General features: G+C 44.4%; 5 protein-coding genes across 7 annotated transcripts; 4 read left to right on the top strand and 1 right to left on the bottom strand.

Moving 5' to 3' along the window:
* Window positions 1-29,014: 29,014 nt before the first annotated feature.
* Window positions 29,015-31,554, top strand: JUN (Jun proto-oncogene, AP-1 transcription factor subunit). The gene is made up of 2 exons (XM_075287466.1): window positions 29,015-29,070; window positions 29,858-31,554. The coding sequence occupies exon 2, from the start codon at window positions 29,925-29,927 to the stop codon at window positions 30,870-30,872; it is 948 nt and encodes a 315-aa protein (XP_075143567.1). The 5' UTR covers window positions 29,015-29,070; window positions 29,858-29,924; the 3' UTR covers window positions 30,873-31,554.
* Window positions 31,555-61,947: 30,393 nt separating this feature from the next.
* Window positions 61,948-64,260, top strand: LOC142218196 (CARD- and ANK-domain containing inflammasome adapter protein-like). Its single transcript, XM_075286739.1, has one exon. It carries the CDS (start codon window positions 61,948-61,950, stop codon window positions 64,258-64,260), a length of 2,313 nt encoding a protein of 770 aa, XP_075142840.1.
* Window positions 64,261-66,229: 1,969 nt separating this feature from the next.
* LOC142217806 (uncharacterized) lies at window positions 66,230-69,460 on the top strand. Its single transcript, XM_075286113.1, has 5 exons — window positions 66,230-66,313; window positions 67,600-67,640; window positions 67,711-67,785; window positions 68,353-68,551; window positions 68,703-69,460. Exons 1-5 carry the CDS (start codon window positions 66,247-66,249, stop codon window positions 69,152-69,154), a joined length of 834 nt encoding a protein of 277 aa, XP_075142214.1. The 5' UTR covers window positions 66,230-66,246; the 3' UTR covers window positions 69,155-69,460.
* Window positions 69,461-71,299: 1,839 nt separating this feature from the next.
* MYSM1 (Myb like, SWIRM and MPN domains 1) lies at window positions 71,300-85,111 on the bottom strand. Its single transcript, XM_075286258.1, has 20 exons — window positions 85,001-85,111; window positions 83,709-83,787; window positions 83,463-83,533; window positions 83,096-83,173; window positions 82,761-82,790; window positions 82,238-82,328; window positions 81,662-81,760; window positions 80,939-81,549; window positions 80,709-80,839; window positions 80,520-80,623; window positions 80,244-80,321; window positions 79,640-79,722; window positions 79,234-79,288; window positions 78,428-78,478; window positions 78,267-78,341; window positions 77,951-78,139; window positions 77,455-77,587; window positions 76,218-76,323; window positions 75,541-75,598; window positions 71,300-71,723 (listed from the first exon to the last, which is right to left on the bottom strand). The coding sequence occupies exons 1-20, from the start codon at window positions 85,054-85,056 to the stop codon at window positions 71,559-71,561; spliced, it is 2,343 nt and encodes a 780-aa protein (XP_075142359.1). The 5' UTR covers window positions 85,057-85,111; the 3' UTR covers window positions 71,300-71,558.
* A 291-nt stretch (window positions 85,112-85,402) lies between these two features.
* Window positions 85,403-140,621, top strand: OMA1 (OMA1 zinc metallopeptidase). 3 transcript variants are annotated; one of them, XM_075287604.1, is made up of 9 exons: window positions 85,403-85,556; window positions 86,684-87,101; window positions 87,475-87,703; window positions 91,300-91,476; window positions 92,659-92,766; window positions 105,859-105,987; window positions 106,953-107,027; window positions 135,574-135,723; window positions 138,806-140,621. In XM_075287604.1, exons 2-9 carry the CDS (start codon window positions 86,686-86,688, stop codon window positions 138,995-138,997), a joined length of 1,476 nt encoding a protein of 491 aa, XP_075143705.1. In that variant the 5' UTR covers window positions 85,403-85,556; window positions 86,684-86,685; the 3' UTR covers window positions 138,998-140,621. The 3 variants fall into 3 exon arrangements, with proteins under 3 accessions (XP_075143705.1, XP_075143703.1, XP_075143706.1); XM_075287602.1 differs by having other exon boundaries at window positions 85,403-85,559; XM_075287605.1 differs by lacking the exon at window positions 135,574-135,723 and having other exon boundaries at window positions 85,403-85,559.
* The last annotated feature ends 3,558 nt before the right edge of the window (window positions 140,622-144,179 follow it).

Raw genomic sequence — 144,179 nt, 5'->3', positions numbered from 1 at the left:
CACACCTGACCAAACTACTGTTTAATTTACAAGATTACACAATTCATAGAACGACACACTAAAAATTCTCCTGAGTATCGGAGTGACACATGATGGACAGGTCATCGCTGTAATTGCGCCAATTTGCCGAATATCATCGGCGTCTCCGTGCCGCCACCGAGACCCGGCCTTATTATGTTATTACTGTTTATTTGCAGATGATAAAAACAAATGTTTTATATCAGGAAATAAAACCTGAGGATGTGAATTGATGGCGCGGCCCGGCCCTGGCAAGCGCGTCCCAGCCGCCATGATTTACGGTCTTCAGCCCCTCCATTACTTAGTGGATAAGTAACAACCTTCAAGACTAAAGCAACAGGAATGAAATATAGTTGTATCTCCTAATGGCCGGGACCCTCCATGTCTACTCTTGTGGCGGCACAGTCGCGGGGGCACAGTTCACCAGGCAGACATTTGGCAAGCTACAATGTGCTACTAAATTAAACCTCCTTCAGCCACAAGTGACCCCGTGCTGACCCCCATTTTACTTTTAGCCGCTCGCACACAGTATTCCTTGTGGGACACAAAGAAGCCGCTTTTCTAATCTGCTGAAATCTACTTTGGCGGCAGCGATGACTCTCACGACGGCTTCTCAGCGGTGGCGCTTACAATGGGGCCTTCATTCCTTCTCACAATGCCACTGTACTCAACAAAGAAGCGGCCTTATCGCGGGCCGGGCCTTGGTAGCCCAAAACAGTATGGACAGCGCTGACGTCACGACCAGTGACTAAGTGTCACCCACATCAACAAGCAAAAATAGGGCGAACATCACCAAAAATAAGTGGGAGGGTGATGACCAGGAATGACTGGACCCAGGAGGAACGTGCCCCAGATCTTCTGCCCCGTGTCCCACGCGCTTCAGGTTATAGATCATTTGGCCAACAACTATTACTCCCAACTCTCCCATATACCTGTATGATGGACCTATAGAGACCGTAGAGAGCCAGGGAATAAGATGGGGTCAGAGATGATCAGGGACTTGGGGACCCTCATGCCCAATAAATAGGTGGAAGGTCCCACAGAAAACAGAAGGTCCAGGTAACTTTCATTTAAGGAAAGGATATTGTGGCTGTCATGGGGGCATTGGGGCTGTAATGGGGCATTGTGGCTGTCATAGGGGGGCATTGTGGCTGCCATAGGGGCATGGTGGCTGTAATGGGGCATTGTGGCTGTCATAGGGGCATGGTGGCTGTCATAGGGGCATTGTGGCTGTCATGGGGCATTGTGGCTGTCATAGGGGGGCATTGTGGCTGTCATAGGGACATTGTGGCTGTCATGGGGCATTGTGGCAGTCATGGAGGCATTGTGGCTGTCATAGGGACATTGTGGCTGTCATGGAGACATTGTGTCTGTCATGGGGGCATTGTGGCTGTCATGGGGGCATTGTGGCTGTCATAGGGGCATTGTGGCTGTCATGGAGGCATTGTGGCTGTCATGGAGGCATTGTGTCGGTCATGGGGACATTGTGGCTCTCATGGAGGCATTGTAGCTGTCTTGGGGGCATGGTGGCTGTCATGGGGGCATTGTGGCTGTCATGGGGGCATTGTGGCTGTCATGGGAGCATTGTGGCTGTCATGGAGGCATTGTGGCTGTCATGGAGGCATTGTGGCTGTCATGGAGGCATTGTGGCTGTCATGGAGGCATTGTGGCTGTCATGGGGGCATTGTGGCTGTCATGGAGGCATTGTGGCTGTCTTTGGGGCATTGTGGCTGTCATGGGGCATTGTGGCTGTCATGGGGGAATTGTGGCTGTCATGGGGGCATTGTGGCTGTCATAGGGGCATTGTGGCAGTCATGGAGGCATTGTGGCTGTCATGGAGGCATTGTGGCTGTCATAGGGGCATTGTGGCTGTCATGGGAGCATTGTGGCTGTCATGGGGGCATTGTGGCTGTCATGGGGGCATTGTGGCTGTCATGGGGGCATTGTGGCTGTCATGGAGGCATTGTGGCTGTCATGGAGGCATTGTGGCTGTCATGGGGCATTGTGGCTGTCATGGAGGCATTGTGGCTGTCATGGAGGCATTGTGGCTGTCATAGGGGCATTGTGGCTGTCATGGGAGCATTGTGGCTGTCATGGGGGCATTGTGGCTGTCATGGGGGCATTGTGGCTGTCATGGGGGCATTGTGGCTGTCATGGGGGCATTGTGGCTGTCATGGAGGCATTGTGGCTGTCATGGAGGCATTGTGGCTGTCATGGGGCATTGTGGCTGTCATGGGGCATTGTGGCTGTCATGGAGGCATTGTGGCTGTCATGGGGGCATTGTGGCAGTCATGAGGGCATTGTGGCTGTCATAGGGGCATTGTGGCTGTCATGGGGCATTGTGGCTGTCATGGAGGCATTGTGGCTGTCATGGGGGCATTGTGGCAGTCATGGGGGCATTGTGGCTGTCATAGGGGCATTGTGGCTGTCATGGGGGCATTGTGCTTGTCATATGGGCATTGTGGCTGTCATGGGGGCATTGGGATCCCCACAAGGATCAGTTTGGATGTGCGCCCGTAGTGTGCACTATACAGTCCATGGAATCAGGTAATGGAGACCAGCAGGAAACTGGGAAGCAATGGACCAGGACCAGCAGGGGATTGGGGAATGAAATGTGATTTTCTTGAAATTTTTATACTAATTTTATTGGTCAGACAAAGCCATTAACCATTTCAGCCTCTTTTGTCCTATATGGAGAAAGCTATGGCTCGATGTACAGTGACAAAGTGGCTGTTCAGGACTTTTTACATCTCTACAGGACAACTGCTGGGTGTCATGTGGACTATATATAAGCCCAGGGAGTCTTCTATTGATTTCAAGAGACATTTCTCTGACTTTTAAACGTGTCTCCTGCAAAGGAAATCTACTCTGTCCCGTCACATAATGTTCCCATAGCAAACATTCCACTCCATGCCGAGACGTATGGCAGCAACAGACTCACATCCCCTGGCAGGACCAAACCGTCTGATCTCCACAGAAGACCTGAATGTCCTCTAGAAGGACAAGCCTCAAGGATACAGAGTGATACGAATAAGGAGATGAAGTGTCATTTGTGTTTCATCAGATCGCTCAATTACGAAATCAGATTCATTAGAAATTGTTTCATCCGAAATTCTCTGAAAATTGAAACGTCACTGAATGTAATAAGTTACTGGTAATGAGAGGGAAGACCGCACCTGTACTCCAGTATGTCACCGCTAACTGGGAACCGACTCCGGAGGGGACGTATAGGGGTCATCACTGGGGGCACGAAGGATTTTATTAGAGCAGGTCACATCCATAGGGAGGCAGAACACTTGGATATTGTTAGGGTACGTTCACACCACAGAATTCTTCTTCATATTCCACTGCCATTTCCCACCACAGAATAGTCACAATGGGAAACTGATGAAGAGCAACACGACCTTCTGTTGCTGATTAGGCCCCACATTCCACTTCCCTTGCGACTTTGGGTCTCCTTTTAGCGCCCGGTGATCTCCTGGTGACGTCATGTGCACAGGGTCACTGCTGAAGCCTGTGATTGGACCACAGCAGACAAATGGGCACTCCAAGGGTCATGACATCACCGAGGAGAACAAGAAAGAGAGGCTGTGGGGAGGCCCAAAAACATAGAGGAAAAGAGAGTATGAAAAACACCTATAACACCTATATACAGTGTTGGCCAAAAGTATCGCCCCCTGCAGTCCTGTCAGATAATCCTCGGTGTCCCCCAGTAATGATTGCAAGCACAAACTCTTTGGTAATATATTCATTTATTTTGCTTGCAATGAAAAACACAAAAGAGAATGAAAAAAAGTCACATCATTGATCATTTTACACAAAACTCCAAAACTGGTGCGGACAGAAGTATTGGCGCCCTCAGCCTAATACTTGGTAGCACAACCTTTAGACACAATAACTGCGCACAACCGCTTCCGCTAACCAGCAATGAGTTTCTTACAAGGCTCTGCTGGAATCTTAGACCCTTCTTCTTTGGCAAACTGCTCGCGGTCCCCTCTGAGATGTGAAGGGGGCCTTCTCCAAACTGCCACCAAGAGATCTCTCCCCCTCCCCCACAGGTGTTCTATGGGATTCAGGGCTGGACTCATTGCTGCCACTTTACAAGTCTCCAGGGCTTTCTCTCACCACCATTTTCTAGTGCTGACCTGAAGTGTGTTTTGGGTCCTTGTCCTGCTGGAAGAGCCCTGACCTCTGAGGGAGACCCCGCTTTTGTCACACTGGGCCCTACATGATGCTGCACAATGTGTTGGTCGTCTTCAGACTCCATAATGCCATGCACACGGTCAAGCAGTCCAGTGCCAGAGGCAGCAAAGCAACCCCAAACCATCAGGGACCTCCGCCATGTCTGACTGTAGGGGGCGTCTTCTTCTCTTTTTTCCTGTAATCTCTATGTTGAGGCCTTTTCCTACTTTTGTCTCCTCTGACCAGAGAACATTCTTCCAGAACAGTTTTGGCTTTCTCAGGTAAGTTTTGGCAAACTCCAGCCTGGCTTCTGTCTGTGGGTAAGAAGTGGGGTCTTCCTGGGTCTCCTACCATACAGTCCCTTCTCATTCAGACGCTGATGCTGGATAGTACGGGGTGACACTGTTGTACCCTCGGACTGCAGGGCAGCTTGGACTTGTTTGGATGTTAGTCGAGGTTCTTTATCCGCCATCTGCACAATCTTGTAGTGAAATCTCTGGTCAATGTTTCTTTTGCGTCCACATCTAGGGAGGTTAGCCACAGGGCCATGGGCTTTACACTTCTGGATGACACTGCGCACGGTAGACACAGGAACATTCAGGGCTTTGGAGATGGACTTGTAGCCTTGAGATTGCTCACGCTTCCTCACAATTTTGCTTCTCAAGTCCTCAGACAGTTCTTTGGTCTTCTTTCTTTTCTCCATGCTCAATGTGGTCACACAAGGACACAGGACAGAGGTGGAGTCAACTTTAATCCATTTCAACTGGCTGCAAGTGTGATTTAGTTATTGCCACCACCTGTTAGGTGCCTCAGGTAAGTAACAGGTGCTGTTAATTACACAAATTAGAGAAGCATCACATGATTTTTTAAAACAGTGCCAATACTTTTGTCCACCCCATTTTTTTTATGTTTGCTGTGGAATTATATCCAATTTGGCTTTTTGACAATTCTTTTTGTGGTTTTCCACTGAAGACAAATAAAATGAAGATAATGCCAAAGAATTTGTGACTGCAATCATTATCTGGAAGAAACGGAGTATTATCTGACAGAATTGCAGGGGTGCCAATACTTTTGGCCAACACTGTAAATAGGAGTAGTTATTATAGTAGTTACATTCTTGTACATAGGAGCAGTATTATAGTAGTTATATTCTTGTACATAGGAGGTAGTATTATAGTAGTTATATTCTTGTACATAGGAGAAGTATTATAGTAGTTATACTCTTGTACATAGGAGTAGTATTATAGTAGTTATATTCTTGTACATAGGAGTAGTATTATAGTAGTTATATTCTTGTACATAGGATTAGTATTATAGTAGTTATATTCTTGTACATAGGAGTAGTATTATAGTAGTTATATTCTTGTACATAGGAGGTAGTATTATAGTAGTTATATTCTTGTACATAGGAGTAATATTATAGTAGTTATATTCTTGTACATAGGAGTAGTATTATAGTAGTTATATTCTTATACATAGGAGTAGTATTATAGTAGTTATATTCTTGTACATAGGAGTAATATTATAGTAGTTATATTCTTGTACATAGGAGCAGTATTATAGTAGTTATATTCTTGTACATAGGAGCAGTATTATAGTAGTTATATTCTTGTACATAGGAGTAGTATTATAGTAGTTATATTCTTGTACATAGGAGTAATATTATAGTAGTTATATTCTTGTACATAGGAGCAGTATTATAGTAGTTATATTCTTGTACATAGGAGCAGTATTATAGTAGTTATATTCTTGTACATAGGAGCAGTATTATAGTAGTTATATTCTTGTACATAGGAGTAGTATTATAGCAGTTATATTCTTGTACATAGGAGTAGTATTATAGTAGTTATATTCTTGTACATAGGAGTAGTATTATAGTAGTTATATTCTTGTACATAGTAGTATTATAGTAGTTATATTCTTGTACATAGGAGCAGTATTATAGTAGTTATATTCTTGTACATAGGAGCAGTATTATAGTAGTTATATTCTTGTACATAGGAGTAGTATTATAGTAGTTAGATTCTAGTACATAGGAGTAGTATTATAGTAGTTATATTCTTGTACATAGCATTAGTATTATAGTAGTTATATTCTAGTACATAGGAGCAGTATTATAGTAGTTATATTCTTGTACATAGGAGTAGAATTATAGTAGTTATATTCTTGTACATAGGGGCAGTATTATAGTAGTTATATTCTTGTACATAGGAGTAGTATTATAGTAGTTATATTCTTGTACATAGGAGGTAGTATTATAGTAGTTATATTCTTGTACATAGGAGCAGTATTATAGTAGTTATATTCTTGTACATAGGAGTAGTATTATAGTAGTTATATTCTTGTATATAGGAGCAGTATTATAGTAGTTATATTCTTGTACATAGGAGGTAGTATTATAGTAGTTATATTCTTGTACATAAGGGCAGTATTATAGTAGTTATATTCTTGTACATAGGGTAGTATTATAGTAGTTATATTCTTGTACATAGGAGTAGTATTATAGTAGTTATATTCTTGTACATAGGAGCAGTATTATAGTAGTTATATTCTTGTACATAGGAGGTAGTATTAAAGTAGTTATATTCTTGTACATAGGAGTAGTATTATAGTAGTTATATTCTTGTACATAGGAGTAGTATTATAGTAGTTATATTCTTGTACATAGGAGTAGTATTATAGTAGTTATATTCTTGTACATAGGGGCAGTATTATAGTAGTTATATTCTTGTACATAGGAGCAGTATTATAGTAGTTATATTCTTGTACATAGGAGCAGTATTATAGTAGTTATATTCTTGTACATAGGTGCAGTATTATAGTAGTTATATTCTTGTACATAGGAGCAGTATTATAGTAGTTATATTCTTGTACATAGTAGTAGTATTATAGTAGTTATATTCTTGTACATAGGGGCAGTATTATAGTAGTTATATTCTTGTACATAGGAGTAGTATTATAGTAGTTATATTCTTGTACATAGGAGTAGTATTATAGTAGTTATATTCTTGTACATAGGATCAGTATTATAGTAGTTATATTCTTGTACATAGGAGCAGTATTATAGTAGTTATATTCTTGTACATAGGTGCAGTATTATAGTAGTTATATTCTTGTACATAGGAGCAGTATTATAGTAGTTATATTCTTGTACATAGTAGTAGTATTATAGTAGTTATATTCTTGTACATAGGAGTAGTATTATAGTAGTTATATTCTTGTACATAGGGGCAGTATTATAGTAGTTATATTCTTGTACATAGGAGCAGTATTATAGTAGTTATATTCTTGTACATAGGAGCAGTATTATAGTAGATATATTCTTGTACATAGGTGCAGTATTATAGTAGTTATATTCTTGTACATAGGAGCAGTATTATAGTAGTTATATTCTTGCACATAGGGTAGTATTATAGTAGTTATATTCTTGTACATAGGAGGTAGTATTATAGTAGTTATATTCTTGTACATAGGAGCAGTATTATAGTAGTTATATTTTTGTACATAGGAGTAGTATTATAGTAGTTATATTCTTGTACATAGGAGCAGTATTATAGTAGTTATATTCTTGTACATAGGTGCAGTATTATAGTAGTTATATTCTTGTACATAGGAGCAGTATTATAGTAGTTATATTCTTGTACATAGGAGTAGTATTATAGTAGTTATATTCTTGTACATAGAGGGCAGTATTATAGTAGTATATTCTTGTACATAGGAGTAGTATTATAGTAGTTATATTCTTGTACATAGGAGTAGTATTATAGTAGTTTTATTCTTGTACATAGGAGTAGTATTATAGTAGTTATATTCTTGTACATAGGAGCAGTATTATAGTAGTTATATTCTTGTACATAGGTGCAGTATTATAGTAGTTATATTCTTGTACATAGGAGCAGTATTATAGTAGTTATATTCTTGTACATAGGTGCAGTATTATAGTAGTTATATTCTTGCACATAGGAGTAGTATTATAGTAGTTATATTCTTGTACATAGGAGCAGTATTATAGTAGTTATATTCTTGTACATAGGAGTAGTGTTATAGTAGTTATATTCTTGTACATAGGAGTAGTATTATAGTAGTTATATTCCTGTACATAGGAGTAGTATTATAGTAGATATATTCTTGTACATAGGAGTAGTATTATAGTAGTTATATTCTTGTACATAGGAGTAGTATTATAGTAGTTATATTCTTGTACATAGGAGCAGTATTATAGTAGTTATATTATTGTACATAGGGGTCAGTATTATAGTAGTTATATTCTTGTACATAGGAGTAGTGTTATAGTAGTTATATTCTTGTACATAGGAGTAGTATTATAGTAGTTATATTCTTGTATATAGGAGTAGTATTATAGTAGTTATATTCCTGTACATAGGAGTAGTATTATAGTAGATATATTCCTGTACATAGGAGTAGTATTATAGTAGTTATATTCTTGTACATAGGAGTAGTATTATAGTAGTTATATTCCTGTACATAGGAGTAGTATTATAGTAGATATATTCCTGTACATAGGAGCAGTATTATAGTAGTTATATTCTTGTACATAGGAGCAGTATTATAGTAGTTATATTCTTGTACATAGGAGGTAGTATTATAGTAGATATATTCTTGTACATAGGAGCAGTATTATAGTAGTTATATTCTTGTACATAGGAGGTAGTATTATAGTAGTTATATTCCTGTACATAGGAGTAGTATTATAGTAGATATATTCTTGTACATAGGAGTAGTATTATAGTAGTTATATTCCTGTACATAGGAGTAGTATTATAGTAGATATATTCTTGTACATAGGAGCAGTATTATAGTAGTTATATTCTTGTACATAGGAGGTAGTTTTATAGTAGTTATATTCTTGTACATAGGAGCAGTATTATAGTAGTTATATTCTTGTACATAGGAGTAGTGTTATAGTAGTTATATTCTTGTACATAGGAGGTAGTATTATAGTAGTTATATTCTTGTACATAGGAGTAGTATTATAGTAGTTATATTCTTGTACATAGGAGGTAGTATTATAGTAGTTATATTCTTGTACATAGGAGTAGTATTATAGTAGATATATTCTTGTACATAGGAGTAGTATTATAGTAGTTATATTCCTGTACATAGGAGTAGTATTATAGTAGATATATTCTTGTACATAGGAGTAGTATTATAGTAGATATATTCTTGTACATAGGAGCAGTATTATAGTAGTTATATTCTTGTACATAGGAGTAGTATTATAGTAGTTATATTCTTGTACATAGGAGTAGTATTATAGTAGTTATATTCTTGTACATAGGAGCAGTATTATAGTAGTTATATTCTTGTACATAGGAGTAGTATTATAGTAGATATATTCTTGTGCATAGGAGTAGTATTATAGTAGATATATTCTTGTACATAGGAGCAGTATTATAGTAGTTATATTCTTGTACATAGGAGTAGTATTATAGTAGTTATATTCTTGTACATAGGAGCAGTATTATAGTAGTTATATTCTTGTACATAGGGGTCAGTATTATAGTAGTTATATTCTTGTACATATGGGCAGTATTATTTTCAGGTATATTACATACTAGCCTGGAGCTGTAGCGTACTCTCTTTATATATATTCACTATAATGATATTATTATCACCTTTAACTATATTTGATCTTTGAGGTGAAACTAACAAATAATATTCGGGTAAATACTTTATGTAACTTTGTTCTAGTGGAATCTAATCCTGCTAATAGATACAATCATAGATCTGTTCCAGTATTTATAGCCGTCCATCGTGTTAGTGAGGTCACACAACCGCTATTACATTGTCACTGCTACAACTTTTGGGCCTGTTTCATCCATTAGCACTTTCATTAATCTGATGTGACGTTAATATTTAATGGGACACATTATTAGACGACCTGTGTACTGCGAGCGCCCGGTGATATTCTCCATCGCTCAGATCTGTCCGTGTATTACAGTGTTACTTTCTGATATGACATAAAGCCAATTACACAGAACTTGTATTTGTTAAGCAAAGCCGGCCGCGAGGAATTCTCCTGAACTCTTCCAGTAAACACCACTTGGAAGATGTCGGCATTTGATAGACTTTGAGTGAGAGAAATCCATGGGCAGAGCGTTGTGGGCGGCACTTTGATGTTATATCGGCTTGTTCTCCCCCACCACAATGACCCCTCTATAATATTACTTTTGTTCTATAATGTATACGACCCCAGTGAATAAGTCAGCACAGGGACACACATGGGCGCCGACTATTCCCATCATTCAAACCCCCCCCCAGTTAATTTGCATCCCCAGAAAGCATTGCCTTTAACACTCTACACTAAATGCATCTCCACAAGTAAAGCAGCACCTTGTAAGAATGATCTCACTCCAGATTTAGAGGAATTGTCCAGTTGTGAGTAATTCTTTGCCTACTGTGTGTCCTCCGACACGTTCACATGTGCTGCCACTTTATTGGAGGATAATAAGACGTCCAGGGGAGGTGCAGAAACATAATAACCAATTATATTCACCTTCACTCACCTCCCCTGGGCATCCTGGCGACGTCCGACGCTACTTTGGGGGTCTTTTCCAGCCACCTGAGTGATGTCGGGTAAATGGTGCCCATGGGGTCCGTGTTACCTATATACATAGCAATGACTAAAGGAATCTTTACAAATCATCAGATAAGCTTAAATACTAAAAAGTAGTGAAGCTCTGAGTCATGAGAGTTTATAACCCAGATATAAGACGCCATGATGCCGCCCACCCCATGTTTACCCAACAAGCCCATGAACTAAGCACAAGCCGGTGCCCATTAGTCACAAAGAATGTGCAGACTCCATAGTCCTGGGCTAAACTCCAGCTTCTTCTACAAGTAATACAGCTGTGCAAAGTGTTCAAACTATGTGCACCTGCTCCGGGAAGATGATATGACCAACCATAGCCGCCATGGTGGATGTGGAGGCCCGAGCCTAGCGGGTGAAATGGAAAACAGACATGACTCATCAACTTTGTAGGGAGCACCTCAGCATGGAGGAAGTGTAGACCTATACCTATGGGGGTGTCATGGAGAACAAACATGTGTAAGGAGCACATCAGCATGGAGGAAGTGTAGACCTATACCTATGGGGGTCTCATGGAGAGCAAGCGTGTAAGGAGCACATCAGCATGGAGTAAGTGTAGACCTATACCTATGGGGGTGTCATGGAGAACAAACGTGTAAGGAGCACATCAGCATGGAGGAAGTGTAGACCTATACCTATGGGGGTCTCATGGAGAGCAAGCGTGTAAGGAGCACATCAGCATGGAGTAAGTGTAGACCTATACCTATGGGGGTGTCATGGAGAGCAAACGTGTAAGGAGCACATCAGCATGGAGGAAGTGTAGACCTATACCTATGGGGGTGTCATGGAGAGCAAACGTGTAAGGAGCACATCAGCATGGAGGAAGTGTAGACCTATACCTATGGGGGTGTCATGGAGAGCAAACGTGTAAGGAGCACATCAGCATGGAGGAAGTGTAGACCTATACCTATGGGGGTGTCATGGAGAGCAAACGTGTAAGGAGCAAGTCAGCATGGAGGAAGTGTAGACCTATACCTATGGGGGTGTCATGGAGAGTAAACATGTGTAAGGAGCACATCAGCATGGGGGAAGTGTGGACCCACACTTATGAGAGAGTCTTGGAGAACAAGAACAGACATGATCAATGATCTGTATAAGGAGCATTTGGACAGGGTGGCAGTGCGGGTACATGTCTACGGGGTGTCATGGGGAGCAAACATGTGTAAGGAGCACATCAGCATGGAGGCAGTGTAGGAACGTGTCTACAAGGGTGAAATGGAGAACAATCATGGCTAATAAACTGTGCAGGGACCATACCAATAGGGGAGGCAATGTAAGACCAGGCCTAGGGAGTATTATGGAGAACAGACATGACTAATCAATTATGTAGGGAGTACGTCAGCAGGGAGGAAGTGTAGACCCATATCTAGGAGGGTGTCAGGGAGAACAGACATAACTAATCAAGTATGTAGGGAGGCCCTCAGCGATGACCCCCCCTACAATCCAGGTACCCAAGATCAGGGCCCTTTATAAAGGTGATGCAAATCTGGCACTTTCCTGAGGCCGGGAAACCCCTTTAAGATAGTTCATCAATGTTTATTTACAAAAAAAAAAAAAAACCTTTAAGAAAAACCTCTTTAAAGGGGTCCTCTGCTTTGGACAATGCTTACATATTAGAGGGATCCTTGGACAATAAGCAGGTCACTAGCTATCCTCTTGTAGGGACCTCCCAGTAATCAACCGGAACCTGTGGAAAAACCTGGAAGGTTCAGTTTCCCTGCAGCACTCCCAGAGGAAAAATGAAGAATTACACATTGTCCATTCACATTGATGGGTTGTCTGAGTTACGAAGGACAGGGCAGTCCTCCAGCGAGACATGGTGTTTATTACCCCCTTCATTATGGCCAAGAGATCCTGAACAGAAGATATCACCCCCCCCCCCCCTTCCTCACTAATGGGGTGTATGGAAAGGGGGTTTTCTAACCTGGACAAGTCCTCCAGGGCAGGCCTAGGGTCTGATCAGGTAGAAGCCTCCAGGTCTCTGGTGACCTTATCAGAGGTCGGCTGATTCACAATATCCAGGCCTCATGCCGCAGGCCCCTATAAATGTATATATAAGTGGGGCTGAGTCATTTCGGAGCCCCTTGCTCTACCTCCTTGCTCTTCTCTGCAGGGACAGTTGAGCCCGGCCTGGCACTGAAATGTCATGCATTCTGTCACTGCTAAATTGTCAATGTGCAGACCTATAACTGAGCGCGGTCATGTGACACGGCGACTCTTGGCTGCTCCGCCGTCTTAGCTTGTTGTCCTTGTGTGTTTTATTTGGCCCAGCTGCTCTTGTGATATTCCTGTGACCACAACGGACTGGACATGGTGTGTGTGTGGGGGGGAGGGGGATATTCCAGTCCGGCCGGGACGGACACACCTTCTGTTCTCTAGGAAAAGCCAGAATAAACACAGATTGGGGAACACATATGGGAAAATTCACCCACAAAGCAAAAAACATCAAGTGCATATAAACACTTCTGTATTATCAGGGCCCCACGGCAGGTCAGGATGCCGCAGTCTTAAAGGGACGGCCATGCCTTTAATGTCACGTTGTCTTATCTTATTGCTTCAGATGAGTCCAGTGGATATTGTGTGAGATATCCTTATCCAGTCACCACTTCTATTGGCTCCATAGTGTTTTCTGTGTATGACTATGGAGTAGACACGTATATTGTACATATAATGAACCCCCGATGCATGAGAAGGCGATGGCTAGAGATGAGCGAACAGGTTCAGATTCAACCCAAATTTTCCAGACGTTTTGGGTTTGCACTTGCAAACCAAAAGTGAAATTTTTATACTCTAGGGCTCTGCTTGCACCCTGGGGTCACCACTGCAGTCTGATTGGTCCTTAGTGGTTACATGGGGTGCAGTGATGTCATGACTTTGGCGTATTGTCGTGATGTCAGCATGCCCCATGTGACCACTGAGGCCCAATCACAGGTTCCCGTGACAAAAGCAGGTGAGTGTCAATATTAGGACAATCTAGCTCCTATCTCTTTTGGGAGGAGGCCTTCTGCTCCCCATCTATTACACTGCGGCTCATTCAGATTCCCTCCTGTTTTCAGGCTCAGCGCAGGGAGAGATAAGAATGTAAGAAATAGATGATCACAGAATGGATGCAAACATAGAAAAGAGGGGCTTCGATAAGGGAAAGGAGCAGGAAAATCACTTTGGAGGGTAAGACAGGTTGTATCTTGTGTGCAGCTCTTATCCAATGAAGTATATAGAACACAGCTGCAGTACCAAACACCGCCAGCGGACAGGAGTGGCACTGTTCTAGGAAGAAAGTATCATGGCTCCATCATAGTATAATTTTGCTCAGCTTGATTTGCTACACCACGGTTAGGGAACCTTCGTCTCTCCAGCTTCTGTGTAACTACAACTCCCAGCATGCTCCATTCACTTCCATGGGAGTTCCAAGAACAGCAGAGCCAGTATGCATGCTGGGAGTTGTAGTTTTGCAACAGCTGGAGAGCCGTAGGTTCCCTACCCCTGCTCTACACAGATCCCAGCGGTGCTAGATGGACACCCCTGATTTAAAGGGGTTGTTCAGGATTAGAATGGCTGCTTCTTCTAGGAAATAGCGCTATGACTGTCCCCAGGTTGTCAGTGGTATCACAGCCATGGACACATAAATGCCCACTTCTGGCTGGCTTAGAGGGTTCCGGCCGCGGCTCCGGAGGCGTAAGGCTTTCGACTTCTTCCTCTCTACGTCACTACTACTGATTTGTAAGCGGTGAATGCCCCACTTCCCAGCAATGAGCCCACAGAGGCCGATCCTCGCTCAGGATACTGTTGGAGGACGGGATCACATGATGTCTACAGACTGGGCTGGTGTCATTCCGTGCAACACAAATAGGGAGCGTCTCAAAGTTCCCAGCGAGCGAAGAAAAGAAATCCCCAGGGCTGAGGATGTGGCCTGCCAGAACTAGACGCTCCCTGGGCCGCAGCCTAAATACAATGTCATCCTACCTACTGGATTCTGCAAGTGCTACAATGTGGCAAGTCCCTGGATAGAGAGACTTCTGAGACATTGTATCACATGATGTGTTTGATTTCCTTTTCCTCTTTTTCTCTGTTTGTAAATAAGAAACTTCAAGACAAAGTAAATAGAAAGGAGAGAACAGGTCCAGACATGTCTGGAATCTGGCAATGTCCTTGTTCACATACATCAGTTCATTGACCCCGGGTTGTGGCTCTTGGCAGCATTTCTGATGGGGGGACAGAAAAGTCAGATGATAGTTACTTTTAGGTTGAGTTCCTTCAGATTCTTCTTGTCGTCTTTATTCACCTGCACAGGTGTCGTACTGCCAATGTACTGGAGGTAGCGATCACGCGAGGCCCGGTGACCCCGACACATAAACATATAGGAAAAAAGACCAAATTCAATTTTTAACATACCGATTCACCCGTCTTCATGGTCAAAAAATGGGCTCAGTCATGTGAATGTAGCCGGACCAATTACTTGCATAGGAGGGGGGACCATCTGATCGGTGCAGGGTCCAGGCGTCGGACCCCATCAGTCGGATACTGATGGTCTGTCCTGTGGGTAAGTCATCAGTATAGGCTTTTAGGCTAAGACCCCTTGTAGCAAGCCACAGACAAAAAGTACTGCAGAAATGACCACGATGGCAACGCATCACGTTCTTCCCTGCAGAAAGTTTCCCCTGTGGATTTTCTGCCCTTATTACACCTCAAGGGAAAACCGTTAGGTCTATCGGACATGCTGCGATTTACAAAAACACCCCAGGTTGTAGAAATGCAGTTTTTTTTTGTTGCAGATTTTGCTGCGGTTTTTTGAGCCGAAGTCAGGAGCGGATTGAGCAGGCGGGAGGAGTATAAGACGTGTATAAGAACTTCCTAGATATTCTCATTCCTTTTGTAACTGTTGTTGACTTCGGATAAAAAAATACTGCAGCAAAAACGCTCCGTTTCCGAAAGGTGGGGCCTCAGCCTTAGGATGGACCTCTCTTTCTAACACTCATCTATATCTTCTACCCTTGAACTTAATGGATGTCTTTATTTGCAACCCATCTATCTAATGAAAGTCTCCATGAGCATGTGCACTACTAAAGTATATGGGTGTGACAGAAAGGGGTCCCCCTCAGGATCCCTTAATAACCACAGCCAAGCCCCCCTGCCGAGACCACCCGGCCATGGATGTATATGGGCGCTATATAACAGCAGGTTTATGTTGTAGCCTGCAGAGTTGAGCTGATGTCGGGGTTTTCACAAGCCGTCAGGTAATTCCCAGAGACAACACCAGGTCTGTGTACAATGGGGGTGACATGGAGGAACGTGCTGCAGGTGTAGAATATGGGGACAATGATATGCAAGATGAGCGGGACAAAGTCCTGTTTGTAGCACACACTGTCACACCCAGCCGCCAGGGAGAGGCCCGGATTATTATCATGTTCCATCACCTGAGTTGTGTTCTCTCCTCCCAGCCCGGTCCGGGGTGTCACAAACTTTCTAAGAATGTTAATATGTAGGGAGGATGTGAGAGCTGTGAGACAGGTCCAGTCAATAGAAGGGCGACTATACAATGAAAGCAGAAGAATTTGGGAGGGGAGGACATACTGATACCCATTAAAGGGGCGCTCTAACTTTGACAATACTTTTTACATTCTTCTACAATGAACCAATCATATAGCAGCATCCTACAGTCGGGAGCCCCAGTGACCAATGACTATCTAGGGTGACAAGTGTTCAATTCTCCTATAGCACCTCCATAGGACAATCTGAGAATTACACTGAAATTAAAGGACAGTCCATACAATTCACCGACATGTTGAGTCCTCCAGAGTTTAAGACGCTCTCTAAGCCCGGTGGCTAATACATGAAGATCCTGTATGGGAGACCCCCACCCCCAATTAACTCACAAGGAAATCCACAGAAATCGCAGCATGTCAATTATACCTATGGAAAACCCTGGCGGTTTCCCTATCTATAGGTATAATGGAAGCAGAAAGTCCGCAGGGGTTTTTGTGCAAAGAGACGCGATGCTGCCCCGGTTTTCCCTGTAATGCTTTTTTTTGGGGGGGGGCTACGCCTTAAAGGTTTTGTTAAGGATAAGAAAAAAACATGGCTGCTTTCTCCCAAATACAATGCCGTCTGCCTCTAGGTCATGAGTGTTGCATTGTATTGTAACACAGTCCTATTCGCTTTAGTGGAGCTGAGCTGCAATACCAGACGCCACCTGTGCACAAAGATGGTGCTGCATTGGTCAGAATGTTCTAGTCCTAGAGAAAATTCCTTTAAAAGGGTATCAAGTTATTACGTTCTTGAGAGAATAGAGCACAACATGATCGATGGTGGACCAAACGCTAAGACCCCCAATGACGCTAAGAATGGAGCTTCGATTCTTTCCCCCTGTCACTCCCATAGGTACAAATACTCGGCCTGGTGCTCAATCGGATGTGAGAACCAGAGTCGGGTTCTTGAGACCCTTGGAGGTCCCGGTGGTCAGGGAACTACTTGTGAAAATGGGAGGTTTCATGACCTGGGTCTGGCTCCAATCACGTGACTCGAGGACAGGACCAGCCCGGAACCCCCAAGTAGGGGGGAAGTAAGTAAAATAGGACTCCCTGGACAACCCCTTTAAGTAAATCCAGCCCTTTTGTTTCTTGGAACAGAGTCTGACTTTTTTACTCTTGAGTTTCTCTACAGGGGTTGTCACTCAGCTTTTTCCAAGTACAGAATGTCCCATGTACCTCCTTGTGTGTAGAGACCTTATATAGGCACATATACAGTATAAGTGAGAAGTCCGAAAATGTGTGAGAAAAACCTCGAGTGGATAGTAAGAGCCAAAGCACCGTGTGATCTGGGGGTGGTACATAATACGTATAGTGACCGGTGCAATATTAAAGGGACGGCACCATGTGATCTGGGGGTGGTACATAATACGTATAGTGACCGGTGCAATATTAAAGGGACGGCACCATGTGATCTGGGGGTGATACATAATACGTATAGTGACCGGTGCAATATTAAAGGGACGGCACCATGTGATCTGGGGGTGGTACATAATACGTATAGTGACCGGTGCAATATTAAAGGGACGGCACCATGTGATCTGGGGGTGGTACATAATACGTATAGTGACCGGTGCAATATTAAAGGGACGGCACCATGTGATCTGGGGGTGGTACATAATACGTATAGTGACCGGTGCAATATTAAAGGGACGGCACCATGTGATCTGGGGGTGGTACATAATACGTATAGTGACCGGTGCAATATTAAAGGGACGGCACCATGTGATCTGGGGGTGGTACATAATACGTATAGTGACCGGTGCAATATTAAAGGGACGGCACCATGTGATCTGGGGGTGGTACATAATACGTACAGTGACCGGTGCAATATTAAAGGGACGGCACCATGTGATCTGGGGGTGGTACATAATACGTATAGTGACCGGTGCAATATTAAAGGGACGGCACCATGTGATCTGGGGGTGGTACATAATACGTATAGTGACCGGTGCAATATTAAAGGGACGGCACCATGTGATCTGGGGGTGGTACATAATACGTATAGTAACCGGTGCAATATTAAAGGGACGGCACCATGTGATCTGGGGGTGATACATAATACGTATAGTGACCGGTGCAATATTAAAGGGACGGCACCATGTGATCTGGGGGTGGTACATAATACGTATAGTGACCGGTGCAATATTAAAGGGACGGCACCATGTGATCTGGGGGTGGTACATAATACGTATAGTGACCGGTGCAATATTAAAGGGACGGCACCATGTGATCTGGGGGTGGTACATAATACGTATAGTGACCGGTGCAATATTAAAGGGACGGCACCATGTGATCTGGGGGTGGTACATAATACGTATAGTGACCGGTGCAATATTAAAGGGACGGCACCATGTGATCTGGGGGTGATACATAATATGTATAGTGACCGGTGCAATATTAAAGGGACGGCACCATGTGATCTGGGGGTGGTACATAATACGTATAGTGACCGATGCAATATTAAAGGGACGGCACCATGTGATCTGGGGGTGGTACATAATACGTATAGTGACCGGTGCAATATTAAAGGGACGGCACCATGTGATCTGGGGGTGATACATAATATGTAAAGTGACCGGTGCAATATTAAAGGGACGGCACCATGTGATCTGGGGGTGGTACATAATACGTATAGTGACCGGTGCAATATTAAAGGGACGGCACCATGTGATCTGGGGGTGATACATAATATGTAAAGTGACCGGTGCAATATTAAAGGGACGGCACCATGTGATCTGGGGGTGGTACATAATACGTATAGTGACCGGTGCAATATTAAAGGGACGGCACCATGTGATCTGGGGGTGGTACATAATACGTATAGTGACCGGTGCAATATTAAAGGGACGGCACCATGTGATCTGGGGGTGATACATAATATGTAAAGTGACCGGTGCAATATTAAAGGGACGGCACCATGTGATCTGGGGGTGGTACATAATACGTATAGTGACCGGTGCAATATTAAAGGGACGGCACCATGTGATCTGGGGGTGATACATAATATGTAAAGTGACCGGTGCAATATTAAAGGGACGGCACCATGTGATCTGGGGGTGGTACATAATACGTATAGTGACCAATGCAATATTAAAGGGACGGCACCATGTGATCTGGGGGTGGTACATAATACGTATAGTGACCGGTGCAATATTAAAGGGACGGCACCATGTGATCTGGGGGTGATACATATGTATAGTGACCGATGCAATATTAAAGGGACGGCCTGATCAGTACAAACATTACAGTTGGATGTAGATGTGTATATATAAATATGTATGAAGACATATCTATAGTTATATAAATACATGGTGCAGGGCTGGGCAGGTAGTAATTACACTAATGAACGCCTTCATTTTCCATTGCACGGACCGGTCACGGCTCTGGTGACTTTACTACCTGAATTTCAGGCTCTCCAGTCCTGGAAGACGAAGAAACCGTCGCAGTGTCTGGTGACCGTAAATTCACGTCACATGAGCTTCGTGTACATTACTGTAAGAGCGGAGAAGTCATCTGATCAGAGAGGAGGATTTGGGTGGTTTCAGTTCCACATTGAAAACAGCTTTCCAGTATCATCCCAGGTATTCCTATGTGAGGTTGTCACTGGAGATAAAATGAAGGGGTTGTCAGAGATCTAGAAACTGGGTAGAGGTGACAATATTTTTGAGAAAAAAAAACCTTTTTGTTATTTTACATGACCCTATTTGTCAGCTCTGACCAGGTCAGGAATTGCAACAAAGTGATCAAACTGCTGCACAGGACCTGCACAAAGTCACATGACTGTAGGTCCTGCAGCTAGAGGGGAGCTGCTGCTGGGTCAGTACAGGGGGTCTGCATTTATTTAGGTGGGGTGTGAATTTTATTACAGCGTTAAAGATTGGAGGGTCTGGTTTGTATTTATTTAAGGGGTCTGGGCAGAGTCCTGCTTAGGGGGTCCGACAGTCTTTCTAGTAGATCTTATAGGTCACAGTCTTTCTAGTATATCTTATAGGTCACCGTCTTTCTAGTAGATCTTATAGGTCACAGTCTTTCTAGTAGATCTTATAGGTCACCGTCTTTCTAGTAGATCTTATAGGTCACCGTCTTTCTAGTAGATCTTATAGGTCACCGTCTTTCTAGTAGATCTTATAGGTCACCGTCTTTCTAGTAGATCTTATAGGTCACCGTCTTTCTAGTAGAGCTTATAGGTCACCGTCTTTCTAGTAGATCTTATAGGTCACAGTCTTTCTAGTAGATCTTATAGGTCACCGTCTTTCTAGTAGGATCTTATAGGTCACCGTCTTTCTAGTAGGATCTTATAGGTCACCGTCTTTCTAGTAGATCTTATAGGTCACCGTCTTTCTAGTAGATCTTATAGGTCACCGTCTTTCTAGTACATCTTATAGGTCACCGTCTTTCTAGTAGATCTTATAGGTCACCGTCTTTCTAGTAGAGCTTATATGTCACAGTCTTTCTAGTACATCTTATAGGTCACCGTCTTTCTAGTAGATCTTATAGGTCACAGTCTTTCTAGTAGAGCTTATAGGTCACAGTCTTTCTAGTAGATCTTATATGTCACAGACTTTCTAGTAGATCTTATAGGTCAGTCTTCCGAGTAGATCTTATATGTCACAGTCTTTCTAGTAGTTCTTATATGTCACAGACTTTCTAGTAGATCTTATAGGTCAGTCTTTCTAGTAGATCTTATATCGTATACGTCACAGTCTTTCTAGTAGATCTTATACATTTTCAAGGCCTCTGTTTGCTGTCAGTGAATAGGAACATCTTGTCTATACCCAGTGGGTAAAATAATCTGATCCAAGCTTACACAGAACTAGGAATCCTCTACAAGCCGTGCTCCATCTGTGCCTGCCATCTATGGGGCTCTGGACTAGCTCTGTAATTACAAGGAAGGGTCGGAGGAAATTTTATATCAGTTTTCAGTCTATTCTGCAGAATTGTAGCAAAAAAACATTTCATTAATCATCATCCAATTCATTTTGCTCTGGGCTTGAGTTACATCCAGGGGCCGCTCCATGCCAAGACTTCTATATGATTATACCGGCTGCCAGGGGACGGAACAGATGAAAAAATGACCGCACAGACGGGCGCGCTTATAATTATGTGAAGCTGCGAGTACGTGGGACATATTTATTCAGGTTGCTCATATAGCGCCAACATATTCCACAGCGCTGTACTGAAATTATCACATTGGTCCTTGGTTTGTAAAGGGCTCACAAGCGGATTCTCTATTATATTATTATATTCTGATCTATTACATTAGTATTGTGCACATCTCGTATCACTATTGCTGGGATCTATTATACTAGTCCTGTGCAGATCACCTTTATAGGAGATGATACGAGAGATGACACGTACGCTATGACAGTCTGGCCCCGCCCATATTTTAAGTAAATTTCCCGTTTCTGTACAGTCTGATGATACATAAGCCTTGTGATACCTTCTCACCCAGCAGACATTGTCCAGAAGTGAGCAGCCGCATTAACATTTCCCAGCAGCGAGCGGCGTTCCGACAACACAAAGCAGCAGCGGAACGGTTTGCTATAAAACACCGATCAGGCGAGCAGAAGCTGAATCACTTCTGATAAAACACAGGCATTTACCAACATCGCAGACGATCAATAACTGTAATGATCTGGAGCTTTGCTCTCCCCGGGTCCTGCTGCAGAGGAATCTCACTGCCCTGGTGGACGGACAGTGTAAATGCAGAGCTCTGGCTCTTCCGGGAAGCGAATGACGCCGTGCAACATTGTATTCAGACAAGATGAAATTATTTTTAAGGATTAGGAGGTTCTGAGCTCCCGATTCTTACAAGGACTCAAATTGGTAAACTGCAGCATAGTGTGACCGGGAGAGGTCCTGCACATCGGTGTTTGCAAAGATCAGGTCACAAGACCCGTCCACAGGTGGTTTTATTTAGAGGGGTTTTCCAAGCTTATACTAAGTAGTGGAAAGTTCCTTTATATTTCTGAATGCTCCTTGGGTGATGGCACCTTAGGTGAGACGTATTGTTTATTCTCATTATACAGAACCTTTGTTTTGTTGCCGCCAGGGTTTGCTACGGCTGGGATATTCATGTAAAAAATTCCCTCTCCCCTCGCAGATACTGTATCCATTTACAGCTCCCTTTGTTACAATATCTGCCATTACTCTGTTACACACTCACAGTGCTACTTGCTGCCCAGAATGTTAAACACAATCCCACCAGGAAAATTAGGTCTATAATCCCTTTAAAGTAACCCGACTTAAAGATCTTCTACCGCTGTGCATCAGCAGCTCCTATGCAGATCTATGTGTCTTCAAGGTTACAGACTACCATATACCCTGTGTAGTCCGATCCCATAGTCATGTATCACTGCCTTACACCGGATTCTTTCCACAAATGCAAAGAATTTTGTCGTCTGTAACCACGGAGACTCATAGATCTGCAGACGCAAAACGGTAAACTTTTAGTCAAGAAGGTTTACCAAGCTGCCCCCATTGTTAGAACGGCCATGATAAAGGATTAGCTTCTCCATAACCCATATCCGGCTATCTATGGGATTAATGTGCGGCAGTGGTGACGCCTGACCTTAGTGCAGTAATGAGTCATTTGTATTTTGGGAATGTCCCCATACACATACATTGGTGTCTGGGTCCAGGCCTGTACCGCCACTGTAAGGAATAGCATGTACTGTATATATGTAATACGGCCTGCTCATTCATCACCAGCAGCGTTGACGACACTTCACCATGTATATAACAGTTCCCGTAACGTCTTACAAGTCGCGTTCCCAGACACAGAGATGCCGGACATTGCAGGGAACGTAAGAATATAGATCTGTATATTCACAGACAGTTCTGTAGCTGGACCATCCATCTGAATGAGCCTTGTGATTGGGATCCAGCTTAGGCACCTGTCCACTTTGACTCAACTTTCCCAGAGTCTTGAATGACAGAACAGCTCATTTATAATGGGACATGGCTGGCTGCTGTATGGTTGGTCAGAGAGGCGCTCTTAGGCCCCCCATGCCAAATCTATAATATCCCCCATCTACCATTTGTAATACCAATACCTTCCTATATGGACTTGGGGTCCCAATCGATGTCACCTCCTAAATCAATGCCCCTGCGTTACTTTGAAACTCCCTGTCTAGATCTAAAGTGACGAAGATTTGGACAAGGTTCCCCAATACCAGTCTCATTTCATTGGCTTTAATCCCATGGGTTTCTGAATAACCAGGCATTGATCTATAAGGTGGCGCTAGAGCAAGTTCTCCATCAAGGGTGACTTATTGGAATATTCTCGTCATAAGCCATACTTCTACCCAGCTTTCTGAGGGGTGAAACAACTGCCCCTCTGCTCTCATTTTATAAAGACTTTTCTGCCCTCCAAACTTCCATCACAAAACCTAAACGTCTCGAGTGAATCTCAGGCTGAATCACTTGTTCTTCCTGCAGATAAGGAGCCGGTCAGGTCCACAGTTGAATCATTTGTTTGTTGTCCTCCTCCGCGACTCCCCCATCTTCCGCTGCGCTCAGGTCCTTCCTCTGGCACCGCCGCTTCTTTGCTGTCCATTCTTTCAGTCACGGAGCTGGTGGGTGACCCAAATGCCAGGCGTGGGGGCGGCGTGGCCCGGTGACATTTTATTAAGAGGGGTTACACCACGTGAGACAAGTCAAGCTGTTTTTCTGTAGCAAGGATTAACTCCTCCACTGCCAGACTACAACTTGGTGCAGGGTCTTCTTCACCTAGGATCACATATAGTCACAAAACCCCACAACCCTGGAGTGGGAAATCCTCACCCTCCGGTGACTTAGATTTGGGACCTGTCAGAAGCGCCTCCTCATAAGAGTTCACCATCTATAAAGATTTATTTGGAATTAGTAGAAGTTTTCGATTTTCTTGATACTTGGAGGAAAATCAAGAAAATTTGCAGCAATTGCAGCAAAGTGGACAATGCAAGAAGTTGTCAGGGATTCCCATAGGGATCAATATTCCCTATCATTAGGTGGCACCACCGTGTGGCAGACAAACATTGTATGATCAGTCAATACAAAGTCCTGACAAATTAACATCTGCGCCACAAGAATCTGCCGTTCGGCGACTCCGAATGTATAATGTCCGATGAGCGTTATAGAGGTCGCTGATGGGGCGACCACACATGACATCACATAGGGAGCACAATGACATCACATAGGGAGCACAATGACATCACATAGGGAGCGCAATAACATCACATAAGGCACGTTGCTCCTTATAGAAGCAGAAAAATCAGAAAGACTGTTATAGCAAGCAATTCGCAAAAAGAGCAAAACCGTCATTGATGGCTCCGAAAATCTGAAATCAGACCCGGCACAGAACAGGTTAATGGGTACTATGGAGATATTAGACGCCAGTCCAAAAATATGCACAAAGGGTGTAGCGGGGTTGGGGGGGTTAACTGGAGAATGAGTGCAGATTATTAGACTTTCTGGATTATTGGAAGAATTTGGCTGTACCGTCCATCTAGAAACGCGTCTGACTTCAGTGCACTGGCTACTGTGTAATGGGGGCCCCTGGGGTGTGGACAGGGCCCCTCTGGGCTTCTCACTGCCCAAAAAGTCTCGTCATCATCTCTTAAAAGGAAAAGCCTATAGCGCTGAGTTCCCATAAAAGGTGCAATCTGATCAAAAACCAAACCAACTCCCATCCAGGGAAAGCAGGAGCCCCTACAAGAAAGTGTTTCCTCAATCAGGATTCCCTCTCGCTTTTTACAAGCATCTTGTCAGCGCTATTCGTGGCCTGCCAGCCAAACTCTATCCAGTAAGGGGTTAAATCCTGGCTGGACTTAAAGAAGATCTGACAAGCCCTGGCCGGGGCCCCCAGGGGGGAGGAGCTGATCCGACCCACACACAATATATGGTCATTATGAGCCTTTCTCACAGGACTGGGCACAATAGCCGTCAGTCACAGGCGGCCAGTCCACACCCCTGTAATATAAGACGTCTCCAGAGCTCCCACCCATCACTTAACTCCTTCTGGGTAAACGGGATATACTGCACGTAAGAAGTGATAACGTATGGGACAGCGCCAAGCCGGATAAGACAGGGACGTGTGATAGACAGACATAGGGCTAGAGCTTCTATAGGGCTCATTGCCTGCTGCTTGGTCCTGGTCACTCTCCACTGAAATGAATGCAAGTTACGGAGACAGTTCTGGCTGTTGTGGGACCACAAATCCCAGCAAGCCAATACTTTAATAATAGAATTGCTACGGATTAGCAGAAAGACACCCACTGACCCCCCAACCCTGCTGGGAGTTGTAGTTTCACAAGGATTCGGGGTGTTGTATTGCTAGAACTGGACACAAAGTAATCCAAGGGAATTCTGGGACGCAAAGAAAATCAAACAAAAAATCCAAGTATCTTATTGTGGGACTACAAGTGTTAGAATTGTTACATTGCGCCTCTCACTTTGTTACAATGTATCAGAAGAGTCTTCTAGTTCTGAGACTATTTTGTTTCTCCTGGCGGAGAGAGGAGAGCGCACAAGGGGTTTCCTCTCTGCCTCGCCGACTTAACCCCTTAGTGCCCTGCCAGAAAGCAGCAGGTCTCCATCACACGCTGCTGAAAATCCATTAACCCTGTATCGTTCACACTCAATACAGTCATTATATATAGGGGGGGTCTTCATGTTATTCTACCCGCCACATGGATGGGTGAACCTGTCACCATGATCCACCGCCAGTCACCACTTAACGCAGCCACTGCCCACCCCCCTCCATATTTTACTCCATCTGTATCCCCACCCACAGCGGTGTATCACTGATCGACGCCTCCTCTGCTAGTTCTCCCATCAATGTTTACTGCTCCGAGCCCAGAACTCTGGGACGCGAATCCAGGACGCCCCCTCTGACCGTGAAATTATTATACGTTATGGGGGTGCAGACTCTGCCTCACAACAAACCCACCCCCCTCTATTACCAGTCACATAAGGCCGGGGAACCTCTGCCCCCCCATGATCTGGGAGATCACACATTCTATATTCTCTCTATTACCTTCATGTAACTTTCTACAACTTCCCAATATTTCTATGGCGCTGGCGTATTCTACAGAGGTGTAAGGGGGTGGCAGAAGCTTCTACGTCCTGCCAGAGTTTACAGACCCCTATATCTCAGAGAGGGGGGCAGCTAATACCCCGATATCTTCAGGAGAGGGTAGCAGAGACTTCTATACCCTATGGGGAAAAAACAAAAAGAGACTCCTATACCCTGGGGGGCAGCAAATACTCCTAAATCCTGCAGTGGTTGGCAACAAAGACCCCTATATCTTAAAGAGGAGAGGAGAAGGGACCCCCATACATTGGGGGTAGCAAAGACTAATATCTTAAAGGACAAGCAGAAACTCTTATAATGTGGGGAGGCTAAAGACACCCCCAAATCCTGGAGTGCGGGACAGCAGAGAGGTCAGGAGAGACCCCTATATCCCTGAGGGCAGCACAGACCCCTATATACTGAGGAAAGGTCAACACATAACCCTATGTCTTATAAAGGAGGGGGGGGGCAGAGACTCCAATATCCTGAGGGGAGCAGAGACCCCTGATATCATGGAGGGGTCAGTGAAGACCCCAATATCCTGCATAAGTGCTAATGGTAACTAATCTGTTGAACTACAGCACCCAGGGCTGAGCTGTCACAAGAGGTTCTGCAGCAGCTTCAGTTAGAGGAGGGCTGAGCTGTCACAAGAGGTTCTGCAGCAGCTGTAGTTAGAGGAGGGCAGAGTGGTCACAAGAGGTTCTGCAGGAGCTGTAGTTAGAGGAGGGCAGAGTTGTCAGAAGAGGTTCTGCAGCAGCTGCAGTTAGAAAGGCCAGAGTTGTCACAAGAGGTTCTGCAGCAGCTGCAGTTAGAGGAGGGATGAGCTGTCACAAGAGGTTCTGCAGCAGCTGTAGTTAGAGGAGGGCAGAGTTGTCACAAGAGGTTCTGCAGCAGCTGTAGTTAGAGGAGGGCAGAGTTGTCACAAGAGGTCCTGCAGCAGCTGTAGTTAGAGGAGGGCAGAGCTATCACAAGAGGTTCTGCAGCAGCTGTAGTTAGAGGAGGGCAGAGCTGTCACAAGAGGTTCTGCAGCAGCTGTAGTTAGAGGAGGGCAGAGTTGTCAGAAGAGGTTCTGCAGCAGCTGCAGTTAGAGGAGGGGCAGAGTTGTCAGAAGAGGTTCTGCAGCAGCTGTAGTTAGAGGAGGGCAGAGCTGTCACAAGAGGTTCTGCAGCAGCTGTAGTTAGAGGAGGGCTGAGCTGTTACAAGAGGTTCTGCAGCAGCTGTAGTTAGAGGAGGGCTGAGCTGTCACAAGAGGTTCTGCAGCAGCTGTAGTTAGAGGAGGGCAGAGCTGTCACAAGAGGTTCTGCAGCAGCTGTAGTTAGAGGAGGCCAGAGCTATCACAAGAGGTTCTGCAGCAGCTGTAGTTAGAGGAGGGCAGAGCTATCACAAGAAGTTCTGCAGCAGCTGTAGTTAGAGGAGGGCAGAGCTGTCACAAGAGGTTCTGCAGCAGCTGTAGTTAGAGGAGGGCAGAGCTGTCAGAAGAGGTTCTGCAGCAGCTGTAGTTAGAGGAGGGCAGAGCTGTCACAAGAGGTTCTGCAGCAGCTGTAGTTAGAGGAGGGCAGAGTTGTCAGAAGAGGTTCTGCAGCAGCTGCAGTTAGAGGAGGGGCAGAGTTGTCAGAAGAGGTTCTGCAGCAGCTGTAGTTAGAGGAGGGCAGAGTTGTCAGAAGAGGTTCTGCAGCAGCTGCAGTTAGAGGAGGGATGAGCTGTCACAAGAGGTTCTGCAGCAGCTGTAGTTAGAGGAGGGCTGAGCTGTCACAAGAGGTTCTGCAGCAGCTGCAGTTAGAGGAGGGATGAGCTGTCACAAGAGGTTCTGCAGCAGCTGTAGTTAGAGGAGGGCAGAGCTATCACAAGAGGTTCTGCAGCAGCTGTAGTTAGAGGAGGGCAGAGCTGTCACAAGAGGTTCTGCAGCAGCTGCAGTTAGAGGAGGGCAGAGCTATCACAAGAGGTTCTGCAGCAGCTGTAGTTAGAGGAGGGCAGAGTGGTCACAAGAGGTTCTGCAGCAGCTGTAGTTAGAGGAGGGCAGAGCTATCACAAGAGGTTCTGCAGCAGCTGTAGTTAGAGGAGGGCAGAGCTGTCACAAGAGGTTCTGCAGCAGCTGTAGTTAGAGGAGGGCAGAGCTATCACAAGAGGTTCTGCAGCAGCTGCAGTCTGTGCTTTCACACTATTGCACTGTTGTACAACAAGTCCAAGAATAACTCCGACAACTTTCCACCTGCTAGTCTGTCACTCATCGGGGAGCCCGAGCTGTCAATCACTGAAGAGACGGTGACGAGGTTCTGCAGCAGCTCCGGCCCGGTGTCTGGCGCGGGCAGTCCCTTCCAGTAAGCAGGTGGCGGGAAGGCAGATCAAACCGCGTCCCGGAGCCCGAGCCCGAGCCCGAGCCCGACACCTCCAGCGGCAGCAGCGGCAGCACGACGTCAGCCCACAATGCAGCGCGGCATTACCTCATCCCGGCATCCTCCGCGACAGTTAGAATCTTCTAGGGCGGTCGCCATGGCGACCAGAGTTCATTTGCACCCTTCGCCCCGCCCACCCGCTCCTCCACCAATGGCAGGCCGCGGGGGTGACATCATGTCTATTTTTAGTGGGTGACTGCCCGCAGATAAGAGTTAGCAGCACGCGGCCCGGGCTCAGAGTGTACAGAGCGGAGCTCAGCGCTGCAGCAGCCCGGGACACGGCAAGTAAGTGCGGACAAACTTACTCAACTCCTCCGGGCGCGAAACACGCACTGCCCCGGGGGATACCAAGTGCCGAGGAGTTATAGGGGGAGGAAGAAGAAGGGGAACAACTAATGGTGGGGGGAGAGAAGGGGAACAACTAGTGGTGGGGGGCGAGAAGGCTGGGAGAGGGGTATGGGGGTGCAGGAGAAGGGGAACAACTAGTGGTGGGGGGTGAGAAGGCTGGGAGAGGGGTATGGAGGTGCAGGAGAGGGGGGACAGCTAGTGGTGGGGGGTGAGAAGGCTGGGAGAGGGGTATGGAGGTGCAGGAGAAGGGGAACAAGTAGTGGTGGGGGGCAAGAAGAGGGGTATGGGGGTGCAGGAGAAGGGGAACAAGTAGTGGTGGGGGGCGAGAAGAGGGGAATGGGGGTGCAGGAGAAGGGGAACATCATAGGGGAGTCTGGGTGGGTGATGGGGTGTAAATCATAGGGGTACAGTATAGAGGAGAGAGTGTTGGGGGTACACTATAGAGGGGTCTGGCTAATGGGGTACACTATAGAGGAGTTTGGGGGTACACTATAGACAGGTTTGGGGGTCAGAGAGAATCTGATGATTATTGAGGGGTGCAGTGAAGATCTGGAAGTTCTCGAGTAACTCCAGGGACTGTTCTGTACAATATATATAAGAACTTCTTCTCCATAGTGCGGGCTCATCCCCTATATGGGGCCGTATTGTTGAGCTGGTGGGGTATGAGGAGACTCTTCCCTCCAAGGACGCCCTCTAATAACCTGTTTGCTTTCCTCTTTTGCAGGACGTTTTTGTAGACCCCAGTTTCTGCTGCCCGACGCGTTTCTCCCAGTGGTTCGCTTCCAGTGTGTATGACTGCTAAGATGGAACCTACTTTCTACGACGATGCACTGAGCGCTGCCTTCAGCCAGCCCGAGCCTGCCAGCTACGGATACAATCCTAAAGTGCTGAAGCAGAGCATGACTCTGAACTTGTCCGACCCGTCCAGCGCCATCAAGCCTCACTTGAGGAACAAGGCGGCGGATATTCTCACGTCTCCGGACGTTGGACTTCTCAAACTGGCATCCCCGGAGCTGGAGAGGCTCATCATCCAGTCCAGCAATGGGATGATCACTACTACCCCTACCCCCACCCAGTTCCTCTGCCCTAAAAATGTCACGGACGAACAAGAGGGCTTTGCAGAGGGGTTTGTCAGGGCGCTGCAAGAACTTCATAACCAGAACAACTTGCCTGCAAGTGTCACGTCTGCGCCCCAAGCCCCTGCCTGCACCGGACTGCCACCTGCCTCCTCCATAGCCAGTAGCAATGGATACAATAACACCCTGCACAACGAGCCCCCTGTCTACGCCAACCTGAACAACTTCAACCCAACTACCATCAGCACCACCCCTGCCTTCAACAGCAACGCAATGGGCTTCACCTCCCCGCATCACAGCAGCCCGCCCATCCCCGTCCAGCACCCCAGGCTGCAAGCTCTGAAAGAAGAGCCCCAGACTGTGCCTGAAATGCCCGGCGAGACCCCTCCTCTCTCCCCCATCGACATGGAGTCTCAGGAGAGGATAAAAGCCGAGCGGAAGCGTATGAGGAACAGGATCGCAGCCTCCAAGTGCAGGAAGAGGAAGCTTGAACGCATCGCCCGCCTGGAAGACAAAGTCAAAACCTTAAAGTCTCAGAACTCTGAACTGGCGTCCACTGCCAACATGCTGCGGGAACAGGTCGCCCAGCTCAAACAGAAAGTGATGAATCACGTCAACAGCGGCTGCCAGCTCATGTTAACGCAGCAGCTGCAGACTTTCTGAACGGACCGGGCGGCAGGAGAAGCCGGGAAAGAGCGTGCGGAGCGAACGTGAAGCAATTTCAGGTTGAAACTCCTGATTGGAGGAGAAAACAAACAAAAAAAAATAGGCGTCCGTGATCTGACTGTTGAACACGCGTGCGCGAGGGGGGTCTGCCCGGCCTTCCCATGGAGCAAAGAGGTGGTAGGGCAGAGAGCAGTATCAATTCTACAGCACCAGGCCTGTGCGTACCATTGAGAACCTGCACGGACCCTTGGACGTTTTATCGATCGTTCACTATTAAGGATAACCTGCTAGACGGACTATACAACTTCTGTAACTCTCATACAGAGGGGGTGGGGGAGGGGGGCAGTTGTCTCATCCATTTTTGTTTTTATATGACAAATTCTGCTTGTCTTTGACCTAATTCTATATTATATATATATATATATATAAATGTGTACATATCTGTTTTTTATATATATTATACATGGCTGACGTGTGTCAGTAGCAGCGGCTTCCAGCTCTTTGTAACTTATATTTATGTCTTTATTTTGGGTTCCTGTTAACCCATCATGGTCTGTACAGAAGAGAATTTTTTGAACTCGTTTGAGTTTAACCTTTGTAATAAAGTTATATAATTTTTTTCTATGTTTTTTTGTTTTTTGAGGATGATTCCACATGTTCTATTCTATTTAAAGAAAATTTTCAAGATTTGAAAGTTTTAGAATTTTTTTTTTAATTTATATTGACTTTTTTTTTTTTTTTTTTTTTTACATTGCAATAAAAGTGCATGATAAACGTATCTTATGTGTTTTTTGCCTTTTAATATTGAAAAAAATCTAAAAAAAATAATTGGTTTTTCCTGTTGGAAGTATAAAACTAAATCTAGATTTTTAGCTTTTGCAAAATGCATGCACCCTAAATAGATGAAGACTAGGATAATGTTATCATTTTGTACAATTTTACAAGTATTGACCCCCCCCCATGTTTAGGAGTACACCGTCCCTTTAAGATAGACGTAGCATGCAACCTAATACACCGTGTAATTATAGGATATACGGCGCTGTACACCAGGAGGCGAAACACACACGCCGAAAGCTGCTCAGACCCTATTGTCTGAGCCGAAAGTAAAAATCTTGGAGGTTTCTTACCTTCTTGAGGTCTAGTTTCGGTCTCGGCAGATTTCAGCGCCTGTTTTCTGTGTAGGTCATGTGACCAGGAGCACAACAAACGCTTAAAGGGAGAGTACGCTGAAAAACAACAAGCCGTGTCAAGCATTACCGTACTGGTGCTGGATTATTGGGGACAAAAAATATTCATTTTTTTTATGCAGATTTTTAGAAGATATATTTATAAATGTATTTAGTATTTTTCGTAGATCTGTGGTCCTGTAATAACACGTTCGCACTCTGTGGTATATTACGCCATTATACCGTATTACATGGTGCAGACCATCACTTAGCTTGGGACACCCCGTTAAGGCAAAGCGGAAAATCCTAAAATAAAGTGTCGGCTCCCATCATGATTGACTGCAGGTTATTAAAAGTTTGTCTTTTACTAAATTCTGCAAAAACTGGCTGATACCTAATGTGGCTGAGCGGCCGCCTCCCACAGGGGTGCTCACCCAGCTTTCCTAGGTACAGGTATAACTATGGCCAGGGTCAGGGAAAAATTTGCAAAAAAAAAAAATTCCCTTCACGTGGGTATAACTCTAAGACAAGTCGTACATTATTCCCAGGGGTGTGTTGTACCTATGTGCAGAGACGCTTTGGATTGGTCATCAGTTGAAGATTCACGGGTGTCTGATGCCCAGGCCCCAAGTCAGCGGTCTGGAGAAGCCACAATGTTCGGGGGAGCACTGCAGCCTCTGCACATCTCACCTTGCAGAGTGTCGCGTTTGATATTGCAGCTCAGTCCCACTCACTTGAATGGGACTGAGCTGCGAACAGGTTATGTGACTGATGAACATAACCTAACATGGCCTATAAAGCAGGGATCCCAGGGGACGGAGACTCGTTAACCTACAATTGTTGATGTATCCCAAGGATAAGCCATTATCTGACAGGGGTCTGATGCCAGGACAACACCTCCTGTCAATGGACTCCACTGCTCCTCCTGGCACAATGTCCAAAGTGTAAACAGATGGTTTTCCCTGACTCGGGGCTGTCTGTAGTAGAGCCTTGGACTGAATTCTTACCCCTCAGGGGCTGGATAGGACCCGCTAGGCCTCAGTCCTCAGTGCTGGCATACATCGAGGTATGCCAGCACTGAGGACTGGCATACCTCGGTGAAGAGGTATTTCCGCCATGGCCAATGCATATAAACATAACCCAAAGGCAGGAGCGCCCCGGGGGTGAGGTCTGATTGGTCGCCAGGGTTGACCCTCCATGTTTTGTCAGTACTAGATTGAGTAGCCGAGGCCTACCTGACCTCCAGCCTATGACACTTACACGAAGTCCCCTCCTTGTATTTGTGGCTCAGAGCAGATGGCCGTCCAGCGGTTTTCCCTGTGATCCTTCTCCTCCTGTCTAATGTTGCAGCTGTCTACCCGCCATCTCCCCTCGGACGTCCCTTTGATACCCAAAACTCATCATCTCTGGCGCTGGATTAATATTTTATCTCTTTCTGCACATCTCCACACTTAACCTCTCACATTACACATTATCACCGCACCAATCCATCTGCCCGCGCCCCGAGGGGTGGGGGGTCCTCCATCTTCAGTACTCCACTCGCTCACCATCCTGATAGTATCTGCTTCACCTTCAGATAAAGTTGGGATGTGTATGCTATAGGGGGGCTGTACGGTATAGGGGGGCTGTATGCTATAGGGGGGCTGTACGGTATAGGGGGGCTGTATGCTATAGGGGGGCTGTACGGTATAGGGGGGCTGTACGGTATAGGGGGGCTGCACGGTACATGGGGGCTGTACGGTATAGGGGGGCTGCACGGTACATGGGGGCTGTACGGTATAGGGGGGCTGCACGGTACAGGGGCGGATACTGTACAATATCACCAATGGTTGTAGATTTACAAGATGTGACTGATCTGACTCTCTGTGACCAGCCATGATGCTTGGGCGACTGCTGCGCCCCTTTAATCTTGTGTATTGGTCCATTTCCCTGCACATCATCTACCTCCATATTACAGCTTCATCCATTGAACAGAGGACAAGGCAAAGAGTTACAATTTGCAGATAGAATCCCCGTCTGTCCTAAATGGTGCAACTTTTGTTCGTGCGCGACCGGCTAAAGGCTGCATTCACAACTGCATCCGAAAATCTTTGGATGGCCCCGATTATAGTCAGTGGAGTCTGCCGGATCCCTTTCCTGTCCACCATCTGTCTATTGTTCTGGTCCCTTATGGATCACAACGACGGACACCCCGACACTGGTGTGAACACAGCAGAAGTGGTGCTGTAACTTTTGCACCAAAACAAGAGACTTGCACCCAAATCCTGCGCAAGCTATCAACACCCCTCTTATTGAGATATAGTAATTAGGTTTACACCTGAGTTGCTGCAGCTTCTTCCTTGATCACGAGACAGTTTCCAGCACGCCGTAAAGCGAGCTCTTCCGATTCCTGAAGTACAGTAGGGTGCTGCCATGTTCTGCCATGGTTCAGGACAGCGATTTATTTTCTACTTCCACAAACGATGTGAAGCCAAATAAACCTTCTCTTCCGTTGAATCTCCTCCCGCTGTTCTGTGAACTTTCTAGCTGGAAAAAAAAAAAAATTGTTCAAATTTTTTTATTTTATTTTTATAATCCGCGGGAAACTCTTCCCACTTTGCTTTGAAAATTGCCATGTTGACAGTGTTTGGAGGCGAGCAGGGTTTCACATGTCAGTTGGTTGCTGGGTGGGGCCAATGCTCGGGTCCAATAACACACACCGATGATGTCACCGTCCCCGGAAGGCAGCCCGCCCCCTGACCCTATATGGGCAGCACGATGCACAATGCACAGGGATGGGTGGGACGGGTTCAGGACTTGCTCCAACAAGCTCCATGTTTACCTGACCTTGCTCATTCTCTTTCCCTTCTGCGCTGATTACAGATTTGGCGCTGAACCATTTACTGGGGCAGGATGAAGTTCACAATGTACTTTGGCCTCATCACATCCAAAGCTAACTTTTTTTTTTTTTTTTTCCCCTGCAGTGTTTGCTGTGTGCTCAAGTGATACAGAGTTATTTATAGGCTTGCAAAGCTGAGATCTGAGTGCACTGATGGCTGTAACTATACAGAGAATTCCTCTAATCCGCCATCCAATATAATCCACCAGATTTTCTGCTTTGTGCGTCGTTCACTGTCCAATAAGTGGAAGAATATAAAGTAATATTGTAACGTAAGAATCTATGAATGACGAAGTGGCAACACTACAACTCCCAGCAAGCATAACTGCTGGAGCTCCCATAGAAGAGAGTGGACCATGCTGGGAGTTGTAGTGTTGCTCTGTATTGTGCTGTCTCTTGTGTTTCCAATCTGAGTTTCATGATATATTCTATCCTTTAATCCAGTATTAATTGCACTTGCTAAATGAATGGATATTCTGGATTATCAGATGTGTATTCACAAACTCTCTTTAATACATTGTATCTTTTGCTAAACTTGGTCAATTCCACTTTATGTTGCAGGTCTGGGTTTGGAATAAGAATCCAATTATTAGGTTTCTGGATTATCAAATTCTGGAGTGAAGGAATTGTATAGATAGAATGAAAGCCACCTAATAATCTGGCAATATTATGTTCAGACATACCGCTGTGATGTGATGTGAAGCCGCTGTGATGCCATGTGAAGCCGCTGTGATGTCATGTGAAGCCGCTGTGATGTCATGTGAAGCCGCTGTGATGTGATGCGAAGCCGCTGTGATGTGATGCGAAGCCGCTGTGATGTCATGTGAAGGCTCTGTGATGTGATGTGAAGCCGCTGTGATGTGAAGCCGCTGTGATGTCATGTGAAGCCGCTGTGATGTCATGTGAAGGCTCTGTGATGTGAAGCCGCTGTGATGTGATGCGAAGCCGCTGTGATGTCATGTGAAGCCGCTGTGATGTCATGTGAAGCCGCTGTGATGTCATTTGAAGCCGCTGTGATGTCATGTGAAGCCGCTGTGATGTGATGCGAAGCCGCTGTGATGTCATGTGAAGCCGCTGTGATGTCATGTGAAGCCGCTGTGATGTCATTTGAAGCCGCTGTGATGTCATGTGATGCCGCTGTGATGTGATGTGATGCCGCTGTGATGTCATGTGAAGCCGCTGTGATGTGATGTGATGCCGCTGTGATGTGATGCCGCTGTGATGTCATGTGAAGCCGCTGTGATGTCATGTGATGCCGCTGTGATGTCATGTGAAGCCGCTGTGATGTCATGTGATGCCGCTGCGCTTTTTGGTCATGATTGTTTTGCATTCTTTAAAGAAACTGTTAAAACTTGTTTCACTTCCATATTCTGGAATCTGCAATAATCTGTTACCGGAGCGCTCCCAAAACCAGGCTGCAGGAACCGAATATACAGTTTATTTTATTACCCCCTTTGCCTTACGTTAATGTATCAGAGCAGCATTCTCCAGACTGGACTACAACTCCCAGCATGGCCTGGCAGCCTGTGATATACCAGTGATCAGCATCAATCCCTTTACTGATAGATGAATCCTCTTCCAGGGGTGATAATAGTAACCTGGTAATGAAGAGGATATCAGGAGTAGTCAACGTTTAGGCCAAGGCGCCATGTAGCAAAAGAAAACGCCACGGGGGAAAAATGCGACTTGGGGCTTTAGTCTTGAGACGCAGCGACACACCTGTCCATTGTTGTGTATTGCTGCACATCTTCAATGAATTTAATAGGACTGAGCTGCAATACCACACACCACCTGCGAACAGGTGTGGCGCTGTTTTTGGAAGAAAGTTTTCCTAATTCTGGACAAACCATGCTGAGTTGACCTTATGGATTGGTGAGTTCCTGTCCATTGTGTGGGATGTCATACTCAGACGTCCGGGGATACATGTGACCCTGCTTCCTTCCTATCTCACCTGCTTTTCCCTTATTATATTTTAAGACGTCTTAGGGATTACTTTGGAACGGAAGACTCTTTCTTCTTGCTGCGGACAGGGCGCGACATTGAGCGTGTGGTCGTGAGGTTACATTGTATTCAGCGCCTGAACGATGTGGGAGCGATCAGCTTTAATTAACCTCAGCATTTCTGGGTAATGAATCACGCCATAAATCTCCTTATACCAAACGTCTCAGACAATTGTGTCTCCGTTATCCTGAGGATTAAGAACGTAAATGGGTGCAAGAGCTTACAGTCTAGGACGTAGATGGCCGCCAGCTTGGAGCTTCAGCCCACCTATGTGATATTGGTATTAGGACCCCCTGCTATGACTGGCTGTGTACAGTGTCCTGCTCTCCTCTATTGTATTATAGGGGTCCTCGGGCCCTAAAAACACCAGGACACATTGTAACTGTAATCTCTGCAACTTGTATATCCATGGCCTGTCCAGACCCAACACTGTATCCAGTCTAGACAATCCTCTGTGAGCCAAACACATCACAAAGCTCTCCTGTCCTATAATAGTCTGGGCTGTATAACTCACACAGCATTGTCCAGACTGGATACGACTATAACAAACCCTCAGCAGTCACATAAGGAAATCTCATAGAACCCTGTACATGTCAGGTGACCTATATTCCGTAGAGGATAAAGTCCGCCATTGCGTAATACTTGTAATTATTCTAATTATTGGCTAATTAGGTAACGTTGTTTCCTCCATTCTGTATCCATGATCCGGGCGCAGTCTCTGCCTCTTTAAATCCATAGACAGGAGTAAAGATTCTGGCTCAGAGTCTATCAGGAAACTCCCACTTACTGCACTTTGAGCTCCACATAGAAACCTCTTTACTCCTCTCCCAGCTGCGCTCACAGGGGAACGCTCTGCAGATAGGATTGTGAAATTTATTGCACTTGGCTGCAAATCTCTGACAACAGAAACAGGAAGTCAAGTCCGAAACGACAGGATAAGAGGCGAGAATCAAAGTCCTGCAAAATACAAAGGACTCAGGAAAGTAGAAGAGCAAGATGGCCGAGATAACAATCCCATAATGTAATGCTGCTATACACAACCACATAGGAGCAGTATTATAGTAGTTATATACCTGTACACAGGAGCAGTATTATAGTAGTTATATTCTTGTACATAGGAGGTAGTATTATAGTAGTTATATTCTTGTACATAGGAGGTAGTATTATAGTAGTTATATTCTTATACATAGGAGGTAGTATTATAGTAGTTATATTCTTGTACATAGGAGTAGTATTATAGTAGTTATATTCTTGTACATAGGAGTAGTATTATAGTAGTTATATTCTTGTACATAGGAGCAGTATTATAGTAGTTATATTCTTGTACATAGGAGGTAGTATTATAGTAGTTATATTCTTGTACATAGGAGGTAGTATTATAGTAGTTATATTCTTATACATAGGAGTAGTATTATAGTAGTTATATTCTTGTACATAGGAGTAGTATTATAGTAGTTATATTCTTGTACATAGGAGGTAGTATTATAGTAGTTATATTCTTATACATAGGAGTAGTATTATAGTAGTTATATTCTTGTACATAGGAGGTAGTATTATAGTAGTTATATTCTTGTACATAGGAGTAGTATTATAGTAGTTATATTCTTGTACATAGGAGGTAGTATTATAGTAGTTATATTCTTGTACATAGGAGCAGTATTATAGTAGTTATATTCTTGTACATAGGAGCAGTATTATAGTAGTTATATTCTTGTACATAGGAGCAGTATTATAGTAGTTATATTCTTGTACATAGGAGTAGTATTATAGTAGTTATATTCTTGTACATAGGAGCAGTATTATAGTAGTTATATTCTTGTACATAGGAGGTAGTATTATAGTAGTTATATTCTTGTACATAGGAGTAGTATTATAGTAGTTATATTCTTGTACATAGGAGGTAGTATTATAGTAGTTATATTCTTGTACATAGGAGCAGTATTATAGTAGTTATATTCTTGTACATAGGAGCAGTATTATAGTAGTTATATTCTTGTACATAGGAGTAGTATTATAGTAGTTATATTCTTGTACATAGGAGTAGTATTATAGTAGTTATATTCTTGTACATAGGAGGTAGTATTATAGTAGTTATATTCTTGTATATAGGAGTAGTATTATAGTAGTTATATTCTTGTACATAGGAGCAGTATTATAGTAGTTATATTCTTGTACATAGGAGTAGTATTATAGTAGTTATATTCTTGTATATAGGAGGTAGTATTATAGTAGTTACATTCTTGTACATAGGAGTAGTATTATAGTAGTTATATTCTTGAACATAGGAGTAGTATTATAGTAGTTATATTCTTGTACATAGTAGTATTATAGTAGTTATATTCTTGTATATAGGAGTAGTATTATAGTAGTTATATTCTTGTACATAGGAGTAGTATTATAGTAGTTATATTCTTGTACATAGGAGTAGTATTATAGTAGTTATATTCTTGTATATAGGAGGTAGTATTATAGTAGTTATATTCTTGTACATAGGAGTAGTATTATAGTAGTTATATTCTTGTATATAGGAGGTAGTATTATAGTAGTTATATTCTTGTACATAGGAGTAGTATTATAGTAGTTATATTCTTGTACATAGGAGTAGTATTATAGTAGTTATATTCTTGTACATAGGGGTAGTATTATAGTAGTTATATTCTTGTACATAGGAGTAGTATTATAGTAGTTATATTCTTGTACATAGGAGCAGTATTATAGTAGTTATATTCTTGTACATAGGGGTAGTATTATAGTAGTTATATTCTTGTACATAGGAGTAGTATTATAGTAGTTATATTCTTGTACATAGGAGCAGTATTATAGTAGTTATATTCTTGTACATAGGAGCAGTATTATAGTAGTTATATTCTTGTACATAGGAGCAGTATTATAGTAGTTATATTCTTGTACATAGGAGTAGTATTATAGTAGTTATATTCTTGTACATAGGAGGTAGTATTATAGTAGTTATATTCTTGTACATAGGAGCAGTATTATAGTAGTTATATTCTTGTACATAGGAGCAGTATTATAGTAGTTATATTCTTGTACATAGGAGCAGTATTATAGTAGTTATATTCTTGTACATAGGAGCAGTATTATAGTAGTTATATTCTTGTACATAGGAGCAGTATTATAGTAGTTATATTCTTGTACATAGGAGCAGTATTATAGTAGTTATATTCTTGTACATAGGAGGTAGTATTATAGTAGTTATATTCTTGTACATAGGAGTAGTATTATAGTAGTTATATTCTTGTACATAGGAGCAGTATTATAGTAGTTATATTCTTGTACATAGGGGTAGTATTATAGTAGTTATATTCTTGTACATAGGAGTAGTATTATAGTAGTTATATTCTTGTACATAGGAGCAGTATTATAGTAGTTATATTCTTGTACATAGGGGTAGTATTATAGTAGTTATATTCTTGTACATAGGAGTAGTATTATAGTAGTTATATTCTTGTACATAGGAGCAGTATTATAGTAGTTATATTCTTGTACATAGGAGCAGTATTATAGTAGTTATATTCTTGTACATAGGAGCAGTATTATAGTAGTTATATTCTTGTACATAGGAGCAGTATTATAGTAATTATATTCTTGTACATAGGAGTAGTATTATAGTAGTTATATTCTTGTACATAGGAGGTAGTATTATAGTAGTTATATTCTTGTACATAGGGGCAGTATTATAGTAGTTATATTCTTGTACATAGGTGACAGTATTATAGTAGTTATTAATAAATGATTCTTATGACGTGTTTTTGTCTTTTTGCTGATCATATTCTCGCCATCTTTTGCCTCCTTTACGGTTAATGAAGGTTTTTCATGACCTGGGACAAGAAGCTGCAGGTTCTCCTCCTATATATGAGCACAGGTTAGACCAGTTCGCACTTTATGAGAGGTGTGCCCTATAATTATCAGGACACAATATCAGATTAGTTCTGAAGGTTCTCGGTGAATATAACAGATGGTATATAACAGATACTATTTCTGGTGCTTCTCTGGCTTTCGGCTTCCCATTAATACCTATCTCTTAATCGCTGCCATTTTCTGCGTTGGTCAATCCCATTTTAGCGTCCCCATTTATAGATACGGAGCTGATTTAGGATCGCTCAATGTGTTCTTCATATATCTGTCCAGGCAGCCTGATGAGGAGGATTAAGTCTCTTAAAGGCCAATGAGTACTGGGGTTGTCTTATTGGTCAGTGACTTTCCACCATCGTCAGGAGATCACAGGTGACCCCAGCACTTTTGGCTGATTTGAGGGGCCCCAGCAGCTCATCAAATTTTGAACAGGGGTTTTCCAAACTTGGGTCGCATGTTTACCCTATACTAGAGCTGTGTGACATAATCTTCTTGGAGGTCTTTTTTCCTTTGGCTTCATGTAGCTGGAAGGAGTTTCATTGTCAGATCTTCTTTAGAGACTCTTTCTGGTGCAAGGTGTTCCTGGGGTTTAGTGTCCAGTGTATAGTGAGGAAGGGGGTAAAGGGGTGCACTATGTGCCCATGGCTGTGCCCCCAAAATATATTTTTGTTTTGAAAGGGTGAACTAGTTTTTCTGTCTTCATGAATAAAATTTACTTTAAGAATTAGAAATGTCTTCAATGGTATAATATCAATAGAGAATAAGACTTTCTCCCCCGTCATGGTGCATGGCATTGATCGGATACATTGTCCACACTTTCTTGGCCCTCCCTTGTCTGCTCTCCACCCCATAAGTTGCTCTTCTGTCATGTCCTGGAGAACTTTTGTCTCTAGTACAAAAAGGAGAAGGAGAGGATCCCTGCCACCTCCAATGGCCCCAAGATCTGGGTTTGCATCTATTGGATCCCATAGGAATAGGACAACCAGATCCAAAGGAATAGCAGTCTACATACGTCCTTTGGGAATTCAAAGAAATATTTCCAATTCTGGAGCTCAAGCTTAAAAATCCGTATCTACATCTCCATAACAAATAATGAACAGCCACACGGCCGTCCTCAGAACTTACAGACACTCAAGTCCATGTAGAAGGAGCCTGACAGCAAATGATGGATCTGGAAACAAAAAGACCATCAATTCTAAAACGTACATCAGCCCCTATTGAGAGCGAGCAGAAGATAAGGGGAAAGGTGCAGACGAGACTGGATCACACTGGTAATAAAAAAAAATTGCTGAAAAATAAGACGTAGATGTGTACAGCTGCAACAACAACCGGCGAAGAACATCATCATCCTCCAAGACAACCGCAGCGAGAAGTCTCCAACCCTGTAAATGTCAGCGGGCTCCAGATAATGGCGGGTCATGTGAGGATCACTCGCACTGACATAAATATATACAAGTAGAAACCCCCTTTATTATACAAAGTCACTTCCTGAGGGTTGTGAGGAGGTAAACAAGGCGCGAGGCCACTCCTTATGATACACGCCAAGGAGAAGGAATTATAATGGAGGAGGTGAGGGCTGGACAAGTATAGAAGCCTTCAAACATTGGTGTCAGAGAAGACTTGTGAATGGAGATGGGTAAACCTCAGAAGGGGCAAACCCCAAAAATGATGCATTCAGACAAACCCAAAATTTTTGGAAATTTCAGGTCGAATGCAGTTGATCTTTGATCTATGGAGAGCATATGGATCCTTGACCCCATGAAGTTAAAGCTTCTAGATATGCCATAAACTCCAAGAAGAAGGTCTTATAACATGAGAAGAGGGGGCTGAGCTGTGAAGGACAGGAAGAATATGGAAGACTCAAAACATTACTGCTAAAGAAGATGTACAAAGATCTTGATTGTAGAGAGACCTTGTGGATCCTCGACCGCCATCAGGTCAAAACTTCTAGAGGATACATTGCAAACTCCATGGAGTAGGGCTTATAATGGAGTGTCCAGCAAAGGAAAGGAAAGTATGGCGCCTCTGGTCTTTGGTGCTGGAGAAGACTCGTGAAGATCTTGATGTAGATTCTTCACTATATCAGGCCAAAGTATCTAGAGGAAGGCGTTATAACCAGACTTATAGAATTGGGGACATATTGTATTGTGTTCCAAAAAGTTGCTGGAAAAAGAGGGCAAAAAGATGGCTGGAGACAACCACTAGAATCATGAAGAACTTATTGAGGACATCACGAATATAAAAGAGTCTTCTCCATCAGTCAATGGTAATACTCTAGATGATGTTCAGAAGAAGCAAAAAGGTGCGGAGAGAATCTGGACTCTGGGATCTCCCTTCACCGAAACGTCTTTACTTGCCTGTAGTTTCTAAACCTTCTTAGTATGTTATAATGAGAATAATCCATCCATGATCTGACGTCCTGCTGAGCTTCTGCTTAGACACAGCAGTCAATCTGAATAGGCTGAGCAGTAGTGTAAAGCATGGAGGACGGAGAGTGAAGTAGACTGGGCTTGTGATAGGGTAATCAGTAGAGTTCAGACTACCTTGGTCTACAGTAGACAGTGCAGCTGCCGCCGGGTCTAGGTGTGTCCGAAAGTTGCAGAGAGTAAGAAATAGTCAGACTACCCCAGACTCCTGATCACTGACCTTGGACTACAGCGAGCCAATGAACAAGGAGAGACTACATGGGTGGGGGTCCCAGGGGTCAGCCCTGGCAATATGCATTACTTTATGAGATGGGAAGATGGAAATACTAAATTGCAACTTGTAGTAATTATTAACCCCTTATGGAAAATGATGCCGTCCCTTTAAGGAAAACATTCCACCACCTCCACCAAAGTTACAGTTTCCCCCCAGTCTTATTGTAAAGGGGATGTAAGAAAGATTTTTTTTTTATTTTTCATGTCCTGCAAACGTCTGTGAGCGAGCCCAGGTGCGACCGCCCTCTGTACAGCCAGACTATACGTGATTTCCCTTCAAGTCACTTTGCGCCGTCTGCTGCGGAGCCCTAAGTCACTGAGCGCCCTTTATAAGAGCCTGTGTTGACAAGCCATATTAGCATAGCACACACGCGTCCCTCTATATAAACAACGGAACGTAACTAATCAGAAAGAACCACATTCACCATCTGCGGGGAACGTTCACGAGACGTCTGCAGGGATCCAAAGAACCTTCCACAAACACTTCTAGTAAACCTGCAAGTTTTCACTTCTGTTAAAGGAAAGTCTCGACCCCCCCCCCCCCCCTGCTCCTTCCCTGACGGGAGCACAATAGGTTCTCACAGGCCCTTAAACAGGTGCATTGCTGTTAAATAGGGGGCACAGAGCGTTCTTTGTACCCACACAGCCAGCAATGACAGATGGAGAGTCCATTGTGGTAATAATAAAGTGCTGGGGATACGAAGATAATCACATTGCCGTTAATTGTCACAATATTTGGCATGCCAGCGCTCCATCAATAAAGAGCAACTCGTGACCTCTCAAGTGATACTTATAGAAGCCCCGAGAGTCACAATGTAACAGCCCCATCCCATCCCCGAGATGACCAGTCACCGTATATTATATACCCCATAGTGTCCAATGCTGATGGCAAAGTCACCAAAAAAGGCAGAAGGTGGAAAAATACCATCACAACTCCAGGTCCGAGCACAATATATCATATCGGAAGGATTCGGTGGTTTCTTACCAGAGGGGATTGGTTCAGAATGCTGAAAAGTGACACCCCCAATATAAGAACTACAACGCCCAATGTATCCTGAAATATAACTACTATAATACTGCTCCTATGTACAAGAATATAACTACTATAATACTACTCCTATATACAAGAATATAACTACTATAATACTACTCCTATATACAAGAATATAACTACTATAATACTGCTCCTATGTACAAGAATATAACTACTATAATACTACCTCCTATGTACAAGACTATAACTACTATAATACTACCTCCTATGTACAAGAATATAACTACTATAATACTGCTCCTATGTACAAGAATATAACTACTATAATACTGCTCCTATGTACAAGAATATAACTACTATAATACTACTCCTATGTACAAGAATATAACTACTATAATACTACTCCTATGTACAAGAATATAACTGCTATAATACTACCTCCTATGTACAAGAATATAACTACTATAATACTACTCCTATGTACAAGAATATAACTACTATAATACTGCTCCTATGTACAGGAATATAACTACTATAATACTACTCCTATGTACAAGAATATAACTACTATAATACTGCCCCTATGTACAAGAATATAACTACTATAATACTGCTCCTATGTACAAGAATATAACTACTATAATACTACCTTCTATGTACAAGAATATAACTACTATAATACTACCTTCTATGTACAAGAATATAACTACTATAATACTATATAATACCGCCCTGTATGTATGTGGCTACTATGTTATTCCGCACTAGCCCCTCCCCCTCTGTGTCTCACTGTTCTGCCTTATACTTGTATATTATGTATCCGCTCTCTGTGACTCGGGTGCCTTATATGTGAATCACAGGAAGTATTTACAGGATATCTTCTTTCCTCCGAGTTCTGGGATCTCGGCTCTTGCAGATATTCGGGATATTCGCCCGCGGTTCGTTCTCTGATATCATTTATATCTTTGAGCTTCCTCAGTGAGAATCATTTTCTACCTAAAGGGAATTTTCCGCATTCTTGGTAATATTCTGTCACCTCCTGATATTTCGCTGTATAATAAGGTCTGATCACTATGAAGGTGACGCGATGACTACGCTGGGGTCTGGTTTGTGATCTATCAGTATATAGTGAGGCACCCCCGCCCCTCCTCCTCTGACCCCTTATACACCAATATTCACGTACACTATGGGCCCTGTGTGCTGCATAGATCATAAGAGTCAGCTGATGCCGATCACTATAAGTATTGTGCGCTGCACTTTCTTTACTTTACCAGCTTGTCACCCAGCTTTTCCTGAGTCCTGGATGGAGCATCAATATAGAAAGTGTTGTAAAATTAGTCTGACCCTGGAAATGTCGGATAAAACCCTTTTTGGGCACAGTAAGGGGAACCATATCGGCTGACACCAAGGCACATCTGACAACTTAGTTACCTCTTAGGGTCATTGGTTGATGTGATGTCACTGGGCCCTGCAGGTCACTGGGCCCTATGTGCCTGGACATGGTGTAACCTACGGGGCCCCAGGTAATGTGAGTAGTAAGCCCATGTCCCAGGGGTTTTGCGCCCCTTTTTGGTGTCCCCTTGGTCCTTTTATGTCTTTGTCTGCCCTGAAGCCTCCGGTGCCCTTTAAGTTAACCCTTTACCACCTCCCTTGTCCACATTGACCACAACCCCTGTGCCAGGCGGAGTAGATTCGCAGCACTCCACTTCCTGATTCCTTCCTCTTTGTGCACACTCATCCGCACCCCTCGCCTCCCCCCCGATCCCCATGGCACGTCGCACCGACCGCCACATCATTTCCACAGAAACTTTTTCTGGTTCTGGTTGCTAAAACTCAATGGTCGGCCGTGCGCCCGCCTGGTTCTGTCCGTGTCGCCCCCCACCAGGTTTACAGAACTTTCTGCCTCCGTCCTTGGCAGTTGTTTTGTAGAGACAGTGCGGTGATGCCGCCGACCGCCTGCAGAGGGCGCCGTCGAGTTGTTTACTTCCAGAAGGGAATTCTTCTCCTGCCAAGAGTCTAAAATAATTTCCAGGGATCCTTTACTAATAAGCAGATAGTGCGCCCTGACCTACATACAGCGAGGATGATGGCGCCGCTATCTGGACAATTTCCATGTCAGAAAAAGACTATACCCCCCCAATACATTACACCATTGACGATTCAATATTTTCTGTTTCTAGGAAAGCTGGGTGACAAGGCTTTGTAGTGCAATATGGCGAATATCTGCATTACAACCCGGCCCGCCATGGCTCAGTAACACAGCGGGGTCCGGACGCTGTAAGTCCTGCGCACTCCATTACTTGGCAGGTCTAGGGGCCGTCACCCATCTTTTCCTTTTTTGCTTACGTATTTTTGGAAAGCTGGGTGACCGACAACCCCTGTAGGAACTGATGTAGGGTGTCACAGGCTGCACACATCACCTATTGTATTTGTACTGACTGACTGCAGTACCACACTCGGCCTACGGACAAGGGTGGCGCTGCTGCCATGCATTTGTAATCTTATGTCACAGTCATTGCAGCAACATTTTGACTTGTCATAGTGACTTTGATTGGTGATGTTCTAGGTGTAGGGACCCCCACGATCACTGAAACCCCTCCTCTAATACCCCGGTCACAGCGTGGCCCCTCTCTCCCAGGGGTCTCAGCGCCTGGACCACCACTAACAATTCCCAAATGTCAAAATGTTTCTCCAGTGCCTGCAGCTATTTTTGCTGTTCAGGAATCCCCACTGTAGAGGTGAGCGCCCCCCGACCCAAACCTCGCGCCTCGGTGTAGTCGTCTCTGCTCTCAGTCTCTTCACAAAGCCCCCTCCCCATAATGGCAGGGACGGGGTGTTGTGAAATACTGGCAGTTACAAGGGAAGTCACTTCTACTGATATACACACCAATGTGTTGCAATCCTGCTGGTGAGGGCGGCGGAGCCTGTGCGCACAGCGCAGCAGCAATATACAGCAATATACAGATGGGTTATACGGTGTTATTTACATGGAGCTGTTCACACCAGCCAGCCTCACCCATCAGCAGGTCACCAGCAGAGCTCACAATCTAATCTCCACATCTCACCCACACACTGCAGACCATTGACCTTGTGGTTGTGAAATAGCAAAGACAGAGATGTAACTACAGAGCGGCCTGAGAATCACTGCAAGGTACAGATACATATAGCACAGGCTGCAGAGCACCGATATACATATATAGCCTGCAGGAAATCCTGCCCAGAAGCAAAGAGCTGAGAGAAAGGGGTGGAGTTTAGTGAAGGGGTGGGACTACACTGCAGACAGAAGTAGGGAGAGGATCCTGCTGCAGTACACTGCCCTCTGTCCACAGTTAAAGCAACATAGGCTCCGCCCCTTTTCATAAGTCATGTAATGTATGTATACAGTGATTGCACCAGCAGAATAGTGAGCGCAGCTCTGGAGTATAATACAGGATAAGTAATGTAATGTATGTACACAGTGATTGCACCAGCAGAATAGTGAGCGCAGCTCTGGAGTATAATACAGGATAAGTAATGTAATGTATGTACACAGTGACTGTACCAGCAGAATAGTGAGCGCAGCTCTGGAGTATAATACAGGATAAGTAATGTAATGTGTGTACACAGCGACTGTACCAGCAGTATAGTGAGCGCAGCTCTGGAGTATAATACAGGATAAGTAATGTAATGTATGTACACAGTGACTGCACCAGCAGAATAGTGAGCGCAGCTCTGGAGTATAATACAGGATAAGTAATGTAATGTATGTACACAGTGACTGCACCAGCAGAATAGTGAGCGCAGCTCTGGAGTATAATACAGGATAAGTAATGTAATGTATGTACACAGTGACTGCACCAGCAGAATAGTGAGCGCAGCTCTGGAGTATAATACAGGATAAGTAATGTAATGTGTGTACACAGCGACTGTACCAGCAGTATAGTGAGCGCAGCTCTGGAGTATAATACAGGATAAGTAATGTAATGTATGTACACAGTGACTGTACCAGCAGTATAGTGAGCGCAGCTCTGGAGTATAATACAGGATAAGTAATGTAATGTATGTACACAGTGACTGCACCAGCAGAATAGTGAGCGCAGCTCTGGGGTATAATACAGGATAAGTAATGTAATGTATGTACACAGTGACTGTACCAGCAGAATAGTGAGCGCAGCTCTGGAGTATAATACAGGATAAGTAATGTAATGTATGTGCACAGTGACTGTACCAGCAGAATAGTGAGCGCAGCTCTGGAGTATAATACAGGATAAGTAATGTAATATATGTACACAGTGACTGCACCAGCAGAATAGTGAGTGCAGCTCTGGAGTATAATACAGGATAAGTAATGTAATGTATGTACACAGTGACTGTACCAGCAGAATAGTGAGTGCAGCTCTGGAGTATAATACAGGATAAGTAATGTAATGTATGTACACAGTGACTGCACCAGCAGAATAGTGAGCGCAGCTCTGGAGTATAATACAGGATAAGTAATGTAATGTATGTACACAGTGACTGCACCAGCAGAATAGTGAGCGCAGCTCTGGAGTATAATACAGGATTAGTAATGTAATGTATGTACACAGTGACTGTACCAGCAGAATAGTGAGCGCAGCTCTGGAGTATAATACAGGATAAGTAATGTAATGTATGTACACAGTGACTGTACCAGCAGAATAGTGAGCGCAGCTCTGGAGTATAATACAGGTTAAGTAATGTAATGTATGTACACAGTGACTGTACCAGCAGAATAGTGAGCGCAGCTCTGGAATATAATACAGGATAAGTAATGTAATGTATGTACACAGTGACTGCACCAGCAGAATAGTGAGCGCAGCTCTGGGGTATAATACAGGATAAGTAATGTAATGTATGTACAGTGACTGTACCAGCAGAATAGTGAGTGCAGCTCTGGAGTATAATACAGGATAAGTAATGTAATGTATGTACACAGTGACTGCTCCAGCAGAATAGTGAGCTCAGCTCTGGAGTATAATACAGGATAAGTAATGTAATGTATGTACACAGTGACTGCTCCAGCAGAATAGTGAGCACAGCTCTGGGATATAATACAGGATAAGTAATGTAATGTATGTACACAGTGACTGTACCAGCAGAATAGTGAGTGCAGCTCTGGGTATAATACAGGATAAGTAATGTAATGTATGCACACAGTGACTGCACCAGCAGAATAGTGAGCGCAGCTCTGGAGTATAATACAGGATAAGTAATGTAATGTATGTACACAGTGACTGTACCAGCAGAATAGTGAGTGCAGCTCTGGGTATAATACAGGATAAGTAATGTAATGTATGTACACAGTGACTGTACCAGCAGAATAGTGAGTGCAGCTCTGGGTATAATACAGGATAAGTAATGTAATGTATGTACACAGTGACTGTACCGGCAGAATAGTGAGCGCAGCTCTGGAGTATAATACAGGATAAGTAATGTAATGTATGTACACAGTGACTGCACCAGCAGAATAGTGAGCGCAGCTCTGGAGTATAATACAGGATAAGTAATGTAATGTATGTACACAGTGACTGTAAAAGCAGAATAGTGAGCGCAGCTCTGGAGTATAATACAGGATAAGTAATGTAATGTATGTACACAGTGACTGTACCAGCAGAATAGTGAGCGCAGCTCTGGAGTATAATACAGGATAAGTAATGTAATGTATGTACACAGTGACTGTACCAGCAGAATAGTGAGCGCAGCTCTGGAGTATAATACAGGATAAGTAATGTAATGTATGTACACAGTGACTGTACCAGCAGAATAGTGAGTGCAGCTCTGGAGTATAATACAGGATAAGTAATGTAATGTATGTACACAGTGACTGTACCAGCAGAATAGTGAGCGCAGCTCTGGAGTATAATACAGGATAAGTAATGTAATGTATGTGCACAGTGACTGCACCAGCAGAATAGTGAGCGCAGCTCTGGAGTATAATACAGGATAAGTAATGTAATGTATGTACACAGTGACTGTACCAGCAGAATAGTGAGCGCAGCTCTGGAGTATAATACAGGATAAGTAATGTAATGTATGTACACAGTGACTGTACCAGCAGAATAGTGAGCGCAGCTCTGGAGTATAATACAGGATATAACTCAGGATTGTTCATCCATCTGTCTGTCTATCACTAGCTATATAGTTTTGTGTTTCTCTCGCACTTTGATGTTCCTATTATTCATTCTCATGAACAGGTGATATTTTCACTTTCAGTGAAGTTTCGGAGGGGGGGGGGGGGTCGGTGAATGTAAACCTGATAAATGACCATACATTAGTTTCGGTGTCAGTCACATCATCCATCAGTCTGCAGTCCTCCTGACATGGTTGCGCTCCTCGCCAGCACATATACATAATATTGGCTTCATGTCTTGTCTTTGATCTCTGGTCCAAGTTACTAATTTGGCATTACGGTTCTGGCAGCGAGGAGGGGGCGGCCGCGGCTCTTTCTTTCCTGCATCTTTTATCTTGTTCCACATGAAGCCAAGAAACCTCCTCCTGCTGATCAGCGGACGCACGGTCTCTGGAGCGAGGTTCCTTTAAGAAGTGGCCATATAGACCTAGAGCTCTGCTGATGGGAGATATAATGTCTATGGCCGACTTAAAGGGCCACTAACCCCATAACCTGCAGCTTAGAACCTGAAATGGCTGATAACAGAGAATAATAAAGTGCACAAACCTGTCCTAGAATCTACAATCCCCAGCTATAACAGAGAATACGTGGCTGATACCTGTGAACAATAGAAGAAAGCCTGTAAATAGTCATAGAAGGAAAGACATAAGACAAGTCCCAAGAAGACGTCTTATCTCCCCTCATCTACCTGTCATTCGTTGCCTCTTAGTCACTGACACGTCCCCCCCCCCCTCCCCAGCGTCCTGTGGCTTTCGTTTCTCCACCACACCTTGTATTATAAGAAGACCCCCCCCCCCCCCAGTTCTCAGGCTTTGTGTCTGTGGTTACCACTTAGGTGGTCAAAGTTACTTAGAACTCGGCAGGACTGTATTTCCAGGGAACCTCAGTGCTAACACCGCCATATCTACTACAATCAGCCCGAGCCCAGGCCTGAGAGCAGAATACACCGAGAATCATACAGAGAGGAAACCTGGTGTATGGGGGGCACAAACTAACCCTACAGATACCCATACCGCACCACTACAGGACAACGGGGCCACAGTAAAATCACAAGTGGTTGCAGAATATTTGCAGTAGATTTCAAATTTCTTAGGAAAGAGAATTGTCCTCCTGTATCTGCTGTAAAGCCGACCGGAATTGTATATATTATATTATTACCTGAAATATCTGCAGCCTAGAGGTCTCACTCAGCATAGCAGTAATATAGAATGGACTTGTATCTTTACTTAACCTTATCAACTATGTTACTATTTTATTCTGGTCTTATACTCCAGAGCTGCGCTCACTATTCTGCTGGTACAGTCACTGTGTACATACATTACATTACTTATCCTGTATTATACTCCAGAGCTGCGCTCACTATTCTGCTGGTGCAGTCACTGTGTACATACATTACATTACTTATCCTATACTATACTCCAGAGCTGCGCTCACTATTCTGCTGGTACAGTCACTGTGTACATACATTACATTACTTATCCTGTATTATACTCCAGAGCTGCACTCACTATTCTGCTGGTGCAGTCACTGTGTACATACATTACATTACTTATCCTATACTATACTCCAGAGCTGCGCTCACTATTCTGCTGGTACAGTCACTGTGTACATACATTACATTACTTATCCTGTATTATACTCCAGAGCTGCGCTCACTATTCTGCTGGTACAGTCACTGTGTACATACATTACATTACTTATCCTATACTATACTCCAGAGCTGCGCTCACTATTCTGCTGGTACAGTCACTGTGTACATACATTACATTACTTATCCTGTATTATACTCCAGAGCTGCACTCACTATTCTGCTGGTGCAGTCACTGTGTACATACATTACATTACTTATCCTGTATTACACTCCAGAGTTGCGCTCACTATTCTGCTGGTACAGTCACTGTGTACATACATTACATTACTTATCCTGTATTATACTCCAGAGCTGTGCTCACTATTCTGCTGGTACAGTCACTGTGTACATACATTACATTACTTATCCTGTATTATACTCCAGAGCTGCGCTCACTATTCTGCTGGTACAGTCACTGTGTACATACATTACATTACTTATCCTGTACTATACTCCAGAGCTGCGCTCACTATTCTGCTGGTGCAGTCACTGTGTACATACATTACATTACTTATCCTGTATTATACTCCAGAGCTGCGCTCACTATTCTGCTGGTACAGTCACTGTGTACATACATTACATTACTTATCCTGTATTATACTCCAGAGCTGCGCTCACTATTCTGCTGGTACAGTCACTGTGTACATACATTACATTACTTATCCTGTATTATACTCCAGAGCTGCGCTCACTATTCTGCCGGTACAGTCACTGTGTACATACATTACATTACTTATCCTGTATTATACTCCAGAGCTGCGCTCACTATTCTGCCGGTACAGTCACTGTGTACATACATTACATTACTTATCCTGTATTATACTCCAGAGCTGCGCTCACTATTCTGCCGGTACAGTCACTGTGTACATACATTACATTACTTATCCTGTATTATACTCCAGAGCTGCGCTCACTATTCTGCCGGTACAGTCACTGTGTACATAAATTACATTACTTATCCTGTATTATACTCCAGAGCTGCGCTCACTATTCTGCTGGTACAGTCACTGTGTACATACATTACATTACTTATCCTGTATTATACTCCAGAGCTGCGCTCCTTATTCTGCTGGTACAGTCACTGTGTACATACATTACATTACTTATCCTGTATTATACTCCAGAGCTGCGCTCCTTATTCTGCTGGTACAGTCACTGTGTACATACATTACATTACTTATCCTGTATTATACTCCAGAGCTGCGCTCACTATTCTGCTGGTACAGTCACTGTGTACATACATTACATTACTTATCCTGTATTATACTTCAGAGCTGCGCTCACTATTCTGCTGGTACAGTCACTGTGTACATACATTACATTACTTATCCTGTATTATACTTCAGAGCTGCGCTCACTATTCTGCTGGTACAGTCACTGTGTACATACATTACATTACTTATCCTGTATTATACTCCAGAGCTGCGCTCACTATTCTGCTGGTGCAGTCACTGTGTACATACATTACATTACTTATCCTGTATTATACTCCAGAGCTGCGCTCACTATTCTGCTGGTACAGTCACTGTGTACATACATTACATTACTTATCCTGTATTATACTCCAGAGCTGCGCTCACTATTCTGCTGGTACAGTCACTGTGTACATACATTACATTACTTATCCTGTATTATACTTCAGAGCTGCGCTCACTATTCTGCTGGTACAGTCACTGTGTACATACATTACTTATCCTGTATTATACTCCAGAGCTGCGCTCACTATTCTGCTGGTACAGTCACTGTGTACATACATTACATTACTTATCCTGTATTGTACTCCAGAGCTGCGCTCACTATTCTGCTGGTGCAGTCACTGTGTACATACATTACATTACTTATCCTGTATTATACTCCAGAGCTGCGCTCACTATTCTGCTGGTACAGTCACTGTGTACATACATTACATTACTTATCCTGTATTATACTCCAGAGCTGCGCTCACTATTAGGTCCTTGGATAGTATATGAAGTATATATATGTTGTATACTGTCTGTGCTTGGTCCTGGCTCTGGAGATATTACAGACTCTCTGGACCACACCCTGCACGTTCTTAGCAGCTGCAGAGTTTGTTATTAATCCTGCAGATTACAGGGCTCGGGGTGTGTGAAGCAATGCTGCCATCTAGTGGTGGGCACTAGAGGAGACAGTGGATATAGGAATAGATAGGATTCCATTACTAGTATTGTTATTGGGTTTGTAAACGTTAGTATATCCAGACAGTTATCAGGGGTCCGTCTTCTGAGACCCTCACACCATCAACTATTATCACCAGAGGGAAAACAGCAGAAGCTTCTTACTGACCCCCCCCCCCCTTCCCCGGCATTATTTGGCATCAGTACCCTACACTAAATAACAAAGTGTTGTCTGTCCGTGCACTGCTGAATACAGGAAGGTGCTCAGCGCTCCCCCCCACCCATTATGTGACATTCTTATATATATATATATATATATATATATATATATATATATATATATATATATATATACCGGTATATGCAGTAATGTGCAAATGTTAAAAAATTGCAGCATGATAATAATAATAATACTTTCAGAACTAGCAGAGAAATGTAAATCCCATCACTATTTGGTGTGACCTTTGCCCTTTGGAGGAGGAGCCTGGAAGTGATGATCCAGCCCCTGCAGAGCCCTGATCTCATCATTATCCAGTCTGTCTGGGATGACATGAAGAGACAGACGGATTGGAGCAAGAAGATCTGGGCTTAGTTCTCCAAGATGGTGGCGAGAAACAACCTCCCTGCCCAGCTCTGCCAAAAACTGTCTGCAAGTACCGAGAAGAACTGATGGGGGGCAAAGGTCACACCGAATATTGACGGGATTTACATTTCTTTTCTCTTCATTTTGTTCATTGATAAAAACCCAATCCATTAACCCTTCTATTTCTGAAAGTTTTCTTACTGCTCAGCATTTCTTACACACCTGCCTAAGACCTTTGCACGGTACTGATATATACACAGTATACATTATAATACCTCTTGTTATTACTTTTAGACTTACACAACCTTTTAGGATTCCAGAGTTTTATCATTTTCTTTTTTTTTCTTTAAAATTTTAAATATTTTCATTTCCTGCTCTGAATTATATAGTGACAGTACCTGTAACCTCTGTGTCTGCCACTAGAGGGCGCTATGACATAGACAATTACAGGGGTCTGCGCCTTGCAATCAATATCTTATCATTCCATTAGCTGTAAAATCAAAAGTATCGCAAAGTTGTTTAAAAATTATATCCAATGTATTCAGCTCCTGTGCAGCCCTACAGTGTATACAGCCCTATGTGCAGCCCTACAGTGTATACAGACCTATGTGCAGCCCTACAGTGTATACAGCCCTATGTGCAGCCCTACAGTGTATACAGACCTATGTGCAGCCCTACAGTGTATACAGCCCTATGTGCAGCCCTACAGTGTATACAGCCCTATGTGCAGCCCTACAGTGTATACAGACCTATGTGCAGACCTACAGTGTATACAGACCTATGTGCAGCCCTACAGTGTATACAGCCCTATGTGCAGCCCTACAGTGTATACAGACCTATGTGCAGCCCTACAGTGTATACAGCCCTATGTGCAGCCCTACAGTGTATACAGCCCTATGTGCAGCCCTACAGTGTATACAGACCTATGTGCAGACCTACAGTGTATACAGACCTATGTGCAGCCCTACAGTGTATACAGCCCTATGTGCAGCCCTACAGTGTATACAGACCTATGTGCAGCCCTACAGTGTATACAGCCCTATGTGCAGCCCTACAGTGTATACAGCCCTATGTGCAGCCCTACAGTGTATACAGCCCTATGTGCAGCCCTACAGTGTATACAGACCTATGTGCAGCCCTACAGTGTATACAGCCCTATGTGCAGCCCTACAGTGTATACAGACCTATGTGCAGCCCTACAGTGTATACAGCCCTATGTGCAGCCCTACAGTGTATACAGCCCTATGTGCAGCCCTACAGTGTATACAGACCTATGTGCAGACCTACAGTGTATACAGACCTATGTGCAGCCCTACAGTGTATACAGACCTATGTGCAGACCTACAGTGTATACAGACCTATGTGCAGCCCTACAGTGTATACAGCCCTATGTGCAGCCCTACAGTGTATACAGCCCTATGTGCAGCCCTACAGTGTATACAGCCCTATGTGCAGACCTACAGTGTATACAGCCCTATGTGCAGACCTACAGTGTATACAGACCTATGTGCAGACCTACAGTGTATACAGCCCTATGTGCAGCCCTACAGTGTATACAGACCTATGTGCAGACCTACAGTGTATACAGACCTATGTGCAGCCCTACAGTGTATACAGCCCTATGTGCAGCCCTACAGTGTATACAGACCTATGTGCAGCCCTACAGTGTATACAGCCCTATGTGCAGCCCTACAGTGTATACAGACCTATGTGCAGACCTACAGTGTATACAGACCTATGTGCAGACCTACAGTGTATACAGACCTATGTGCAGCCCTACAGTGTATACAGACCTATGTGCAGCCCTACAGTGTATACAGACCTACAGTGTATACAGACCTATGTGCAGACCTACAGTGTATACAGACCTATGTGCAGACCTACAGTGTATACAGCCCTATGTGCAGACCTACAGTGTATACAGACCTATGTGCAGACCTACAGTGTATACAGACCTATGTGCAGACCTACAGTGTATACAGACCTATGTGCAGACCTACAGTGTATACAGCCCTATGTGCAGCCCTACAGTGTATACAGCCCTATGTGCAGCCCTACAGTGTATACAGCCCTATGTGCAGCCCTACAGTGTATACAGACCTATGTGCAGCCCTACAGTGTATACAGCCCTATGTGCAGCCCTACAGTGTATACAGCCCTATGTGCAGACCTACAGTGTATACAGACCTATGTGCAGCCCTACAGTGTATACAGACCTATGTGCAGACCTACAGTGTATACAGACCTATGTGCAGACCTACAGTGTATACAGACCTATGTGCAGACCTACAGTGTATACAGACCTATGTGCAGACCTACAGTGTATACAGACCTATGTGCAGCCCTACAGTGTATACAGACCTATGTGCAGCCCTACAGTGTATACAGACCTATGTGCAGACCTACAGTGTATACAGCCCTATGTGCAGACCTACAGTGTATACAGCCCTATGTGCAGACCTACAGTGTATACAGACTTATGTGCAGCCCTACAGTGTATACAGCCCTATGTGCAGCCCTACAGTGTATACAGACCTATGTGCAGCCCTACAGTGTATACAGACCTATGTGCAGCCCTACAGTGTATACAGACCTATGTGCAGACCTACAGTGTATACAGACCTATGTGCAGCCCTACAGTGTATACAGACCTATGTGCAGCCCTACAGTGTATACAGACCTATGTGCAGCCCTACAGTGTATACAGACCTATGTGCAGACCTACAGTGTATACAGCCCTATGTGCAGACCTACAGTGTATACAGCCCTATGTGCAGACCTACAGTGTATACAGACCTATGTGCAGCCCTACAGTGTATACAGCCCTATGTGCAGACCTACAGTGTATACAGCCCTATGTGCAGACCTACAGTGTATACAGACCTATGTGCAGCCCTACAGTGTATACAGACCTATGTGCAGACCTACAGTGTATACAGACCTATGTGCAGACCTACAGTGTATACAGACCTATGTGCAGACCTACAGTGTATACAGCCCTATGTGCAGCCCTACAGTGTATACAGACCTATGTGCAGACCTACAGTGTATACAGACCTACAGTGTATACAGACCTATGTGCAGACCTACAGTGTATACAGCCCTATGTGCAGCCCTACAGTGTATACAGACCTATGTGCAGACCTACAGTGTATACAGACCTACAGTGTATACAGACCTATGTGCAGACCTACAGTGTATACAGACCTATGTGCAGACCTACAGTGTATACAGCCCTATGTGCAGACCTACAGTGTATACAGCCCTATGTGCAGCCCTACAGTGTATACAGACCTATGTGCAGACCTACAGTGTATACAGACCTATGTGCAGACCTACAGTGTATACAGACCTATGTGCAGACCTACAGTGTATACAGCCCTATGTGCAGCCCTACAGTGTATACAGACCTATGTGCAGCCCTACAGTGTATACAGACCTATGTGCAGACCTACAGTGTATACAGCCCTATGTGCAGACCTACAGTGTATACAGCCCTATGTGCAGACCTACAGTGTATACAGACCTATGTGCAGCCCTACAGTGTATACAGACCTATGTGCAGACCTACAGTGTATACAGACCTATGTGCAGACCTACAGTGTATACAGCCCTATGTGCAGACCTACAGTGTATACAGACCTATGTGCAGCCCTACAGTGTATACAGACCTATGTGCAGACCTACAGTGTATACAGACCTATGTGCAGCCCTACAGTGTATACAGACCTATGTGCAGCCCTACAGTGTATACAGACCTATGTGCAGACCTACAGTGTATACAGACCTATGTGCAGCCCTACAGTGTATACAGACCTATGTGCAGCCCTACAGTGTATACAGACCTATGTGCAGACCTACAGTGTATACAGACCTATGTGCAGACCTACAGTGTATACAGACCTATGTGCAGACCTACAGTGTATACAGCCCTATGTGCAGCCCTACAGTGTATACAGACCTATGTGCAGACCTACAGTGTATACAGACCTATGTGCAGACCTACAGTGTATACAGCCCTATGTGCAGCCCTACAGTGTATACAGCCCTATGTGCAGCCCTACAGTGTATACAGACCTATGTGCAGCCCTACAGTGTATACAGACCTATGTGCAGACCTACAGTGTATACAGACCTATGTGCAGACCTACAGTGTATACAGACCTATGTGCAGACCTACAGTGTATACAGACCTATGTGCAGCCCTACAGTGTATACAGACCTATGTGCAGACCTACAGTGTATACAGACCTATGTGCAGCCCTACAGTGTATACAGACCTATGTGCAGCCCTACAGTGTATACAGACCTATGTGCAGACCTACAGTGTATACAGACCTATGTGCAGCCCTACAGTGTATACAGACCTATGTGCAGCCCTACAGTGTATACAGACCTATGTGCAGACCTACAGTGTATACAGCCCTATGTGCAGCCCTACAGTGTATACAGCCCTATGTGCAGCCCTACAGTGTATACAGACCTATGTGCAGCCCTACAGTGTATACAGACCTATGTGCAGACCTACAGTGTATACAGACCTATGTGCAGCCCTACAGTGTATACAGCCCTATGTGCAGACCTACAGTGTATACAGACCTATGTGCAGCCCTACAGTGTATACAGACCTACAGTGTATACAGACCTATGTGCAGACCTACAGTGTATACAGCCCTATGTGCAGCCCTACAGTGTATACAGACCTACAGTGTATACAGACCTATGTGCAGCCCTACAGTGTATACAGACCTATGTGCAGCCCTACAGTGTATACAGACCTATGTGCAGCCCTACAGTGTATACAGCCCTATGTGCAGCCCTACAGTGTATACAGACCTATGTGCAGACCTACAGTGTATACAGACCTATGTGCAGACCTACAGTGTATACAGACCTATGTGCAGACCTACAGTGTATACAGACCTATGTGCAGACCTACAGTGTATACAGCCCTATGTGCAGACCTACAGTGTATACAGACCTATGTGCAGCCCTACAGTGTATACAGACCTATGTGCAGCCCTACAGTGTATACAGACCTATGTGCAGCCCTACAGTGTATACAGACCTATGTGCAGACCTACAGTGTATACAGACCTATGTGCAGACCTACAGTGTATACAGACCTATGTGCAGACCTACAGTGTATACAGACCTATGTGCAGACCTACAGTGTATACAGCCCTATGTGCAGACCTACAGTGTATACAGACCTATGTGCAGACCTACAGTGTATACAGACCTATGTGCAGACCTACAGTGTATACAGACCTATGTGCAGACCTACAGTGTATACAGCCCTATGTGCAGACCTACAGTGTATACAGACCTATGTGCAGACCTACAGTGTATACAGCCCTATGTGCAGACCTACAGTGTATACAGACCTATGTGCAGACCTACAGTGTATACAGTGGCACAGGACCTGGAATCCAGGACAGTTGTGAGCATGTGCAGACCTACAGTATGTGAGATATACGGTATGTGCAGACTTATGTGTCAGTGTATTCTCTCTTCTAAACTCAGCCTGAAGACCTGTGGCAATGACCATAGCAGAATCCCCGGGGCAGGGTCTTCTGAGACATTGGTGCCCCTCACATATCAGCCGCAGGGCACACACTTACCCAGGAGTCTCAGCTTTGCGTGGAGCTTCCTTTGATCTAATGCATTAGTCTCCAAGAACCTACCCAGGCCCTTACAGGTAGGTTATAATAGCCATATACACACAAACATGTCCACAGACACACACAAACTTATCTCAGCTTTCTTACTCATTGCAATCTATTACAGCCGAGCATGCGTGTGTGTACATAAAGTTGATGGGAATAGCTGTTAGGCTATTTTTGGCTTTACACATTGAACAGGCTACCTATATAAGGTATAGCGCCCCTCGTGGTCACTCAGAGGGTGGGCTGGGGGCCTGTCATAAGCTGGTTACCAGTGCGAGAACCCATGGCTGGAGCTGTGCATGCTGGGAGTAGTAGTGACCCAACCACTGCCTGCACCCAGAGCTGCACCAGAAGAGGACCCTGGTCTATCCCATCCATTACAGTATCAGGTCCCTTGTTTTCTCCTGTGCACTGGCCAGGCTGGAAGTGACCACTGCAGACCCTCCCTGGCCACACACAGGATACCAGGGACATATTAGCAGTGACATCACCGATACCCATCATGTGATTGCTGGGGCCAGTGACCTGAACAACTTCACTTCCAGCCTCGCCAGCGCCTTCACGGAATGGAATGGGGGACTTGATGCTGGAATGGGGCCCGGAGGTAGGTGATTATTGCCTGCTTTTAATTTTACACCCCTCCTAAACCTCCTGGGTTTTCCAATCTACCTAGAAAATTTATTTAACTTTGAAACAAAATTGCAAGAAGGAGTCTATGAGTCCCAGGGACTGTCAGAGTTGTAAGAGGGTTCTAGTGACATTGCTACATTGTTGCAGTTGTGTTATACATCAGGGTCTACATCTTGGTGCAGGCACAGCCGAGTCCTTTGACATGAGTAAGGGTTGTCACCAATGTCGGAGACTTTTTGGGCAGTTTTTGACGATTTCTGCATATTTGCGGCAGGTTCCATTACACGGCTCTTTGCTCTGTCACCTGACTCTCCTCTTTACCACGTGTAACGTCTTCTCTGCTTCCCATATATTTCATCGCTGGCCCTAATCCCCGTCACTTCTGTACACAGATCACCCGCTCGCACTTGTTGGGTTGTTGTGTTCACAGCAACAGTCGCTAAGCTATTATTGACTCGTTTGTTAATCTGGACAAACTGCTTTACTTCCTTCCAAGTCCAAACAAAAGGGAACTTGTCCCACAAAGGACTAGGGGGCAGTGTTTGAGATATGATTTCTGAGGCTCTGCTGCTTCTTACAAGGTGCTGCGATCTACTATGATGGTGTCTCAGACTCTCACATACTGGGAAGCTGCTCTAAGGATCACCACCAAAGCGTGAAGACTCTTGGAAGAACCTTGGAAGGATGTGTGCTGCAAGTTCTGTGCTGTTCCCCCCTATAACCCCGCAGGGACAATATACAAACCCTTATGCCATAGAAGTTCTGAAGACCAAGAAAGATGAACTCATTGAAGGCATCAAAAACCCAGAAGAACTCATCAACCTTCTGATAGACCATGGGATCTTCTCATCGGATAAGAAAATGGTGATGTCCTACTACAGGACCAGGACGGAGAAGAATTCCCGGCTGGTGGACATCTTGCTGTCTAAAGGTGAGAGGGCTTGTCGACTCTTCTTCTACCCCTGTCTCAAGCAGATAGAACCCAATTTATACAACAGTGTCAAAAGTTACGTCAACTATGTCAATGACTCAGTTAGAGATGGGAGAAGACAACTGGTGGGATATCTACTGGAGAGGGATAAGGAGGACAATCAAGAACCTATCAAAGAACCACCAGAAAAACTTCCCCGTAAAGAGACTTTGCCCAAGAAAGTTAAAAAAGAGACACCAAAGCCGAGTGTCCAAGTCAAGGAGAAGAAGAGCCCTCAATCGGAGACTCCGAGGCAGAAGGTTCAGGCATCTGTTGGGGTCTTTGATGCCGTCATGAAGGGTGACCTCTCCTTGTTGGAGTCCATTCTCAAGGGATCTAATGTCAATGCTGTCAATTCTTCTGGAGAGACTCTGTTACATGTGGCCGCTTCTAATGGACACGTCCCTGTCATCGAATTCTTGCTTTCGAAAGGGGCCAAAGTAGACGCCAAAGATAAAAAACGGAGGACGCCGCTGCACCGAGCGGCTGAGAATGGTCACACGGAGGCGGCAAGGGTTTTACTCCGAGCTGGAGCCAACATGTATTCCCTGGACAGCGACTCCCAATCTCCGCTACACTTAGCAGCTCAGAACAATCACCACCAACTGCTGCAACTCTTCCTCCAAGAAGAAGACAAACGCTACAAAAACAGATCCAACTTCTTGCACCAGGAAGCTTCCAAGGACAATAGTCGCCTGGTGGAGATGCTTCTGAAGAATGGAGCCAATGTGGACAGTATGGATGAGAAGAAGCACACCGCCTTATACCACGCCGTGTCCGGGGGGCACGAAGCGACCGTCAAGGTGTTACTAGAGGCCGGTGCTAGTATTGACTCCAGTATTATCGATATGGCCTTCAATACCAATAACGAATACATTTTTGGGCTCCTCCTAGAATACTCCAAGGGGCTCTCCCCTGACACCATGGTCTCCGCCATGTTTAAAGCCGTCCAGTTGAACCTCTTTGGAATAATCAGGGCTCTGATCGACAAAGGCACGGACGTGAATGCCAGGAATGACATGGAGTATACACCTCTATTGCTGGCGGCCGAGCTGGGCAAGTCAGAGGCGGCACAGGCGCTTATCGAGAAAGGGGCGCGTATCGAGGACCGCACACCAAATCTGAACACGGCTTTGCACCTGGCTGTTCAGGGGGGAGATGTTTCCACCACAAATCTGCTGCTCCGGAAAGGGATTAACGTTAACATTACGGGTCCGGGTGAGCAAACGGCGCTTCACGTGGCGGCCTACCATAACCGAGCGGACCTGAGTGACCTATTACTTACAGCTGGTGCCAATGTGAACGCCGTCACCAAGGAAGCGCTGACCCCTCTGCACCTTGCCAGTCAGAGGAATAATGTGGATGTCGCCCAGAATCTCATAGAGCACAACGCCAATGTCAATGCCAAGGACAAGCAGTCGCGGACGCCGCTGCATATGGCGGCAGAAGGAGGGAGTCTGGCTCTGGTGCAGTTACTCCTCAGTAAGAAGGCAGACCCCAATGTGACAAACAAGGATAAGAAGACCCCGCTCCACCTGGCAGCAGCGGGGGGATACACCGAGGTAGTGGCGGCCTTGCTCGGTAGCCAGGCCAGGTATGGTGCCAAGGACATGGACGGCTGCACCCCCATCCATTACGCCGCCATCTCCGGCAACACAGACATTGTCAAAGCCTTGCTGAAAGCTGGAAAAAACAAGAACCTGGAAGACAAAAATGTCTGGAGGAAGACGCCCCTGCACCTGGCGGCCGAGCATGGACATAGTGACATCATCAACCTGCTGCTAACCAACGGGGCGGCCATAGACCCCCTGGATAATAACCGAGACACCCCACTGCACTGCGCCTGTAGGGCCGGGCACCTGAGCGCTGTGCAGACCCTGGCGGGCTGGACCCAGGGACAAAAAGCAAATCTACAGACCACCAACAGCCTGAAGAAGACCCCACTACAGGTGGCAGAAGCCGGGAGCACCGACAGTCACCAGCAGGTGGCGACACTCCTGAAGAAGAAGATGCTGATCATTAAGTAGATAGAAATGCAATAAACACAAAGGAAGGAGGAGACTGCTCCTCTTAAAGGGGCATTGCTGTCTTAAAGGGACATTCTGGACTGCAGCAATAGTCACATAGTCAATGAATTAGACTTTGTATTCAGTGGTAAGAAGCATGCTGGACCTGCGCTACGGTCACATTACTCCTGGCAGCGTCTTACAGCAGGAGGAACAAAGGATCAGGATAGGACATAACTGCTGCAGGCTGGAGTGCCCCTTTAAGCAGAATATGGGCTCCAAATATCCTTATTTCATTTGCTTGTCGCTCTCAGGATCTCCGCTTGCTGTCAGTGAATGGTAACACTATTACTTACATTTGAAGACTGAAATCTAATACAGCTGAGGGTTTGTTACAGTTATATCCGACCTATGGACTCCTGACCTGCAAGTAATGACCTGTCCTAAGTCATTACTCTTCTGTATATGCAGGGTGGTGTATGGTGTATGTGAGCAGGGTCGAAGAATTTACAGGTTTAAAGGGACATAAAGGTGCAGCTAGGAAATAAGCCGGGGATCAGGACCAGGTAGTTAGGTGTGTGCCTGCACTTTTGTTGTTAGGTTACCTGATGGGTTTGATACAATGCTCTGCGGAGCTCACACCGCTCATTGTGCATCGCAGTAGGACAGGCATCAGCAACCTTTGGCTCTCCAGCTGCTGTGAAACTACAACTCCCAGCATGCTCCATTCACTTCCATGGGAGTACCAAGAACAGCGGAGCAAGTATGCATGCTGGGAGTTGTAGTTTTGCAACAGCTGGAGAGACGAAGGTTCCCTACCCCTGCACTAGGATTTGCCATCACTTCATGCTCAGAGGGGTCTGAACTTTGGGATTCCCAATGATCCTGATAATGGAGGGGGGGGGGGGAGGGGTTGGGGGTCACTGGCTTGGCCTGGGCTTGTGTCACATTGTTTGTTATCACGACTATAAGTCCCCATATACTGTAGGTGTTAACATTCACTGGCAGGGAATTGTGTCAGACTATGGTCAGCAGGGGTCGCTGCTACTAAAGAGACTCTCACCAAAGGCTTCACATAATGTAATGGCAACAGTGACACCTGCAGGGGAAGAGAGAGTATTACATCGGGGGTCAAATCATCAAAGGCCTCGTATCAGTCAGTGACTATATCTGAAATATTATATGATATGGCGTTATAGTGCACGTGTATAATACAGTTATCGTCAGCTATAAGTTATATATGGATTATTATATGATATATTACACATGTATTATACAGTTATTATTCTCAGTTACACATGTATTATACAGTTATTATTCTCAGTTACACATGTATTATACAGTTATTATTCTCAGTTACACATGTATTATACAGTTATTATTCTCAGTTACACATGTATTATACAGTTATCGTCAGGTATAAGTTATATATGGATTATTATATGATATATCACACGTGGATAATACAGTTATTATTCTCAGTTATTATATATGTATTATATGATATATCACACATGTATTATACAGTTCTTGTCAGTGAATGTGTCTGTTTTGTTATATATTACATTACACCTGTATAATAAAGTTAAATCCATCCATGTCTTGTGTCAGTTATTATATCTGTACTACTGTATGACACAGGTATAAGTTACATGTATGTGTCAGTGATATCTGTATATGACATTACACTATATATAGCTATTCTATACATATATACCTGTATATACAGTTATTAGGAGGTCACTTATTATATTAGACACGGTTATTATCTCCCATTAGCTACAATGTTTCCCCTACACACTGCATAGAGCTGCCTGCGGTGACACGTCTGTCCTGCAGGGGGAGAAAGAGAGCCTGAGCTGGGAGATCAGTCAGTACATCGGTGACCACGCCCCTCACTGCTGATTGGCGGAGAGTGAAAATGTTTGCTGTAGTTATGACAACAATCTCTCCGCCCACCACTCATCATGTGACCGTGGTGTCAGCTGACCGGAAGTGACGGTAAACATGGCGAGAAACGAAGAGAAGCAGCAGGGGAAGCTGAACCGACTGTGGCTGCGGAGAGAGAAGGAAGGTGAGGGGCGGAGCCTGGGAGTGACGTCACTGTGATGTCACTGAGCTCATGCTGAGGGCCCCTAGAAGGTTCGGTCACACCCTCTTTGGATATGACCCCCCGCCCCCAGTGAGGTGACCCCTCTTTTGTTAGAACCCCCCGCCCACCAGTGAGGTGACCCCTCTTTTCATATGACCCCCCGCCCACCAGTGAGGTGACCCCTCTTTTGTTAGAACCCCCCGCCCACCAGTGAGGTGACCCCTCTTTTCATATGACCCCCCGCCCACCAGTGAGGTGACCCCTCTTTTGTTAGAACCCCCCGCTCCCCCTGAGGTGACCCCTCTTTTATTAGGACTCCCCGCTCCCCCTGAGGTGACCCCTCTTTTGTTAGAACTCCCCGCTCCCCCTGAGGTGACCCCTCTTTGGATATGACTCCCCGCTCCCCCTGAGGTGACCCCCCTTTTATTAGGACTCCCCGCTCCCCCTGAGGTGACCCCTCTTTTCATATGACCCCCCGCCCCCAGTGAGATGACTCCTCTTTTGTTAGCACCCCCCGCCCACCAGTGAGGTGACCCCTCTTTTCATATGACCCCCCGCCCACCAGTGAGGTGACCCCTCTTTTGTTAGCACCCCCCGCCCACCAGTGAGGTGACCCCTCTTTTGTTAGAACCCCCCGCTCCCCCTGAGGTGACCCCCCTTTTATTAGGACTCCCCGCTCCCCCTGAGGTGACCCCTCTTTTATTAGGACTCCCCGCTCCCCCTGAGGTGACCCCTCTTTTGTTAGAACTCCCCGCTCCCCCTGAGGTGACCCCTCTTTGGATATGACTCCCCGCTCCCCCTGAGGTGACCCCCCTTTTATTAGGACTCCCCGCTCCCCCTGAGGTGACCCCTCTTTTCATATGACCCCCCACCCCCAGTGAGGTGACCCCTCTTTTCATATGACCCCCCGCCCCCAGTGAGATGACTCCTCTTTTGTTAGCACCCCCCGCCCACCAGTGAGGTGACCCCTCTTTTCATATGACCCCCCGCCCACCAGTGAGGTGACCCCTCTTTTGTTAGCACCCCCCGCCCACCAGTGAGGTGACCCCTCTTTTCATATGACCCCCCGCCCCCAGTGAGGTGACCCCTCTTTTCATATGACCCCCCGCCCCCAGTGAGATGACTCCTCTTTTGTTAGCACCCCCCGCCCACCAGTGAGGTGACCCCTCTTTTGTTAGCGCCCCCCCTGAGATGACCCCTCTTTTGTTAGGACTCCCCCCCCCCCGAGGTGACCCCCACTCTCATCTCCTGGTTTCTTCCCTGTACAGAGGGCCGTGTCATATCGGTGTCCGGGGACCGCCCGCGCCTGGTGAGTATATTCGGGGAGGGGTCTGTGTTCCGCTGTGTGACCCCTGTCCTGACCTCTCTGTCCTGTCCAGTCAGCTCTGCACACCGCCGCCGAGGTCAAGAGATGGATCCCGAGCATCAAGAGGGAGATGGAGTATTACCTGGAGGTCAGTGACGCGGCGGCCATGACAGTCTGTGACTCCTCCCCATTGTCAGTGATTGGGGGACGTTCTTGTTACATCCGGAGCCCTGCACCGTTAAGGCCTCGTTCACATTTACGTCCGGAGACTCCGCCGCAGATACCGCTTAGAATTAGTGGAGAGAAAAGCCCTGCAAGAACATTCCTCTCCGCCAGTTTGGGTGTAAAATCGGGGGACCCCCTTATGGTCTGTGGGTTTCTGCGCGTAACCGCTTTATAAGCAGACGGGGTCTCGCAGAACGGAAACGCGAACACCATATAGGACTGTATTCACACCAGGACTTATAGTTCGTAGGGCCGCCGCTGCTTTAGTGTCCGCCTCTCTGGTGTTTGGGGTCTGTGACGGATCAGAACAACAGACTCGGCCCCTGAATATAAGCAGCAGGTCCTCGCTCACTGACAGTGACCCCTTTAGAGCCGAGGCCCCACATGGCGGATTTTGCAGCATTTTTTTAAGCCATTGTGACCCCCCTGCCCCTCCCCCCCATGTCTAGTCTCCGCCCTTGTACTGATGATGTCATCGCTTTCCCTGCAGCAATCTCAGCTCATTCACTATTCAGACAGGAAGATTGAGGAATTCCAGGAGAAGCTGGAGGCGCTGAAGAAGGAATATCAGAGTCACCTGTGGAAGCTGCGGCGCCTGGACCCCGCCTGCAAGGAGCATCCGTGGAAACCGCGAGGGTACACGAGGAAGAGGACGGCCGACGGCAAGCTGCCAGCATGGGTGCATACAGGTGAGGGCTTGTTACATTGTATCCAGTGCCCTGTGAGGTCAGACTGATACACTGTAACAAACTGTCAGGACAGGAGAGAATTGGGCTTGGCATGTGTTCAGCTCACAGAGCATTGTCCAGATCTATAGATGACCTTTGTTTTGGTTGTCAGGTGGTCGCCCCAGTGATGCGCTGCCGTCTACACCCATCAGTGACCCTGAAGAGGATGATGAGAGTGGCCCCGGGAGCCCAGGACAGGAAGCAGCGGGGCCCGACCTCAGCAGCATCCAGCCTCAAAACCAAGACGCCCCTCTGGACTTCAGTATCGGGAGGTCTCACCCCAGGCATGTCTGGCAGAGGTCGTCTTATAACACAGGGGGCGACACCGCCAGGAAACTGAAAGACATCCTCCTGTCAGAGCAGCCGGAGCTAAAGGGGATCAGTGCGGTGGGAAAGAGCATGGAGGACAGGACTGACAGCCAACCTACTGCAGGGAAGAGCATGGTGGACAGGACGGACAACCAACCTGCTGCAGGGAAGAGCATGGTGGACAGGACTGCTGCAGAGCCAAGGACAGGGATCCTGGGGCTGGACTGTTACTCTTCTTCAGAGGACGAGGACTGACACCTTGTCGGGTCCTTTGCACTTGGGTTGGTTTCTGTCAACGGCAGGAGAAGGAAAGTGTGAACAGAGTCCTGTATAGCGGGGTACAGTCTGTGCACGCGCTCAGTCCTCACCTGCTGGAAGACTATTTTAAATATTTCAATTTCAGTGTACCCATGACAACACTTCCTGTCAGCACTCTGCTCTAGTCAGTATATGCACAGGGAGGTCTCACCTATTGGAGCTGTGGTCTGACCCCTCGGCATCCTGGGACTTGTAGTTGTAAGAGATTACTGAAATACTGAACTGGAGAACAGAAGAGAGAATAAAGCACAAAGCCAAAAAATCACATCCCCTGCACTTATTATAGGAGTAGTATATAATATACAGTATATCTATAGTACATGTGACCCAGCCCGGGACCGCCGAAAACTGACTGCTCTGTATCATAATTCAGGGCTCATTCACATCTGCGCCCAGCACTCCGTTATGCAGGTTTCCGTTTCCTGCATAAAACAGAGCAGGATACGAAAACCTGCAGGAGTCTTTCATTTGAATGGGTGAGAAAGATGTCCGGCCGTGAGCGGTGGTGAGCGTTTTATGCTCTCCGCCGCGAAACCGGGTTTTTCAATCTGGACACAGAGTCGGACATGCAGTACTCTGTGTCCGGATTAAAAAAAACGGTTTTGTGGCGGAGAGCATAAAACGCTCACCGCCGCTCACGGCCGGACCCGGTCTGTGATTTCCCTCTTCTGGCATGCAGAAGACGGTAACTACAGAACGGAAAGAAGAACGCAGGTGTGAACCTAGCATCAATTACACTGCCTGTAATATACTCCAGAGCAGCACTCACTATTCTGCTAATGTATGTACACAGTGACTGTACCGGCAGAATAGTGAGCGCAGCTCTGGAGTATAATACAGGATAAGTAATGTAATGTATGTACACAGTGACTGTACCAGCAGAATAGTGAGCGCAGCTCTGGAGTATAATACAGGATAAGTAATGTAATGTATGTACACAGTGACTGCACCAGCAGAATAGTGAGTGCAGCTCTGGAGTATAATACAGGATAAGTAATGTAATGTATGTACACAGTGACTGCCAGCAGAATAGTGAGCACAGCTCTGGAGTATAATACAGGATACGTAATGTAATGTATGTACACAGTGACTGCACCAGCAGAATAGTGAGTGCAGCTCTGGAGTATAATACAGGATAAGTAATGTAATGTATGTACACAGTGACTGCCAGCAGAATAGTGAGCGCAGCTCTGGAGTATAATACAGGATAAGTAATGTAATGTATGCACACAGTGACTGCACCAGCAGAATAGTGAGCGCAGCTCTGGAGTATAATACAGGATAAGTAATGTAATGTATGTACACAGTGACTGTACCAGCAGAATAGTGAGCGCAGCTCTGGAGTATAATACAGGATAAGTAATGTAATGTATGTACACAGTGACTATACCAGCAGAATAGTGAGCGCAGCTCTGGAGTATAATACAGGATAAGTAATGTAATGTATGTACACAGTGACTGTACCAGCAGAATAGTGAGCGCAGCTCTGGAGTATAATACAGGATAAGTAATGTAATGTATGTACACAGTGACTGTACCAGCAGAATAGTGAGGGCAGCTCTGGAGTATAATACAGGATAAGTCATGTAATGTATGTACACAGTGACTGTACCAGCAGAATAGTGAGCGCAGCTCTGGAGTATAATACAGGATAAGTAATGTAATGTATGTACACAGTGACTGTACCAGCGGAATAGTGAGTGCAGCTCTGGAGTATAATACAGGATAAGTAATGTAATGTATGTACACAGTGACTGTACCAGCAGAATAGTGAGCGCAGCTCTGGAGTATAATACAGGATAAGTAATGTAATGTATGTACACAGTGACTGTACCAGCAGAATAGTGAGCGCATAGGTTTCTACTGAGTGCCTCAGGGGCGGGGCTTGGGAGGGTTCACAGCTCCTCGGGGGGGGGGGGGGGGGGGCTTGGGGGGTTTCTTACTGAGCTTCTCAGGGGCGGGGCTTGAGGCAGTCTCTCAGTAGACATGTTGCCATAATGAAGGTGATGTGACACGTAGGATCTCCCGTCTGTACACAAGAACACAAACAGTAATATTTGTGAGTTACAGTTAAAGGGGCGGTTTATTTTGGTGAACCTCTTGTACAATGCTCTACTAGGACACTTCATGGGATGTCTCATGTACAGATGTATACAGTCTCTCTCTGGATGACCGAACCGTCCAGTTAAGCAATGGGTTGAAGGGGACTGAGCTCGGAGGTCTTCTATGATGAGAGCCCGGACCCCCACAACAAGTCCTGTGGGAGGAGCTCCTGCTCTCAGTCCTCCTTATGGATACGCTGTCTTTACAGGGTTAATGTAATGTAGACATTGCTAGTCCATCAGTGGGGTCCCGTCTCCTCCGCAGGCAGCCCCTCCCCCACCTCGCTCTCCTCCTTCAGGTTTGTGTAGCTGTTCAGGAAATAATCCTCGATCCTGCCCAGGAATTCATCCGCGAACGCTGCGCAGGACGAATTTACCAGCGACCTCCTCAAACACGACAAAAGCTGCAACCAGGACAGAGAGGAGATGGTTAACACAAGGCGGCGGGATCACCTGCCCCCAAAAATACACGTATCCGAGCTATGTCTTATACTCTAGTCACCTCCAAAGCTTCGTCCGTTAGATATAAAGCTGCCGGGGGGTTCAGGGTACATTTGTTTGCCACAGGGGTAATTTTACAGTCATGTGACACACCGCAGCTCCAGAGGTGACTAGAGTCAGAGCTAGCAGGCAGCATTGGATGTGACTGGAGTGTGAGAGATCTGTAGGTAGGGGGGGGCTCTTTAAATCCCCTCCCCCACTGCTTGTTTTTATTAGGTGTCAGGAGGTATTTTTATCTGACAGATAATTCCGGAGGAATGAAGGAAACGGGACACGTGGCGGCGGGATCTGGTGTCTGCAGGTATTTCGCACTCGCCAGGGGTGTGTGGGGCGAGCCTGGAAGGTCACATGACCGTGGCCAACACGCAATTATATCCGGAACAATCTGACACCCTGATAGTCACAGCCTTATATCGGCATGGGCTGTTTAACCCCTAGTGGCAGCGGAGGGAACTGCAGGGATATTGAACAGAGATTAGTTTTTGCACCTGCAGTGTAAATAATCATTTCTGCTGCTTCTTGCACTTTACTGACCTGGACGGCGCCAGATGACAGGATTACACTTCGCTTAAGCTGTCAGCGCGTCTGATGTTCGCAAGAAACAAAAACCCTCCGAAAAAGATCCTCCAAATAGGATATTATTGTATTATTATAGAAACGTCTTCAGTTACGCTATCTGGCCGCAGACGGCGCCTTACACCTCAGGGTTAGGTCTGAGTGACCAGCCCTATGGCCGCCATATTGGTTGGCATGTGACTGTTCACGGTCAAGTCATTTATAATGCAAATCATAGTGAAGAATTGTGAGCCCGACCCACATGTCTATCAGTGCAATCACTATGGATGTTATAGAGCGCCACCTGCTGGGCTCTGAGGTATCTACAGGCTACAGTCACAGTGTAGGGCCCAGCCCTCAGCCAAGTGCAGAGCTAAGGCAAATCCGACTTCACAACTCTCTAATACAGGGGTAGGGAACCTTCGGCGCTCCAGCTTCTGTGAAACTACAACTCCCAGCATGCTCCATTCACTTCCAAGAACAGCAGAGGAAGTATGCATGCTGGGAGTTGTAGTTTTGCAACAGCTGAAGAGCCGAAGGTTCCCTACCCCCGCTCTAACAGATAAGAGTCTTGAGGGATCCGTGAACTCGGGCTGGGCTAAGACTCCTCCGATCATTCACTTGGGCCCAGATCCATTACAACAACATTGTGTGATTGAGGCCTAGTGGTGGAATCGCTGCATAAACTGTAGGATTAGTAAAAGGATTGTAGAGGACGTGAAGATAATTGGTAGGTCTGGGTCTGACACCTGGACCCCATCCTGTTTCGGCTGCCAGAAGGTACCGTATTTTTCGGACTATAAGACGCACTTTTTTTCCCCCAAATTTCGGAGGAAAATGAGGGTGCGTCTTATAGTCTGAATGTGGGTTTGCAGCATGGCCGCGCTACTGCCACCGCTGGTTTTCTTCAGCGGCAGTAGCGCGGCAATCCGCAGGCCCCGGCAGCTAAGACAGTCCCCGGCATCTGCTGTAATAGACCGGCGGATGCCGGGGAGTGTCTTAGCTGCCGGGGCCTGCAGATTGCCGCGCTACTGCCACCGCTGGTTTTCTTCAGCGGCAGGAGTGTGACAATACTGCAGGCCCCGGCAGCTAAGACACTCCCCGGCATCCGCCGGTCTATTACAGCAGATGCCGGGGACTGTCTTAGCTGCCGGGGCCTGCAGATTGCCGCGCTCCTGCCGCTGAAGAAAACCAGCGGTGGCAGTAGCGCGGCCATGCTGCAAACCCACTGCTCCTCCGCAGGTCCCGACAGTTAGTTAGCCCCCCCCCACCGGCCCCATACCTTTAGTGATGCAGGCCGGCTCCTGCACGGCGAGGCCGCAGGAGCCGGCCTGTTCCGATGACAGCCGGGAGCCTAATGAAGGCTCCCAGGCCTGTCCTAGATATATATTACTATCGCGGCTGGTCTATGACCCTCCGCGATAGTAATGTATAGAATCTCCCATAGACGGCAATACACTTGTATTGCCGTCTATGGGACTTGCAATCAAATGATTGCAGGTTCAAGCCCTCTAGGCGGGGGATATTAAAATAGTAAAAAAAAAAAAAAACCACTTAAAAAAAATATAATAAAAAATAAAATAAATAAAAGTTCACCTCCTTTCCCTAGAATACATATAAAAGTATAACATTACTGTGAAACATATACATTAGGTATCCCTGTGTCTGAAAATGCCCGGTCTACACCTGGCCCCACAAAAAAAACGCCCTATACATCCCCGTACAGCTGCAGGGTCACCTGTCAATGTGGCCTTGCAGCTGTTCCAAAACTACAACTCCCATATATTAAATATTTTACCATTTTTTGCCTGAAATTTTTTTTTTCCCTATTTTTCTCCTCTACGTGTGCGTCTTATAGTCCAGTGCGTCTTATAGTCCGAAAAATACGGTAAATGATAGGAGCAGGGACGCTTCTTCCCATCAAGTGCCAGGCGCCACTACTGCAGTATATGGACTCAAAGCTGTATACAGTGTATGGCGCTCTGTTCTGTAGCTGTGGGGCCGGTAACTGCAGCCCTGTTCTCATACACTGATCCCGGCTGTATATGTTCTGCATCAGCTGATCAGCACGGTGTCCATGTGTATTGGATACTGATGACATGCATAGGAGAGGTCATCACTATGTATACGTTTGTATTAGGATACCTGGACCCTGCACCGATCAATTGTGTTGTTACAGGATATAAGACTGCAAGCAGCTCTACTCTCATTCCAATCAACCAGAGCAAAGCTGCAGCCCCGGCGCCATTACTACAGAGCCGTCTACCTGTCCAGGAGCAGAGCTGTGGCCCCGGCGCCATCATTATAGAGCTGTACACCTGTCCAGCAGAGCTGTGGCCCCGGTGCCACCAATACAGAGCCGTACACCTATCCAGGAGCAGAGCTGTGGCCCCGGCGCCATCACTACAGAGCCGTGCAAATGTCCAGGAGCAGAGCTGTGGCCCCGGAGCGGTTACTGCAGAGCCATCTACCTGTCCAGGAGCAGAGCTGTGGCCCCGGCGCCATCACTACAGAGCCGTGCAAATGTCCAGGAGCAGAGCTGTGGCCCCGGCGACATCACTGCAGAGCCGTGCAAATGTCCAGGAGCAGAGCTGTGGCCCCGGAGCGGTTACTACAGAGCCGTCTACCTGTCCAGGAGCAGAGCTGTGGCCCCGGCGCCATCACTGCAGAGCCGTCTATCTGTCCAGGAGCAGAGCTGTGGCCCCGGAGCGGTTACTACAGAGCCGTCTACCTGTCCAGGAGCAGAGCTGCGGCCCCCGGCGCCATCACTGCAGAGCCGTCTATCTGTCCAGGAGCAGAGCTGTGGCCCCGGCGCCATCACTACAGAGCCATCTATCTGTCCAGGAGCAGAGCTGTGGCCCCGGCGCCATCACTACAGAGCCATCTATCTGTCCAGGAGCAGAGCTGTGGCCCCAGCGCCATCACTACAGAGCCATCTATCTGTCCAGGAGCAGAGCTGTGGCCCCAGCGCCATCACTACAGAGCCATCTATCTGTCCAGGAGCAGAGCTGTGGCCCCGGCGCCATCACTACAGAGCCGTACACCTGTCCAGGAGCGGAGCTGCAGCCCCCGGACCCTGGCAGTTGGATCAGCTGATCAGCGTGGGGTCCGGATGTCAGACCCCCATCAGTCCTGTGATAATATACAGTATAATATGACACCCACCTTCTGTAAACACGTCAGGTCGCAGTCTTGTCGGTAGCGGCGGGTCATGGGGACGCTACTGCACATGAAAGAGAAAAAGAAGGAGAGCGGTGTAAAGTTCGTGCAGTGTGGGAGCGGCGGTGCGATCACCTGTGCGGAGTCATTTCTAATGGAGGCGATTACAAGAAGTGAGATATAACATCTAATCCAATATCCCATTCCAGCCGCAGCTCGCACATCGACCCGCGCCCTGATCAATGTTCTGTTCTCACCTGATAAGACGAGGTGCGAAAGGGAAAAATAATTAACCCGCAAATTGAATAAGGATTCATTAACAGTCTGCAAATTAAGGGAGCGGGAAAAAAAAAAAAAAAAAAAAAAAAAAAAAGGTGTCTGAGACCGCTGGAAGAGGTCAATATCAATGATAATTAGCTGAAATCCTTAAAGGGGCCACAGAGCATCATGGCCGCCGCCGCCGTCTTGTGTATAGAATTCAATGTATCTGAGCTGCAATACCACAAACAACCTGTGGACAGCAGTGGGCGCTATATGGGTAACAATGCACCCAGACGGTGGTCCTGATCAGCGGGGTCTCCCTCTAATAGGACACACTACACTGATAATGCCCTGATCTAATGGAAGAACATAGGAGGCGCTCTAATCCCAGCAGAAGATTCCGGTGCGGCGGCCGCTCCTACCTGCGGGAATGTCGATACTTCTCAATGATCCATCTCGTCTTCTCAAACACAATCTCCCAGCGCGGTTCCCCGGGCGTGTGCTCCACATCAAACCTGTACGGTATTCCTGCAAGAACGGAGACCGGTCAGTGACTACAGGAGCTCTGACACACTGTAACGAGATCTGCTCCTGTGTCAGACATGATAGGGGAAGTTTATTCTGTATACTAGTCTTAAAGGCGTTATGGACACCTGTCCCCTACCTGCGGGACAGGGGAAAGGTGTCCGATCACTGGAGGGCCGACCTCCAGCGTTCAGGAGAATGGGAAACCAGCGCACTGGTTACAAGGAAGGGCTTATAATTCAGCTGAATTGGAGCTGTCACAATCTGTATACAGTGAGCTCCCCCTAGTGGCAGATGGAGGCAGGCAAAATTTGAAAAAACAGAAGATTTCGAACCTTCGACCTCTCCAAACCATTCCAGCACTGTATAGCTGCTATGACATCATTCAGACCACTGATCCACCCTAAGGTTTTGCATTTATTAAATGTTGACAAGTCTTTACAGCAGGTTTTATGAGGGTGTTCACACCTTGAGGCCTCAGCAGGTCCTCCGTACAGGACACAGCAGGCTCCGGAGAGCGCTCGTCTGACGGCTCCTGATTTATGAGCAAATCAAAGTCCATCTTAGACTTCATAGGGAGCCTTTAATAGAGGCGCCGATCACTAGGTAAAGGTTATGACGACACCAGGACCAGCCGCACCCAGTGCAGACCAGTCCCTGATCGTCTACACCCCTCCCTCAATACCCCTGTAACAAGCCAAACGCCCCGACCCTGCAGCCCATACAAGTAGAGCGCCTCTACCTGGCAGCCTCGACATTGCATCAGCCAAAACCTGGCTGTATAACTAGATGAGCAAGTCCTAGACAGAGAATGATACAGAGCCGCTCAGGGCGGGTGCTGTATACAGGAGCGAGGAGAGGAGCCGGCCCCATCACACCAGGTAGGACTGGTCCCATATATCCATTCTCGGGACGTATACAGCTCCATCAGATCACACATTAGATCCAGAAAACTACTGAGAAGAGTCCGAGCTCCGGATCCCACAGCCACCACCAGGGGGAGCTCCCGTCCGTGGTCTTACATGGACTTCGGATGGACTGGATACTTTGTAATAAATAGCTTAGACTGATACATTGTAACAAAGCTGCTGACCCGCCTTCCCCGGTAGAGATGACATCACACATGACACTTACGGTATGATCCATCTTCGCTCAGATCGTCACTGATCACCAGGCAGGAGAGCTGGGACTGGGGCAGGGGGTTGCTCCGGTTATACGGGCTTATGATCATGCCCAAAAACTTGGCTCCGCCCCGAGAAAAATAACTCTGGATATGGAATAAAAGGATAAAAAGTGAGAAAGAGGCAGAAATGAGGAATACGACGGATTACCGCAAAACCAGGGGCATTACAGTGTGAGCTCTGGTCGCTCCACCAATCTGTGTATGTACTGCCCCTATATACTGTATATAAGGGTCTATTCTGAAGGGAGGGGGCTCATGGGGCAGATCGGACTCCTCTATTACTACTATGTATTAAGGAGGGGATACTTTCCTATTATCAGTTCTTTGAATTCAGTCGGCAGTGTAAAGAATGGCGGCTTATGTCCTATGGTCTTATGTATATAGTCAGATATGCATGCACTATATTATACAAGTATATATATATATATATATACTCCGGCATCCCACCTGGTACTTGGCCTGAGTATCGATATCTCGGATTGAAGGGTTAGGGTCAAACGCTGGGTGGGAGTGGTACCATCCGATGACGCTGTAGCCGCGCAGGTGCAGGGCCTCCGAGGCCTGGGTCTGGGACACTGGATCCATCTCACACTGGAGGCCGGTGCTGAGGCTGTTACACGGCTCCGCCGCACAGATCTGGGAAGACAGAGGGTAGAAACCTACAGGAATCTGCTGGACGAGCACCAACACTGACAGTAGGGGGCGCCAGGATAGTGCAACTAATAGATTATAGGTTACACATACGATGCCATCAGGTTCTTACTTCGATTATATGTTCCGATTCTGAATATCTTCCTCCTAATAGGCCGATAACCTCCGCCATGGAGACGTGAGCGTGCTGGAAGACAGATACAGCAGTATATACCGGTCACTGAGTGTCATGTGACTCCAGGACGCCGAACAAAGACTTCATGTATCACTTACCAAATCTAATATTAACATGGCCTCGGCTGATACTTTCACTCGAAACGGCGCCTACAAGAGGGGGAAAGGCAAAAACAAATCTAGAGAGAGCTCAGTACATACAGAGTATACAGTCACCACTAGGGGGAGCTCACTACATACAGAGTATACAGTCACCACTAGGGGGAGCTCACTGCATGCAAATTATACAGTCACCACTAGGGGGAGCTCACTGCATACAGATTATACAGTCACCACTAGGGGGAGCTCACTACATACAGAGTATACAGTCACCACTAGGAGGAGCTCACTACATACAGGTTATACAGTCACCACTAGGGGGAGCTCACTACATACAGATTATACAGTCACCATTAGGGGGAGCTCACTACATACAGATCATACAGTCACCACTAGGGGAGCTCACTACATACAGAGTATACAGTCACCACTAGGAGGAGCTCACTACATACAGGTTATACAGTCACCACTAGGGGGAGCTCACTACATACAGATTATACAGTCACCACTAGGGGGAGCTCACTACATACAGAGTATACAGTCACCACTAGGGGGAGCTCACTACATACAGATTATACAGTCACCACTAGGGGGAGCTCACTACATACAGGTTATACAGTCACCACTAGGAGGAGCTCACTACATACAGGTTATACAGTCACCACTAGGGGGAGCTCACTACATACAGATTATACAGTCACCACTAGGGGGAGCTCAGTACATACAGATTATACAGTCACCACTAGGTGACATATATATAGACTATATAGCCACCTCGATTACACGCAGCACAGACAGAGTCTTACCGGTTTCTCTTCGGTAAAATTGGAGCAGGGAATCAGCTGGAAGGGGTCAAAGGAGCTGTGAGAAAAAAAAAAAAAAAAAATCGTAGAGGTTAACTGCAAGGAGGTCATACAAAACTGGATATAGATGGGGGTCAGTGTGCAAAACCCTCTAAGCCCCAGTGCCCCCCTAGCAGCGCCAGAGGAGGGACACGACTATCCTCAGCACCTCCAGAGAAGGACAATTCCTTTGTTCTCTACTTGCTGGAAATGATCAGAAACCTCCAAATCCTGGCAATCCCTCCAGATCTCGTCCAGCTGACACACTGTAACAAACTCTGCAGCTCTGACAGCGCCAACACCTGCTTTTAGAACTTGGATAAAGATACTGATCATATATAAAGTTTATAAAGATCTGACAATTTCTCACCTCTTCGACGGTCTCGCTCCTTTGGAGCACTTTAACTGTTTCATCTTCTCCCGTCTGATTGCCAGCTCTTCTGCCGAGAGATGCTGAGGAATAGAGACATGGTTTGTTGCAGTGTGAATTAGTCCTGTGATGCCGGTATGTTACAGTATGACACCCCGCTGGAGTTTACTGTATGCTGTGCAGTTATTGAGTTCTCAGTGTATGCAGTAAGCTCCTGAGCTCCCCCTAGTGGTGGATGAATGTTATGTAATACTGTGTCTATTCCATGCAGGAGATTTGGAGCTCTGTATCAGTAAAGCAGAGGTCTGACCGCTATAAATAGCAGTGATCTACTGTTGAAGATGAGCGCTGTGGTCTCTTCACTGCTTTCCCAGCACAGCGCCGTACATTATATAGTGCGGGTGTTTGGTATTGCAGTTCAGCCCCATTGACTTGAATGAGACTGAGCTGCAAACAGGCCAAGTGACTGATAAACATGGCATCTGAACTGTGTGACAAACAGCTGGTCTGCGGGGTCCAGGGGTTGTCTAATATTAAAGGTCTGTCTTAATGGTATACTCAATCCCAAAAATCCCTTTAATTCATTCGGAGAGCATCTGCCTACCTCAAAAGTCTGTCCCTCCAGGTCTTTGGCATCGCACCAGTTTCCCCAGGGGTCTCGGACGCGTCTTCTTCTAGTGCGCTAGTATAGAAGAATAGGAGAGCGGTGATACAGCCGTATACTGCCCGGACTGTGCAGCCAATGACTGGCTGGAGCTATTTTTTTTGCCCAATTTGGAAAACCCCTTAAACAGTAAGGACTGTACTCCAGTCACAGCCAGAGCTGCACTCACAAATCTGTCACACTGATCGCATGACAGACACGGCCAAGTCATCGTACCATAGTCTGCAGGCGATGAGCCAGCTCGTAGGCTTCCAAGGTGTCCTTCCCCATTTTGGACTTGGTCCTGTCCACCGGTCGCGGTCGGTTGTAGACGGCTTGTTCTGGAAATTTACGGACAGTGCGGTGAGGGCGAGACAACAACCTACCGATTCACTGCTGGATACGAGGTGACGTCCGGGGACTTACCGCAGCCAAAGTTAATGGCTCCGATTAATTCCAGGTAGGTGTGGATCCGCCCGATGCAGTTCACGTCGCCGCAGTTCTTCAGCCCCGGACGCACCGACGTTTTGTTCAGATAATTTGGTTTACAAACCTTCCTGCGTACGAGAAGAGAATCCAGAAAGACAGAGAGACACATTATCTGCACTGATACATTGTAACAAACCATCGCGTTTCAATCATTCCGGTTTTGTTACCATTGATCCAAGATGTAATTGCGGATCCGGAGATAGCGCTCTGGAGTCTTGGCTTGACGCCCCTCGAAGAATTCGGAGATGGCCTGCTTCTCCTCCTCGGAGATGAACTCTCGCTCTATTTCCACTTCCTGGTCGGGCGGTCTCAGCTCGTCCTCGTCATCCTGCTGTTCCTGCTCGCAGGGCGGTGGGGACGGTAATGAGGACGGACAGACGTCCTGGTCTTGGGGGGGTGTAGTTGGACTGTCAGGGCTCGCCGCTGCCTCCTGCTCAGGACTGGGGGCCAGAGTTTCGCTCTGTGTCTGGGGAGAGGGGTCAATATCTGACAGCTGACACATGTGATCAGTCCTTGGCTCCTCCCCCTGCTCTGTGACTGTAGGCTCCGCCTCCTCTGCCGGAGTCGCTTCCGGGTCTTCATTCTGAGTAAGCTCCACCTCATCCGTTATGTCGATCTCTTCGTCATCTGATAACGTCTCGATCTTTACAGCGTTGAGGTTGGGATCGGCTCGGCCCCGGAGTGCGGACAGTTCAGGGGACTCGGGACCCTCTAGACGGAGCAGATGAAGAACTGCAGAGCCCACCTTGGAGTCTTTCTCTCCCTCCTCCACCTTACACTGCACAAACAGAACTGTACATCATTACTATACTGCCCTGGCGGGGTACAGAGATGTACTGCTCTCGAAGCAGGGAGAGCCAAAGATAGACCGCCCCTTTAAGAGCACTGACCTTATTCTTATAGTACTGCCTGGCGTAGCTCTTCACCTGCAGCACGGTGCGGCTCCCGATCACTCGGGCGATACTTGTCCATCGTCTGCCGTACTTGGCCTTAGACAGGGAATGAAAATGTCAACTGGTGATACAGAAATGTTACATGGAAGAAAAACACATTGCAACGCAACACAACAACACACCATAACACAATACAGCAAAACAACACACCACACCACAATACAGCAACACGACAAAACGCAATGCAACACAACACGACAACATAACACAACACAGGAGCTCACGGGACATTGGGATAACACACAGGGCACTTTCTCTGCGCCTTGGTCAGTGGACAGTAACTGCAGACAGCGCCCCCTTTGCTGGAGGACCTGACCATGTACTACATGATGAGCCATTGGGTTGTGCAGTTTTGAGTCCTGATACGCACAGGGCAGAACAGCCAGACATATCTGTTTCTAGAGGTTTTGTGACAACCCTTTGGGCCCAGCGAGGCGATCACACGGGGCCCGGGGCCCATCACACGTCTCCTGATCCCTCCTACATGATACATAAGAAGCCTCCAGATCTCACCAGTCCCTGCTCAAACAGAAGCTTCTCCTCCGCCGTCCACTTCACCGAGTTGCTGCCGCTGCTGCCGCCGGGCTTAGCCGGGGATCTGACCCTGGAAAGTAAACGCTCCACATTAATAATAGAGATTCTGCAGGTTGTCAATGCTCCGCCCACCTGACAATTTTGTCCTCTCTTTTCCTGTTGCTTTCAGGGGTTTTCTATACAAATAACAACCTGCCGAAATGTTCTGTGAATGTATCATATAAGATCTCTGCTTGCTGTCAGTGAATAGATATATTGCAGCATGGTATCCAGACAGGACAGCTCATAGAGCACCGTCTACACTGGAACAAACCCTCAGCTGTGAGAAGTATTAGGTCAGGGCAGTTATGCAGGATCTGGATGTTCCTAGTCACTGACAGGGAGCAGAGATCTTATAAGTGGTGAGACGTTATAACACAAAGTACTAAAAAGTGACAGAACGTGTCACTATACAGAGAAGACTGGACAATCCCTTTAAATAAAGGCGGAGCAGAATACTTACGGAACGCGTGCCACTCTCTTGTGCGGACTCCTGTAGGAGGGAAGACACTGTGTTGTAATAAGCTGGGAATTAAAGGGATGAGGGGGCACCAATCAGCTGTGTGGAGAGGCTACGGGTTCACAAGGGCTGTGGCTGCCTCCCTGTGCTGATGATGTCACCTTCACTGGTCACATGGTACAGCAGCAGCTCAGTCCTATTCAAGTGAATGGGGCTGAGCTGCAATACCAAGCACAGCCACTATACAACCTATGGCGCTGTGCTTGGGATTCAGTGAAGACACCTCAGCGTTCGCCAGCTGATCGGTGGGGACAAAGTTTAGGAAGTTTCCGCACTACCTTTTGATGGCGGGTTTGTCGTCATCTTTGGCCTCAGACCAGAACTTGGCAGCGGACGGCTTGTTAGAGAAATAATATCTGGAGCCGCTAAGGAAGAAAGAAACCGAGAACAACACGAAGACCGGACGGTGAAACCCCCCTAATACCCAGGTCTGATCGTCCAGCACACACCGCCGCAGTAATATTTGGGGTTTCGGCCCCTGTTCTCTAGTCACAACCAAAGCTGCTTTCAGAATTCTGCTGGTTGGCCTTAGACAGAGGCAGCTCCCACAAGGCTTTGCCCCCAGATAACACGAAGCAGCAGGATTCTCAGTTTGGCTTTAGACTTGCGCGGCCTCCTGGGGGCGATGTCTCGGGTGAAGGATACTCCTCTTCTAGCAGCATTTTCTCGATGGCGGCGCGGTTCTCATCACTGATTGTGCTATCCAGGGTCCAGGGCTGGAAAACGAGAGCAGGGCAGGGAAGAGTTAAACAATAAAATGATCCAGAAGTCGCAATTCTAAAGTTTGTAGCCGTTCACACTGCACCAGCACTGCATACACTGGGAGACGGCTCTCTTACTGTGTGTCAGTCCTTACTGTGTTGTTGGAATTATATTCATCCTGATACTTACAGTCAGCTCGTCCTCTCGTTTCCAGACAGGGTCCAGGTAGTGATCGGGGGTGAAGGGCGAGCTCAGGCTTTCGTAGGTTCTATAGGACACAGACATGAGGTGAGCGGTGCAAACATGGCTCTGAAGATCTACTCCGACCCCCAGACCTGCTCCCCTACAAATCACCGTCATCAAGAGCTCTGCTTGCTGGGAGTGACTGTACAAACCCTGTACGGACCTAATCCTTCTCACAGCTGAGGGTTTGTTACAGATGTATCCAGGATAATAATGTTACATGACGTAAACAGCCGGGACTGCACTGATACAATGAAACTAAATTAGGTTACATTTCCCTCTTTTGGCCCCCATACTATATATTGCTCCCCACACTGTATGTTGCCCCCTCTTTTGGCCCCCACACGGTACGTTGCCCCCCACACTGTACGTTGCCCTGTCTTTTGGCCCCCACACTGTACGTTGCCCTCTCTTTTGGCCTCCACACTGTACGTTGCCCTCTCTTTTGGCCTCCACACTGTACATTGCCCCCTCTTTTGGCCCCCACACTTTACGTTGCCCCCTCACTTTACGTTGCCCCCTCTTTTGCCCCCCACACTGTACGTTGCCCCCTCACTATACGTTGCCTTGTCTTTTGGCCCCCACACTGTACGTTGTCCCCTCTTTCGGCCCCCACACTGTACGTTGCCCCCTCTTTTGACCCCCACACTGTATATTTCCCCCTCACATTAGGATTACACCATCAGGTAACAGATGATATTTTCCTCACTGGTCCCAGCTCCCTCTCAGGCCTGCCTCAGCCTCCAGGGGGCGCCCAGATGTTATTTAGCGCTGGGATATAATGTGCAGCGCCCCCTGGAGGCTGAAACAGAGGTGGACATGAGGGGGATCAGTGAGTAAAATATCTGTTACCTGTTGGAATAGAGACAGAGGATTGTCTAGATGGGATATAACTGTAACAAACCCTCAGCTGTGAGAATACGCCATGATGGGAGACAGCTGATATAAGCAGAGGTCTTGCACACGATGCAGAGTTTTCGCGCCTTATCCCTTGATATTTGATGAGGTGACGGTACACCGCCGGTAGACGTGTCATGGCGTCAGTGTGGGCTGCAGATCTGATGGCCACAAGTGGGTGAGGACAGAATCTCCTCACAATAAACATCAGGGTACCAGATATTAGAGTGTCAGCTCCTCTGCCCAGGCTCCATCACTAGATTGTAAGCTCTCCTGTCACACAGCCCTCCCCACACCAGGCAGGAGCCCTCCATAGCCCACAAGCTATAACAAGTCCTCACCCCCTGCACGACTCAGTCACATCTCCCTCTATGTCCACATCCGCCTCCTCCGCCATGTTGTCTGCGCCTCAAACAGCCTTTATCTACGTCACGGGCACCGCAGCCAATCAGCTTCCTCGGCCGCCATCTTGGTACACCCTCTCCGCGCTCTCCCGGCCGCCATATTGGTCCCCCCGCTTATCCCTTTGACGTGGGTTTGCGTAGAAAGCGAGAGCCGCCATCTTTGTACACCCGAGCGATTTCATACAGGTGGAAACGAGACCGTTTTAGCCCGGGGCTCCGCAGAGGGCGATAATTTGGGATTTTATATCATATTTTATCAGATTAGTGGTAAAACTTGTGACTTTGACTAGATAGTGTGAGGCCGGCCCGGGTGTAGCAAGATGGCGGCGCAGTGTCAGTCAGGGGCTCTGCCTGTATTTCCCGTCGCTCCTGCGGGCTGTAGTCAGTCTGTTCCTTGCTGAGGTATCTCGGGGCTCTGTGGTAGTGGAGGACGGGCTGTACATGGGAGGATTGGTCTGTCACAGGCCGTGACCCTGACTTGCCCTTCTGGGTTGTGGTGAGTAGGGGTCAGTGCCTGTGTGTGGGGGTGACCAGGGGGCAACAAGACCCCAAACTACACAGGTGAGGCCTCTATAGAGGCTATGAAGGTGGGGAACTACAGACTCCAGCATGCCCTGCCCATGTCTGCCTTATGGGAAAGTCACTTACTCCGAGTTCAATGTCAGTGTTATGTAAGTAGAAAGATGTAGGGTTAAAAATATGGCCCAAACCAGCGCCAATCCTGTGCACAGGAGGTGCCAGGTATTACAAGTCACACCCTATCACTTCAGTGTATCTGAGCTGCAGTACCAGACACAACCTGTGGATATCGGTGGCGCTGTTTCTGAAACGAATCAGCCACGTTATCCTAATTCTAAGTCATTTGGGGGGTGAGGGGGCCGTTCCCTCTGATTTATCTTCTTTTTTTCTGTCCTCCACCTCCCCTGGCTCCCTGCCGCCAATCACCAGACTAGGTTAGGGTTCATGGTGCTGCTCCCATCAGGTCAAGGCCCCACGTCGTGAAACGCAGGAAAAAAACAGCGGCGGAAACGCGTTAGTTTTGTTTTTTTTCTGCAGCATTTTCTTTGTGTGACCAGTGCTCTATTCACTTCTGTACTCGGCTATCTGTATCCATCCCATACAAGTGAATGGCGCGGAGGTCACACGTGGCAGGGGGACCCCAGCGATCAGAATGACCCTGGATAGATCATGAGCTGGGGGTCTGACACCCGGGACCCCTCAGAATCTACTGCTTGAAGTAGCAGCCCCATCCTTAAGTCGTGCGCCGCCTTTACAGGTCATGTGACGTTGCTCTCATTGATCACATGGTCAGTTCGCAGCGCAGTCTCATTCAAGTGCAGTACCAAGCACGGCCTCTATACCATGCATGGCGCTATGCTTGTAAGTAGTAAAACACTACAACGCTCACATGAACTCTGCGGTCTCTTTAAATATCTGACTGGGGGGGGGGGGGGGAATCAGGTGTCGGACCCCCACCAATCTTCAGATGATGACCTAACCCAAGGATTAGAGAATCGTAGGACAGTCCCCCCCTCTTAACCCCGCGATGGCCGTGCTGTATCTGTTACATTGTTTCTTCTCTATAAGTCCTGGTCACTTTGTAATCTTTCTGTCCTGTAGGGATGATGACGATGGAGGCCGCGCGGATCCTGTGGATCTCCAGACTGAGGCTCCTGCCCCCGAACAGACTGATTTCTTCTAGATTAACCCCTTGTAGATGCTACATAAATGCACCCAGAGGGCCAAATGGGGCCCCAAGGACTAGACTGCTCCCCCCCGCCGCAGTACACTGCAGCCCCCTCACCTCCATATCCTCAGCAGCCCCTGGAAGGTGCAGCCTAACAAATATCATCCGTGGACCGGTGTATACCAGCTATATACAGAGCTCAGGGGTCTCCTGCCCGCCCCCCCGCACTCTGACCTACCCCGGGGGCAGCAGATCCATCCGCACCACCAGTCGCCTCAACGTCCTGTTACCGCCTCATATCTGGCTCGTCATCAAACCGCTGCAGAAACTGTTTGCAATCATCCTTGGCAGGTCAGACTAACTGAGATGTGTCCTGAAATACTCTGTGCTGCAGCAAATAACCCTTCCACTAACTTCCATTTGCTCCCATTCTCTTCCTCCTCTGACGCTTCCTCTGTCATTTGCAGCCGTTTTCTCTGACATCATCACATGACCCTAAAAGATCAGCGCACTCCTCGCCTAAAATACTCTGTGCTGCTGGGAAACTCTGCTCTTTACACAATGTAGTTTTTTTTGCATGGCTCCATCCCATTTCTCACATGACTTTACCCCCAGTCCATACTAACATCATCATTACTTATTCCCTGAAATACTCTGTGCTGCTGTGGACTTTGGTCCACGTCATTCTCTCAGTCAGTGACCGCTCACTTCTCTTTCTTTCTAGGAGTTTGAGGAATTGGTGGAAATCCCTCCCCCCAAACAAGCGGCAACTGTTCAAAGAGAGTGTGCGGCGGAATAAGTGGAAGCTGACAGTGGGGGCAGGAGTGCTGGGATTTGTAGTCCTTCTCTTCTACTTCACCAATCTGGAGGAGACTCCCATTACAGGGCGCAGCCGCCTCCTAGTGTTCAGGAAGGAGGACTACAACCTCCTCACCAGCGTGGAGTATGAGAGTGTGAGTATTACTCCACCAGCAGAATAGTGAGCGCAGCTCTGGAGTATAATACAGGATAAGTAATGTAATGTATGTACACAGTGACTGCACCAGCAGAATAGTGAGCGCAGCTCTGGAGTATAATACAGGATAAGTAATGTATGTACACAGTGACTGTACCAGCAGAATAGTGAGCGCAGCTCTGGAGTATAATACAGGATAAGTAATGTAAGGTATGTACACAGTGACTGTACCAGCAGAATAGTGAGCGCAGCTCTGGAGTATAATACAGGATAAGTAATGTAATGTATGTACACAGTGACTGCACCAGCAGAATAGTGAGCGCAGCTCTGGAGTATAATACAGGATAAGTAATGTAAGGTATGTACACAGTGACTGTACCAGCAGAATAGTGAGCGCAGCTCTGGAGTATAATACAGGATAAGTAATGTAATGTATGTACACAGTGACTGTACCAGCAGAATAGTGAGCGCAGCTCTGGAGTATAATACAGGATAAGTAATGTAATGTATGTACACAGTGACTGTACCAGCAGAATAGTGAGCGCAGCTCTGGAGTATAATACAGGATAAGTAATGTAATGTATGTACACAGTGACTGTACCAGCAGAATAGTGAGCGCAGCTCTGGAGTATAATACAGGATAAGTAATGTAATGTATGTACACAGTGACTGTACCAGCAGAATAGTGAGCGCAGCTCTGGAGTATAATACAGGATAAGTAATGTAATGTATATACACTGACTGTACCAGCAGAATAGTGAGCGCAGCTCTGGGGTATAATACAGGATAAGTAATGTAATGTATGTACACAGTGACTGTACCAGCAGAATAGTGAGCGCAGCTCTGGAGTATAATACAGGATAAGTAATGTAATGTATGTACACAGTGACTGCACCAGCAGAATAGTGAGCGCAGCTCTGGAGTATAATACAGGATAAGTAATGTAATGTATATACACAGTGACTGCACAGCAGAATAGTGAGCGCAGCTCTGGAGTATAATACAGGATAAGTAATGTAATGTATGTACACAGTGACTGCACCAGCAGAATAGTGAGCGCAGCTCTGGAGTATAATACAGGATAAGTAATGTAATGTATGTACACAGTGACTGTACCAGCAGAATAGTGAGCGCAGCTCTGGAGTATAATACAGGATAAGTAATGTAATGTATGTACACAGTGACTGCACCAGCAGAATAGTGAGCGCAGCTCTGGAGTATAATACAGGATAAGTAATGTAATGTATGTACACAGTGACTGTACCAGCAGAATAGTGAGCGCAGCTCTGGAGTATAATACAGGATAAGTAATGTAATGTATGTACACAGTGACTGTACCAGCAGAATAGTGAGCGCAGCTCTGGAGTATAATACAGGATAAGTAATGTATGTACACAGTGACTGTACCAGCAGAATAGTGAGCGCAGCTCTGGGGTATAATACAGGATAAGTAATGTAATGTATGTACACAGTGACTGCACCAGCAGAATAGTGAGCGCAGCTCTGGAGTATAATACAGGATAAGTAATGTAATGTATGTACACAGTGACTGTACCAGCAGAATAGTGAGCGCAGCTCTGGAGTATAATACAGGATAAGTAATGTAATGTATGTACACAGTGACTGTACCAGCAGAATAGTGAGCGCAGCTCTGGGGTATAATACAGGATAAGTAATGTAATGTATGTACACAGTGACTGTACCAGCAGAATAGTGAGCGCAGCTCTGGAGTATAATACAGGATAAGTAATGTAATGTATGTACACAGTGACTGCACCAGCAGAATAGTGAGCGCAGCTCTGGAGTATAATACAGGATAAGTAATGTATGTACACAGTGACTGTACCAGCAGAATAGTGAGCGCAGCTCTGGAGTATAATACGGGATAAGTAATGTAATGTATGTACACAGTGACTGTACCAGCAGAATAGTGAGCGCAGCTCTGGAGTATAATACAGGATAAGTAATGTAATGTATATACACAGTGACTGTACCAGCAGAATAGTGAGCGCAGCTCTGGGGTATAATACAGGATAAGTAATGTAATGTATGTACACAGTGACTGCACCAGCAGAATAGTGAGCACAGCTCTGGAGTATAATACAGGATAAGTAATGTAATGTATGTACACAGTGACTGTACCAGCAGAATAGTGAGCGCAGCTCTGGAGTATAATACAGGATAAGTAATGTAATGTATGTACACAGTGACTGCACCAGCAGAATAGTGAGCGCAGCTCTGGGGTATAATACAGGATAAGTAATGTAATGTATGTACGCGGCTCAGTATACGTTATTCATGGTACAGGGCTTCCTCACATTTCGCAGTATAGAGATGAATGGCGCTGCCGTCTACTTAAGCGATAGAAAACGGATGTGTTGTTTGCGCAGTTTAGTGCCAGCTGTGAACAATTCTCCTTGATGAAAAACTAATGAATTTTGAAAGAACAAATTTAGAAAAAGGAGAGGAGGAAAAAAAAAAAATACATCTTTCACGGCCAAACTAGTAAAAACAGCAGGACACTAATGCGGTAATAAAGACACTCGAGATTCCTGCGAACGCCGCCATGACTGATACGGCTTCAGCTCCGCACCGCCAGAGAGTCATCATTACATGCATTATAATGGATGGCGGTGTCTACACATGGCATCTCCTCAGTACCCAGCTTTCTTAGAGCCCTGAAAGACATGAAGTGATACAGCAATGATGGATATATCTGTAAATAACTGGGAAGATTTGCCATTCAGTCGTCTGAGGAAGCCGAGTGATAAACTCTGAGATCCTAGTAGACGTTTGTTGTCACCCAACTTTCCCAGAAATAGATACAACTAATAAAAATGAATGCAGAATTTATACAATGTAGATAATGTATGTTACAGGCAACCCTAATGACACAGCTTTCCTGAAGTCCTGACCAGCACAATCAGGAGGTCACAGTGACAAACCATATGGTAATGGTAAGAGCCACCGTCCATGGTTATCACCATCTGGGAAAGCTGGGTGACAGTATTATAGATGAGGGTTTGTCTCCCAGCTTTCACAGACTCCTAACCAGCAGATTTGAGCGCAGTGACCCACTTTCTTATATCACCACATAGCAAGGCAGGTTAACCATTCAGGATCCCAGGAAAGTTGTCTTTTCTTATATTAGAGACAAATTGGGCATTTTATAGGCGCAGTTGTGGATGACAGGTCGCAGACTAGGCCGCCACATTGTGTCATTGAAGTCTGGTTCCATTCACGGTCCCGCAGACTACGGCGAGCGCTGCAGATTATCTCCCCGCGCCCAACAATAAAACCAATTATTTCCTTTTTATTCCCATTCTCTGTCCCCATAACAGAATACAGCGGATTTTTCCAAGCGCAGCAAATCTGTCCGTCCTCCATATTCATTCCTTCTCAAAGATAACCTGACTTTGGCAGCCTCTTACAGAGGGGTCTTTCAGGGGTCTCCGCCGGTTCATGGGCTCCGACGTCTGCCCCTCCCCCGCTCCAGAATAGATAGGACGTTTCCAATACAAGGGAGATTAACGTTGTAAAAGTGCTGAGCTGTCGGCCTCTGGATTTTACCTATTTTCTTCTTGATTCTTGCAGCTGATGGAGGAGTTTAAGGATGTCCTGCTCCCCGCAGAGGACGAGCGTTATCGGCTGGTGCAGAGGATTGTCCAGCACCTTATCGCCTGTAACCAGGACCTGCCCGAGGTGTCCAGGCTCCAGTGTACCGTGCACATCGTGGACAAGCCGGAGGTCATCAATGCTTATGTGCTGCCGGTGAGACTTACTGTACGACTGCAACTACAACTCCCAGCAAACCCTCATCTGCAAATGTATACATGCACATTAAAGGGGTTGTCCAGGATTTGGAGCTGGAGTGCGTGTAAATCCTATAAATAATACCTATCCCAAGCGCTCCAACGTCCAGTCCTGGTCCCCTTTTTCCTCCCGTGCTGGGACTTGACACAACAGAAAGCTCACATGACCCCTGCAACCAATCGGAGGCCTCGGCGGTGACCTGTATGAGTGACATCACTGATCCCTCTCCACCGATTGGCCTCAGCAGTCACATCGGCCTATCCGCTTCCAAATCAGGGCAACACAATGGAGCACCAGTGATAGTGTTTGGTTTGTTTTTTTCTGACACCTACCCTGGGCTCCCATGGACAATCCCTTTAAGGCTACATTCACATCGGCCTCTACAGAGATTCCATTTCATTGTCCACCTGAAATCGGTGGATGGAAAAGTTCTGCACACACTGCTTTTACATCCCGATGGACCCCAATATAGACAATGGGGCACGTTAGAGTCCTTAGGTATCCGCTATCATGGCGGTTTTCCAATGGACCAGAACAATAGACAGCCTGACACAGATGTGAATGTAACCTAAACCAACACGGTCTCCCTGAAATACTATGTAACAACATAATCTGCCTGCTCCAAAATGTACTGCCCCCTGTCTTAGAGGGAGGCCATATTCTATAAAATCAGGATATTTTTTTTTTCTTCTAAAATTTCTTGCACAGCCAGATATGAGGATAGATGAGGTTAGCGGCTCCAATGAAGATCACAGAACGCGAGCACTGAAGCACGGAGGGAATCGCTGAGAGAATCTTAATTCCCGGAGCAGCGGCGGGGTGAGAGGGTGTAATTAGTTTTCTGCACATCCAGGTTACGTCTGAGCCGCTCCAAGTCCTCAGACACACAATCTTTGTACAGGGCGAGTCTTAAAGGGCATCAGTCAATTAGATAGGACTCTTAAACTTTACACCTATCAAATGGCCCCCAAAATGTAACAATGGAGACTTGTGCATGAAGTATGTAAGAGATAATACTGCCTCTCGCTACCCACACGGGTACACCGAGGGTTAACGCATAAAAATGCCGCCCCGACCTGTTACTGCCGCCCAATATATGTCACTGTATTAATCCAGGCTGTGATGTCTTCTGTTTTCCAGAATGGTCAAGTGTTTGTGTTCACAGGAATGCTGAATGCCGTGGCCGATATCAACCAGCTCACCTTTATATTGGGGCACGAGCTGGCGCACGCCATTCTAGAACATACCGTAAGTGCATAGAGAAATTTCACTTTGTAACTGCCAAATATTCACCTCCAGTCACAGCTAAGGAACAATTACACATTCTACTGGAAATAGAATATAACTACTATAATACTGCTCCTATGTACAAGAATATAACTACTATAATACTGCTCCTATGTACAAGAATATAACTACTATAATACTACTCCTATGTACAAGAATATAACTACTATAATACTACTCCTATGTACAAGAATATAACTACTATAATACTACTCCTATGTACAAGAATATAACTACTATAATACTACTCCTATGTACAAGAATATAACTACTATAATACTACTCCTATGTACAAGAATATAACTACTATAATACTACTCCTATGTACAAGAATATAACTACTATAATACTACTCCTATGTACAAGAATATAACTACTATAATACTACTCCTATGTACAAGAATATAACTACTATAATACTACTCCTATGTACAAGAATATAACTACTATAATACTACTCCTATGTACAAGAATATAACTACTATAATACTACTCCTATGTACAAGGATATAACTACTATAATACTACTCATATGTACAAGAATATAACTACTATAATACTACCTCCTATGTACAAGAATATAACTACTATAATACTGCTCCTATGTACAAGAATATAACTACTATAATACTACCTCCTATGTACAAGAATATAACTAGCATAATACTACTCCTATGTACAAGAATATAACTACTATAATACTGCTCCTATGTACAAGAATATAACTACTATAATACTACCTCCTATGTACAAGAATATAACTAGCATAATACTACTCCTATGTACAAGAATATAACTACTATAATACTGCTCCTATGTACAAGAATATAACTACTATAATACTGCTCCTATGTACAAGAATATAACTACTATAATACTACTCCTATGTACAAGAATATAACTACTATAATACTACTCCTATGTACAAGAATATAACTACTATAATACTACTCCTATGTACAAGAATATAACTACTATAATACTACTCCTATGTACAAGAATATAACTACTATAATACTACTCCTATGTACAAGAATATAACTACTATAATACTACTCCTATGTACAAGAATATAACTACTATAATACTACCTCCTATGTACAAGAATATAACTACTATAATACTGCTCCTATGTACAAGAATATAACTACTATAATACTACTCCTATGTACAAGAATATAACTACTATAATACTACTCCTATGTACAAGAATATAACTACTATAATACTACCTCCTATGTACAAGAATATAACTACTATAATACTGCTCCTATGTACAAGAATATAACTACTATAATACTACCTCCTATGTACAAGAATCTAGCTGTTAATGTATTTGATGTAGAATTCCAGATTCTTCTTCATAGATGGTAATTTCTCTTCGCTCTTATAACCCGCTCTCTGTTCTGTATGGAGCTGCATGTAGTAGAGAATGGGTTTGGCAGTAGTTTTCCAGACCTACAATCCTTGTATTGGCGGTGGCTATAAAACTGTAATTGGATCATTTTATAGTAATGAAATATTCTCTCGTGTCAGGTTTAGGCAAGTGGTGAATTATAAAGCTGCTTCGGATCAATACTTGTGAATTCCTGCTTTGGAAATAGAAAGCTGAGCAGGGTCTGTGAATTTCTAGTGTATTGTCTGCCTATAGGGGGTCAGTGACAGAATACTGGTGTACAGAAGCTCAGAGCCAGGGACAGATGATCAGCTCTGCTGCCAATGTCATGCATTTTATTGCTGTAAGAGATAACACTGAATTCCTGTGCACCTAATTTGTACTATTATACAAGATGAGAGCAAACCCGTACCACTGCATCACAATAGAGCGCCTCTAGTGCAGTCACTGTGTATATACATTACTTATCCTGTATTATACTCCAGAGCTGCACTCACTATTCTGCTGGTGCAGTCACTGTGTACATACATTACATTACTTATCCTGTATTATACTCCAGAGCTGCGCTCACTATTCTGCTGGTACAGTCACTGTGTACATACATTACATTACTTATCCTGTATTATACTCCAGAGCTGCACTCACTATTCTGCTGGTGCAGTCACTGTGTACATACATTACATTACTTATCCTGTATTATACTCCAGAGCTGCACTCACTATTCTGCTGGTGCAGTCACTGTGTACATACATTACATTACTTATCCTGTATTATACTCCAGAGCTGCGCTCACTATTCTGCTGGTACAGTCACTGTGTACATACATTACATTACTTATCCTGTATTATACTCCAGAGCTGCACTCACTATTCTGCTGGTGCAGTCACTGTGTACATACATTACATTACTTATCCTGTATTATACTCCAGAGCTGCACTCACTATTCTGCTGGTGCAGTCACTGTGTACATACATTACATTACTTATCCTGTATTATACTCCAGAGCTGCGCTCACTATTCTGCTGGTGCAGTCACTGTGTACATACATTACATTACTTATCCTGTATTATACTCCAGAGCTGCACTCACTATTCTGCTGGTGCAGTCACTGTGTACATACATTACATTACTTATCCTGTATTATACTCCAGAGCTGCACTCACTATTCTGCTGGTGCAGTCACTGTGTACAGACATTACATTACTTATCCTGTATTATACTCCAGAGCTGCGCTCACTATTCTGCTGGTGCAGTCACTGTGTACATACATTACATTACTTATCCTGTATTATACTCCAGAGCTGCGCTCACTATTCTGCTGGTGCAGTCACTGTGTACATACATTACATTACATTAATTATCCTGTATTATACTCCAGAGCTGCGCTCACTATTCTGCTGGTGCAGTCACTGTGTACATACATTGCATTACATTACTTATCCTGTATTATACTCCACAGCTGCGCTCACTATTCTGCTGGTACAGTCACTGTGTACATGCATTACATTACTTATCCTGTATTATACTCCAGAGCTGCGCTCACTATTCTGCTGGTACAGTCACTGTGTACATACATTACATTACTTATCCTGTATTATACTCCAGAGCTGCGCTCACTATTCTGCTGGTGCAGTCACTGTGTACATACATTACATTACATTACTTATCCTGTATTATACTCCAGAGCTGCGCACACTATTCTGCTGGTACAGTCACTGTGTACATACATTACATTACTTATCCTGTATTATACTCCAGAGCTGCGCTCACTATTCTGCTGGTACAGTCACTGTGCACATACATTACATTACTTATCCTGTATTATACTCCAGAGCTGCGCTCACTATTCTGCTGGTACAGTCACTGTGTACATACATTACATTACTTATCCTGTATTATACTCCAGAGCTGCGCTCACTATTCTGCTGGTGCAGTCACTGTGTACATACATTGCATTACATTACTTATCCTGTATTATACTCCAGAGCTGCGCTCACTATTCTGCTGGTACAGTCACTGTGTACATGCATTACATTACTTATCCTGTATTATACTCCAGAGCTGCGCTCACTATTCTGCTGGTACAGTCACTGTGTACATACATTACATTACTTATCCTATATTATACTCCAGAGCTGCGCTCACTATTCTGCTGGTGCAGTCACTGTGTACATACATTGCATTACATTACTTATCCTGTATTATACTCCAGAGCTGCGCTCACTATTCTGCTGGTACAGTCACTGTGTACATGCATTACATTACTTATCCTGTATTATACTCCAGAGCTGCGCTCACTATTCTGCTGGTACAGTCACTGTGTACATACATTACATTACTTATCCTGTATTATACTCCAGAGCTGCGCTCACTATTCTGCTGGTGCAGTCACTGTGTACATACATTACATTACTTATCCTGTATTATACTCCAGAGCTGCGCTCACTATTCTGCTGGTGCAGTCACTGTGTACATACATTACATTACATTACTTATCCTGTATTATACTCCAGAGCTGCGCTCACTATTCTGCTGGTGCAGTCACTGTGTACATACATTACATTACTTATCCTGTATTATACTCCAGAGCTGCGCTCACTATTCTGCTGGTGCAGTCACTGTGTACATACATTACATTACATTACTTATCCTGTATTATACTCCAGAGCTGCGCTCACTATTCTGCTGGTGCAGTCACTGTGTACATACATTACATTACTTATCCTGTATTATACTCCAAAGCTGCGCTCACTATTCTGCTGGTGCAGTCACTGTGTACATACATTACATTACTTATCCTGTATTATACTCCAAAGCTGCGCTCACTATTCTGCTGGTACAGTCACTGTGTACATACATTACATTACTTATCCTGTATTATACTCCAGAGCTGCGCTCACTATTCTGCTGGTGCAGTCACTGTGTACATACATTACATTACATTACTTATCCTGTATTATACTCCAGAGCTGCGCACACTATTCTGCTGGTACAGTCACTGTGTACATACATTACATTACTTATCCTGTATTATACTCCAGAGCTGCGCTCACTATTCTGCTGGTACAGTCACTGTGCACATACATTACATTACTTATCCTGTATTATACTCCAGAGCTGCGCTCACTATTCTGCTGGTACAGTCACTGTGTACATACATTACATTACATTACTTATCCTGTATTATACTCCAGAGCTGTGCTCACTATTCTGCTGGTGCAGTCACTGTGTACATACATTGCATTACATTACTTATCCTGTATTATACTCCAGAGCTGCGCTCACTATTCTGCTGGTACAGTCACTGTGTACATACATTACATTACTTATCCTGTATTATACTCCAGAGCTGCGCTCTCTATTCTGCTGGTACAGTCACTGTGTACATACATTACATTACTTATCCTGTATTATACTCCAGAGCTGCGCTCACTATTCTGCTGGTGCAGTCACTGTGTACATACATTGCATTACATTACTTATCCTGTATTATACTCCAGAGCTGCGCTCACTATTCTGCTGGTACAGTCACTGTGTACATGCATTACATTACTTATCCTGTATTATACTCCAGAGCTGCGCTCACTATTCTGCTGGTACAGTCACTGTGTACATACATTACATTACTTATCCTGTATTATACTCCAGAGCTGCGCTCACTATTCTGCTGGTGCAGTCACTGTGTACATACATTACATTACATTACTTATCCTGTATTATACTCCAGAGCTGCGCACACTATTCTGCTGGTACAGTCACTGTGTACATACATTACATTACTTATCCTGTATTATACTCCAGAGCTGCGCTCACTATTCTGCTGGTACAGTCACTGTGCACATACATTACATTACTTATCCTGTATTATACTCCAGAGCTGCGCTCACTATTCTGCTGGTACAGTCACTGTGTACATACATTACATTACTTATCCTGTATTATACTCCAGAGCTGCGCTCACTATTCTGCTGGTGCAGTCACTGTGTACATACATTGCATTACATTACTTATCCTGTATTATACTCCAGAGCTGCGCTCACTATTCTGCTGGTACAGTCACTGTGTACATGCATTACATTACTTATCCTGTATTATACTCCAGAGCTGCGCTCACTATTCTGCTGGTACAGTCACTGTGTACATACATTACATTACTTATCCTATATTATACTCCAGAGCTGCGCTCACTATTCTGCTGGTGCAGTCACTGTGTACATACATTGCATTACATTACTTATCCTGTATTATACTCCAGAGCTGCGCTCACTATTCTGCTGGTACAGTCACTGTGTACATGCATTACATTACTTATCCTGTATTATACTCCAGAGCTGCGCTCACTATTCTGCTGGTACAGTCACTGTGTACATACATTACATTACTTATCCTGTATTATACTCCAGAGCTGCGCTCACTATTCTGCTGGTGCAGTCACTGTGTACATACATTACATTACTTATCCTGTATTATACTCCAGAGCTGCGCTCACTATTCTGCTGGTGCAGTCACTGTGTACATACATTACATTACATTACTTATCCTGTATTATACTCCAGAGCTGCGCTCACTATTCTGCTGGTGCAGTCACTGTGTACATACATTACATTACATTACTTATCCTGTATTATACCTCAGAGCTGCGCTCACTATTCTGCTGGTACAGTCACTGTGTACATACATTACATTACTTATCCTGTATTATACTCCAGAGCTGCGCTCACTATTCTGCTGGTGCAGTCACTGTGTACATACATTACATTACTTATCCTGTATTATACTCCAGAGCTGCGCTCACTATTCTGCTGATGCAGTCACTGTGTACATACATTACATTACTTATCCTGTATTATACTCCAGAGCTGCGCTCACTATTCTGCTGATGCAGTCACTGTGTACATACATTACATTACTTATCCTGTATTATACTCCAGAGCTGCGCTCACTATTCTGCTGGTACAGTCACTGTGTACATACATTACATTACTAATCCTGTATTATACCCCAGAGCTGCGCTCACTATTCTGCTGGTACAGTCACTGTGTACATACATTACATTACTTATCCTGTATTATACTCCAGAGCTGCGCTCACTATTCTGCTGGTGCAGTCACTGTGTACATACATTACATTACTTATCCTGTATTATACTCCAGAGCTGCGCTCACTATTCTGCTGGTGCAGTCACTATGTACATACATTACATTACTTATCCTGTATTATACTCCAGAGCTGCGCTCACTATTCTGCTGGTACAGTCACTGTGTACATACATTACATTACTTATCCTGTATTATACCCCAGAGCTGCGCTCACTATTCTGCTGGTACAGTCACTGTGTACATACATTACATTACTTATCCTGTATTATACTCCAGAGCTGCGCTCACTATTCTGCTGATGCAGTCACTGTGTACATACATTACATTACTTATCCTGTATTATACTCCAGAGCTGCGCTCACTATTCTGCTGGTGCAGTCACTGTGTACATACATTACATTACTTATCCTGTATTATACTCCAGAGCTGCGCTCACTATTCTGCTGGTGCAGTCACTGTGTACATACATTACATTACTTATCCTGTATTATACTCCAGAGCTGCGCTCACTATCCTGCTGGTGCAGTCACTGTGTACATACATTACATTACTTATCCTGTATTATACTCCAGAGCTGCGCTCACTATTCTGCTGGTGCAGTCACTGTGTACATACATTACATTACATTACTTATCCTGTATTATACTCCAGAGCTGCGCACACTATTCTGCTGGTACAGTCACTGTGTACATACATTACATTACTTATCCTGTATTATACTCCAGAGCTGCGCTCACTATTCTGCTGGTACAGTCACTGTGCACATACATTACATTACTTATCCTGTATTATACTCCAGAGCTGCGCTCACTGTTCTGCTGGTACAGTCACTGTGTACATACATTACATTACATTACTTATCCTGTATTATACTCCAGAGCTGTGCTCACTATTCTGCTGGTGCAGTCACTGTGTACATACATTGCATTACATTACTTATCCTGTATTATACTCCAGAGCTGCGCTCACTATTCTGCTGGTACAGTCACTGTGTACATACATTACATTACTTATCCTGTATTATACTCCAGAGCTGCGCTCTCTATTCTGCTGGTACAGTCACTGTGTACATACATTACATTACTTATCCTGTATTATACTCCAGAGCTGCGCTCACTATTCTGCTGGTGCAGTCACTGTGTACATACATTGCATTACATTACTTATCCTGTATTATACTCCAGAGCTGCGCTCACTATTCTGCTGGTACAGTCACTGTGTACATGCATTACATTACTTATCCTGTATTATACTCCAGAGCTGCGCTCACTATTCTGCTGGTACAGTCACTGTGTACATACATTACATTACTTATCCTGTATTATACTCCAGAGCTGCGCTCACTATTCTGCTGGTGCAGTCACTGTGTACATACATTACATTACATTACTTATCCTGTATTATACTCCAGAGCTGCGCACACTATTCTGCTGGTACAGTCACTGTGTACATACATTACATTACTTATCCTGTATTATACTCCAGAGCTGCGCTCACTATTCTGCTGGTACAGTCACTGTGCACATACATTACATTACTTATCCTGTATTATACTCCAGAGCTGCGCTCACTATTCTGCTGGTACAGTCACTGTGCACATACATTACATTACTTATCCTGTATTATACTCCAGAGCTGCGCTCACTATTCTGCTGGTACAGTCACTGTGTACATACATTACATTACTTATCCTGTATTATACTCCAGAGCTGCGCTCACTATTCTGCTGGTGCAGTCACTGTGTACATACATTGCATTACATTACTTATCCTGTATTATACTCCAGAGCTGCGCTCACTATTCTGCTGGTACAGTCACTGTGTACATGCATTACATTACTTATCCTGTATTATACTCCAGAGCTGCGCTCACTATTCTGCTGGTACAGTCACTGTGTACATACATTACATTACTTATCCTGTATTATACTCCAGAGCTGCGCTCACTATTCTGCTGGTGCAGTCACTGTGTACATACATTGCATTACATTACTTATCCTGTATTATACTCCAGAGCTGCGCTCACTATTCTGCTGGTACAGTCACTGTGTACATGCATTACATTACTTATCCTGTATTATACTCCAGAGCTGCGCTCACTATTCTGCTGGTACAGTCACTGTGTACATGCATTACATTACTTATCCTGTATTATACTCCAGAGCTGCGCTCACTATTCTGCTGGTGCAGTCACTGTGTACATACGTTACATTACTTATCCTGTATTATACTCCAGAGCTGCGCTCACTATTCTGCTGGTGCAGTCACTGTGTACATACATTACATTACATTACTTATCCTGTATTATACTCCAGAGCTGCGCTCACTATTCTGCTGGTGCAGTCACTGTGTACATACATTACATTACATTACTTATCCTGTATTATACCTCAGAGCTGCGCTCACTATTCTGCTGGTACAGTCACTGTGTACATACATTACATTACTTATCCTGTATTATACTCCAGAGCTGCGCTCACTATTCTGCTGGTGCAGTCACTGTGTACATACATTACATTACTTATCCTGTATTATACTCCAGAGCTGCGCTCACTATTCTGCTGATGCAGTCACTGTGTACATACATTACATTACTTATCCTGTATTATACTCCAGAGCTGCGCTCACTATTCTGCTGATGCAGTCACTGTGTACATACATTACATTACTTATCCTGTATTATACTCCAGAGCTGCGCTCACTATTCTGCTGGTACAGTCACTGTGTACATACATTACATTACTAATCCTGTATTATACCCCAGAGCTGCGCTCACTATTCTGCTGGTACAGTCACTGTGTACATACATTACATTACTTATCCTGTATTATACTCCAGAGCTGCGCTCACTATTCTGCTGGTGCAGTCACTGTGTACATACATTACATTACTTATCCTGTATTATACTCCAGAGCTGCGCTCACTATTCTGCTGGTGCAGTCACTATGTACATACATTACATTACTTATCCTGTATTATACTCCAGAGCTGCGCTCACTATTCTGCTGGTACAGTCACTGTGTACATACATTACATTACTTATCCTGTATTATACCCCAGAGCTGCGCTCACTATTCTGCTGGTACAGTCACTGTGTACATACATTACATTACTTATCCTGTATTATACTCCAGAGCTGCGCTCACTATTCTGCTGATGCAGTCACTGTGTACATACATTACATTACTTATCCTGTATTATACTCCAGAGCTGCGCTCACTATTCTGCTGGTGCAGTCACTGTGTACATACATTACATTACTTATCCTGTATTATACTCCAGAGCTGCGCTCACTATTCTGCTGGTGCAGTCACTGTGTACATACATTACATTACTTATCCTGTATTATACTCCAGAGCTGCGCTCACTATCCTGCTGGTGCAGTCACTGTGTACATACATTACATTACTTATCCTGTATTATACTCCAGAGCTGCGCTCACTATTCTGCTGGTGCAGTCACTGTGTACATACATTACATTACATTACTTATCCTGTATTATACTCCAGAGCTGCGCACACTATTCTGCTGGTACAGTCACTGTGTACATACATTACATTACTTATCCTGTATTATACTCCAGAGCTGCGCTCACTATTCTGCTGGTACAGTCACTGTGCACATACATTACATTACTTATCCTGTATTATACTCCAGAGCTGCGCTCACTGTTCTGCTGGTACAGTCACTGTGTACATACATTACATTACATTACTTATCCTGTATTATACTCCAGAGCTGTGCTCACTATTCTGCTGGTGCAGTCACTGTGTACATACATTGCATTACATTACTTATCCTGTATTATACTCCAGAGCTGCGCTCACTATTCTGCTGGTACAGTCACTGTGTACATACATTACATTACTTATCCTGTATTATACTCCAGAGCTGCGCTCTCTATTCTGCTGGTACAGTCACTGTGTACATACATTACATTACTTATCCTGTATTATACTCCAGAGCTGCGCTCACTATTCTGCTGGTGCAGTCACTGTGTACATACATTGCATTACATTACTTATCCTGTATTATACTCCAGAGCTGCGCTCACTATTCTGCTGGTACAGTCACTGTGTACATGCATTACATTACTTATCCTGTATTATACTCCAGAGCTGCGCTCACTATTCTGCTGGTACAGTCACTGTGTACATACATTACATTACTTATCCTGTATTATACTCCAGAGCTGCGCTCACTATTCTGCTGGTGCAGTCACTGTGTACATACATTACATTACATTACTTATCCTGTATTATACTCCAGAGCTGCGCACACTATTCTGCTGGTACAGTCACTGTGTACATACATTACATTACTTATCCTGTATTATACTCCAGAGCTGCGCTCACTATTCTGCTGGTACAGTCACTGTGCACATACATTACATTACTTATCCTGTATTATACTCCAGAGCTGCGCTCACTATTCTGCTGGTACAGTCACTGTGCACATACATTACATTACTTATCCTGTATTATACTCCAGAGCTGCGCTCACTATTCTGCTGGTACAGTCACTGTGTACATACATTACATTACTTATCCTGTATTATACTCCAGAGCTGCGCTCACTATTCTGCTGGTGCAGTCACTGTGTACATACATTGCATTACATTACTTATCCTGTATTATACTCCAGAGCTGCGCTCACTATTCTGCTGGTACAGTCACTGTGTACATGCATTACATTACTTATCCTGTATTATACTCCAGAGCTGCGCTCACTATTCTGCTGGTACAGTCACTGTGTACATACATTACATTACTTATCCTGTATTATACTCCAGAGCTGCGCTCACTATTCTGCTGGTGCAGTCACTGTGTACATACATTGCATTACATTACTTATCCTGTATTATACTCCAGAGCTGCGCTCACTATTCTGCTGGTACAGTCACTGTGTACATGCATTACATTACTTATCCTGTATTATACTCCAGAGCTGCGCTCACTATTCTGCTGGTACAGTCACTGTGTACATGCATTACATTACTTATCCTGTATTATACTCCAGAGCTGCGCTCACTATTCTGCTGGTGCAGTCACTGTGTACATACGTTACATTACTTATCCTGTATTATACTCCAGAGCTGCGCTCACTATTCTGCTGGTGCAGTCACTGTGTACATACATTACATTACATTACTTATCCTGTATTATACTCCAGAGCTGCGCTCACTATTCTGCTGGTGCAGTCACTGTGTACATACATTACATTACATTACTTATCCTGTATTATACCTCAGAGCTGCGCTCACTATTCTGCTGGTACAGTCACTGTGTACATACATTACATTACTTATCCTGTATTATACTCCAGAGCTGCGCTCACTATTCTGCTGGTGCAGTCACTGTGTACATACATTACATTACTTATCCTGTATTATACTCCAGAGCTGCGCTCACTATTCTGCTGATGCAGTCACTGTGTACATACATTAAATTACTTATCCTGTATTATACTCCAGAGCTGCGCTCACTATTCTGCTGATGCAGTCACTGTGTACATACATTACATTACTTATCCTGTATTATACTCCAGAGCTGCGCTCACTATTCTGCTGGTACAGTCACTGTGTACATACATTACATTACTAATCCTGTATTATACCCCAGAGCTGTGCTCACTATTCTGCTGGTACAGTCACTGTGTACATACATTACATTACTTATCCTGTATTATACTCCAGAGCTGCGCTCACTATTCTGCTGGTGCAGTCACTGTGTACATACATTACATTACTTATCCTGTATTATACTCCAGAGCTGCGCTCACTATTCTGCTGGTGCAGTCACTATGTACATACATTACATTACTTATCCTGTATTATACTCCAGAGCTGCGCTCACTATTCTGCTGGTACAGTCACTGTGTACATACATTACATTACTTATCCTGTATTATACCCCAGAGCTGCGCTCACTATTCTGCTGGTACAGTCACTGTGTACATACATTACATTACTTATCCTGTATTATACTCCAGAGCTGCGCTCACTATTCTGCTGATGCAGTCACTGTGTACATACATTACATTACTTATCCTGTATTATACTCCAGAGCTGCGCTCACTATTCTGCTGGTGCAGTCACTGTGTACATACATTACATTACTTATCCTGTATTATACTCCAGAGCTGCGCTCACTATTCTGCTGGTGCAGTCACTGTGTACACACATTACATTACTTAGCCTGTATTATACCTCAGAGCTGTGCTCACTATTCTGCTGGTACAGTCACTGTGTACATACATTACATTACTTATCCTGTATTATACTCCAGAGCTGCGCTCACTATTCTGCTGGTACAGTCACTGTGTACATACATTACATTACTTATCCTGTATTATACTCCAGAGCTGCGCTCACTATTCTGCCGGTACAGTCACTGTGTACATACATTACATTACTTATCCTGTATTATACTCCAGAGCTGCGCTCACTATTCTGCTGCTGCAGTCACTGTGTACATACATTACATTACTTAGCCTGTATTATACCTCAGAGCTGTGCTCACTATTCTGCACTGATGTAGATCCTGTGTTATTCTTGCAGGCGGAGAAGGCTAGTGTCAGCCACTTCCTGGACTTCCTCTTGCTCATCTCCTTGGCCATGATTTGGGCTATCTGCCCCAGGGACAGCCTGGCTGTTGTCGGTCAGTGGATTCATTCCAGACTACGAGAGGTGAGGCCGCAGGATCTTAGATCACTGACAGATCTTTAGGACGTCGTTTATTCTTCAATGCTGTTTGGGTAATTTGCAGTTCCCCCAATCTTATATTTTTGGTCGCTATCCTCGTATGTAAGAACAAGTCCAGCGGGCGCCAAAAGTTCTCGTTTCCTGTAATCTCTATGTGAAATAACATTATGGGCTGGCAGTGATTTACATCTGATGCCCACTGGGGGGAGCTCTGTATCTATCGGTGATCTATTAGTCCAGCCTTAGACACAGCAGGATCTTCTGCACCAGGGAGGAAGCAGAGGCAGATTTTGGTTTTCTGGGGTCATTTTATTATTAACCCCTCTTAGTTATGAAGCATTAAAGACATTTTAGATTATTGACATGAAAAAAATCTCCTGCCCATGATGTCGGTAGAACTAAGGAACCGTCATATGCAATCACCGCAGTGACCTCCCCGATCCTGTGTGACCCCTCCTATTTTTATGATCTCTACTACTTGTCATTGAGGCTGACCTTCTGCCTTGACCTCCAGTCTCCTTGCCTTGACCTCCAGTCTCCTTGCTTTGACCTCCAGTTTTCCTTCCTTGACCTCCAGTTTTCCGTCCTTGACCTCCAGTTTCCTTGTCTTGACCTACAGTCTTTCTGCCTTGTACTCCTGCGATGACAACCAGTTTTTCTGACCTCCCGTTTTCCTGCCCTGACCTCCCTTCCTGGCCTCGCTCTCACAGGTTTGGGTTTTACATCACTTTATTCCTCCTGGACTGGTCTATGGGTTCTTCAGCTTACACTGAAACATTGTAGCAAACCCTCAGACTCTGTGCTGCTGCTCTGTTTCTCATATATAAGATTGTCTACACTGGATGCAATTGTAACAAACCTCAGCTGTGAAAACTATTGGGTTAGTAGGAGCTCTGAATTATGTACAAACCAAAAAACTAATAATAAGTGTGAACTCTGCTCTATCCTAGTATCTGTTCGAGAGGCCGTACAGCCGCACCCTGGAAGCAGAAGCTGATAAAGTGGGACTACAGCTCGCTGCAAAGGTAACCTAACCAAAGAGGAGGATGTATACCGCCATACTGCCTGCACCGGTGTGAGGAATACAGGGGAGGAGTCCTCATAAGTCTACAGAGTGTAATAATAGTAATAGTATTATAGTAGTTATATTCTTGTACATAGGAGTAGTATTATAGTAGTTATATTCTTGTACATAGGAGTAGTATTATAGTAGTTATATTCTTGTACATAGGAGCAGTATTATAGTAGTTATATTCTTGTACATAGGAGTAGTATTATAGTAGTTATATTCTTGTACATAGGAGTAGTATTATAGTAGTTATATTCTTGTACATAGGAGCAGTATTATAGTAGTTATATTCTTGTATATAGCAGTAGTATTATAGTAGTTATACTCTTGTACATAGGAGCAGTATTATAGTAGTTATATTCTTGTATATAGGAGCAGTATTATAGTAGTTATATTCTTGTACATAGGAGTAGTATTATAGTAGTTATATTCTTGTACATAGGAGCAGTATTATAGTAGTTATATTCTTGTACATAGGAGTAGTATTATAGTAGTTATATTCTTGTATATAGCAGTAGTATTATAGTAGTTATACTCTTGTACATAGGAGCAGTATTATAGTAGTTATATTCTTGTACATAGGAGTAGTATTATAGTAGTTATATTCTTGTACATAGGGGTCAGTATTATAGTAGTTATATTCTTGTACATAGGAGGTAGTATTATAGTAGTTATATTCTTGTACATAGGAGCATTATTATAGTAGTTATATTCTTGTACATAGGAGCAGTATTATAGTAGTTATATTCTTGTACATAGGAGTAGTATTATAGTAGTTATATTCTTGTATATAGCAGTAGTATTATAGTAGTTATATTCTTGTACATAGGAGCAGTATTATAGTAGTTATATTCTTGTACATAGGAGCAGTATTATAGTAGTTATATTCTTGTATATAGCAGTAGTATTATAGTAGTTATACTCTTGTACATAGGAGCAGTATTATAGTAGTTATATTCTTGTACATAGGAGTAGTATTATAGTAGTTATATTCTTGTACATAGGAGTAGTATTATAGTAGTTATATTCTTGTACATAGGAGCAGTATTATAGTAGTTATATTCTTGTATATAGCAGTAGTATTATAGTAGTTATACTCTTGCACATAGGAACAGTATTATAGTAGTTATATTCTTGTACATAGGAGTAGTATTATAGTAGTTATATTCTTGAATAAACAAAAAAGTAAAGTAGTGGCTCACCGAATTTTCATGTGGTGGTCAGATCTTCCGGGTGCACGGCCAGAAGAATCCCGGACTCCTGGGATAATCAACAGTGTGTAGAATACAAAAATGATCCAGTCCGCACTCCAGAGATGACCTTTTTTCTAAAATTTAACTTTTAATTTTCCATACGTAAAAATGGGTAAATCTAGTACAAACAAGAAAACGTGATAGTGAAGACACAAAAGTGTTTTAAAATCCCATCATTCGAGACCTGGCTGACGCGTTTCCGGGTATGCTGTACCCCTTAGTCATAGCCTTCCGTTTTGTTAACCTGCTAGGTTTAAATACACAGCTAATTCCTTTATTACACCTGAACCATGTTAGATGCTAATCCGTCATTACCATCGACTACACCAAACATCTACCTAAAACGTGATATCCGGAATTGATATATACATATAATAGTAGCACTTTTCACATATAACCCCTAACTAGATATATACAGTGAATATTTAATTATAAATCTCTAACCTTTATGCCCATAGGCGCGGAAATAAGTTCAACATCATGTTCCCATACTCCTAATGCGCATGTACTATGCTCTATGCTTCTTTTCTTTATGAATGAAGCGGTCACATGGAACACACGAACCAATAAGGAAGCATCTCTATTCATTGGTTGTCTGGGTCACGTGATCCCGACCAGCCAATGAAAAATATCCTCAACCTATACATACACTAGCGTTTTGTTCATGATTTGTTTAAAATTAATTTTTTGGATGTTCAGCTCACGGGCGCAGTGGATGAAAAAACTGTTGTTACAACACTATTTAGAAAGCCCTCTTCGGGAAACACAATTTTGAGGGGTAACAGTTGTCACCCTCGACACACACTCAATAGTATACCAGTGGGTGAATTAACAAGGTGTAAAAGAGCTTGTAGTAATGAGTCAACCTATGTTAAACTCAGTATGGAAACAACTAATAGATTAAAGGATAGAAGTTATTCTGAAATAATACTTAACAAAGCCTTGACTAAGGTGGCACTTAGAGAAAGAATAGAGTTATTGAAGAATGATGAGAGGTTAACCAAAGATGAGTTGGAAGAAAAAAAGGTTGTGTTCTCTACCCCTTATAGTTTAGAATATAATAAAATAACTGAAATTATAAAAAAGAATTTACCAATCTTACAAACAGATCCAATTTCTAATGAAATATTAGCAAAAGGCATTCGTTGTGTGGCAAGAAAAGGCAGAACGTTGGGTGATGATCTTTCCCCCAGTTGTTTGCCGATTAACATAGAGACCAATTCACACAGTGTGGGTTTCTGGGGTTGTCAGAACCCAAAATTCAAAGTTTGCAAGTATGCTGTATTTTCAAGGGAATTTGACAGTAATGCTTCGGATTTCAAAGTGAAAATTAAGGTACATCTCAATTGCATGAGTGAAAACGTAATTTATTGTATCCGTTGTATAATATGTACAAAAGATTACATCGGATGTACTACTCGGAAGTTAAAAATTCGGATAGCGGAACATCTGAGAGATAGCACTAAAATAGGGATTGAAAATATATCGGGAGCAGCACAGCATTTTGCGTCCATGCATAAGGGCAGTGTAGATTCTTTGCGGTTTTTTGCATTGGATAAAGTTATGGAATCTGTTAGGGGAGGTAACAATAAAAAATGTCTATTGGAGAAGGAGGCTTTCTACATTTTCAAATTCAATAGTCGGAGTCCTTATGGACTCAATTTAAGATCAGATCTTATGTACATTCATTGAATGCTTTAGAAATGGAATATTGTTTTATCTATATTGAATTTAAGAACTGATACGCTTATGGTAAGATTTATAGCATTTACTTTATTCTATGTTTAAATGATGGGCATAATAATAATGAGCTAATGAGGTATAGTGTATGTCATGCTTGATTATCAGATGCCATTTTATCCAGCTATGTTCATGTCTCTACGCTAGTGTATGTATAGGTTGAGGATATTTTTCATTGGCTGGTCGGGATCACGTGACCCAGACAACCAATGAATAGAGATGCTTCCTTATTGGTTCGTGTGTTCCATGTGACCGCTTCATTCATAAAGAAAAGAAGCATAGAGCATAGTACATGCGCATTAGGAGTATGGGAACATGATGTTGAACTTATTTCCGCGCCTATGGGCATAAAGGTTAGAGATTTATAATTAAATATTCACTGTATATATCTAGTTAGGGGTTATATGTGAAAAGTGCTACTATTATATGTATATATCAATTCCGGATATCACGTTTTAGGTAGATGTTTGGTGTAGTCGATGGTAATGACGGATTAGCATCTAACATGGTTCAGGTGTAATAAAGGAATTAGCTGTGTATTTAAACCTAGCAGGTTAACAAAACGGAAGGCTATGACTAAGGGGTACAGCATACCCGGAAACGCGTCAGCCAGGTCTCGAATGATGGGATTTTAAAACACTTTTGTGTCTTCACTATCACGTTTTCTTGTTTGTACTAGATTTACCCATTTTTACGTATGGAAAATTAAAAGTTAAATTTTAGAAAAAAGGTCATCTCTGGAGTGCGGACTGGATCATTTTTGTATTCTACACTAGTTATATTCTTGTATATAGGAGTAGTATTATAGTAGTTATATTCTTGTACATAGGAGTAGTATTATAGTAGTTATATTCTTGTACATAGGAGCAGTATTATAGTAGTTATATTCTTGTATATAGGAGTAGTATTATAGTAGTTATATTCTCGTACATAGGAGTAGTATTATAGTAGTTATATTCTTGTACATAGGAGGTAGTATTATAGTAGTTATATTCTTGTACATAGGAGGTAGTATTATAGTAGTTATATTCTTGTACATAGGAGGTAGTATTATAGTAGTTATATTCTTGTACATAGGAGGTAGTATTATAGTAGTTATATTCTTGTACATAGGAGGTAGTATTATAGTAGTTATATTCTTGTACATAGGAGGTAGTATTATAGTAGTTATATTCTTGTGCATAGGAGGTAGTATTATAGTAGTTATATTCTTGTACATAGGAGTAGTATTATAGTAGTTATATTCTTGTACATAGGAGGTAGTATTATAGTAGTTATATTCTTGTACATAGGGGTAGTATTATAGTAGTTATATTCTTGTACATAGGAGCAGTATTATAGTAGTTATATTCTTGTACATAGGAGTAGTATTATAGTAGTTATATTCTTGTACATAGGAGTAGTATTATAGTAGTTATATTCTTGTATATAGGAGTAGTATTATAGTAGTTATATTCTCGTACATAGGAGTAGTATTATAGTAGTTATATTCTTGTATATAGGAGTAGTATTATAGTAGTTATATTCTTGTACATAGGAGGTAGTATTATAGTAGTTATATTCTTGTACATAGGAGGTAGTATTATAGTAGTTATATTCTTGTACATAGGAGTAGTATTATAGTAGTTATATTCTTGTACATAGGAGCAGTATTATAGTAGTTATATTCTTGTACATAGGAGGTAGTATTATAGTAGTTATATTCTTGTACATAGGAGGTAGTATTATAGTAGTTATATTCTTGTACATAGGAGGTAGTATTATAGTAGTTATATTCTTGTACATAGGAGGTAGTATTATAGTAGTTATATTCTTGTACATAGGAAGTAGTATTATAGTAGTTATATTCTTGTACATAGGAGTAGTATTATAGTAGTTATATTCTTGTACATAGGAGGTAGTATTATAGTAGTTATATTCTTGTACATAGGAGGTAGTATTATAGTAGTTATATTCTTGTACATAGGAGCAGTATTATAGTAGTTATATTCTTGTACATAGGAGCAGTATTATAGTAGTTATATTCTTGTACATAGGAGGTAGTATTATAGTAGTTATATTCTTGTACATAGGAGCAGTATTATAGTAGTTATATTCTTGTACATAGGAGTAGTATTATAGTAGTTATATTCTTGTACATAGGAGTAGTATTATAGTAGTTATATTCTTGTACATAGGAGTAGTATTATAGTAGTTATATTCTTGTACATAGGAGCAGTATTATAGTAGTTATATTCTTGTACATAGGAGTAGTATTATAGTAGTTATATTCTTGTACATAGGAGTAGTATTATAGTAGTTATATTCTTGTACATAGGAGTAGTATTATAGTAGTTATATTCTTGTACATAGGAGGTAGTATTATAGTAGTCATATTCTTGTATATAGGAGGTAGTATTATAGTAGTTATATTCTTGTACATAGGAGTAGTATTATAGTAGTTATATTCTTGTACATAGGAGTAGTATTATAGTAGTTATATTCTTGTACATAGGAGGTAGTATTATACTAGTTATATTCTTGTACATAGGAGGTAGTATTATATTAGTTATATTCTTGTACATAGGAGCAGTATTATAGTAGTTATATTCTTGTACATAGGAGTAGTATTATAGTAGTTATATTCTTGTACATAGGAGGTAGTATTATAGTAGTTATATTCTTGTATATAGGAGGTAGTATTATAGTAGTTATATTCTTGTACATAGGAGGTAGTATTATAGTAGTTATATTCTTGTACATAGGAGTAGTATTATAGTAGTTATATTCTTGTACATAGGAGTAGTATTATAGTCGTTATATTCTTGTACATAGGAGTAGTATTATAGTAGTTATATTCTTGTACATAGGAGGTAGTATTATACTAGTTATATTCTTGTACATAGGAGCAGTATTATAGTAATTATATTCTTGTACATAGGAGTAGTATTATAGTAGTTATATTCTTGTACATAGGAGTAGTATTATAGTAGTTATATTCTTGTACATAGGAGTAGTATTATAGTCGTTATATTCTTGTACATAGGAGTAGTATTATAGTCGTTATATTCTTGTACATAGGAGTAGTATTATAGTAGTTATATTCTTGTACATAGGAGTTAGTATTATACTAGTTATATTCTTGTACATAGGAGCAGTATTATAGTAATTATATTCTTGTACATAGGAGTAGTATTATAGTAGTTATATTCTTGTACATAGGAGGTAGTATTATAGTAGTTATATTCTTGTACATAGGAGTAGTATTATAGTCGTTATATTCTTGTACATAGGAGTAGTATTATAGTAGTTATATTCTTGTACATAGGAGTAGTATTATAGTCGTTATATTCTTGTACATAGGAGCAGTATTATAGTAGTTATATTCTTGTACATAGGAGTAGTATTATAGTAGTTATATTCTTGTACATAGGAGTAGTATTATAGTAGTTATATACTTGTACATAGGAGCAGTATTATAGTAGTTATATACTTGTACATAGGAGGTAGTATTATGGTAGTTATATTCTTGTACATAGGAGGTAGTATTATGGTAGTTATATTCTTGTATATAGGAGGTTGTATTATAGTAGATATATTCTTGTACATAGGAGTAGTATTATAGTAGTTATATTCTTGTACATAGGAGGCAGTATTATAGTGGTTATATTCTTGTACATAGGAGTAGTATTATAGTAGTTATATTCTTGTACATAGGAGGTAGTATTATAGTAGTTATATTCTTGTACATAGTTGGTAGTATTATAGTAGTTATATTCTAGTACATAGGAGTAGTATTATAGTAGTTATATTCTTGTACATAGTTGGTAGTATTATAGTAGTTATATTCTTGTACATAGGGGGCAGTATTATAGTAGTTATATTCTTGTACATAGTTGGTAGTATTATAGTAGTTATATTCTTGTACATAGGAGGTAGTATTATAGTAGTTATATTCTTGTACATAGGAGTAGTATTATAGTAGTTATATTCTTGTACATAGGAGTAGTATTATAGTAGTTATACTCTTGTACATAGGAGCAGTATTATAGTAGTTATATTCTTGTACATAGGAGGCAGTATTATAGTGGTTATATTCTTGTACATAGGAGTAGTATTATAGTAGTTATATTCTTGTACATAGGAGGTAGTATTATAGTAGTTATATTCTTGTACATAGGAGGTAGTATTATAGTAGTTATATTCTTGTACATAGTTGGTAGTATTATAGTAGTTATATTCTTGTACATAGGAGTAGTATTATAGTAGTTATATTCTTGTACATAGGAGGAGTATTATAGTAGTTATATTCTTGTACATAGGAGTAGTATTATAGTAGTTATATTCTTGTACATAGGAGTAGTATTATAGTAGTTATATTCTTGTACATAGGAGTAGTATTATAGTAGTTTATATTCTTGTACATAGTTGGTAGTATTATAGTAGTTATATTCTTGTACATAGGGGGCAGTATTATAGTAGTTATATTCTTGTACATAGTTGGTAGTATTATAGTAGTTATATTCTTGTACATAGGAGTAGTATTATAGTAGTTATATTCTTGTACATAGGAGTAGTATTATAGTAGTTATATTCTTGTACATAGTTGGTAGTATTATAGTAGTTATATTCTTGTACATAGGAGCAGTATTATAGTAGTTATAGTCTTGTACATAGGAGTAGTATTATAGTAGTTATATTCTTGTACATAGGGGCAGTATTATAGTAGTTATATTCTTGTACATAGAAGCAGTATTATAGTAGTTATATTCTTGTACATAGGAGTAGTATTATAGTAGTTATATTCTTGTACATAGGAGTAGTATTATAGTAGTTATAGTCTTGTACATAGGAGTAGTATTATAGTAGTTATATTCCTGTACATAGGAGGTAGTATTATAGTAGTTATATTCCTGTACATAGAAGTAGTATTATAGTAGTTATAGTCTTGTACATAGGAGTAGTATTATAGTAGTTATAGTCTTGTACATAGGAGTAGTATTATAGTAGTTATATTCTTGTACATAGGAGGTAGTATTATAGTAGTTATATTCTTGTACATAGGAGTAGTATTATAGTAGTTATATTCTTGTACATAGGAGTAGTATTATAGTAGTTATATTCTTGCACATAGGAGGTAGTATTATAGTAGTTATATTCTTGTACATAGGAGCAGTATTATAGTAGTTATATTCCTGTACATGGGAGTAGTATTATAGTAGTTATATTCCTGTACATAGGAGTAGTATTATAGTAGTTATATTCTTGTACATAGGAGTAGTATTATAGTAGTTATATTCTTGTACATAGGAGTAGTATTATAGTAGTTATATTCTTGTACATAGGAGTAGTATTATAGTAGTTATATTCTTTTACATAGGAGCAGTATTATAGTAGTTATATTCTTGTACATAGGAGTAGTATTATAGTAGTTATATTCTTGTACATAGGAGTAGTATTATAGTAGTTATATTCTTGTACATAGGAGTAGTATTATAGTAGTTATATTCTTGTACATAGTTGGTAGTATTATAGTAGTTATATTCTTGTACATAGGAGCAGTATTATAGTAGTTATATTCTTGTACATAGGAGTAGTATTATAGTAGTTATATTCTTGTACATAGGAGTAGTATTATAGTAGTTATATTCTTGTACATAGGAGCAATATTTATAGTAGTTATAGTCTTGTACATAGGAGTAGTATTATAGTAGTTATATTCTTGTACATAGGAGTAGTATTATAGTAGTTATATTCTTGTACATAGGAGGTAGTATTATAGTAGTTATATTCTTGTACATAGGAGTAGTATTATAGTAGTTATATTCTTGTACATAGGAGTAGTATTATAGTAGTTATATTCTTGTACATAGGAGTAGTATTATAGTAGTTATATTCTTTTACATAGGAGCAGTATTATAGTAGTTATATTCTTGTACATAGGAGTAGTATTATAGTAGTTATATTCTTGTACATAGGAGTAGTATTATAGTAGTTATATTCTTGTACATAGGAGTAGTATTATAGTAGTTATATTCTTGTACATAGGAGGTAGTATTATAGTAGTTATATTCTTGTACATAGGAGTAGTATTATAGTAGTTATATTCTTGTACATAGGAGCAGTATTATAGTAGTTATATTCTTGTACATAGGAGTAGTATTATAGTAGTTATATTCTTGTACATAGGAGTAGTATTATAGTAGTTATATTCTTGTACATAGGAGCAGTATTATAGTAGTTATATTCTTGTACATAGGAGTAGTATTATAGTAGTTATATTCTTGTACATAGGAGTAGTATTATAGTAGTTATATTCTTGTACATAGGAGCAATATTTATAGTAGTTATAGTCTTGTACATAGGAGTAGTATTATAGTAGTTATATTCTTGTACATAGGAGTAGTATTATAGTAGTTATATTCTTGTACATAGGAGGTAATTTTTATTAGTAAAAACAAAACAAAAATACATTACATTCCAGCAGAATTAATAACTAATAATAATAATAATAATAATAATATAACATAAATCAGACATGTCTGTCAGATAACAAAAATGAGAATCACTTTAACTTAAGAGTCCATTGCTGGCAGGATAAAGAGGGGGAAAAAAAAAATAAAAAAAATCCATAAATAAATGAACAGACTTATTTGCAGTGTTATCAGAGTATTCAGCAATCGATATATACATTTCTCCACAATTTTACATTATCAGACTTTTTTCTGACCTCCAGAGACTTTATCCACCTCAGTTCAGACATGATATATGTGACAGCGGTCATATGACGGAAGGGCTCTCTGTGTAGGGACACCTGGGTCCTTGTATGCCAGTGATAATATTTGATGACAGTAATAATAATATACAGGGTCTCCCGGTTAATGTCACCTATATTAGTTGGGATGCCATATATGATTTCGGGGTATTTGAGAGACTGTAATTGGGGAATTTTCAGCCTCCGGGATATTTCCTGCCAGATCTTTCGCCCTCCCCCGCACTCTGATATAAAATGTGCCATTGTCTCCTCCTGCTGACAACCTAATGGACATGCCCGATCTGTCACACTGAGATGTTTTAAGTTGCCTCTTACAAAAAGTTTCCCATGCAGAGATAGCCAGGCAATGTCAAAGAACTTTGCAGGGAGCCTTCGACCAGTGAGGAGCCTCAGACTATCCTGCAGGGTTATAGATGTACAGTCCCTCAATGCCGGCTGGAGACAATAGAAGGTCTTACATACCCTGGTGTACAGATCTCTCCTGGTCTTACTCACCAGATAGGTCTTTTCAATACCCCATTTTTTCAGGCACCTTATGCCATAGTCCAGATACTGGGGGAGGTAGTCACGAGTCGATCGACCCCTCTTAAGGCTGCCGCCTCGCACCCAGGATTCTGCAAAAGGCAATATCCAGTCCCTGATACTATTTACCCACAGGGAGCTGTTATCTGAGTCCAGGCAACCAAAATTTACTTTTAGAAACATGGAGTCAAAAAACACCCTTGGATTTAACATATCCAGCCCACCCTCTCTCCTCTGTAGGTAGGTTATCCCTCTTTTTACTGGGTTCAACCTGTTCCCCCACAAAAGTTGGAAGAACAGGCTAAAGAGCCTAGTGGAGAAAGATTCTGGCAAAGGAAAGACAACAGAGACGTACAAGAAGACAGGGACCAGGTAAGTCTTCAACATTTTAACCCTCTCTCTATAGGTCAGCCTCCAGTTCTTCCATCGCTGAACCTTTGCATTTCCGGATTCCAACTTTTCTTCCCAATTTAGTCTGCAATTATCATCCCTCCCGAATTTCACCCCAAGGATCTTAATATAGGAGGAGGCCTGGGCAAACTGCGGCAGATCAAATGTAGGACCAGTATGACCCGTCCAGAGAGCTTGACTCTTCTCAAGGTTGACAAGAGACCCGGAGGCCTCTGAGTAACTTCTGATGGCTGCAGACAACATCTCCACCTCACGAGGCTCAGATATCACCACAGTCACATCATCCGCGTAGGCAACAACTCTCAGGGGCAAGCAGTAGGGGACCGGCGCCCCCTGAAAATCACACTCCTGCAGTGACCTGAGAAACGGGTCTATGGCAAACACATACAGTAATGGACTCAGTGGGCAACCTTGTCTCACCCCTGCCTCAACCCTGAAAGCATCACCCTGCCAACCATTAATCAGAGGAAAGCTCTCCGCCTCGCGGTACAAAGTTCTCAGCCAATCCACAAATTGTCCCGGAATACCGTACTTTGTCAAAGTCGCCCATAGATACTCATGGTCTACTCTGTCAAAGGCCTTAGCCTGGTCAAGACTCACAACATATCTCCCACACCTCAGAGCTTTACATCTCTCAAACATCTCCCTTATCGAGATAACTGCTCCAGAGATGTTCCGCCCTTTAACTGTGCCAAACTGAGAGCCTGCCAACAGTGCCGGGGACAAACAAACTAATCTAGAGAACAGAATTTTTGCAAGAATCTTCCTATCGACATTCAAGAGGGCAATCGGCCTCCAGTTCTTGATGTCACTAGGCTCTTTACCTTTAGACAGCAGGATCAGGGAGGACACTCTCATGGATGGAGGCATCAGGTGGTTTTCTAGACTAGTTTTGTATACATCCACGAGAATTGGTGCCAAGAGGTCTCGGAATTTCTTATAGAACTCAGCTGTAATCCCATCTGGACCTGGTGCCTTCTTCAGATGTAACTTATCTATGGCCTCTTTCACCTCCTCCACTGTTAACTCTGCTGTCAAAGGAGAAAAGTCCAAATCATTAGTATCAGGACCTGGAGTTGCCTCCAAGAATTGAGCCACCTTCTCTCTATCCAAAACCTTCTTCTGAAACAAGTCAGCATAGTAAGTTCTCACCACCCCCAGGATACCCTCCCGAGACTCCTGTAAAACACCCTGGGAGTCAGTGAGACCTGTGACCGATTTATTTGCCACCCGCTCCCTGCAATTCTCAAAAGGATCCGGAGCCCCTAAGGACCCATAATCCCGTTCAAGAACCAGGGATGTATACCTGCGGTACTGATACTGACTGATCTCAGATTTCAGCCGGTCAATCTTCTGTTGGTTATCCCCGCCCGCCGAATAGAGTGACTCTAATTCTTTCCGCAGCCTGAGATACTGGCTATATTTACTCTTCCCCTTCTTAACTGACAGTCTCCTTAAGAGGGATCTGATCTCCTCCTTGACATCCTCCCACCAGTCTGCCATGTTATCATAAAACACCACTCTCTCAAGCTGGTTCTGAAATAGAGAGTGGACACAACTCCGGACACAGTCATCGTCCAAGAGGCTGGAATTGAGCTTCCATAGGCCTCTCCCAATATCAGGGCGTTTTGTGGAGCCCAAGCAAAAATACAAAGCCAGATGATCAGAATAAGGGACTGTCTTTTCACTTTTCTCACTAACATGCTCAGCGGGACTGACCAGAGCTAAGTCTATCCGACTGCATCTACCAGCGCAGGAGTAAGTGAATTTTGGTTTCCTACCACCCTCAGTAAACACATCAGACAGACCAGCCTGTGAAATAATTCTGCTTAAGACCTTGCAGTCCCTGGTGAGAGGCCTACCAGTAGGTCTGTCACTGGATGACATGGTGGCATTGAAGTCCCCTGCCATGACTACCGGAACAGATGTAAACAAGTACTGCTTGACTTCATCAAACAGACGTGCCCTTTCCATCACCGACTGCGGTGGACCATAGATATTAATGAGTCGGAGCCTTCTGCCTCGGATGGTAACTTCTAAAACCAGGCACCTCCCCATCAGAACCTCAGTTAGTCTGTGTATGGTGACATCAAGGGTGTTAAACAGTATAGAAACCCCGGCATAAGGCTCCACCGCCAGAGACCAGAAGGACGGGCCAGATTTCCATTCTCTCTCTGCTTCTCGTATTAGTCCTAAAGTATTTAAACGGGTTTCTTGTAAGAAATAGACATCGGCATCAAGATATCTCAGATGTTCATACACTGCGTGTCTTGTCCTCCTTGCTCGGATGCTATTCACATTACTAGAGATAACTTTAAGATAGAAACCTGCCATCAGAACAACTAGGAATATGAGAAACAGAGAGATGGGCCCCATTGTCATAGATCAGAGTCAGAGGTGTCCTGGTGACCAGCTGTTTCCATGTCTGATTCGGACTGCCCCTCATCTCGGTGGGGTCTCCTCTTATTGGGAGGATCGCCCTCTGGCTCCTCCTCATACTCCGCCATCATTCGTGAGAGTTCTCTGTCTAGTTCTGCTTCTCCGTCTGACTCTGATAGGACACTAAATCTATTCCCCGTTGCAGTGACCTCGCCTGCACTACTTACTCTCATCTTTGTGGGCTTTTCTACCGTGGTCCACTCACCCTCAGGCTTACGGCTGGCTTTATCCTTCTTCCTCCTTTTATTATTGTTGGATGATCGGGCAGGAGAAGAGACGACCACTGAGGGTTGTACAACCTGCTCGACAACCTCCATGGTCGTCTCAATGGGACCTGACTCGGCCTGGTCTTGGGTGGTATCACCTGTATGTGGTTGAGGCTCCGCCTCCGTGACTACTGACCCTGACAATAGCGCCTCCTCCTCCTCCTGTATGTCATCAGCCGCTGCCAGCAAGTCCTCATCAGGGCTATCCTTACAGATGTTATGCCAGGCATCAGGACAATCTCTGTGGGGGTGACCGATCCTACCGCACAGGTTACACCTAATGTTTTGGCATGTGGCACTCACGTGGCCCATTTCATTACATAGGCTACACTTTACCATGGAGCATACACTGGCCACATGGCCGGCCTTCCCACACTTGAAGCACCGGCGAGGCTGACCCGCATAGAAGCAGATCCCTTTTTCTCGGCCTATAAAGAACGAATTGGGCAGATGTTGGGTTATGTTGTTCTGCTGACGCAACTTCACCAGGACCCTCCACCCACCGGTCCAGACCCCGTCTTCATCCCTGTTCTTACTAAGATCGGACATGAGGTCACAATGCCTCCTGAGCCAGATGACTATGTCCTGAGGGGGAACGGCTTCATTCCAAAATACAATTGTGACAGAAGCCGTATCTGGCCTAGAGATGGGGATGAAACTGAACTTATCCCAACCTTCCGTATCTCTCAACCTGGTGAGATTGGCCCAGAACCGGTCCAGATCAGACATCAGCTTAAAACTAACATCGTACCCCTGGCGGTCAGGAAGGTTTATGACGGCCAGGATATCAGTCGGCACAAAGCCCATCTGGGTACATAGGAGCTCTCGGACCACAAACCTCCTATCCGGCAGATCCTCCTTGGCACCTCCGTGCTTAAACCTGACTACATTCCTCCTCCTGAAAGCCTGGCCTGTATAATTGGAGTTTGATGCAAAAGATGGAGCACCGCGGCTCCAGGCATTCCCTGAGGAGGTACGGCCAGATCCGCCATCTTGGCGTGTTTGTGGACGCTGTGTGGGCTGCTGAGCACCTGTACCATGTGGTTCTGCTACTGTGCGAGTATCTAGAGGGGGAAAGTCCTGCACACTGGACTGTCCTGTGTCCGCCCCACCATCAACCTCTATGTCTGCAATATCACCAGACTCCAGAGACTGGACTGCAGAGGGGTCTGACGCCATAGATAGTGAAGGAACCCCCCCAGAAACACCTTCCCCTGCTGGGCCGTTATCACATACAGGAATATCCATAATATCAGGCACATTAGTCAGACAATCAGCGGCAGCAGAGTCCATATTACCACTACAGTCAGCGGCAGCAGAGTCCTGCACAACAGAGTCCACAACCTGTAACCCCAAATATGTTACTCCCCCAGTACCTTCAGGTAAGAGTCCATAGTCCTGCTGCAATGACTTGTCTCCTGGGACTTGTGGTGTCTGCACAGCTGCTACTTCATTACCATTAGGCAGGGGTCCATGACCTGGTTGCAAAGTGCTGGTTGCTGGGACTTGTGGTGCCTTGCTGAGAACTGCTGCAGGTTTTTGCTGTTGCTGAACACTGGTCGCTTTCCCGTACAAATTCCCTTCCTTAAAAGGGAAACTTGCTGGCTGCAGAACTGGTTTTACATGGGACTGCTGGCTGCCACCTTGAGAGGGTTCAGACCCAGCTTTGGCACAAGGTGATGGTGACTTCTGGTATTCCTGGAACCGCTGCTGGTTTCTGTATGATTCTCCCACCGGTCCCATTTGCTCCAGTACAGTCTCGGTCTCCCGTATGTTCTCGGCGAGCTCTTTCGCCAGTGCGCTCAGCTTCCTGTCCAGTAACACCAGTTTCTCAGGGCATGCAGACTTTTTTAGATTATACGCACATTCAATCTGTCTCTGCAGATATATTTTACTGGCCTTCAATGTCTCCAGTCGCTTGACCAGTGCTGGTATCTCATCTGCCAGGCGCAGTTCTGGTGCTCGCTCAGTAGCTGTGACAGTCTGTGCATTGTTGGAAAGCTTTGCAGGTTGGTTACCCCCAGTATGGCTTCTGGTTGGTGTAGCCTGTGATTTCTGACATGCTACGGCTGTTGTCACTGCCATGGGCCCACAATGTCCAGACTGGGGACTATGTCCCAGTTTATTTCCAGTGACTGTACTGCTGGTACCTTGAAGCTTCCCCGCTGGTCTCCCTTTGATCTCCTCCACTGCCTTCACTACATTTTTGTAGATACCGCTTCCAGATCTTGTCCGCTCAGACCGTACCAATACAGACTGCTGCATGTTCTCCTGCATGGTCTGCTTCTCCAGGGATGTTCTCCTCTGTCTGCAGGAGGGTGGGGTGGACTGGACACCTGCAACCTGCAATGGAGTCTGCACAGGCTGCAAAGTTTGCTCCTTACATTCAACCATTTTGCTTGGTTGTTGCACCGTACTACTGCTTGCTTCCGTTACTTCTTCCTTTACAACTTTCTTCCCATCTTGGCTTGCTGCACTAGGACTGCTGACACACTGGACACGATTCCCATTACTGGGGACTTTAGGATTTCCATCCATTTTTTTAGTTGTCTGGGAATTGCTTCCCAGAGAAGGCCTTGGAGCCTGGGCCTTGGCAGGGGAACTTCCCCACCCAGGGTGGCCCCGCCCTGGGCTATCTCCAGACATCAGGAGCCTCAGGAGAGCTACAAAAACACGTCCTCACAGCTAGGAGGTAGTATTATAGTAGTTATATTCTTGTACATAGGAGTAGTATTATAGTAGTTATATTCTTGTACATAGGAGTAGTATTATAGTAGTTATATTCTTGTACATAGTTGGTAGTATTATAGTAGTTATATTCTTGTACATAGGAGTAGTATTATAGTAGTTATATTCTTGTACATAGGAGCAGTACTATAGTAGTTATATTCTTGTACATAGGAGTAGTATTATAGTAGTTATATTCTTGTACATAGGAGTAGTATTATAGTAGTTATATTCTTGTACATAGTTGGTAGTATTATAGTAGTTATATTCTTGTACATAGGAGCAGTATTATAGTAGTTATATTCTTGTACATAGGAGTAGTATTATAGTAGTTATATTCTTGTACATAGGAGTAGTATTATAGTAGTTATATTCTTGTACATAGGAGCAGTACTATAGTAGTTATATTCTTGTACATAGGAGGTAGTATTATAGTAGTTATAGTCTTGTACATAGGAGTAGTATTATAGTAGTTATATTCTTGTACATAGGAGTAGTATTATAGTAGTTATATTCTTGTACATAGGAGTAGTATTATAGTAGTTATATTCTTGTACATAGGAGTAGTATTATAGTAGTTATAGTCTTGTACATAGGAGTAGTATTATAGTAGTTATATTCTTGTACATAGGAGTAGTATTATAGTAGTTATATTCTTGTACATAGGAGGTAGTATTATAGTAGTTATATTCTTGTACATAGGGGCAGTATTATAGTAGTTATATTCTTGTACATAGAAGCAGTATTATAGTAGTTATATTCTTGTACATAGGAGTAGTATTATAGTAGTTATATTCTTGTACATAGGAGTATTATTATAGTAGTTATAGTCTTGTACATAGGAGTAGTATTATAGTAGTTATATTCCTGTACATAGGAGGTAGTATTATAGTAGTTATATTCCTGTACATAGAAGTAGTATTATAGTAGTTATAGTCTTGTACATAGGAGTAGTATTATAGTAGTTATAGTCTTGTACATAGGAGTAGTATTATAGTAGTTATATTCTTGTACATAGGAGGTAGTATTATAGTAGTTATATTCCTGTACATAGAAGTAGTATTATAGTAGTTATATTCTTGTACATAGGAGTAGTATTATAGTAGTTATATTCTTGTACATAGGAGTAGTATTATAGTAGTTATATTCTTGCACATAGGAGGTAGTATTATAGTAGTTATATTCTTGTACATAGGAGCAGTATTATAGTAGTTATATTCCTGTACATGGGAGTAGTATTATAGTAGTTATATTCCTGTACATAGGAGTAGTATTATAGTAGTTATATTCTTGTACATAGGAGTAGTATTATAGTAGTTATATTCTTGTACATAGGAGTAGTATTATAGTAGTTATATTCTTGTACATAGGAGTAGTATTATAGTAGTTATATTCTTTTACATAGGAGCAGTATTATAGTAGTTATATTCTTGTACATAGGAGTAGTATTATAGTAGTTATATTCTTGTACATAGGAGTAGTATTATAGTAGTTATATTCTTGTACATAGGAGTAGTATTATAGTAGTTATATTCTTGTACATAGTTGGTAGTATTATAGTAGTTATATTCTTGTACATAGGAGCAGTATTATAGTAGTTATATTCTTGTACATAGGAGTAGTATTATAGTAGTTATATTCTTGTACATAGGAGTAGTATTATAGTAGTTATATTCTTGTACATAGGAGCAATATTTATAGTAGTTATAGTCTTGTACATAGGAGTAGTATTATAGTAGTTATATTCTTGTACATAGGAGTAGTATTATAGTAGTTATATTCTTGTACATAGGAGGTAGTATTATAGTAGTTATATTCTTGTACATAGGAGTAGTATTATAGTAGTTATATTCTTGTACATAGGAGTAGTATTATAGTAGTTATATTCTTGTACATAGGAGTAGTATTATAGTAGTTATATTCTTTTACATAGGAGCAGTATTATAGTAGTTATATTCTTGTACATAGGAGTAGTATTATAGTAGTTATATTCTTGTACATAGGAGCAGTATTATAGTAGTTATATTCTTGTACATAGGAGTAGTATTATAGTAGTTATATTCTTGTACATAGGAGTAGTATTATAGTAGTTATATTCTTGTACATAGGAGCAGTATTATAGTAGTTATATTCTTGTACATAGGAGTAGTATTATAGTAGTTATATTCTTGTACATAGGAGTAGTATTATAGTAGTTATATTCTTGTACATAGGAGCAATATTTATAGTAGTTATAGTCTTGTACATAGGAGTAGTATTATAGTAGTTATATTCTTGTACATAGGAGTAGTATTATAGTAGTTATATTCTTGTACATAGGAGGTAGTATTATAGTAGTTATATTCTTGTACATAGGGGCAGTATTATAGTAGTTATATTCTTGTACATAGAAGCAGTATTATAGTAGTTATATTCTTGTACATAGGAGTAGTATTATAGTAGTTATAGTCTTGTACATAGGAGTAGTATTATAGTAGTTATATTCCTGTACATAGGAGGTAGTATTATAGTAGTTATATTCCTGTACATAGAAGTAGTATTATAGTAGTTATAGTCTTGTACATAGGAGTAGTATTATAGTAGTTATAGTCTTGTACATAGGAGTAGTATTATAGTAGTTATATTCTTGTACATAGGAGGTAGTATTATAGTAGTTATATTCCTGTACATAGAAGTAGTATTATAGTAGTTATATTCTTGTACATAGGAGTAGTATTATAGTAGTTATATTCTTGTACATAGGAGTAGTATTATAGTAGTTATATTCTTGCACATAGGAGGAAGTATTATAGTAGTTATATTCTTGTACATAGGAGCAGTATTATAGTAGTTATATTCCTGTACATGGGAGTAGTATTATAGTAGTTATTTTCCTGTACATAGGAGTAGTATTATAGTAGTTATATTCTTGTACATAGGAGTAGTATTATAGTAGTTATATTCTTGTACATAGGAGTAGTATTATAGTAGTTATATTCTTGTACATAGGAGTAGTATTATAGTAGTTATATTCTTGTACATAGGAGGTAGTATTATAGTAGTTATATTCTTGTACATAGGAGTAGTATTATAGTAGTTATATTCTTGTACATAGGAGTAGTATTATAGTAGTTATATTCTTGTACATAGGAGTAGTATTATAGTAGTTATATTCTTGTACATAGGAGTAGTATTATAGTAGTTATATTCTTGTACATAGGAGTAGTATTATAGTAGTTATATTCTTGTACATAGGAGGTAGTATTATAGTAGTTATATTCTTGTACATAGGAGTAGTATTATAGTAGTTATATTCTTGTACATAGGAGTAGTATTATAGTAGTTATATTCTTGTACATAGGAGCAGTATTATAGTAGTTTTCTTCACATTATCTTCAGGCATTTGGTTATTATAAGTATTTCCTTGATCGTTATGTAGATCTGACCCAGAGAGATAAAATGCGGTTATATAAAAAGAGAATAAAATCTCATCTTTCGTTTGCGTCTGAACGTCTGTTTCGTGTTGTCATAAGATGGGACACACAGCGGGGAGGCTGGCGGTAGCGTACAGATCGTTGCAGTGAATTACTCGCCTGTACACAATGACGGGCAGAGCCTGCATGATAATTTGTTAGCTCGACAGCTCGTCTGACTGGGATGATGATGTACAAACTGCTGCGGAGTAACCTCCTTTGTCTAGGAGCTTGTACACATGCAAATCTCTCCTCCGCTTTGAATAACAGATTTCATTCCCACGAGCTTCCTCCCTGTGTTATCATCTCATGCACTGCATGCTTGGAAGTCGGCCTCGGAAATGTCAAGTCGCAAGGTGGCTGTGTACAGGATTCACATTTATGGTGATGCTTTGATGTAATCGCTGCCACTAGATACAATTCTCTCAAAGAGAAGCAAAGAACAGTCACATAGAGCGCGCAGAATATTTAGTATCTGGATATTTCACAATGTCTTCTTAGTTGGCGCCATCTAGTGACCGGTAATTATATGGTAGCTAAAGACGGAGTTTAGATCTTATTAGCCTGTGCAGTACCGATATGTTTCATAGTATATATTGTGCTGCTGTTCTGTAACTATGCTACTACTGTTGTGTCAGTCTACACTATAAGTCTGGTGTTCTATTCATTAATCAGCAAGCACCAGCAACATAGGAGAATATTTTTAAGAGAGATGCAATATAGCTTTATAATCAGTATGTAGTAGCTCCCCCTAGTGGTGACTGTATAATCTGTATGTAGTGAGCTCCCTCTAGTGGTGACTGTATAATCTGTATGTAGTGAGCTCCCCCTAGTGGTGACTGTATAATCTGTATGTAGTGAGCTCCTCCTAGTGGTGACAGTATAATCTGTATGTTGTGAGCTCCCCCTAGTGGTGACTGTATAATCTGTATGTAGTGAGCTCCCTCTAGTGGTGACTGTATAATCTGTATGTAGTGAGCTCCTCCTAGTGGTGACTGTATAATCTGTATGTAGTGATCACCCCCTAGTGGTGACCGTATAATCTGTATGTAGTGAGCTCCCCTTAGTGGTGACTGTATAATCTGTATGTAGTGAGCTCCTCCTAGTGGTGACTGTATAATCTGTATGTACTGAGCTCCCCCTAGTGGTGACTGTATAATCTGCATGCAGTGAGCTCCCCCTAGTGGTGACTGTATACTCTGTATGTAGTGAGCTCCCTCTAGTGGTGACTGTATAATCTGTATGTAGTGAGCTCTCCCTAGTGGTGACTGTATAATCTGTATGTAGTGAGCTCCTCCTAGTGGTGACTGTATAATCTGTATGTAGTGAGCTCCTCCTAGTGGTGACTGTATAATCTGTATGTAGTGAACTCCTCCTAGTGGTGACTGTATGATCTGTATGTAGTGAGCTCTTCCTAGTGGTGACTGTATAATCTGTATGTAGTGAGCTCCCCCTAGTGGTGACTGTATAACCTGTATGTAGTGAGCTCCTCCTAGTGGTGACTGTATAATCTGTATGTAGTGAGCTCCTCCTAGTGGTGACTGTATAATCTGTATGTAGTGAGCTCCCCCTAGTGGTGACTGTATAATCTGTATGTAGTGAGCTCCTCCTAGTGGTGACTGTATGATCTGTATGTAGTGAGCTCTTCCTAGTGGTGACTGTATAATCTGTATGTAGTGAGCTCCCTCTAGTGGTGACTGTATGATCTGTATGTAGTGAGCTCCTCCTAGTGGTGACTGTATGATCTGTATGTAGTGAGCTCCCCCTAGTGGTGACTGTATGATCTGTATGTAGTGAGCTCCCCCTAGTGGTGACTGTATAATCTGTATGTAGTGAGCTCCTCCTAGTGGTGACTGTATAATCTGTATGTAGTGAGCTCCTCCTAGTGGTGACTGTATAATCTGTATGTAGTGAGCTCCCCCTAGTGGTGACTGTATAATCTGTATGTAGTGAGCTCCCTCTAGTGGTGACTGTATAATCTGTATGTAGTGAGCTCCCCCTAGTGGTGACTGTATGATCTGTATGTAGTGAGCTCCCCCTAGTGGTGACTGTATAATCTGTATGTAGTGAGCTCTGCCTAGTGGTGACTGTATAATCTGTATGTAGTGAGCTCCTCCTAGTGGTGACTGTATAATCTGTATGTAGTGAGCTCTGCCTAGTGGTGACTGTATAATCTGTATGTAGTGAGCTCCTCCTGGTGGTGACTGTATAATCTGTATGTAGTGAGCTCCCTCTAGTGATGACTGTATAAGCTGTATGTAGTGAGCTCCCCCTAGTGGTGACTGTATGATCTGTATGTAGTGAGCTCCCCCTAGTGGTGACTGTATAATCTGTATGTAGTGAGCTCCCCCTAGTGGTGACTGTATAATCTGTATGTAGTGAGCTCCCTCTAGTGATGACTGTATAATCTGTATGTAGTGAGCTCCTCCTAGTGGTGACTGTATGATCTGTATGTAGTGAGCTCTTCCTAGTGGTGACTGTATAATCTGTATGTAGTGAGCTCCCCCTAGTGGTGACTGTATAATCTGTATGTAGTGAGCTCCCCCTAGTGGTGACTGTATAATCTGTATGTAGTGAGCTCCTCCTAGTGGTGACTGTATAATCTGCATGTAGTGAGCTCCCCCTAGTGGTGACTGTATAATCTGTATGTAGTGAGCTCCCCCTAGTGGTGACTGTATAATCTGTATGTAGTGAGCTCCCCCTAGTGGTGACTGTATAATCTGTATGTAGTGAGCTCCTCCTAGTGGTGACTGTATAATCTGTATGTAGTGAGCTCCTCCTAGTGGTGACTGTATAACCTGTATGTAGTGAGCTCCTCCTAGTGGTGACTGTATAATCTGTATGTAGTGAGCTCCCCTTAGTGGTGACTGTATAATCTGTATGTAGTGAGCTCTTCCTAGTGGTGACTGTATAATCTGTATGTAGTGAGCTCCCCCTAGTGGTGACTGTATAATTTGTATGTAGTGAGCTCCCCTTAGTGGTGACTGTATAATCTGTATGTAGTGAGCTCTTCCTAGTGGTGACTGTATAATCTGTATGTAGTGAGCTCCCCCTAGTGGTGACTGTATAATCTGTATGTAGTGAGCTCCCTCTAGTGGTGACTGTATAATCTGTATGTAGTGAGCTCTTCCTAGTGGTGACTGTATAATCTGTATGTAGTGAGCTCCTCCTAGTGGTGACTGTATAATCTGTATGTAGTGAGCTCCCCTTAGTGGTGACTGTATAATCTGTATGTAGTGAGCTCTTCCTAGTGGTGACTGTATAATCTGTATGTAGTGAGCTCCCCCTAGTGGTGACTGTATAATCTGTATGTAGTGAGCTCCCCCTAGTGGTGACTGTATAATCTGTATGTAGTGAGCTCCCCCTAGTGGTGACTGTATCATCTGTATGTAGTGAGCTCCCTCTAGTGATGACTGTATAAGCTGTATGTAGTGAGCTCCCTCTAGTGATGACTGTATAAGCTGTATGTAGTGAGCTCCTCCTAGTGGTGACTGTATGATCTGTATGTAGTGAGCTCTTCCTAGTGGTGACTGTATAATTTGTATGTAGTGAGCTCCCCCTAGTGGTGACTGTATAATCTGTATGTAGTGAGCTCCCCCTAGTGGTGACTGTATAATCTGTATGTAGTGAGCTCCCTCTAGTGGTGACTGTATAATCTGTATGTAGTGAGCTCCCCCTAGTGGTGACTGTATAATCTGTATGTAGTGAGCTCCATCTAGTGGTGGCTGCAGGCAGACTGCTTTATGTCATACAAATCTGTGTAATGATACATTATTGCCTGTAATAGTAGCCCTGGGGGGCAGGGAGGTTTCTGCCTATTAGTCGCCCCTTCGGGTAACCCCACAGTCTTCCCCTCCCCGGCCTGATCTTTATGATAACAGAGATTAATTGGTTACATTTAGCTTTGTATTAATAGGGGTGACTTTAGGTGTCCTGTCCCTTTAAATGTTACACCTGTCTAATTCCTTTTGGCTGTAATTGGAAGGTCATTGAGTTCCTGCGTCTGCGGTTCGAGGACGTGGTTGCGGCGGTTCATTAAGACTCGGCTGTCGGTATTCTCGGCTTACTTGTTCTGTCTGTAGCGATCTAATAGTCACTTATTAGAGGGATGGCAGGAAGAGCGACGACGCCGGCGACACAAGATCTCCGTCACTGCGGGAGGCGAAAACCCACTAATGAAGTGAACTCCGCAGACTGGAGAACGGTGTCCTCGTAATCTCTGCTGTATCCATCAGGTAGATATATATAGGTGTTGGTGGAGGGAGGAGTCTTCATCTGAGAGTGATCGTACACCGTGCGGCTGACCTATGGTGGTGGATACTGTCAGCAGCTGATGGCTCTGTATACCTCTGATTCTTCTATGGACTGCTGCGGGGACCGTCACCCCGGGGTAAATAACTAAAGGGCTAGATATTTGTGCCATGTTAAAAGGTTTGTTAAAATTAGAAACTGCACAGTGTGAATGAACCGCAAAGATCCACCATCCTGTGCTGCTCATATCAAAATTAACCTTTTACCTTCACATGTTCCCTTAGTGAGCACACACAGGATAAAGCTCTGTTGTCCCTTCCAGACAGTATAATGCTCCCCGCTGTCCTCTCCACACAGTATAATCCTCCCCATTGTCCTCTCCACACAGTATAATGCTCCCCATTGTCCTCTCAACACAGTATAATCCTCCCCATTGTCCCCTCCACACAGTATAATCCTCCCCATTGTCCCCTCCACACAGTATAATCCTCCCCATTGTCCCCTCCACACATTATAATCCTCCCCATTGTCCTCTCAACACAGTATAATGCTCGCCATTGTCCCCTCCACACAGTATAATGCTCCCCATTGTCCCCTCCACACAGTATAATGCTCCCCATTGTCCCCTCCACACAGTATAATGCTCCCCATTGTCCCCTCCACACAGTATAATTCTCCCCATTGTCCTCTCCACACAGTATAATTCTCCCCATTGTCCTCTCCACACAGTATATTGCTCCCCATTGTCCTCTCCACACAGTATAATCCTCCCCATTGTCCCCTCCACACAGTATAATGCTCCCCATTGTCCCCTCCACACAGTATAATCCTCCCCATTGTCCCCTCCACACAGTATAATGCTCCTCATTGTCCCCTCCACACAGTATAATCCTCCACACAGTATAATGCTCCCCATTGTCCTCTCCACACAGTATAATCCTCCCCATTGTCCCCTCCACACAGTATAATGCTCCCCATTGTCCCCTCCACACAGTATAATGCTCCCCATTGTCCCCTCCACACAGTATAATCCTCCCCATTGTCCCCTCCACACAGTATAATCCTCCCCATTGTCCCCTCCACACAGTATAATCCTCCCCATTGTCCCCTCCACACAGTATAATTCTCCCCATTGTCCTCTCCACACAGTATATTGCTCCCCATTGTCCTCTCCACACAGTATAATCCTCCCCATTGTCCCCTCCACACAGTATAATGCTCCCCATTGTCCCCTCCACACAGTATAATCCTCCCCATTGTCCCCTCCACACAGTATAATTCTCCCCATTGTCCTCTCCACACAGTATAATTCTCCCCATTGTCCTCTCCACACAGTATATTGCTCCCCATTGTCCTCTCCACACAGTATAATCCTCCCCATTGTCCCCTCCACACAGTATAATGCTCCCCATTGTCCCCTCCACACAGTATAATCCTCCCCATTGTCCCCTCCACACAGTATAATGCTCCTCATTGTCCCCTCCACACAGTATAATCCTCCACACAGTATAATGCTCCCCATTGTCCTCTCCACACAGTATAATCCTCCCCATTGTCCCCTCCACACAGTATAATGCTCCCCCTTGTCCCCTCCACACAGTATAATCCTCCCCATTGTCCCCTCCACACAGTATAATCCTCCCCATTGTCCCCTCCACACAGTATAATTCTCCCCATTGTCCTCTCCACACAGTATATTGCTCCCCATTGTCCTCTCCACACAGTATAATCCTCCCCATTGTCCCCTCCACACAGTATAATGCTCCCCATTGTCCCCTCCACACAGTATAATCCTCCCCATTGTCCCCTCCACACAGTATAATGCTCCTCATTGTCCCCTCCACACAGTATAATCCTCCACACAGTATAATGCTCCCCATTGTCCTCTCCACACAGTATAATCCTCCCTATTGTCCCCTCCACACAGTATAATGCTCCCCATTGTCCCCTCCACACAGTATAATGCTTCCCATTGTCCCCTCCACACAGTATAATGCTTCCCATTGTCCCCTCCACACAGTATAATGCTCCCCATTGTCCCCTCCACACAGTATAATGCTCCCCATTGTCCCCTCCACACAGTATAATGCTCCCCATTGTCCTCTCCACACAGTATAATCCTCCCCATTGTCCCCTCCACACAGTATAATGCTCCCCATTGTCCCCTCCACACAGTATAATGCTCCCCATTGTCCCCTCCACACAGTATAATGCTCCTCATTGTCCCCTCCACACAGTATAATGCTCCTCATTGTCCCCTCCACACAGTATAATGCTCCTCATTGTCCCCTCCACACAGTATAAAGCTCTGTTGTCCCCTCCACACAGTATAATGCGCCCCATTGTCCTCTCCACACAGTATAATGCTCCCCATTGTCCTCTCCACACAGTATAATGCTCCCCATTGTCCTCTCCACACAGTATAATGCTCCCCATTGTCCCCTCCACACAGTATAATGCGCCCCCTTGGCCCCTCCACACAGTATAATGCTCCCCCTTGGCCCCCAGACTCTTATTACGCTCCCAGGTGGTTTAAATATTGTGCCCAACTTATCTGCAAGCTAAGGACACAGAGTTAAAAGGAGATATGTGGACATTTTCCCACCATATTTTCGTGGCACCCCTGGCAGGTTTCGATGGCCCCCCCCCCCATTACTAGGTGTATAGGGGCGCCCTGCTGTAAATGTATCAGGGGTCCGATCCGCAGATTGACAACTGAACATCTCCAGGAAACGTAACACTCCTTATTGATAATACATAGAAGCGTCTTCAGACCTGTGATCAGCGCCGCGCCTGCTTGTTGACGGTTTCCAGAAACTGAATTTTTTTTCTGTGCCAAAGTAAAAATAAGTGAAAACTGTGAGAACCTGAAGGCAAATTACTGGATGCTGAAACATTCTACATCTCATATCCACTTCAGAGGACACATTGGCTGCCTCTACACATGCTGCATAACTAACTGAGCCCTCAGGCTTGTGAATAGAATACCAAATAGGCAGTAAAGACTGACATCTTTATAGCCTATGTATTTCAGCCTAAAGTGACAACCAGGAAAATCCTGCCATGTGCTCATAGAGGTTGTCACGCTACCGTGAGCATGGCCGAGTAGTGGAATAGTTAAAGGCGGTCTCCGTGCAGTCAGTCAGGTTGTGCAGGACGGACTCTGCGCCTTCACAAACCCCCGGGGAGCGAGACGGTCGCCTGCTCGTCTCTGAGGTTGCGCTCGCTGTCAGTAGACGCTCTCGGCTCCCGGGTTCAAGCTGCTTAGAAACCCTCGTCTGGCGTCTACCTGCGCTGTCTGAACGCCGCTCTGTAAATGACCTACTTCACTCAATCACTCCAGAAATCCATTCTAAGAGTCACGTCTTCATCCCACTTTCTTAGGCCGACTCTCTGCTCTTTTAATTAACTTTTTTTTATCCTCTTTTTCGTAGAATTTTGATCTTTTTTCTTTTTTTTCGTTAATTTGATTCACAAGATTGACGTATCGAAGTCAATGAAATCCCCTGCTTGTCTGAGTGTCAGTCTTTACTGTCCCGGTATTCTATTCGGGGAGCTCAGGATGGACGTTATTCTTGATTTCTCTTCTCCCTGGCCCCGGGGTCTTGTCACATTTGAGGAATAAGTGGAATGATAGAAGTCATTTACTTATCGTCTCGGTGAACATCCCTTTAAATCTTGCCATTGCCCTGGTAATGGACTGGTAGCGGGTTCTATCATCCTGATATCCGGCGCCGGGGTTTATTCATCACTCTGGGTCTTTTGGTGCGCGGCGTCCATGTGGCATCCTGGGACCATGTATCACTGTTATGTGCGTGCCTGTTGCCGTTAATCATGGCGGCCATCTTGCGGCGGTTCCTGACGCTCTTGTCATTCCGCTGTCACTCGGCAGGTTGTACAAGGACGCATGAAGGTCGCGGAGGAGAGCGCAGATCTCACTCTCACGCTTTCACTCTCTGGGGTCCAGGAGTTTCTCGTAGTGGGTGTCACCCAGCTTTCCCAGTGTCCTGACTAGCCGCTCACGCTATTTGTTCAGTGATACGGTCCGCTCTCATTTCTCTGTATGGCTTAGTCACTTAAAGCGGTTTCCCGAAATTTTGTATTGGTGACCTATCCTATATGTGATCAGTGGGGTCCAATACCCCGGACCCTCGCCCGCCGATTAGCCGGTCCCATTCACTGACTACCAAGCACAGTGCTGTACGCCATATAGTGGTTGTGCTTGGTATTGCAGCTCAGCCCCATTCACTTGAGCTGAGCTACTGCTGTACCTTATGACTAATGAATGTAATGCCATCAAACAGCTGGGATACCGGAACAGTGATGACTTATCCTTAGAAGAAAACCCCTTTAAATCCTGTTCCTTGAGGGTTGTCACCCAGCTTTCCCAGACCACTGAATGTCAAAGAAATGCCAGAGCTGTATACTTATGTACTCTTATCAACCCAAGATAACATACCACATAATCCAGAGAATGACAGGGCTTTGTTGCTGCACACTAGCGCCCCCTAGCACCTGAGGGAAACTGTACATGAGTGGAGCAGTGTTGCAGTCCCCTGCTCGTCTGGTAGAGGGCGCCCCCTCCAGTAAAACACAGAACATTAGAATGTTGGATTATAAATATTTGTTGTTGCTGGATACAATGTAACCGTCTATTAACCCCCTCCCTCCCTCTACTCTCCCACAGGCCTGCGTGGATGTCAGAGCCAGCTCGGTCTTCTGGAAACAGATGGAACTGATGGACACACTAGTGGGGGCGCCCCGTGTCCCCGAATGGCTCTCCACTCACCCGTCACATGAGAACCGAGCGGAGCACCTGGACAGACTCATCCCGAAGGTCACTCACTAAATACACAGGGGGGTCATCTAGAATCGGGCAACTAAAATCTCACCTACAATCCTATGTGTTGTGCCCCCTGCTGTTCATTCTAGGACACTGCTATATCGCTCCTGGCGTGAACGTTTCACCTCCCAAAATGGCACCTTGGCTCACTATGGTCTGCAAGGCCTAGGACCAGCAGGGGGGGCAGCAGCGCTCTCCTAGATCATTCAATCTGAGAGCTAACCAATCACTAGTGCAGCTCTGGATGTGACTGGAGTATAACTATAGTTCTATCTTACGGGAACTTGAATTGTAATTTTTCGTCTGTATTCGCCGTTCAGACACCTCCCGCTCGCTCGCGGTAATGTAACAACACACATTGGCGCCGCCGCTTTGTCTCCGTCGGCGGCGCAGATCGCTGCTCTGAGAGGTTTTCGTGGCGGCCGAGCCGGGTAACGTCTGCGACTACTGATCTAATTGGATGTACATGTGGATCCGCTCCAGTTGATCTGACTAAGCCCATCCACTTGTGATGTGACCACATGGTAATCGCTTGCCTTGCAGATGTCAGTAATCGCGGCTGCACGCTGTCACGCATCTTCCACTCTGCTACACTAAATATGCAGAGACGTTCACGCTTCACTTCCATGAAAAGGTTCAGAGTCGAAAAATTTCAATACCGGTTATTATAGGATTCATCCTTAATGGAGGCAAATCAGCGGCGTCTGACAAGGGCGCAGTCAGCTGCAAGGAACTGCTGGGCTCCTCCCCCCGGATTAAAGCCCCTCCCCCTAATTGGGGGCCCTCCACCGATTAATCCTTGGGTTCTGGCTGTGTCCTATGTATATTCCCTCCTGCCCTTTTGTATCAGTGCATGTATATAGGACATGCAGCATGTGGACCCTCAGTACCGGTGGTGTCCTCACGTGTCGCATCCCTCCGGCGGCGGCGGCGGTCCTCCGACCGTACACTGATATTATAGGAGAGCTCCCCTTGGCAGAGACGCTGCTGTTGCTTTAATCTTTAATGTCCTCCTCGCATTATTTAAACATGGAGCCATCTCTTGGCAACAACCGAGCTCCCAAAATAGTTTTTGAAGAGACATAATCAGAGGCCGCGTCTTCCCGCGTTCGGTCTGTTCTCCGAATGTCAGCGCACAGCGGTAATCCCGCGCACATTTTATCTGTCTCTAAATGGCAGGTTTTCTGCTGTGAACATAATAGAGGAACAGAAACGTTACAGAGGAACAAAACCTTCTCCCGTGTACGTAGGGCCGTGTTCACACGCTGCAGCCGGGCCGCACTGTATAACAGACAAACCCTCGCGGAACCGGCTGCAGCCGCGCAAAACTCTGTGACAATGTATCGGGGCAGGGAAATGTATCAAACTGTATCTGAGCTCGCAGAGGATTGCCCGAAAGGGATACAAGTGTAACAGACTCGAGGGACGGGCATTGCAAAAGTATTCACGCCCCTTGAACTTTTTCACGATAAACTTAAAGGGGCGGTCCAAGCAAAAATGGACAATATTTATTTAAAAAAAAAAATCAATCGTACTCCCCTTTCACCTGGATGGGAATGAGCTACGAACAGGCCTGGAAAGGGGAAACCGCTTCAAACGTCAGATCTGCGACGGTTACGGACGTCGGACCCTTCACTGATCTTCAATGAATAAAGCCCAGAGGACCCCTTTAATAATGCCGTCTATAGAAGCTTATCAATGGGTTTTGTGTAGCCCAGAACAGACCAATGAAAACTGCAGCCCGTCCTGCAAAAAACAAGCCCCTCCTACAGAGACGGTTCATGGAGAGTAAGGGGTTAATCCGCAGCCAGGTCAGTATCCTCTCCATATGGAGACCTCACCCCTGTACCCATCTGTATGGGGGGCAGTAACATCCCCTGGATCTCAGGGACCACCAGAGCTGTCCTAGGGGCGCTGTATCCGGATGGCGGGGGTGAAGGAGCAGATTCCCAGTGCGATGTGACTGGTTTATACTGGGTAATGTTGCGTGTCAGATGTAGTAACAATATTCTGATCACCCCCTGCCCCTCCCCCACTGCCGTCTGGAAGACACTTAGTAGTGAATTGTATGTTCAGGATGACACCAGAGCCTGTGGAGTATCACACGTGTATCTAAGCCGGGGGTCACTTTATACCCCCTCCTCATTACACCCCATCAATATCCAGCGCCCGCCGGCGGCTCCGCGGTCCTGGACGTCTCACTCGGCGGCTTCAACCAAGCGACAGAACATTGAAGGACATTTTGTGTTTTTCGTACAATCGCCATGATTTCACAGTTCATTTCTCCTTGAAATTCTCCCATCGCTTCGGCATCTGTCAGTGCAAAAAAAAAAAAATCCCATCCAGCAGCTCCGGCTGTGAAATGTGCAGAAAGAACTCCGGCCCCAGCCTGGGAATAACCCCACCCCGACCATGGGAGGGGGCGCAGACTGCTGTGTGTATAGAGCAGACCACGGCTCACCTATTCTACCGAGAACATTCAATATTTAGCCTGATTTTATACTCTAGTCCCTTACAAAGCTGCATTCAGGTTGCAGGATATTAGTGCGGCTTTAGTGCATGTACAGCGCAAAGTCTGCTGTGGTGCTTAGTGGGAGATAGGGGGCAGAATGGCTAAGAATTAGAGTCCGCAGGAGTAAATCTGGCCCCACCCTCCCTCTAAGCCACACCCTCTCTCTAAGCCCCACCCACTTTTCATAGTAATAGCAAAACGTTGCAAATTTTTGTGCAAAATCTAACTTGCACAAAAATTTGTGACGGCCTAATAAATTCCCGCCAGTAGTTGTTACCGAGGGTGTCAAGGTTTTGCTTTCATTTAAGTTGCTTTGCTGCATCTGTTTAGTTATGTTTTGCTCTAGTCACCTCCAGAGCTGCGTTCAGCATTCCGTTTAACAAGAGGTCACTGCTTGTCCCTGTTAGTTCAATGTCTGTAAGGGGCCTAGTCTGCTTGTGTACATCGTGATAGGTGGGATATTTCATGTTAATGCAGCTTTGGTGGTGACTGGAGTACAAGACCATAGAAATCAGTAAATTGTTCCTGTCTTAAAGGGATATTTCCTTTTTTTGTATTTTATAGGCCGTGAAGCTGCGAGAGTCCTGTGACTGCCCCGACCTCCCTCCTGTGGACCCCAGATTAGTTTTCGAGATGTCTATGAAGCAAATGCTCCAGAAACACAGAGACTCGGAAAACAGAGAGATCAGCGGCGCCATCGGACATCACCGGGTGGATGACGGAGTCGCGCTCACTGCTGTAGCCAAAGGAGCTTAGCCAATACGTGCACCTTTAATATGTACCTGCCTTGTGCTCCAGGGTTTCTTAAAGGGGATGAGCAGCTGTTATCATAGTAATAGGGGTTCAGGGTCTGATCTCAGGGACCCCCCAGCGATCACAAGATCAGGGTCCTACAACTTTCCCTAAGTGCAACCTTGAGCACGGAGCGGTGGTGGGCATAGAAGTGAAAGGTGTTGACCTGCACACCCCGGCCCGTTCACATGGAGCACACGAGGGCCCCGGTCTCTTTATATTTTTGTAATTGCCCCCATAACATTTGGATCAGGTTTACAGTGTCCCTGTGGATCCTTGGCCCCTGTACACATCTTCGGGTGCCCGTCTTCCCTTCACATAGCCACCACTAGAGGGCACTACTGACACTGCACTCAGGACTACGACTGTGTTCACACCCCTATATCTGTTTGCAGTGAGCTGGTGAGCTCCCCCTAGTGGTGGCTGCAGTCAGACAGATCTATAATATATAATGTAAGTCTCAGACCCTGATATATGAGAGATACGAGGGCCTGTGGTGAGAGTGGAGCCCCCTACAGGAGGTCTCTAGCAGCACCACTGGCATCCATTCATCTCTGTACATATACGTCAGGGCCTCTTGAAGGGGCAGATTTCAGCGGAGTCACAGGGTAGGAAGGTTTTTTACATTTCTGAAACTTTTTGAACATTTTTTACATGAATTGGGGTTACAGTCCTCAGTCTGTCATTTCAGTCGGATGTTACGTTCTTGCTGCATTGATCCAGAAGAAGAAGAAAAGAATATTCCGATGTCCTAACAAGGAGATAATCCGGACTAAAGGGGTTGTATGCAAATTAGACAATGCTCAGGACTGATACATTTGACCTGCACTGATACATTGTAACAAACTATCAGGGCAGGAGAGAGATTTATGCTGCTAATGTGATTCCCTTACAAAGGATTGTCTAGACTGGATGCAATGGTAACAAACCCTCAGCTGATCATTGTCTGACATGGATCTATTGGTGATCTATCCTTAAGGTAGGTCATCGATATGTGATGGGTGTTTGGAGAGGGTGTAACACTCGCTACCCTGTGCTGATGACGGTACAGCAGTAGCTCAGTCCCATTCAAGTCAATGGGGCTGAACTGCAATACCAAGCACAACCACTACACATTGTAGGGCGCTATGTGCAGCACTCACCTGAGCACTGCGGCCTCTTCAGCCAGCTGATCTGGAGCGGTTCCAGGTGTCACATACACATCACCCATCCTAAGGATATATAAGTGCCGCCCCCTCATCAGCCGATCGCTCCATCCGTCCACAGTATCAGCTATTTATTTTTTGAAGAATTTGTTCTACATTTCTCTGTTCTGGTCCATGAAAGGGACAGTAGTGACAGAACCGTAAGCTGACGTATCTAAGCTACACGTCGTATCCGACATTTCAGATTTTCTGCTTTTTGTAGTTACATTTTCTACTATTTTCTCGGTTTCTGTGGTGACCGCAGCTTCCTGATACTTTGTATCCTCCTCATGTTGCAGCCATGGATTTGGCTCCTGCAGATTGTGGCCCCTGACATCGCTTCTCAGGGGCCACACCGACGCTCCTGAGCCAATCACACGACTCCTGATTGTAATAAATCCGTTTTCCAGGCTGTGGCGTTGTCTCGTGATTGACATTTCCTCCAAGCAATTTATCCAGATCCCGAAATCTCTGGCGTCGTCTTCTGTTGTCCATCGTTTATTCTGGTACTGGGAAAGCTGGGTTATAATCAGCAGAGCTGCCATCCCCCATAATGGAGACTAAAGAAGAGCTCCGCCTGGTTATAGGATAGATTTGCTGTTCTGGAATCTGGGAAAGCTGAGTGATATCCCTGTAGGCGCTATAATGGTCGACCCTATATGACAGGCGTCTCGTCCTTAATTCTGACTGTCCCCACTAGTCACCTACTGTTTGTTCTGTCTGGATCACCCAGCTTTTCCAAGAACAGATACAATTTGACAAACCTGAAAAGACTTGCTATAAGAAGAACGCTGCTTAAAGGGATTTTTCCAGGAATACCCATTGATGGCCTGTGCTTAGGACCCCCCCTAATTGATGGCCTGTGCTTAGGACCCCCCCCCCCTAATTGATGGCCTGTGCTTAGGACCCCCCCCCCCCCTAATTGATGGCCTGTGCTTAGGACCCCCCCCCCCCCTCTAATTGATGGCCTGTGCTTAGGACCCCCCCTAATTGATGGCCTGTGCTAAGGACCCCCCCTAATTGATGGCCTGTGCTTAGGACCCCCCCAATTGATGGCCTGGGCTTAGGACCCCCCTAATTGATGGCCTGTGCTTAGGACCCCCCTAATTGATGGCCTGTGCTTAGGACCCCCCTAATTGATGGCCTGTGCTTAGGACCCCCCTAATTGATGGCCTGTGCTTAGGACTCCCCCCCCCCCCCTAATTGATGGCCTGTGCTTAGGACCCCCCCCCCCCCCCAATTGATGGCCTGGGCTTAGGACCCCCCTAATTGATGGCCTGGGCTTAGGACTCCCCCTAATTGATGGCCTGTGCTTAGGACTCCCCCTAATTGATGGCCTGGGCTTAGGACTCCCCCTAATTGATGGCCTGTGCTTAGGACCCCCCTAATTGATGGCCTGTGCTTAGGACTCCCCCCCCCCCCCCCTAATTGATGGCCTGGGCTTAGGACCCCCCTAATTGATGGCCTGTGCTTAGGACTCCCCCTAATTGATGGCCTGTGCTTAGGACCCCCCCTAATTGATGGCCTGTGCTTAGGACCCCCCTAATTGATGGCCTGTGCTTAGGACCCCCCTAATTGATGGCCTGTGCTTAGGACTCCCCCTAATTGATGGCCTGTGCTTAGGACCCCCCCCCCCCTAATTGATGGCCTGTGCTTAGGACTCCCCCTAATTGATGGCCTTTGCTCAGGACCTCCCTAATTGATGGCCTGTGCTTAGGACCCCCCTAATTTATCACTTCATTGCCGCTGGATTGAACCATTGTCCTAAAGGGGCCACGACTGTCCTAACAAGGCCACCGTATCACCTCTGTACATGTGGTCACACCTGGTACTGCAACTCATCCCCAATCAAGTCCTCATTCTGCCAATTTATTGGGGTCACAAGATTCGGACCTCGCTCACGATGACCTAAATTTCTAGAAAATACAGCAAAATGGTTAAAATCTATGAAGCCTCTTAAATGGCGCAGCAGCTGGTCGCTATTCGCCGTCTTCTCTTCAGATGTATGAGGAAACACAGAGCCCCCCCCTATACAGCTTTTGAGGTTCAAAGGGAAACCGGAAACGTGAAGATTACCATCCCCGTGAAATCCCACTGCGACTCGTTAGAGGCGAGCATCTGATCCGACAACATGACTGATCGCCGCAATACCCCGATGCGTATCGCCCATCCGTGAGCGCGGTTAATAATGATCGCGCCGCTCTTTAGCTTAAAGCACCTGTTACAAGAGAGATTTCTATTTGATCAGGAAAATGGCGTTTAATATTCATGAGGAGACGACTTCATGAATATTCAGGAGGATTGTGGGGAATGAATTCCGCCGTCCTGTCGCGGACCTTCATTACGCTGCACACACTTCGCACAAGGTTACGTGTACGAGGGAGAAGCTCGCAAAGTTTCAGACCAATTACCGTGACCATCGAGCGAGGAAGATACAAAACGTCTCCGCGAATCGTCCACCGTTACATTGTAGTCAGAGAATATTACCGCACACGGCAGTGCACATCTGGACGGGTTTTAGTCCGTGTCCAAGCTCAGCGCCGGGATTGTATCAGAATTCCTAAATCTCCAATCACATCCAAAGCTGCGTTCCAAATCTCTGTTAGCTCCCAGGTTATTGGATATCACTTGTTGCTGTTCTCTGCTTGTTCAGCGTCTGCAAAGTCTTGAGTATTTATAAGATCTCCACACCGACACTATACAGACTCCAGCCCCTATACACAGGTAACATACTCCCCTTCACTATATACAGACTCCAGCTCCTATACACAGGTAACATACTCCCCTTCACTATATACAGACCCCAGCCCCTATACACAGGTAACATACTCCCCTTCACTATATACAGACCCCAGCCTCTATACACAGGTAACATACTCCCCTTCACTATATACAGACCCCAGCCCCTATACACAGGTAACATACTCCCCTTCACTATATACAGACTCCAGCCCCTATACACAGGTAACATACTCCCCTTCACTATATACAGACCCCAGCCCCTATACACAGGTAACATACTCCCCTTCACTATATACAGACCCCAGCCCCTATACACAGGTAACATACTCCCCTTCACTATATACAGACTCCAGCCCCTATACACAGGTAACATACTCCCCTTCACTATATACAGACCCCAGCCCCTATACACAGGTAACATACTGCCCTTCACTACATACAGACTCCAGCCCCTATACACAGGTAACATACTCCCCTTCACTATATACAGACCCCAGCCCCTATACACAGGTAACATACTGCCCTTCACTACATACAGACTCCAGCCCCTATACACAGGTAACATACTCCCCTTCACTATATACAGACCCCAGCCTCTATACACAGGTAACATACTCCCCTTCACTATATACAGACCCCAGCCCCTATACACAGGTAACATACTCCCCTTCACTATATACAGACCCCAGCCCCTATACACAGGTAACATACTGCCCTTCACTATATACAGACTTCAGCCCCTATACACAGGTAACATACTGCCCTTCACTATATACAGACTCCAGCCCCTATACACAGGTAACATACTGCCCTTCACTATATACAGACTCCAGCCCCTATACACAGGTAACATACTCCCCTTCACTATATACAGACTCCAGCCCCTATACACAGGTAACATACTGCCCTTCACTATATACAGACCCCAGCCCCTATACACAGGTAACATACTGCCCTTCACTATATACAGACTCCAGCCCCTATACACAGGTAACATACTCCCCTTCACTATATACAGACCCCAGCCCCTATACACAGGTAACATACTCCCCTTCACTATATACAGACCCCAGCCCCTATACACAGGTAACATACTCCCCTTCACTATATACAGACTCCAGCTCCTATACACAGGTAACATACTGCCCTTCACTATATACAGACTCCAGCCCCTATACACAGGTAACATACTCCCCTTCACTATATACAGACCCCAGCCT

The sequence above is a fragment of the Leptodactylus fuscus genome, chromosome 9 (genome assembly GCF_031893055.1).
Source record: "Leptodactylus fuscus isolate aLepFus1 chromosome 9, aLepFus1.hap2, whole genome shotgun sequence".
NCBI lineage: Eukaryota > Metazoa > Chordata > Amphibia > Anura > Leptodactylidae > Leptodactylus > Leptodactylus fuscus.
This window is presented reverse-complemented; position numbering and strand designations above follow the sequence as displayed.

Bases quoted from the DNA above. Each gene is read 5' to 3' on its own strand.
- LOC142218196 (XM_075286739.1), top strand. From the start codon at position 61,948: ATGTGTGCTGCAAGTTCTGTGCTGTTCCCCCCTATAACCCCGCAGGGA.
- MYSM1 (XM_075286258.1), bottom strand. From the start codon at position 85,056: ATGGCGGAGGAGGCGGATGTGGACATAGAGGGAGATGTGACTGAGTCG. The intron at 82,791-83,095 runs GTAGTGCGGAAA...TCCCTCCTACAG, and splicing joins GACAAACCCGCCATCAAAAG to GAGTCCGCACAAGAGAGTGG. The intron at 78,140-78,266 runs GTAAGAACCTGA...CTGTCTTCCCAG, and splicing joins AATCGGAACATATAATCGAA to ATCTGTGCGGCGGAGCCGTG.
- LOC142217806 (XM_075286113.1), top strand. From the start codon at position 66,247: ATGGCGAGAAACGAAGAGAAGCAGCAGGGGAAGCTGAACCGACTGTGG. The intron at 67,641-67,710 runs GTGAGTATATTC...TGTCCTGTCCAG, and splicing joins CCGGGGACCGCCCGCGCCTG to TCAGCTCTGCACACCGCCGC. The intron at 67,786-68,352 runs GTCAGTGACGCG...CTTTCCCTGCAG, and splicing joins AGATGGAGTATTACCTGGAG to CAATCTCAGCTCATTCACTA.
- JUN (XM_075287466.1), top strand. From the start codon at position 29,925: ATGACTGCTAAGATGGAACCTACTTTCTACGACGATGCACTGAGCGCT.
- OMA1 (XM_075287604.1), top strand. From the start codon at position 86,686: ATGATGACGATGGAGGCCGCGCGGATCCTGTGGATCTCCAGACTGAGG. The intron at 92,767-105,858 runs GTAAGTGCATAG...TTATTCTTGCAG, and splicing joins ACGCCATTCTAGAACATACC to GCGGAGAAGGCTAGTGTCAG. The intron at 135,724-138,805 runs GTCACTCACTAA...TGTATTTTATAG, and splicing joins TGGACAGACTCATCCCGAAG to GCCGTGAAGCTGCGAGAGTC.